The sequence below is a fragment of the Adiantum capillus-veneris genome, chromosome 25, assembly GCF_014529385.1.
Source record: "Adiantum capillus-veneris isolate H3 chromosome 25, ASM1452938v2, whole genome shotgun sequence".
NCBI classification, from domain to species: domain Eukaryota; kingdom Viridiplantae; phylum Streptophyta; class Polypodiopsida; order Polypodiales; family Pteridaceae; genus Adiantum; species Adiantum capillus-veneris.
Window position 1 is genome coordinate 69,705,014 of NC_140955.1, and position 144,179 is coordinate 69,849,192.

The following is a 144,179-nucleotide window of genomic DNA, read 5'->3' on the forward strand; positions in this document are numbered from 1 at the left end:
CATTTTGTTCTCTTCACCCTCACAAGCTTTCCAATTTTTCTCACTAGTTTTGCTTGGCTACAAGCTCACTTCAACCTCACAAGTTTTCCCATCATTTCTACTCTGCATCGAAACCATTTTTCTCTCCTCATCCTTACAAGATTTCTAAATTTTCTCACTAGTTTTGCTCTGGTTAGAAGCTCCCTTTAGCCTCACAAGATTTTTCACCATTTCCACTCTACTTAGAAACTCATTAAGTTGTTCCAAATGGAAATCAAGCAAATGGATATGGACAAAAGTCATCTTGTATCATGTTGATCCACGAACTGGAAGGTAAATAGAAAAATTTGAAGCTTTACTCTCATAAATAGATTTACATGGTGGCCATCTGCATTTGGAGAAGGATCCAACTATTTTTAAAAGGACAGGAAATGTTTTACAGGATGCTTCAACAGGAGGTTTAAAAGAAAAATATTCACTTAGTTTTCTCTGTTGAAAATTGAATCTCATGATATCCTGCATTATATACTCTATCTACATGGACCATATTTTGCAAAACAAGGGCCCATTGCAACGCATAGAAGCCACATTATCGAGCACAAACTTCATATTTCATATCAACAAGAAAGGGAGGATGACAAAGAAGAAGCAATGCACTACAATAACTACTCATTCGGTACCAAGCGAGGCAATTATAGAGGATGAGATCAAAGAACCAACAACAACCACCTTGTTGTGAACATCAGAATCATTCCAAGGAGGAGACTATTTAGATGCAAAGTTACAATATCATTCCTTGCAAAAGACTATCATTTTAACAATACAATTCCTTGTATATTTACTTTAAATCTCCTTGCAAAACATTCATTTTCACAATATAATACCTTGTAAAGTTAGAACATTTGTTCCTCTAAACATTGCAACATCAGGATTAACATTTTATTTCCCCTTTGCCACACAATCGTTTTACTCATCTATAACTCCTAAGACAAGTTTCCTTTTAACTATCTAACATTTGTGTGAGATCAAACTTGAGCTTGAAATTTTTTCACTCTTCTATGTAGACTTCCATGTGACCATGATCCTATAACATGACATATATAAACCATTGGCATGGACCATCATTATTAGAATCTTCATCACCCTCGAGCCCCTTTGCCTTTAAGCCATGTTAATAAAACTTTGTTACTTCAGCTCTTTTGACTCAACTTGAAATTATAAGTTTTAAATAGAGCAAAATGACAAAATTTTAACATCACGGACGAGTTCAAAATGCCCAAAAACCCCAAAAATGACTGGCTATATGCCTCGTTCTGACACCCGTAGAGGTTGGTATGGCCAAAAAATGCCTCAGGAGGCACTATCTCATACGGTGCGAGAAATCTGCCTGCCCCTCTCCTTGCATCGTATGGGATAGTGCCTCTTGAGGCCTTTTTTGGCCATACCGACCTCTCCGAGTGTCAAAACGAGGCACATAGCTAGTCGTTTTTGGGGTTTTTGGGCATTTCAAACTCATCTATGATTCCAAAATCTTCACATAATATAGCTTTTAAAAATTACAAAAATTATATATTGTATAATAGAATTGAGTAATTTTGTGACTATGTTTGGGTCCAATATGCTTAATAGGTCTGTATATAAAAATAGATCTATAGTAGGCAGGAAAGGTGAATATGTGAATGCAAATAACCCACATGTCACGATTGGGGTAATGAGATTCTAAAACTAACCCCTATCCTGCTGTATAAGCAATGCATAGTGTGGCACCAAATTGGTGTTCCAAAAATGACCCCACAACATGAGGGTTGGGGTAGTGAGATTCTAAAAATATCCCCTATCCCGTTGTGCAAGCAAGGCATAGTGTGGCACCAAATAGGCCTTTTGCTAATATCTTGTACGTATGAGAAAAACCATAGGAATCCAAATAATAAGGTCACTCAAGATTTTTTTGCATGGTGTGTGCATGGAGCCAGAACGACGCGATGAGGGGGGGAGTGACAAGCTCTATGATGCCCTCTTCGCGCGATGTGGGCAAGAGCTAAAATGACGCAATATGGGGAGTGTCAAAGTCTTGAGCGCTTTTGTGCATGATTTAGAAAAACCTTAGGAATCCAATCAACAAGGTGATTCAGGGTTCTTATGTGGTGTGGCCGCAGAGCTAGAACAACATGATAGGAGGGTGACAAGCTCACACATGACAAGCGCACTGTGGTCAAGAGTTGGACCGGTGCGATAGGGGAAGGAGTGAAAAATTAATTGAGTCCTTTTGTGCACGATGTGGGTACACTGCCAAAATGGGGCGAGTGGGGGTAGAGTGACTAGATCAATCAAGCCACAATCGCAGAGTGTGGTCATTGATCCAAAACAATGTAAGAAAGTATGTCTTCAGGTATGGTCCCATGTTGATGTAGATATTATGTACGCACGTGATGAGTGCAAGCTCTTGATGCGGTGCTTAGATGTAGAGGGTAAGTGAAAAGTAGACATTAAAAAAAACACGGATTAGTCATTAATAGGTGTCATCATCACTGTTTTGAAAAGGAATATTTCATATCGTCTACCATAATATGGTACAATATTAAATAGAAAATAACAGTTGTACATTAGGCCCAGAATATGATGTTATCCGTCAAAAACAATAGGAATGCCATCAAGTATAGGCAATTTAGCCAAATGAAAGTGACATTTATACGTTCTCCACTAAAGAAGGAGCACAAAAGCTCAAGATAGAGGAGACAAGAATGCCATACTTTTGTATACATGTCAAGTGAGTATTGGCCTATTTCTTAATCGGTGGATTACCAAACAACCCCTTTATATACGTTTTTTGCCCTAATGATACACAAAGTTTGATCAAAATCCATCCAAATCGTCCAATTTGAAACCCAAAAAGTCCAGCAAAAAAATTCAAAAAAATGATCGAAAACTTGGGGAAAACCTTGCACTTTTGCATATATACAAGCAAGGAATTGTAGCACATAGTCTACCCTCAACTAGCTGCACCACAAGGAACTACACGCAACATGGTTGTCATACCTCAAACCAAGATGAAGAGAGGTCGATATTCAGAGCTAAGCACCAACTTTCATCAATCCATTGAGGAGATACACACTCTCACCTCACCACATCAGGCTCTCCCAAGGCAAGAAGGGCACCCCTACATCAAAACCCCCACCCTTCATCGTAGGTTGCAGCAACATAGGCTTCCTTCTTCACAACCGAAAACTCCCACTCACTCACAAAGCTAGGATGATAAAAACTCAACATTTCTTCATATTTTCAAATCACTTACTCAATCTTTGAAATCTCAACACTTCTATGCACAAAAACAACAAAATTTATGCACCCCGCTTAACTGACTGCATGCATAGAGATAGCTAGCACACACCACCTTTGCACACTTATTCTTTATGTATATCCAAGGGTCACAAAATCATTGAAAAAAAATTCTCAAAGTCTTTGGGGTAGTCCGCACCATTCTGCCAAAACACGTCACAACATCAACAATTTCTCTAGCAGCAACATCAGAGTCTAGTGCCTCCCATTCTCCCATTCTTAGCTTCCACCTTCTGTAGAGAAAGAACATTGATAGGCTTTTATTTGCAATATGGTATTTGAAAAACATTGACAGGGGGGAGGGGGTCACTGCAATGATAAATTGTCTATCATGTGGGTTCAACATTAGGGATTATTTTATTTTATATTTTCTCACATTTTCACATATACAAAAGGGTGTTGAAAAAATGATATTGGAAAAAAATTATAGATGGAATAAGAAAAGGATTTCTCTTATTGGAGGAAAATTCAGGACCAAGGGGTTTTATAAATACTCCTTGAACATGCATGATATATAAGTTTTACATATAGTGACCCCGCAAGACCATTGACAAACTTTACTTTGCAATATGGTATAAGTTTTACATATAGTGACCCCCGCAAGATTGACCATTCACAGACTTTACTTTGCAACATGGTATTTGAAGACCAATTTATCATCAACCACAAAGGACTTAATTTTATCTCCCTGGTGGTTGACCACCTTGGTCTCCTATCCAACTGGATAGGTGACCAACTTCAAGGAAATTGTTCATCACACCATCCCCTTTGCAAATCCACATTGTTAGTGTCATGTGGAAACTCTTCAATTGAAAGATATACACAATATCGTTGTTGCATACACATCCGCCTCGATTCTCCTTTTCGTTGCTGCTATCAATGCACTATCTAACATAGGTCATTCTAGACTCTGCAAGCTTGATGAGTGAATGGGAGAAAGATTACCATATCAATTTCTCCTAAACGTGACATAAGTATGGTTATTTAAAAAAAATCTTGTGAGACAAGCTTAGAGGATGGACAAGCAACATAAAGTAATATGTCAAGCTCAGAGGATGGACAAGCAACATAAAGTAATATGTCAAGTTCAGCATGGATGGCCTCAAAGGTCCCTCTGAAGGATTCTATTGGCTCTCCCATTCTACAAAATTGGATGGAAAAACATCTGCAATAACAAACAAGCAACCAAAATCTTACAAGCATAAGGTGAAAATACAAAATAGACAATTCTAGAAACTTTATAGAGGAGTGGAATTATAGTTTGTAGGAAGCCTTGGTGGAGCCAATGTTGTCCCTACCTTCAATTGTGAAGCAACATACACATGGTGCACCCACGCAAGCCGCTTACTATCTTGGGTTTGCTTGAACTCCATGATTCTTCCCTTCCAATGGTATGCTCAAGAAGCTATGTGTCTCCTTGAGACCTTGTGCACCTCTTGAGCTTGGCTACATTTTCACCCACATCAATCATTTCCAACCACTATCGTCTTGTATGTTGCTGCAAGAAATAGACTCAATAACACTCCTAGGTCATCAAGCACCTATTGATGCCATAGGGAATAATAACACAACCTGCATACATAAAAATTTATGATTAATCTAGCACATCCATGTTCTTAGTTGCATAAAGAGTAAGTTTAGAATGTACACAAAGATAGCCAATGCCACTCACCATTATGCCCTTCCACCTTCAAGTTGGGTAAATGGGGAAGATGATGCAAAGAAGCTATAGGGGGAAGTGGATCCACTCTAGAGAGATTAATGGAGTAGAAGGAGCAGGAAACCTGTTGGGAAAAGAAAAAGAGAAGATCGGTAGGATATGCTGCAGATCTTCAGTTGTACAGAGAGATGTGTAGTGAGGTTCACAGAGCAATGGAGAGCTTTGATAGGAGGTAAGCTTGAGGAGAATGAAGCAAGCTTGAGGAGGGAAAGGAGGTTCAAACTTCTACTGGAGAGCTTTTTGGGAGGAAACAGTGACATTGAAGAAAGATATGCAATTTGCAAGGTGGAGTAAATAGAAGTGAGAGATGATGGTAAAGTGGGGAGAGAGAGGGAGGGAATAGCCAACATGTTTTTGTAGGGACCCCTTTTTATGGGCGGGGGGCGACTAGCAATCACTAGAGAGAGAAAGAATTGGTTTTTACCCTAGATTTAAAAAAAAAATTATTTTATTGATTCTATAAAATATTTTCTCTTGATATTTTAAAAAATAGTATCTATCCCTACAAGTTTGACCACTCACTTTTAGGCCCTGCCATACCCACCATTTCAATCCACATGGCATCCACCCATTTGCCCATTCCATAATCTCATTTTTAATCCCATGGCAAATAAAGAGGTCCTCTTAGACACCATTCCCTTACTAATGGAAAAGTAGGAGAGCATACTGCTTTCATAACTTTTGATCCTAGCTCCACCCACAAATTTATCTCTATTTAGCTAGCTACTAAGCTAGGACTCACTTTTAAGCCCTACCATACCCACCATTTCAATCCACATGGCATCCACCCATTTGCCCCTTCCATAATCTCATTTTTACCCTAGATTTTTAGAAAAAATTTATTTTATTGATTCTATAAAATATTTTCTCTTGATATTTTAAAAAATAGTATCTATCCCTACAAGTTTGACCACTCACTTTTAGGCCCTGCCATACCCACCATTTCAATCCACATGGCATCCACCCATTTGCCCATTCCATAATCTCATTTTTAATCCCATGGCAAATAAAGAGGTCCTCTTAGACACCATTCCCTTACTAATGGAAAAGTAGGAGAGCATGCTGCTTTCATAACTTTTGATCCTAGCTCCACCCACAAATTTATCTCTATTTAGCTAGCTGCTAAGCTAGGACTCACTTTTAGGCCCTACCATACCCACCATTTCAATCCACATGGCATCCACCCATTTGGCCCTTCCATAATCTCATTTTTAATCCCATGGCAGACACCATCCCCTTAATAATGGAAAAGTAAGAGAGCTTGATTCTTTCATACCTTTTGACCCCAGCTCCACCCACAAATTTATCTCTATTGAGCTAGCTACTAAGCTAGGAATCCTTGACTTTGAGATAGGGGATGTGGTGAAAGGATGGATCTTTTAAAGGGCATGATAGCTCATTCACTCTGTTGATTGGGAAGATAAGGCTCCATGGGCAAAGCTACAAAGACAAATAGTATTTCTTCATTTTCCCACTCAAGCATGAAGATGTTATCCTAGGAGACCATATTTATTATAGAGGCAAGGATGTTGCAATTAATGTAAATAGTGCAGAAAGAACCATACCACTTGTACATACTCAAGATAATGAAAAGTTATCTTTCTTGTTGTATGGTTTTTATCAAAGATTCTAAAGGGGGTGCATGTGTTCTCAAAGAGGTAGGAAGTGAAACTAAAGAGGACTTATAATTTTTCAATCTTCTAAACAAGTTTCAAGATGTGTGTACTGATGAAATCCCCATGAAGCTACCTCCCAAAAGAGGGCAAGATGGTCATACCATAGATCTTAATAAGCCTCCGTAGCGAGTCTCCTCGGCTCAACAAGAGGATATTGCTGGGAGGATAGAAACGTAAAAGATCTTTTGTGGACTTCGCATGCCAAATCAGGACAACTAACGGCCATGAAGATAATCTATATCTTCAAGATCAAAGATAAGGATTAAGCAGACCTACCAACCTACCTGTTTGGGGATTGTTATAACAACAACTTTGTTATGATGACTTGTGAGGAGGTAGAGCAAACCAAATACTAAGGGTATTCCATAAGGGATTAGTTATTGGGACAAGGATCAGAAACAATTCCAAGAGATGAAACCGTGAGAGATCATCTGAGAGTAATGTTTAGAAACCAAAAACCACCTCATCACGTAGAAAACCGGGTGACACTAAGGCCAGTTCAGGGCTACATGAGTTACTATTTCCAACAGAATGGTTTGAAGGACTCGGAACAGGACCAACTGCAAGGAGAGCCGGGAGTTGAACCAAACAGACACGTCAGACTAGTTGATTTTCAGAAATGGGTCAGAAAATACATTGGATCAAGGGATCCATACGACCACTTAGCAAGGTTTAAGCAAGTGCTAAGTGTAGAATGTATATTTGATTTCCGTACTCAATTTGAGGGGTTTTGAATGACATTAGAAGGAAAAGCATTGACATGGTTCCAAAACATTCCACCAAGGTCAATCATAGACTTGAACACATTAGCTCAAGGTTCCAAAATGGGGATCAAACGTAATACGGTAGCTCAAATCTACATCTTTAAACAGAAACATGGTGAGTCTGTTAGGGATTGTGCAACTCGAATGAAACAATACATTGCCAGATGCCCAGGGCTAGAGATACCTATAGAAGAACGACTTGTATCCTTGTTTCCAGAGGGACTGCTAAACAAAGAACTTCATGCTATACTCTATAGTAAAAAGCATACAACCCTAGAAGAGTGTGTGTCAGATGCTATTGACTTAGGAGACAATTGTGATATTTTTAACAAAGAAGATGTCCCTAAGGATAACCAAAGCGAGAAAACAGCATCCACTAAACCAGCACAAGTGAAAACGGTTGCTGCAGCACCACTTTCAGCCATAGAAGATATGCTCAAAAGGATGAACAACATGCAAAAAGCACCTATGAGGGGACCTGGACAAAGGATACCTCAACAGGGACAACCAATTAGGCCACCAAAATGGTGTGCAATTGAGGGAAAATGGACCAACCATGAGACCCACGAGTGCTACTTCCGACCAAAGTATGATGGGAATGTTTAGTACATGCCTATGAGGCCACAAGGACAACCCATGTACAGATATCAGCCTAATATGGCCCAAGCTCAAAGACCACCAATGGGTATGTAAAGACCTCAACCTATGTTGGGTCAACAATCTCCGTACCCAAGACATAATGCAGTGCTTGTAAAGTACATACACTCCAAAGGAGTCATAGATGAACAAGCAATAGTGTCTGTTACATCCTATGCAGAGCCTAGTCCATCTACAGTAATGTTAGAAGGAGATTGGTATAATTTACATGCACCACCAATGGAAGAAACTGTGACTTATGCTCCACGAGAGCTCGCACCAATGTATTATGTAACTAATCAGGGTTTCAGACCTCCCATGGTCAGACCCATAATTAAGCCAAGAACGGGAAACTGTCACAAGTGTGGTGCAGATGATCATTGGAAAAATGAATGTCTAGAGCCTGACAAAAACCTCAAGCTAGTTGAAGCCTATTGCATACAATGTTGCAAAAAGGGAGGACGCTTTCCGGAAGATTGACTTAAAAATCCTTTAAACAAGGGTAAAACAGTAGTAAACGTAGTCCAAGTGATACCTTGTAGCTCATCAGAGAGTGAACCGATTGTTCCAATCAAGGTAATCACTAGAGACCATGCCAACAAAAAGAAACACAACTCCTCTGATGATTTGAAAAATACAAAAGTTTCCTCTGAAAAGGATCGAAAGAAGCAGAAGTAAAAGATATGAGATGAGAAAACAAAAACAACGGGTTGAAATTGAGAAGAAAGCAAAAAAGCTATTCCAGGAAAAGGTGAAAGAAACTAGAAGTGAAATTAAGGAAACAACCGTGAAATCTAGGGGATCCATTTTGGTTGATAAAATTTTTGAGCCTATTAATGCAGCCTTGGAAGCCAACCAAGCGGGACTTAAAGCATGCCAAAATATGGAAAACAAATGGAAAAACTATCCATCTCCAGACATGGAAGCAGCTAAGATGGAAGCTTATCAAAATTTAGTAAGAATCACGCAAGAAATGCTAGAAAAACAAAAACCCAAGCTTGAAAGTATCGCAAAACCTGAAGAGCTTGTGGTAAGAGACACTAAAGAAAAACCCGATGTGATGGCAGAATCCCACCTTGAAACAAAAGAACCAAAACTTATAGTGCCGGACAGCGAAGATGCCTTAGACGGAATTCCATTCGTAGAGGAAGACTGGCCAGGACACTTATGGAAAAAAGTTAGAGAGATCAATGGTGGGAGCCTAACTCTAAAGTCAGCTCCTATAGAGGAAGTTTGGTTGGATAACCTACCTTCTGATATGAACATGGATGTACAATCCTTATATGGGGATTGCGGATCTGAAGCTTCAGGAATGTCGAAACCATTGACCTTGAAAACATTACCTTCTTACTTGGGAGATAACGAAGATGAATCCATAGTGTGTAAGAACACTCAAGTGAAGAGAGTTGAACAGACCGTAGAAGTAGACAACATTCATTCAATCATGTCTACACCCATCCAATGCACTCTTACCTTGGGATAATTGTTAAAACTCAGACCATATTTATGGATTGATCTACAGAAAACCCTAGAGAAGGTGGGGATAACGGGGCTAATCTCAAAAAATTTGAAAAAATTTAAAAAACGAAATGGACAACAAAGAGATTTGATATGTTCCAATCAGCAAAGTTAGAGAATATTACGAAGGGGAAGAAGGAAACACCACCATTCCAGTGAAATATAATGACACTGAAACCATGGCAATACTGGATAGTGGAGCAGCCATAGCCATAGCCACGAAAGCAATATGGAAATCCTTGGGACAACCAGCCATTAAACAAACTCGAATGAAATTGCAATTGGCTAACAGACACATTGAGAGACCATTAGGGCTGCTTGAAAAAGTGATAGTCGATTCTTGTGGAATTTAATATCAACACACTTTTGCCATAATAGACTTTGAAAAAAAACTAAATTATGAAATCATATTGGGAAGACCTTTCATGTGACAGATACAGCTTATCCAAGATTGGGAAAACAATTATCTGTACTTGAAGTAGATGGGATCTATAACAAGAGTAAATCTAAAAGATCACACTTATAGAGATGTTTTGAAAACACCCATACAAGAGTTTGATTCAGTCTCTTCGGCTGAAACTAAGCTTCAATCCTGGTTAAACAAAGACAATCCTATTTGGATGTGTGGAGCTTCAGAGAGTGGGAGTTTAAAACCTTCTAAAACGAGAAGGATGTATTCTAAAAAGGGATTACATAGATGAAGCCTATGTACCTGAACCCTTTCCAGAGCATTTGTTTGGCCATTTGAGTGGACTCAAATTTTAGTGACAATGGATGTATGTGTGAATACATCTATACCTACTCAATTTTGCAATGAGGATGGCTACGACATAATTCCCATCCAAATGATTTCAACCCTCAATATTGAAGATGAAGATGAGGAACCCAAGGACTTGATGAAATCTCAACAAATATTTTCAGACCTCTGCTATGATGCAACAGATAAGTTGGATCAACACTCAGCTACCTCAGAAGATTCGGGGTCAGAAAAAGAAGATATGAGAGCTAATCTACTCTTGAAAGGAGGAGAGGAAACGTTTTTTGACTTTTCCAACCAGAAATCAAGAAGACAAAATGGTATAGACGAAAAAGAGACACCAGAAACGTGAAAACACGACCTATGTTATCAGTCTCCAGTAGAACACAATTCCTGATGCAGATAGATGCAAATGCGATATTCTTGTCACAAATACAAGAAAATCCAACCGTCGCCTCGATCAAAGGTACAGATGAGGTCTACAAGGAACTAGAAAAGAAAAATAAAGACCTCGAGCTGGAGCTGAAGTTAGAGCAATCTAAGTGCAGAGACTTGGCCTTGATGCGGGTCCAAAGAGAAGATGAACTGCTAAAGGAGATAGTGAACTCAAACAAGTTAACCAGCTACCAAGAGAGGGAAGGACGGAAATGCAAGAATAGGCAGGCACTTTGGAGCAGCCTCAAATAGAAATACCCTCAGTATCATTTGCTGAAATGGAGACACAGTCCACAGTAGAGCTGAGTGGCAAGGAAGATTTTCAGGTAACCATTACAGAAGAAGACACAGTGCCCATGGTCCATCTCTCAAAGGCTAAAGAAGATGCACTGAAAGAAAAGATTGCACATGAGGTAGATGAACAGTTGAAGGCAGCAATGGATTGGGAGTTGAGAGTTCTTCACTCCGTGAACGTTACACAACTCACTCCCAATCAAATCAATGCACAATGGCACCAACAGTCCCTATCCTACCCTCTGATAAAAGCTGAGTTGCTACAGGTAAACTAAAGGCTTTACACAGACATGCAAGTCGACGGTGCAGATAAAGACCGCCCAAAGTGGAGGTTGAGCTGGCTGAACAAGAACCCAAGGTACTTGATTCTGTTCATGGGAGCACCTGCGGCCCTGCAAAAAGATCCAACTTTTTGTCCTATACCAAGAGTAAGGACATGGATAGCACATGAGACACTACTCAAGAAGAGGCCAACTTGGCTAAACTACCCCAGATTGCCTGCTCCAGAAAAGGGACCAGAGACTGAAGAATACATGGTGAAAACCCTAAAGGATGCCATGTCATTCTTTAAAAGTCTACCAGATTTGTCATGTGCTATGCTATATAAGATATGTCGAATGCTTCTTATGCATCAAAGTGTTCAATGAGCCAGAGCAAGCAGGTGCCCCTTGGATGTCATTCCTCGAGGGTAATAAAGGTTTGTGCTATGATCTCAGTGGCCAACCTTCCGAAGAAGTCCTCTATGGCTCCTGCGCCAGATGCATGTTTCTACCTTCACACAATATGCTGGCATTTGAGGAAGCATTCTACACGGGATTCTTCACTTGGCGAATGAAGATATTTGCGCCGGTGAGATCAGCAACTTCACATCAAGGTTTGTAGGCTACTCAGCAATGGAACTGAAGAACAAAGTAAATATGCAGTTTTTGCAAGCACCAGATAAAGAAAGGAAGATAAGATACCAAAAGGCCCTAAATGCGCTTAAAGACCGCCTCGCCAGCCGCCAGCCCAAAGACTACTTCAGCCCATAAAGTTGTGTCAAGGGACGACACAGGCGAGTGTTAGGAAATATGACGTAGTTAAATAGATATTTGAGTAGATTACTTAATGGAGAGAGATAGATTTCACACACAAGAGATTATAGAGTACAGAGAGAGAGAGAGTACACACGATATACGTGGTTCACCCAATGTGGGCTACGTCCATGGGAAAGCATCCACTCAATGGCTTTAGTACTTCAAACCAAGAAGTAGTTTACAAAGGGATTATACCCGTAATAGAGCTCCCGCCTTGCTTCACTCTCATCACCTCACACCCACCTTGTTGCATCAACTTCACACTATGAAATGTGTGTAGAAATGGCCTCCTTTTATAGGCCAAAAGGGTTGCCCTCTCTCATGAGAGGCAGCCATGCGTAGCCACCCTTGTGTAAATAAGTCCAAATCGGACCCTCCAATCTGCCCATGTGTGGCCGCCCTTGAGAAGACAAGTCCGCTTTTGAATTCGGCTACGGGCCATTGAATTTGGCCACCAGCCAACCGGCCATTGACTTCCGACAGGTCATTTTCCGACCACTTTTCGGCCGCCGTCCGGCCATAATATTCCGGCGAAAAGGAATATTGCGGTCTGGGCGTGAAAATTTTGGTTTCCGGCAAGTTATTTTTCTTCACGCACGATGGCTTCTCCTCATAATGGGGGCCTTACAAATGTGCATTTTTAACACAGAAAATTACAAGGGTAAATCAGGCTCCATACTTAACAGCGAGGAGGGGGGGAATGTTAGCAGCAAGCTAACACGGATACCATTTTTCGGAGTTCTCATTGTAAAACACTTATTATTTTGATAACTCGAAAATAATGTAACTCCTATTTTCTCGAATAAACTCTGTAATTAATGAGCCGGGGCTACAAGCTTCCAGATTGTATCAACCTGTCATTACCCATCTTTGGTAGAACTCCCACATTATTAGTTTTGACCACCAAAAACCTTGGCTAAGGTATAAAAGCCAATTTTTGTAAGTTATTATTAAGTTTTGGATAATGACATACACATCGTGAGATAACGGCGCTCACTCCTCTCCTTCTCGTGCTTCCTATTTCCTCCCCGATTGTCACATTGCAATCGCGTTTGTTGCATTGCAACCGCAGGTAAGAGCTCTAGGCATTGACGTAAACATATCACGGTATTTCGTAGTTTTTGGTGTCACCGACCCGCGGCCTCGACCCGCGGCCTAATTTCATCATAACTAGGAATTTACACTTTCAAATCAAAAACTAAGCATAGGCGGGATATTGGGGCATCATTGCTAAGCATTTAGATGCATTCTGAGTCTAAAATGACTAGGTCAAAAATCCACTGTTGTTAATAATCCTGATTTTGGAACTTGCCCTAAAGTGGGGTATGAGACCATAAGCATGTTTGCTTAGGTCTTATAAACATGTCCCAGAAGTTTCGTTACGTTTGGATGTCATTTGATGTTGTAACGTATGTGATTTGTTTGCCGATGAGCAATTGGCTTTTGGTGATTTCAATCACTTGAGTGTAGCTTGAGTTAGATGCGATTTGTTACTTGTTTTTCGAGAGATTGACAACCTCTTGTAGCCTCTATGTGCTAGTTGAATCAGCTTCATTCCATGGATTGAGAATTTAATCGTGGTTCTCGCTAATACTGCAATAAGTTAGGATGGTGAGGTTAGACATGCGTCCCACAATTCCAATGAGATTTGATGCTCCAATTTGAGTTCTCATCCTCCCCTTTGATTAGTGTAAACCTCCTTTGCTCCAACTTTCATTAGAGCCCTCAAGCTCTTAATTTGGACGCCATTAGCTAACTCACTCCCCACCTAATTTAGGTGTGTGTACACCTTTGTAGTAGGCAACATGAAATCCAAGTTTAATAACCCTATTTTTGGCCTTCACCACAAGCAAAGGCAAGTGGTGTGGTCGTTAGCCTGTCCAAAATAGTGTGTTGGTACGAGTGTTGTGAATCAAACCCTTTGGACCTATTTTCGGGCAAGCTCCGAGGATTTGAAGCTCTCCTCAAACTAGATTTTGAAGCTGGGCGGGTCTGCAAGTAGTGAATCACATGCACAATTTTAGACGTGAATGCCAAAAAATGCCAAGGCTTCATCAAAGGCGGCTTATGCTCTCGGTCAGATCCGCAAGAGGGAGGCCCCATAGATCAAGAATGTTGCTCCATTAAGTCGGGTTCGTGGCTCCCCTTCCCACGCTAATCTTGTTACCGAACCTTCTTGAGCTCCAGTTCCCGTGGCCAATATCATCCAAGAGGTTTTGGATTGTCCCCTTACCAAGGGGCCCGTCCTGCGACCATTTCTTGCAGAGCTAACTTGCCTTCAAATTCCAAAAGCTTTCCCATTTTGGCCAAAAGGCCCCGCAAGGTGTATTTTTCGTGAAGGCTTGGAGGCTCGACATAAGCACATAAGTTTAAGTGCTACATTTGATATGTTGGAAAATTATCTTCCTATTGAAGATAGAATAATTTAAACTTCTTCTAATTGCACCTAGAGGATTAGACACTACCCCTAGCCGAGCAAGACGTACCTCTCACTCGCTTGTCTTGAGCACATATATGGAGTCTATAAACCAAGTTAATATCAAGCTATCTATAGAGAACACCAAACAATGTAAAAGGAGCTTTAAATACATAGAAGAGCTCATCATTCAAATGAAGGACAACATGAAATTTGAAGATCATGAGACCATCAACATGGAGATGAAGAAAAGAAGAATGACATGAAGTACAACCATGACAATGATTATGAAGATGATGATAAAGGCACCCATTTAGGGTAGGAAATTTAAGCATGTTTTTACTTTTTTGCATCTTAGGATATACACTTGATTTCTATAAAGCTCGAGACAAAGTTATGGTGACATAGACATCATTGGCACCAACAAGGTGCGGCTAGAAGACTCCAAGATGAAATGAAGAAAAGGAGGGAGGACATGCGTGTTTCAAGAATCAAAGACAAAGATTGTAACTTTTCTAATTCATTGGGAGGACTTTTATTTTTGTCATCCTTTGTGGATATGTGTTGACATCTTGTGTGGATACCATGTGTCATCCTTAGTGGATATATAATCTTTAATGCATATGCAAACCTCAAGGGGAGGACTGTAAGGTAAGAGCTTTGTCCTAGAGTCATTAGAGTGTGAATGAATGAGAAAAGAGTGGAATTATCCCACATGTAATGGTGCAAGGATGTAGAGCTACTTAAACCTCCTTTCATGAATAAACATTCTATGCTTGCCAAGTTGTCGGCTTCTTCTTTTAGAACAGTAAACATCAAGCTATAGACTGCTCCATCTTGACCTATCATCTTTGTCTTGGTTCTCCAATTAGATTTGCTTCTATTGGTTGATATGTTGGATCTTGCAATTCTGGCTCTCGACTATAGATCTGACCACTGTAATCCATGTACAATGACCCTGATTCTGGATAACCACTTCGGTTGAAATTTTGAGCTTCTATCTGCACTTCATCTTTGAGCTTGCAATACCTGGCTCCACTGAAGTCTGTGAACACCTGGGAGTTCTCTGAATCTGGCTTTACTCTGATCAATAGGATCTTGGATCCTGTGTTGCTTTTGCTGCTCGTCAAGTATCTTCACATTTTTCACATTTTTCGTCAAGATTGGAGCTACACATTTTTCACCTTTTCCCAAAATGGTCACGTATTGTCCATTCCCAATTTATTTCAAGCCAATGTAATATTTTAATGTGTTACGGGCTCAATGGGAGTTCCAAGCTGTAAAGAACAGGTCAGTTAGTGTGCCTAGGTAGCAGATCCAGTAAGTGGTGGAGCCCTAAATGCCTTGGGCATCCGGACATTGCATATTTTAACCCTAGGTATATAAATCAATATGTAAAAGAAATTGGGGTTCTCAAGCTCATTCTTTGAGAGCACTCTTTGGTGAGAGCTCTTGAGGTGTGTGGCTATGGAGTCCTTGAGCTTCTCCTTGCTCATGTGACTTGGTTAACACTAATCAATGCTTAATTCTCTTTCACTATGCCTCTCTCATGCTTCTTATGATTGCCTATGATGCTTAGATTAGCTAGATTGTAACTAATTAGTGATTAATCCCTCTCTAATCTTGTGTGATTTCCTTCTCTTGCTTGTGTGTGCATGTAGGTTTGATTGGAGTGTGGTGCTTGATAGATCTATGTGTGTGTGCTTGCGATTAGTGTGTTGCATGATAGGATTAGTGTTGTGTGCATCGTTAGTGTGTGATTGGGTTGATTAGAGGTGAAGAGAAGTGGATGTGCAGATTGCCCTTCATTGTGGTTTAGCTCCTCCATAGGTTGAGAAGCTCACCTCATAGAGTTAACCATTCGTGTTGCCATGATTAGCTCACTAATTGTGTGAGTGTTTCTATACCCTAGCCGAGTAGCTCATCCCTTCGGATTGATAGTTTTATTGGTCATTGAAGCTATGCAACGATGGAACCCCCAACATGCACACCTCGGGAGCTTTGGACTTAATAATGGAGGCTTTTTAGACTTGCCTACGGCTTTACCATTATTGAGCCATAAGAAGTCCGAAAAGAGCTAGCCCTCAGCAACTCTGTTATGATAGACTTACTCCACTACTCTCTATGATTAACCACTTTGAGCCGTAGGTGTAGATACTTAAGAGACAATTTTCAAAGGCTAAGAGGAGTGACAACTAAGGTTTTGAATTTCCAAAGCATACACTAAGTACATACATAAATTTTGTTAAGATGGCTAACAATAACCAAGAGAGTAGAACGAACATTGATAGCTTTGATTTTGCACATGAAGGTGCTAATGATTATGCCCCCATGTTTGTTAATTATCTCGTTACTAGGTTGCAGCAAACTATGGGAAACCCTGCTTTGCAAGCCGAAGTTACTCAACAACTTCGCACTTATGGGATTTCCCTTCCTCTCCAAGAGGAGAGAGAGCTTAGGATGCCAGTTGAAGAGACCCCCAAAAGAAGACTTTCTCTCATACAAGAGTAGGAATCCAAAGAGCAAGAAAGAAAGGAAACTATAAGTTCCTCTGAAGATGTGGCTCCACTAAGATGGCGGTTTAGACGATCGCCCACTCCTCCCAAGAGGAAAAGATCAACACACGGTCCTTCTCCTTGTCACTCCGAAAGGGAAGAGAGGAAACAAAGGAAGAAAAGGGCCAAAAAGAGGTCACCCTCTTCTCCTTCTTCTTCACCTTCCTCCTCTTCCGACAAAAGCTATGGCTATTCTCCTAGAGAATACAGGAGGGGAGGACATCATAAATCATACCTTGCATGGCGAAGGTCACAAAAGCTAAAGAAGTTCAAGGAGGGAGGAAAGAGTATCTCTTTTCTCACCTATGATGGCACCTTTGGTGCTACTGACAAAGTGTTGGCCTTCATCCAGCAATTTGATGCGGCCTTTGGAGACGAGGGATTCACAGAGTCCTCCAAGCTACACCATGTAGCTATGCACTTCCAGAAATCATCTCGTCAATGGTGGGCTAGCCTTCGTGGCAACGCCGAAGCCCCAAAGACATGGAAAACTCTACAAGTTTCCATCATGAAGCAATTCCTTGCCAGCGATGCAAAGGACAAAGTGCTCACCAAATGGTGCAGCTTGAAGCTTCTCTCTCATGAGTCTATCCACAAGTATGTAGACAAGTTTTGGGATTTACATCTCAAGGCTACTGTCTTTCAAAAGATAGACATTGTCGAGCAAAGGTAGCAATTATGTGCGGGATTAACTGAAGAGGTGGCCGAATACATCAACTCTCAACAGCCTTGTTCTATCAACAAAGTAATCCATCACACCATGGTTACTTCACACATCAATTTTCATCAAGGGGCTAGACAAAATGTCAAGCCCATGGAAAACAACGACAAAAATGATGCAAAGGGAAAAACCAATGCTCAAAATTCTTCCCAAGGCACTTCCAACAACAACAACAACAATCGGTCCAACGAGAAGGGAGTTTACAAAGGCAAAAACAAAGTCTCTCCTAAAGATCTTCAAGCTTTTCGCAAAGACCATAAGTGCTTCAAGTGTGGTGAGCAAGAACATGGCTATCGTTGTTGCCCCAAAAAGAATGCTCGCAGTGAGACTCCTAGGGCTTCCACCATGGAAGCTCCAAAAGAGGATGCTCATTGCAAAGGATCGTCACTTTCCTATGCTTGGGGAAACGTAAGAGAGCATGATGCCTTCATCTTGTTTGACCCTGGCTCTACTGACAACTTCATGTCAACAGAGTTGGCCACCAAGTTGGGCATTCAAGCTTTCGAGATGGGAGATATGGTAATGACTGACACAGCTTTCAAGGTATAGCAAGCCTTCGTTACTCCCTTGATTGGGAACTTGAGGCATCATGTCCAAAGCTATGTTGACAAAGAAGAATTTTTCATCTCACCTCTTCAACTTGAGGATGCTATCCTAGAGGCACCATGGTTTGATCGCATGGCTGCCAATATGAAGTTCCCTAAAAGGAGAATCTACCGTTCACCTATAGGGGAAAGACATGTATATAGATTCTAGTGAGTGTGGTTGCACCATTCCACTTGTAAATTCTCCTGCTTTTGGTAAATCAATGAAGAGCTTAGTTTCTACGTACATGATTTTTGTCAAAGAGTCTCTAAAAGATTCTAATGTTTTATCGAATGTAAATGGTTGGAATCAAGAAGAGTTAGACTTGTCTAATCCAAGATGTGTTCATTGATGATATCCATATGGACTTACCTCCAAAACAATGGGATGATGACCATCGCATCGAGCTCCTTCCAAGAAGCTCACCTTCTAACAAGCCTCCTTATCGAGTCTCACAAGCTCAACAAGAGGAGATCATGAGGCAAGTACAAGAATTGGTAGACAAAGGGATGGTGATGCCTAGTTCCTCTCCCTTTTGTTCTCCAGTCCCCTTTTAGTGCAAGAAAAAGATGGTACATACCGTATGTGTGTGGACTATCGAGCACTAAACCATGTCACTATAGAAAACAAATTTCCCGTGCCTCGGGTAGAAGATCTGTTTGATAAGCTGGGCGCCCACTGACTTGTATACCTTATACATAGCATAAGTGTATAGGGGGCTGCTCACTCATTGAGTCTCCCCACCCATATCTGTGTCGTGTGTCTCCTTCTCTCGCACACTCTCCGTCTGTGGTGCTCCCCGATCCCCTTCAATCTCTCAAGATGGTATCCGTATGGATCCATCAAAGCTAGAGGTAATAAAAGCATGGCCTAACCCAAGGAATCTACATGAGCTAAGAAGCTTTATTGGTATCGCGCATACTATAAACGCTTCATAGAAAAATTCTCTCAACCCAAGTAGCAGGACCACTACATGACTTAACTAAGAAGAACATTAAGTATATATGGACTACTAAGGAGAAAAATGCTTTTGACAAGCTCAAGGAGAAGCTTACCTCTCAACCAGTCCTCATGCTTCCAGATCTCTCAAAACCATTTGAGGTCCAATGTGATGCTTCTGGTGATTGACTTGGATCAATTTTGCTTTGAGTAGGGCATGCCATAGCATATGAGAGCCAAAGGCTCAATACTGATGAACGAGTCTTGGGCATTATGAGAAAGAGCTTTTAGTTGTTCTACATGCCCTAGACACATGGAAGCATTATTTATTGGAGGCTCCATTCATTCTACAAACTGGTCACCAAAGTCTCAAGTATTTCATGACGCAAACCAAGCTCTCCGACAAACAAATGAGGTGGGAAAATTTTCTTTTGCAATTTAATTTTCATATTGCTCACATTGTTGGTAAGCACAATCAAGTGGCTCGTGCACTTTCACGATGACCAAAAGTTAATGCGGTGTCTATAGCTACTCACAATGATCTATCTTCTATGATAGATGAGTATGCTACTGACCCTAATTTTAGAGACATAATGTCAGCCCTTGCTTTGGGAAAGAAAGAGGAACCATTCACCTTGCAGGATGGTTATCTTCTCCACGGCAATAGGCTATGTGTTACCCATTCCCTTTGTGAGAAAGTTATGTATGAATCCCACGCTCCTCCCTATGCGGGGCATAGAGGTATTCAACCTACTCTTCAAGGAGTAGAGACGTATTTCTATTGGGCTACCCTGAAAGTGGACATCCAAGAGTATCTTTCAAAATGTGTAGTATGCCAAAAGACCAAGTATGGTAGAGGGAAGAAACCTGGATTACTCCAGCCATTGCCTATCCCAAATTCACCATGGGAGAGTATATCCATGGATTTCATCTTTGAATTACCCAAGTCTATCCATGGGAATACGGGAATATGGACAAAAGTCGATAGGTTTAACAAGCAAGCACACTTTATTCCTATCAAAAAGACTATTAAGGCACACCAAATGGCAACTCTCTTCATATCTCAGATTTTCAAACACCATAGGATTACCAACATCCATCATGTCAGATAGAGATCCTAGAATGACCTGTAATTTCTAGAAAGGTCTCTTTGAAAATCTAGGAACGAGATTGAATTTCTCTTTGGCCTATCACCTACAAATGGATGGCCAAAGTGAGATAGCCAATCTTACGATACTCGATCTACTCAAGACTTATATTACCAAAGTAGATCAACGCTCACAATGGGAAAAGTACTTACCTCTTGTAGAGTATGCCTACAATAATACTGTATATACTTCTACAGAAAAAGAACCTTTTGAGATCATGGAGGGAAGACCTAAAAGTCCCTTGTTACTCAAAGTACATGGGAAGATCTTCGCTACCGATGAGTATAGCCGTGACCTACAAGAATATTTTCAAAAGATTAAGGAGGCTATATCCATCTCTCAACAAAGGCAAAAAGCTGCTACTAACAAGCACAGAAGGGCCTTAACGTTTAAAGAAAATGATTGGTTCTTACTAAGTTTCCTAACGCTCGATTAAGGCAAACGACTGGCAAAAATCCTACGAGCCATCAAAAGTATTATGCTAAGTTAGCAAAAAGATACTATGGTTCTTTCCAAATCTTGAAGCCCATCAATGAGACAGCTTACCAACTCAAGTTGCCCAACCATTGGCTCATACACAATGCATTTCATGTGAGCCTACTTAAGCCCTATAAAGGAGATCCACCAAGTGAACCAATTATTAAAGACCCTCCCGAAGTTGAAGACCAAGGAGAGGTGCTACAACCCGAAGCTATCCGTCGGCATGAAAGACAAGGTACTACGACATGGTAAGATTATCTGACGGTAACTTATTAAGTTCAAAAATTATCCTTTTGAAGATGCTAGATGGATGCAAGGAATACAGCTTAAGGATAATATGAACCTTGCCAATGCTTACAATGCTACATTAGAGTAAGTAAATGTACAAATTTCTTTTAAATGACCAATGTTTTTTTCTTATAAGACTAGTTATTTTTTTCATTGTACACAAATTTAAATAGTATGCATGCTTAGGATCGTGTTTGTGATGACGACATCTCTCAAACACCAAGTAGAATTTGTCACTCTACTTTGGGAGAATGAAATGGACTAAAGAGTAGACATTCTTGCGGCAGCTATGTCTCCCAAGCACCAAATGGATTAGTCATCCATCTTGGAAAGATGTTGTAGGGTAAAAAGGGATCCTCTACCCGCTAAGTAAGATTGACTAATGACTAAGGATTTATCTCTTCTACCTTATAGTCAAGGACGACTATGATTTTAAGAGAGAGGTAATGTCATAAAATTTAATATCTAACCAACCAAATGATTTTCTCGTATTAAGCTGATCACTTAATGTAGGAGAATAAACGGGAACAAGGGTTAAGATATAGACATGTTCTTATAGATCTATCTCAACACGGGGCCAATGGTAAAGGGGCCCAAATGAGAGATGGTCTATCAAAGAGCATAAGACCTTAGGGTTAGCTTCATTGAAGCCCTCCAATAATGTGTGTAAAAGTCCTATGACCTTAGGTAAGTTAGGGCTGAGCTTAGGTGGGAACCCGGCCCAAGCTTAAGGTGCTTGAGGTGCTTGTCGTGCTTGATGATTGAGGTGCTTGATGACTGAGGTGATTGAGATGATTGGGGTACTTGATTATTGAGATGCTTGAAGTGCTTGTCATGCTTGAGATGCTAGGGTTGTACTTGAGGTGAGAACCCGGCCCAAGCTTAAAGTGCTTAAGGGCCAAGCTTGTGGTGGGAACTGGGCCTAATCATGAGGGGCTTGAGGTGTCAAAAAGTTAAATCCAATCCCGACAAGGAGGGGGTGAGCCCTACAAGAGGGGGGGTGAGAGAACACCCACACTCACACAAGGCATGCTTGGTACAAAGAAAGCAAAAGGGACACGTTCCTCCTCATGTTGCCCTCATGGTGTGCATGAAGCCTATTGGTTGGCCACCCAAGGGGTCCAATGATAATTTAGGAGATATAATTAATTGTCTTTGCATTTATCAAGTCCTCTCTCTCAAACGGGAAAGGGGGACACTTGTCCCAAGGCTACCCTTGTTGCTTGTAATGCCTCCTACTTGTGATTGGCTAGGCCTGGAGGGGTCCAATGAGCTACAAGGGGGGGTCGACCAAAGCAAGCTAGGAGGTTGCTTGATGGGTATACTCTCCCACACACACTCACACACACTCTCATTATGCAAAGTGCAAAGTGCAAGAGCTGCCTCTCCTTCTCCAAGCAAGTAGAGGTTGAGAGCCTACACCAACACTCTTGGCTATGGAGTGCAAATCCAACCAAGAGCCATGCTTCAATGCTTAAGATTTCCATCTTCTCCATATTCATTACTATGCTATTATGTATGCTAGCAAGAAGAGTTATGTTAAGTGAGGAGCTAATTCTTTCTCATATGAAATGTTTCTTCTTCCTCTTCCCTACCCGCATTCCTTGCTAGCTCTCTCCACCTTCGAAGGTGTTTGAGGTCTAGAGACTAAGGCTTCGGATAGTTAAAGATTTATTCCAAGTTTATGTTATGCTTGTAATGCATGAAGCTTTCCATCTTCATTGCATCACCTAGGTCACAAGGAACACAAAGATTGTATTGTAACAAGTCTCTCTTAATGGGAGAAATCATAGTACAAATGCCAATTGGAGGGTGGGACCAGCTCCACATAAATCCGGTTCTCAAATTTTATGTTCTCTAAATTCTCTCTCTTGCAAAAGTATTGTTCATGCCAAGTTAACTAATTGCTATGATTATGTTGCTATCTTCAATTATGTTCACCCGCTATGCTCACAAAGTAATTTTTCAAAAGTACTCTCATTAATTTCCACTATTCTCAGTTAAATAGGCCAATTCCATTACAAAAAATGCACAGACATGGTGATCTACCCTATTGTTACGCAGAGAAGCACCTGTGACATAGTTAAAATTTAAGAAAATTTTCACGTCAACTTGGATATCATACAAATATGAAAGAGATGTCATCACGGCTTGGCATCATTTAAGAAAGCTACACTGGATGACTATTGCCAAAGGTTTTGGGGAACTTATTTACCAGTGTCTTCAACTTTTGGAAGATTATTTTGAGGGACCAGATTGAGCGGTTTTGTTGTGGTTTTCCAAAAGAGATTCGAGATTATTGTCTAGAACAAAAGTCTGACTCTATCTAGAGACTTATGGGACATGCTAAGCAAGGATTTGGAATGCATGCCAGGTCATTGACTTATTCTATGGATTGGATAGTATCCACCTCAACATGGCAAGAGTCTGCCAGTGAAAAGAATGAATCAGGGGAACCGGATGACAACTCATCCTAGGATTTTGGAGCAGTAAGATAATCACATGGTAGTGCATCCGAGGGTTCCTGTTAGGGGCTTAATGCCCTAAAAATAATTTAAGATAAAATACACAGTAAACTGCATTATCACATAGACCTTTACTTCACAATTGAAAACTGCAGATCGCCATCAACACAAAAGATACTAAAACTATATTATTGCATAGTATTCATCACCAGAAAACACGCTACAGCCCCTCCTGAATACAGTTCGACATCTCCACACACACACACACATACTCTCTAAAACAACTAACGACTAACTCCTTTTAACTACCATGCAGCGCCAAGAACATAATCAAAGCGTCCCCAGCCATCATAGGTGTAAACGACACCCTTAGAGTTCCAAGGTTTTAACCTTGACTACAAGCAAAAGTAAAAATTAAACTACGACTGAGCCCTCGGGTCCTAACAGTTTCGACGAACTAGGGGAATCAGATGCAATTTCATGAGAGGATTTTGGAGAAGAAAAGGAATGGGATGATAGTGCGTCTTAGGGTTTCGGTGATTGAGAGTCGAGACTGACATGCAAGAGGCTAGGGAGGATACCCACACGTCCAGGGCAAGGAAAGAAAGGAAAGGTAATCAGCTGGTGGATCAAAGAATTTCACAAATCAAGATTGAGGTGCCAAGGACAGGGAGGCAAGGAGAATGGAAAAGAATGGAAAGGTAAGCTAGGTCCAGCTAATAATTTGGTCAAGGGTACTTTTTGGCCCTCGATGCAAAGTAGATGGAGGAAGAGAACCTCACAAGTTCTCTTCAAACTGAGTTATACCTTGAAGCTTTTTGTCCATTAGCAGTGTCTATGCCAAAAGTTACCGATGAATCAGCATGTTGAATCTGTTGCGATGCCGACTGCACAAGAGGGGATCCACTCCACTCTCACAAGTTTTCTAAATTGGATAAAGTCACTAATTTCTCTTTGAGATTTTAGGGTAGTGAGGGGCTGACAATATCTTGCGGAATGACTCTATAAACTGTGTGCATTGAATTGGAAATTTCCTTGATTGAACTAAAAACATGTTCTCTTTCATGTGTATATTGTTAGAGACATGTAGAGAAAGACAAAATGTATGCAGTATTTTGTCTGATGAATGATTAGAACTTAACGCGTCAAATATCTGCTAAAGATTAGTGAGATCTGGATGTGATGAGTGAATGAGAATTGAATGTGAATTGCATAAGATCTAGTACATAAAGATGTCTATCTGGATGAGATGATTGGATATTGGTGTGATTGCATCAAGAGTGATAGTGTCTCCGGGCTTGCCACCCATAGCATAGGTTGTACCTTGTCCTGCTGCCAGTTTGGGGCCGGCTGCCCACTTGAGCTGGGTGTGAGATCCCCAACCCACCAAGACCAAGATTGGGATGGGGTCCTTGATAGGTCTCTAAGACTATTGAAAGTCAGAGTCTCTAAACAAGAAAAATCTAGGGAATAGACGTTTACCATTGACAATGGCTTGGGCCTATAGCCCTAGAAGAAAGACCTAGTCCTGTCTCACAGTGAAAATGAGACAACATTTAAAAATTCAAGACTGTTTTAGCCCTATAACTTCAACAACTTGGGCTAAGGTATTCTCAACCAACGCTTTTTTCCCCCTAACAGATGTGAGGGCACATCCAATGGTGAACTCCTCTTCCAATTGGAGAACTTTACTAAATTCTTTTAGTGCACAGGAATGGATAGTTACCTAACTAATTAGGTCCACTCGTCCATGATTAACAACCTTTGTCAATCCCCACTTACCACCCCGCACTCACACATGATTCTTTTGTTTTCTAATTACTATCACATGGTTTTAACATTCAAAATAATGGTTTCTTTTAACTTTCCATCAAAGTGATTCCTTCAATCAAGTATTAAAGACAACATTGGAAAGCATTCTTTTAGCAAACAGACATCTTTAAACTTAAGACAAGGTATTGTCTATCAAAAACATTGACCATAATAACCATGACCCAGTACTCGGGGTTGTGAGGAAGTTGTTTTGAAAAAAATTTGGAGTTGATAACTTCTCTCTAATTTAGAATAAGCATCTAGAACAGAGGAAGGGAGAGGAATGTAATTGAGTCCAAGCCCTAAGTTTTCTTTTCTGAGAGAGAGAGATGACAATTAGAGAGATTATGGAACGAAAGGTTAGTGACCTTATGCTCTAGAGAAAAGAGGGATTGTCTACTCATTACAAGAATTTTAAAAAGATGAGGGTTGGCGAGCGGAAGCCAATACTCGGCTCTTTTTTTTGAATCCTGAGACCGGGGGCCAGGGAGAAAGGGAGGCGAGTGGGGAGGAGGGGTCCAAATATTAGGAAAGAGGGGAGACTTGGTAAAGATCAAGTGGACCCACGAAGAAGGGTGCTCCACACCTACTTTCTCCTCCATTGCAAGTTTTTTGAGGTATGGCGATGCTTGGAAAGGCTAAACTTAGGGTGGAGGGGCTTATTAGGGAACCTGAGTGAGGCAGAAGGTTTAGGTAAGGGGGAGGGTTTGAACACAGGATAGTTAGGGTGAGAGGAGGGATTAGGGAGGGGGGTGCCAAGAGGATAGTTGGGGGTCCTCAATAAAGGAGGGACTATGGGTGGAAGAGAAGAATTTTTTCCATGGGTGCCAAAGGAAAAATTACAAGGTTTGGAGGTCATAATTGAAGTTGGAAGGAGAGAGATTTTGGGCTTTTTGAAAGGTTGACGAAAGCTACCATCCAAAGAAGCCTTGACTTTTATACCCAAAGGTGGTGGATTGGATGATAACTTAAAGGGTTGATTCTTATTACCAAGAGGCATCTTTGACAGGGTGGAAAGAATCTTGCTCATTTGAATTGTGACCTCATGTTGAACAAGTTCGCCAACCGTTTCTTCTTTGGGCAAGGCTTCCACCTCTTCCAAAAGAACTTCTTGAGACCTCTTCCTAGCCTTGTGCACTTCCACTTCCAAGGAGGAGGCTAGGTGGGTTTGGAGGATCAAATTTTGGGTGTTGGCATGGAATTTGTGGAGAGATGATTGTTTCCAAACCAAAAGTTGGTAATTCCAAGTGGTCGGCAACACCTTTGGAAAGGAGACGGTTGAGAGCTTGCTAGTGAGGTTGGTGAGCCTTTGGTCTACGTTTTCATGATAAGAGTCAAACTCCCTTTGAAGGTTAGAGACAAGAAGGGTTTGGGCTTGGATGTATACATCGGTGCAATCCAATTGGTATTGGATATTAAGGGCAACAAGTTTTGACTTGAGAAGTGCTTGCGCATGAGTGTCATCCAACACAAGTCAAGGCAGCTTCATACAAAGGCTTAAAGGAGCTTTTTGGTTAGCACGAAGACTTTGGAAGTGTAAAAGAAGGGATTTTGTCTTGCAAGCTTAGAAATAAGAGCTTTAAATTCTTCCAAGAAGAGATAAATGATTTTATCAAACTCTAATGGTTTTTCTAAGGCTGGCAAAATAGAGAGATTTGAAAGAGGGTTAGAGACATTCGAGGTTAAAGATGGAGTGGAAAAAATAGGTGAGGGACAAGGTGAGAGGGTGTTGAAGGTCGATGAGGAGAGAGACCCAAAGGAGGAAGGAAAAGTGAGGGATGGCGGTTGTAAAATGCCCCTTTGAGTAGGGTAAGGGAGTCAAAAAATTTCTTGCCTCTAAATTGGGGGTGGATATGTATCTAACCTGGGGGTAAAAAAATTTCGTCTGTGAACTGGCTCCCTTACCCTAGCATGCATAGAAATGGTCGGTGCTTGGAAATCTTTGGCAAGGTTAGGAGGGAAGTCGAGGTCCTCTAAAGGGAGATTTTCTGTGAGTCCTCGCAGCTCTTCGGGGCTGAAATTTGCCCTCTTAGATAGCACCATGGAGGAGACGGGAGTATGCAGCAGATTTTCTCATTGTTATAAGAAAAAGGATTAGATACTGGGGCAGCAAAACCTGACAAGGTATGGGTGGAAGATGAGGCATTGAAAAGAGATGTTGAAGAAGCAAAATCCGGCAGGGTGTTGGAGACGGAGGAAAGAACACAGCGTGCGATGCCAAGGGGGGTGTTAGTAGACACTTTCGCTAGAGTGGGCAGTGATGAGAAGGTGGAGGATAGCTTCCCCATGGACGAGGAAGGGGGAGAAGCTCCGAGTGGTGATTCAGAGCTGACTGCAGATGGCCGTAAGATGAGGCTTGAAGCTGAGGCTGTGGAGGGATCCATAAGAGAGAGGAGAAAGTGCCAGGGAAGGGCCGTTCCCAAAGAAAGTGATTGCACGTGACCTATCGATAAGCACAGATGCAGACGACGACTGGCTTGCCGACCTTTGGTGGGTGAGGAGAGAGTGTTGAACCGTCTGCAGAGAGGGGAGAAGCCCAAATGGAGTGCTGAATTGTCTTCAAAGAGAGGAGAAGCCGACTTCAGAGTTTTGGTGAGGCAAGGAGCAGAGCGGAGTGTGGAGTCGCGTGCTGAGTCGTCTTTAGAGAGAGGACGGGAGAAGCCAAACTTCAAAGTAATCCTAGGAGGCGGAGGTGCTTGCACAGAGGGCGGAGGTTCATCTGCACTGAGTAGCAGGATGAGAGATTCGGCACCATTTACAAAAGAATACAAGGGAGGAGGGCGTGAAGCAGATCAGCTCCTTGTACAGGTTACTAGACATCGTTGTTTGCAGGAGAACACAAGGGAGAAGGATATATATTAGAAAATGTGAGAGTTGGTCCTACAACAATTGAAAAAGACGTTCACAAGATTGACTATCAGTATTGCCCCAGGTGGAGTTCATGCTACACATCAAATGTCTCCAAAACTTCTTTGTACTACCTTCAGAATCCCATGATAGTCAACTAGTATTGGGTACACCATGGCAATGCAAATACAAGGTATATATACATTGGGCAAAAAATTCAGTGTATTTTACACCAAAACATCGAGTACAACAGATCACATTTGCTTCCATGGAAATAGCAGGTATCCCTTTGAAGACGATGAAAAAAAGCACCGAAGAGTTATTCAACTTCAACGCAACAGACAGACAACAAAACATTACCATTGCCATGCCAAAAATGACTCCTTTAGATGCTACTGACAGCCATAATTGTGCATTTGTAATTGATTGGCTCCCTTTAGTACAAATCTTTGAGACCAACGCTGCCTGTTACGAATTTTGTGTTAGCAATTGAATACTCGGGAGCATCCGAGCAGGTCACTCAAGTCAATCACCCGAAACAAATTTAGATACCAAAGAAGAGACATGCCAAGGTCACACCAACACAACACCAAACACCCTCAAGGTGACAAATATGGATACCGAAGGATATCCCAAGAATTGATGCAAGCTTCATTTGGGTGCCAAAAGCCCAATTGCAAAGTTTATCTCAACAAGTCAAAGTCAACTATGGTGTTCACCCAAAGCTACAAAGGAAAGAACGGTTAATCTCACCCCAGCCATCCATACTACAAAGTTCAAGAAAACACCAACGTGTGCTACCGACTTATAACACTTGTTACATGGTACGTGTTTATTAACACAAAAACTAATCAACCTCATCACCAAATGCCCTTAAGCAATTTTCTTACGACCCACCTCTTGCACAAAATTAATATTTCTATGCATTAACTAAGTATGCATACATAGGGCCACATTACAAGGCCTTGCATAAGGCACTACTTAAACATCCATGCACAACATAACCCTAGCGGATTCCTGTCATTCATGAAAACTCCACCTAGGAGGGGGGGAGGCATTTTGAATGCAGATCTATTGATCAAATGAGATGAGGGCATTTTTTAATTAATTTTTATTTAAATAAATCTGCGTTTGATTTTGTTTTGGACAAATTTTTTGATTGTATGCCCTGAAAAGATGAGGTATTTCAAGGTAACAAACAAACATCCGATATGAGCCCTTAGGTGTAAGTACTTATGTACATAATAGTTTGTTGTCAAGATTTCATCTCTTTGCACCGCACCATATGGTTATCGTATCAACAAGCCAAGAATATCAACACATTAGCCTCGACATCTCTACACATTGATATTTACATTGCAAGCGTTTTGCGAGATCTGAGCATCAACTCCCACAACCTTTCAAGTGACATATCTCGGTATCCGAGTGTTGTTTTGAGATTGCATCCCCAACACTTAGGAGCAGCTACTAGGTGTGACCGATATCAAATTTGGTGACCTGTAAATTTGCTGCTATTAAAAAATGCATTTTTTTCAGTATGCAAATTTTAGTTTTGCTGATCAAGAAGTGTTTTTGACCTAGTAAAGATTGTGCCTGCCAAGTTTGGTGTTGATCAAAGTTCATTTGCTATTGATTTTGCATGTCGATATGTGATTGAATTAGAGATGTAGAAATTAATTGTTTTGTAGTTAAAGAGTTCATAGACTATTTTCATATATTGTATTTTGTCCAAACAAGATATTGACAACCTTGTGGCAAGCCTCCATGCCATAGTCGAAGCACTTGTTCCCTAGGATTGGCATATTAGTCTTGGGACTATTGGTGCAGCCAAAGTGTGTCGATTGTAGAAGACGGCATAAGCACATATGGATGGGCTAACAAATGCGAGCTAAAGGGTTGAAGCAGGTACAAAGATCCTGGGTAGGTAGTGGTAGCGGTTGTGTATGTATGATGCAATTTTTTAGGCCTAAAGGCTCCAAAATGGGCCATATAGGATGGAACCAAAAGGATGTCCAAAATGCCGGTTTTTTGCTTGGAAATGTAGATACAATGAGGATGAGTCCATGGGTGAGAAGGTACTTAAACTTTTCAAAAGCTTCCTTTGGCTTAGGCCCCCATACAAAAAATATCTTTCTCTTTGTGAAATCATAAAGAGGTGCAGCTACATAAGTGAAATGGCGAATAAAGCATATGTAGTAGGAACAAAGGTCAAGGAAACTTCAGACATCATGGACCAAATCAGGCTATGGCCAATTTGAAATATCTTAAACGTTTGTTGGGTCCATGCATACATGATTATAGGAGACAATGTGTCCCAAATAGTGCATCTCTATCAAGAAAAATTCATTCTTCTTAGCATTAACTTGAAGTTTATGATGCTCGATCAGAGTACTTCCCAATCTTTAGATTGAAATGCCCTTGTAATGGAGTGAAATCCGTGGTCAACCCTTCAAAAGTTGATCAATTGATTGGAGTTCCCAATCTCTCGAGAGTAAGTCCAAGAGATTTTGAGGTATCCAATGAAATGAAAATGTCATTGGAGCCTAGATCAAACAAGGTCAGTACTCTCTGTCCATTCAAGCTGCCCCACCCTTTGAGTAGCTGCCTTTTTCCTTTCTCCTTCTTGGTGTCTCCTTGTACATCAAGTACTAAATTTGATGCAAGAAGAGGAGAATCTTTCTTAAGCTTCGGAAAACCTAGTTTCCCGTGGCTTTTCTCACCACAATAGAAACAGTTGTCCTCTTCCATATAGACAGACCTTCAACTAAGAGGGAGTAAGGAATTTTCTTTCTTCGCCCCCTCTGGCTTCTTTTCTAGGCCTTCGGGCTGATATAGAGGTTTCTTCCTCAGTAGTGAGAGCTTTCTGCTTTGCATGAAAGGTAATAAAGTCCTCCTTACGAGGAGGTCCTTTCGAATGCAAGTTATCGACTATGAGGGCGGACTACATCATAATTTGTAGAGTGTTTCATGGGTACAACTTCATAATTTTCTGAAGTACTGCCAACTTCAAATTTGTGCATCTTCTCTTCATCGGAAACTTTCATAAAGGGAGTAACTTTAAGGAGGACCACCCAAAATTTGTTGACGTAGTCAGACACAGCTTCATGCTCTCTTTGGAAGAGCCAATCCCATTCTTTCTTCACATCGTCGGCAGGAAGGAATTAAGCATAAAACTCCTTTTTGAACTCCTCCCAATCTTTGGGTCTGCGTTTTTTCAGAATTGTGATAAGCCACTATTCGTATCTTTTAGATACATGCTAACTTGGTGTAGTTTTGAGCCCTCTAAGAAATTACCTTCTCCAAAGGCCACTTCTAATTATTGAATAAATGTGAGAGCCTTCGTATCAATCCTCTTTCCATTATAACATTCAAATTTAACATCTTTATCTCCAGCTTTGAACATCTTCTTCTTCTTCTTGTGGTGTCAAGACCGCTTCTGAGAGATGGCTTTGGAATCCTTGTCCACCAAAATTGTGTGCTAACTCTTTCTATGATCCTTGTCTTGCTTTTCTGCTTTTGCCTCGTTTAGGGACAACTCAAGTTCCTCATCAGAAATGATATTATCCAGGTTCTTAATAAAAGAGTAATTTGGTGAGGAAGCCCTCAAAGGGATTTCTTTTTCTTCATGATGTTGGGAGGTTCCTGTTTTGCAGGACCCCTCTAAGGCCGGTTGGAGCCCTATTCTAAGGTATACCCTAAGTTGGTACTAGGGTCTTCCACCATCTTTACTTTCCCTTTCTCAAAGGTCTAAAGCACTTTCTGCACTTTTGGCTTAGCAAGAGCAGTTTGCAATTCTGCAATCTATGGCATGAGCAGCTCAAGCTCTTTTGCTTGTCCTCCCCCTTGAAGGATATGCTTATTAAATTTTAAATTGTTACAAGCACGTGAACCCAAAACATAATTCATTGTTCATGTCCCGAATACTTTTCTAATGCATATGGATGCATGATTTCATAAGCCTATTGACTGAGATTCATCGTACTTGTAGCTGAGAATAGTTATGTCTGCTTTGTACTGGGATTTTCAGTGTGCGAGAAACATTTATTGATATCTGCATATATAGGGGATGTCTACACGAGCTCTCCTTGGCTGAAATCTACTTTTGGAACACGTCAATGTGGTGACATTCTCGTAGGCAGCGGATTATGTGCTTGTCTGAGTGCGCACAAGCTCCTATGGATGCAATCTTTCCCCATCGCGGGCTTCACAGCCTCTGTAGCACGGTCTTCACAAACTCCGGAGTAAGAAAATTGTAAGGAGAAAGAGAATGAGCTAAACTGAGAAGCAAGAGAGAGAATTCTGTGGATGGGTGGAAATTGGTGCATAACCCCCTAGGAGGTAGCGTTAGTCTTCCTTATAGTCCTTGCGGAGAAAATATGACATCTGGCGCTGCAAGAGAGAGAGAGAGAGAGTTTGTAAGATTTTTCACGCCGGCGGTCTACAGTTCTTCTCATGGTAAGACTGAGCTTTTTTATGTTTATTACGTCTAGCTGAATTCAAAATGGCTGCCACTGTGTTTATAAGTTTTTTTCGAACATTAATACCTAGTTTTTTGGCCAATCTACGGCAATAAAAACCCGATCAATTTCATATCTCTTTTGACTCGGTCTGCCAGCTTCATCGAGCGTATTCCCATTGTGTCTGACTGACCACTTCGTGGACGACCACCAAAAAAACTATTAAATTATAGGTTTTCTGAGCAAACTCGAGACACCATCTTATTCATGTGCTTGTTCTGAACTACTTTGCACTACATCCGGCTATTCTTCTACTTATCATACTATCCAAACAACACGGATGAATTTCTAGATGGTGCATTGCATTGAAAATTTTACCAGTTCATAATCGGTACCAATAAATTAATAATTTCATTTTGTATGTACAAAAATCATTTTCATTTATTTGTAGTCGTAGCTGAAAATAGTACAATCATCATAGAGGGTTCTCGAGCAGCGGGTGTGCATTACTCTAATTTGATAGTAGAATTTCCTCGATGCACATGTGAGGGGTTTCAAAAAAGAGAGAACGAGTATTTGGTTTTGTTCCTTACAAGCACGTGTACGTGCAAGTTTTTGGCTTGGATTCTACAGCTCATGAGTTGATCTACTAAATTGCACTACCAAAGATGAGTTGTTTCTAGCAATATGTGGCAGACGATGTCACATAGGCATGTGATGAATCGTACCCTCTTTAGATTTTTTCATGATGCTAATGGTTTTAGATAGTTGACGGTAAGCTTTCTAATATAGTGTTTGCTGCCCAAAAGTGTTTGCGTAAGAACTTTTGTTTACCACTTTTGGGTGCCTCCTCCTAACCATGATTCGTTAATTTTTTACTGCAAAAGTAAACATGATATTGTTTCTCTAAGTTAATCCAAACCAAAATATTTGACACTTAATTTAATAATTAAACATTCTCTCTTGGTATTTGCCACGGTTTACTGGGAATTGACATTGGCAAGCATTGGGTTTAGGTTCCTTGTAAGCAATTGTATTTTGTGTACTTGCAAATTCTGAGTTGGATTCAACAGCTCATGAGTTCATCCACCACCAAAATATACTCACAAAAGTTTGAGTTGTTTAAAGCACTAGGTAGCAAACAATGTCACACAGGCCTATAATGGATCTTACCCTCTATAGATATTTTGGTGATCGAGGGGAAGCTAATGGATCTTACCCTCTATCGATGTTTTGGTAATGCTAATGGTTTTGGTGGTCGGAGGGAGCTTTTTGATATAGTGTTTGTTGCCCATAGATATTTGTGTCGCTTTTAGGAACTTCCTCTCTTAGCATATATTACCATGATTGGTGAACTATTTACTGCGATAATTGATATGATATTGTTATGATATTGTATCTCGAAGTTAGTCCAAACTCAAACATTGAGCATTTACTTTGTTAATGGAACATTCTCCCTTGATATTTTGCCATGATTTGTTTGAAATTTACATTTTCTTGTAAGGATCCGCTCGGAAAAACAATAGCATTCCACATCACCAAGGATCTAAAAAATTCGCCACTATATCAAAATACAAAACTTTGGGAATACCATCTGGATGCCACCAATATACAAGTTATCAAATCACTTTCTAGAAGGGCCCATCAACCAATGACAAAAACCAAAAGATCCACTGAAAAGGCTTTTAATGATGTTCGAGAGCTAAGAACAAGGCATCTGGAGACAAACGTTGGCACTACCTTTCACTTCGATGAGAATGAGAGAGAGAGAGAGAGAGAGAGAGAGAGAGAGAGAGAGAGAGAGAAAATATAAAAGGAGAGAGACTATAGATTAAAGAGAAGAACAAAACATACCTTCCAAAATTTGAAAGGTGCTCCGATGTACACAACTGAAACTCCCTCAGAATAACCATACCTTTCTGCAGAAACGCAATGCCAACAAAATGCAATGCTCCAGGAGGCTGCTGCTTCAGCAGAGTTTAGGAGGCTGCAAATAGAAAAGAAGAATGCAGCAAGGCTTTGTAGGAAACAAAGAGCAACAAAGGCAAAAGGTAGACTGCCAGAAGGGCTCAAGCGAATAAGAGGAGGACAATGGAAGCATCCAACCATGAAAGGAGCTCGAACAAAAGTAAATATAGGTCGGAATTCTCAACTGGCAAGACACAGAGTGATGAAGAGAAAGACAAGGAAGGAGAAGACCAACATGGCGATGCCCATCAATCCTCCACTGAAAACAAGTGAGCCTACACCTGCTCAAATGGAAGAAGGAAGACAAAGTTGAAGAAGAATAGCAGGATAAAAGACCGGAGGGCACCACTACACAGAAAGAACCAATGCAAATAGATGTGCCTACCTCCGACAAAGAAAAGGGAAAGGAGATAAAGAGAAACACACAGTAGACCAGCAACATGCAAGAACAAAGAGTTCATCTGAACTCCTCAGGAGTCAAAACGGAAAAACGTGTGGATCTTAACGTGTGGACCTAAAGCCGTGCATGAATTGATACGTTTTGGCATTTTGGTTGCCGATTTTATAACAGTAATTCCCAGAGAACGTTCTCTGTTACATAACAAACAAAGATCATGGCAGAGAAATTTATGGATTAAATAGACCGAGCCGAGGTAGTCATGATACAAAGGTACGTTCACAACACAAGGATAAGGCCTTTTTTTCTGAGTTAAAAACATAGGTTCACTCCCCACACAAATAAAGTAATGCCCAAAACAAATCTCTATGAAAGAAAGAAAGTTATAATATGTTATTTGATTTGCAGAAGATAAATAAGATCCCAGAGTAGTGTGAAGGTGTACTGAAGGAAAGTTGAGTCTCTGCTTTGTGTGTGTGTGTGTGTGTGTGTGTGTGTGTGTGCGCGCATGCGTGCACGTGTAGTGTGAGTGTGTGTGTTGTGGAGGTATCATGGTTAAGTGGTTGGTGGTGCCGAGCATGCATACAGGTAAAGAGCTGTGTGTGTGTGTGTGTGTGTGTGTGAGAGTGCCGATGTAGGGCTGCCGAGAGAGTGTGCGAACTAGCCTGGCGTGCAGCAGTGAATCTCTGAGGTGTCGCGAACCCTTCTGCTGCTCCTATGTCGCACAGTTCTGCCCTGCGCAGCCTCTACACAGTGAGCCAGTGGCTGCAGTTTGCCCTCGCCTGCACGTGGCCCATCAAAGATGACGAGAGCCTCAGCAGCGGGCAGACTTCAGCAAGGGTTTCCTGTCAGTTTGCGTGGGGGTGTGTGAGTGTGTCTGTGTGTGTGTTCGTCGCAGCTGTTTCTCCTTGGCGTAGCCAGCCCTCGCTGGCTCTGTACAGGTTTCGCCACTGTGTGTGTTTTAGGGTGAGAGTGAGTGTTGGTGTGTGTGTGAAGTAGTCACCTTCGTGCTGGTCAGGTTTGCAGTGTGTGTGGTGTGTGGCATCACAGCCGCCTTGCGTGTGTATGTGTGTCTATGTCGAGTGTGTGTGTGTGTGTGTGTGTGTGTACGCTTGTGGGGGATTTGGGGGTGTGGTGAATCCTTCGGCCTCGTCTGTCGCGCGACACTGTTTTGCACAACATCTACCCTGTGCAGGCCCTTCACAACGCGTCGGGGGTGGAAGTTTGATTTCGCCTGCACGCGGTCCTTCCATCGTCTTGTGTGCGAGAGAGGGGTGTGTGTTTTTGTACAGCTAGCTGGTGTGTGTGTGTCAGACGCCTGTGTATATAGCAGTCATATATCAAAAACTCCCAAAAAAGAAGAGAGTGTGTGTGTGAGAGCTTCGCATGGATTCCACTGATCAGTGTACATATAAGCGTCGGAAAGCCATGGAAACTTCGGAGATGGATGCTTTGAGTCTTATCAAAGAATGTTTGCATGAGGATTTCGAGGATGCACGTCAAGCCTGGGAAGGATCCGCTCCTGTTATGGAAGTGCGCATCCCTATACAGGAGCTCATGGATCCTGTTGCTGAATATGCACTTAACACTGTGATTCTTTTTTTCCCGGGTCGAATGCCTACTGCTCAGGATGTAGGCCAATGGGTTGATTTCCTACTCAAACGGCAAGCAGTCCGAGGGGTTTACTTTGGTGCACGAGGGTTCTACGAAGTCTTGCTGGCTGACATGGATGCTCGGGATGCTCTGCTTGAAATGTCTCCTCTTTTCTTCAATACGCAGATGACTCATGTGCTGCCCTGGGCTCTTACCAAGGACTATCAGAGTCTCATTCGTCACAAGTGTCCCGTCTGGGTTGAGGTGCTCGACTTTCCTCGCACTTGGCATCATTTTCTTCCTTTGTTGGCTGCTCAGTTAGGCAAAGTCATTTGCCCTCCTAAGCTGGAGGCAAACACAAACCGTTTTTGTATTTTGTGGAACACGGATATTCCCACACCAGCAGGTATTTCGATCGATTCTGGGGATACAATGGTTGGAAAGCGCCCTTTTAAGCTTAAATGGGGCAAGTTTGCGAATTCTTGCTTCCGATGTGGCAAATTTGGTCATATGCAGTCCGAATGTCCGGAACCAAATCTGCAACCACCTCCTTCAGCCGTCCCTGCTCCTCAACCTCGCTCACCTTCGAAACCTTCTACTGTGGTTCAAACTAAAGGAGTTTCAACCTCCTCCCCCTCAGCTGGGGCCATTAAAGGAAAGGGGAAACAAGTTCAATTGTCTGCACTTACGGCTTCTCCAAATATTAAAGACAAGGGAAAAGAACAGGTTTCGACCTCTCAAACTTGGATGGTGCCCAAGAAACCAGTCAAAGCTGCTACACCTCGTCTTCCGGCATCTTCTCGTAATTATGTGCCTCCCTTGAAGAATGTTGCTCAGAAAAAACTCCCTTGTAATGACAACAATTCTTTGGCTTAAGCTTGGGACAAGGTAATTCGTTCTTACAAGGAGGTTGTTATTGGAGAAGCTTCTTCATCACAAGGTGCATTTCCTTTCAATTATCCACGTCCAAGTATTGACCGGCCTTCTCAAGCACCTTCAACTGGGGAGGATGTGTTGATGGGCACTGGTACTTGAGTTCTATTCCCCCCTTTCTTTCCCTGTTTTCTCGTCCACTGTATATACCATATAGAATGCATAGTTCTTTGAATTGCATCTCCTATAATGTGTGTGGGTTATGCAATCACGACAAGTGGCGGCAAACCTGGCACTATGTACATACATGTAAAGCAGACATCGTGGTTCTTCAAGAGCATAATCGGCATCAATTTGCGGGACAAACTTCTTACTTTGCGGGCTACTGGATAGCTTATGCAAGATCAGCTGGCCATTCTGGAGTGCTTATGCTTGTTCGACATGAACTCTTCCCAACCTTGGTCTTTAATGACCCGGCTGGGAGATGGATGGTCATCCAATGTATTATTAATGGAGAAGTTTTCGAATTTGGAGGATTATATGCATACACAGCTTCTGCAGATAGAGCACGGTTGTGGAGTGCTATTTCATCTTATTGTTGGCGTTCCAATGCCTTTCTCAGCAGGGATTTTAATAATGCACCAAACCTTGCGGAAAATACTACTGAGCATTCTCACATGCTTCATATGGAACGGCAATCTTGGGACCAATTTATGTCGACTTGTAATGGGCTTGATTTGTGGCCCTTTTTGCATGCGATTGATCCAGGCTTTACTTTTCAACAGAATGCTCTATCCATGTATCGCACTCGGCTAGATCGCTGGTATCTTTTTCACATGCAACAATATGATGACTTTGTATGCGAGATGACGATTGATTATGCTATGTGTCTCTCAGATCATTTTCCTGTATGCTTGAAACTTCGTTTTGGCTCTTTTGATGTCAATGATCGCCTACCCAAGAAAAGACTTCTGCATGTCAATAATGCTTATCTCAAGCATGAGCCTTTTCGCACTATGATTGTGAATATCATCCCACCGTTGCTATCCCAGATGTATGTTGACTTGGACATAGCATGGTTTCGTTTTGTTATGCGTGTTCAATCAGTTATACAGGATTATAGCAGGGATTATTTGTCACAATTAAGGGAACGGGTTAACCAGGCAAAGGATGCTTATAGCCGATTAATGCACTTGGCTAATCATTCTTCTCTTGCTGATGCTCAAATGACTGAATTGTTCTCTGCTCGTGCAATCTTAAGGCACAATGATGAGAGGAATTTGGCCAAATGGCAGACTCGAGCTCATCAACAAGCTTTTGCAGATAAAGGATGTGCTTCTAAACAATTCTTTAAGCATTTGCATCACTCCAGGCAGTCTCAAGCTATACGGAGAGTTAAATTACCGTCAGGGGAGTGGACCTCCACTCTTCGAGAGCTAGCATTAGCCCTATGCTCTCATTATGGCAAGATTTTTGAGGCCCCTTCTTCTCCCACGAGAGAAGCTCGCCAAGCGCGTCATGTGTTTCTATCGCATGTTACTTCCATTCTCTCGTTGCGGCAAGCTCAAGACTTGGAAGTTGTTTTCACTGAGTCGGAATTGTATGCCAGCTTGCTTGATTTAGGTCGATGGAGAGCTCCTGGTTGGGATGGTCTCTCTGTGGAATTCTTCTTGTCTTTTTGGGATTATTTGAAGTTGCCTCTATTATTCATGATGAATGCAACTTGGGAACAACAGGAATTACCCTCCTCTTGGAAAGAAGGTTTGCTCAAGCTGATCCCTAAGCATGCATTGTGTGAAGAATTTTCACATTGGTGGCCTATTACACTTATGCCTGTGGTATATAAATTAATGGCAAAAATGCTTGCTAACCGACTCAAATGCTTTCTACATGAAGGCTTGCATCAATCTCAATGCGGCTTCATTCCGAGACGTCAAATTACTGATAACCTCGCAAATGTCATTGTTGGTATGGAATATGCAAAATATACTGGACAGGATGTATTAGTCATGCAGGTTGACATTGAAAAGGCATTCGATATTGTTCTTTGGGATTACATTGTTGATATCATGCGACATTTGGGCTTTGGGCCTAGGCTATCCCGTGTCGTGCTTTTCTTGTATACAAACAGTACTTCTACAGGCTTGCTGGATGGTTCTCTCACAGAATCTTGGCCTTTGGGACAGTCGGTACGGCAGGGCTGCCCTCTAAGTGCTTTGCTTTATGCGATCGCTACTCATCCCTTGTTTATGTACTTGGATTCCTTGACCTCCACTGGTAGGCTGCATGGCCTTACTTTACCTTCTGGTCGATAGTTTGCTGGTCACGCTTATGCGGATGACTCCTTGTTCATGCCTCGTAATAACTATGATGATGTACAACAGATTATGCATACTCTTCACTTGTTTGGATTGACAGCAGGTCTCAAAGTTAACTTTTGCAAATCCAAGCTATTGCCTTTGAAAGAGTGTGACTGGCATAGAATATTGTGGCCTGGGGAGATTGTTCCTCCCCAGGTTCCGGTTCGCTATTTGGGTTATCCGCTGGGTTGGAATGTATCGGCTATGAAGAAAACGGATTGGGTGCTCCAACGTCTACATTCCAAGTTGAATTATTGGAAATTGTCCACGTGGCCACTTCATGTGCGTCTCAGGATTGTCCAATGCATCCTTGTGGCTTATGTGCAGTTTTACTTGCCTTTGTTGTCCTAGCCTCGGTTGCGCTTGCAGTCTCTCATGTCCAATATTTTAGAACATTTTTGGCGGACCTCGTCTACCAAGAGGGGCATTCGGCTTTTATCTATGGACAAGCTGTGTTCTCCCAAGCAGCTTGGAGGGTTGAATATTTTGGAGTTGAGACGTCATCTTCTTGCTCGAAAAGCTATGTTGTTGCCAGTTTTGGTGGAGCAGCAGCAACCCTGGGCTCTCATGGTCACACATTTATGTGCGCACATTGTCACCCCTTCTTTTGGTCATTGGCAACTGACTTATTGGGATGTTGTTTTTGGGAAGCTTGAAGGACACATTCCTGGATGTCCCTCTACTTCTTCTCTAATTGTTGATTGGAAGGTGGGTCACTTCACATTTGGCTTGGGATGGTCGACAATCCTCTGGGGGTAACTCTCTTCGCTTGGAGAGTCGTGCATTGGAGCAAGGTTTTTGCTTCGACTTTGGTTCAACGGTCCCCTCGCCAAGCGTATTTTCTTTCCCAAAAAGGAATCTGTCAGGTGCATCAAGTGATTGATGATTCGGGTTATGTTCTTTCTTTTGTTGATGCCGTCTCCCGCTTTCTGTTGGGTCTTCACTATTCTCCTCTCTGGTGGGAGATTCAAAACATGCTTGCTGCTCATTCGCCCATTCCTCCATTGGATGAAGACTCTCGCTTCTCTGATTGGAATCTGGCTACTACCAAATTGGACTGCATCTCAGCTGCCAGTGTCTATGCCATTCTTCAGTCTGATGTATGGATTATGCATCAGGGTAATCAACTGTGGTCGCTTTCCGAGTCATCCTTGTGGTGGCAACACGCATTGTCTCGCATTTGGCAGAGTCATCTGCCTTTGAAGGAACGTGTTTTCTTGTGGCGGTGCTTGGTGGGAGCTCTACCTGTTGGCAGTGTGTTGCATGCTCGGCATATTGCGCCTTCCCGCTGCCCCAAATGCCTTGAAGCTGAGGAGACCGTGCCACACTTGTTGTGGTGTTGTCGTCACTCCACAGCCTTCATTCGGCAAGTGTCAACTTTCATTCGGCAAGTGTCAGCTGCTCTTCGACTACGTTTTCCTTCCGGCTCTTTTCATAGACGATTTTGGCTTTTTGGGGTGCTTCGGTCACCACAATCTCAGTTTGCGGTCTTCTTCACCTGGGTCAGATTTTGGACTATGTGGGCCATCTGGCATCATAGGAACTCCTTAATGTTCCAGGGCACTTTTGTTGAGCTTTTTCCCTATTTCAAATTATCTCTTGGTCAAGCGCTGCATTTTGCCTATGAAGCTGGAGACATCACTCTTGATGCCTACAGGATTTACTTTGACTGTTTCTAGCCTTCGGAGCCTTATAGTGCTCCGTCTTTTGTATCCCTTTCTTTTCGTGGGTTTTCCTCGCTTTGAGGTTTCCCACTTGTAAATTAATCACAGCAGATTTACAAAAAAAAAAAAAAAAGTGTGTGTGCATGTGCCCGCGCACACATGCGTGCATGTGAACACCATTGCAGCAAAAAATCAGTTAGCATCATCAAATCATGACAAACAATAGGGGCATATTCAACTAAAGACAGACCGTTCAAAATTTGAACTGCCGAACTGTCATGTCACTTAGCACATGGCTGTCTACATGTTTGCCTCTTCCATGTGAGTCCCACTATGTCTCTCAAATGTTCAACATCATAAATAAGCCCACATGCTTGAAGCTTCAATAGAATCAGCAATCAAAATGTTCCGACTTGCTAGCTTTTCTGGGCCAGCCCTGCACCTCTGCCATGGCGTTCCATAACTCGGCGAGCCGCTAGCGCTGCTGCTTCACTTGCTCGCAGCTGCCCCTCAGCCATGAGAGCTGCAAATTCACGAGTAATCTCCTCCTGAACACGGGCCCTGGCATCACCAAGTTTGTCAGCCGTTGGCCCAGTAACACTTAGTGTTTCCCTGTTTGGAGCAACAGGCGCGGCAGAAGTGGTAGAGGCATCTCGCAATACCGTTGCTGCTTCCGAGGATGTGGTCAGAGTTGGCTTCTGCGGCTGCGGTTCTCTGGAGGCATTTGTGCCATTTGATGTGGGAGAGAAAGAAATTGGCATTTGGTTAAGCGTCGAAGCACCATCCCCAGCCACATGGGGTACTTGTGGCACTCCACCGTACCTTAGTATGGTCTCGAACTGCTGAATCATAGGCACTGCATTTGGAAAAAAGAAACAACCCAAAGAAAAGCCACTCAGCTCCATGTTTCTTTCTCCATGCTCGCGACTAGTACTACAAATTCTAGAGCACAAGCACATTACATCTTGAGAGGAAAAACTTCGCGTGCTGATCTTAAGAAATGAGCTCAGAGCTACTTACTAATTAGCGCACCCATAGGACTATTCATCACCTCCTCTGGAAGCTTCAAAATGTACTCTGGAATGCTTATGCCCAAGAGAAATTGAGCAACTTCCTCGCAAAAATTGTTGCAGTTGTGCCTCAGGAGACTGTAGGTTTGCTCTGTGAACCTTGGCCTTATCTCTGCTAAATAATCTTCAAAAACCTCTTTAGGAATTTGGGTAGTACCCAATTCCACCACTCTCAAAGGTTTCCCATAAGGTGTTTGACCTAGAGGACAGCTCTGTATCCCTCCTCCAAAATAATACTCATTTCCATAGACTACTATTCCCGTATGCCTGCAAACCAATAGAATAACATTTATCACAATAGTAAATAACCTTACTCTGAACATTGTGCATATATATGTATGTATGTACACACACACACCATGCATTTATATACATACATACACACACATATATACATGCCCAAAATTAACTAACCTACGGCTACAAAGCTATCCATCATGCTCATAAGCCTAATGGATAATACACCCTCTATGCTGGAAGACACAAAGGTTGTCATCACCTTCATCCACAGAAGATAATTGGATTCCTCAACAGAAATTAAAAAACTTACCAAATGCCTTCAATAACTTTTCCCAAAAAGGTACTTGACATCTGCCGAGCAAGACCTTGACTTAAGTCATAAACATTCAGTGAAACTTGATAACCTTCCTACAAACCATTCAATTAGTTGCATCATGAGCAACTTGGATTTTGCGAAAAACACCACCACATCCTTGCCACTCAAGAACTCACCTCAGCCATTGCTAATTGTAATTCTTCTCCCTGATGCACAGAGAGACCCAGGTCTAGCTTCCGCAAGAATAAAATACCAACCTACTGCACCACGCTACCAATTACCGATTTTCCACAAAAACAACCTGCACCAGGCACAACTCGTCAGCTCTCTCTCTCTCTCTCTCTCTCTCTCTCTCTCTCTCTCTCTCTCTCTCTCTCTCTCTCAGCGCGTGTATAATAGTCTCTAGCTCTCATCTCCCCTACCCTATTCACCATTGTTACACCTCCCACCTACCCATCGATGAACGACACACCCCAATTTTAGATTTTCTGGTCATTTTCTATTTTCACAGCTTTCAAGACAGAGTATCAGACTCTCTCTCTCTCTCTCTCTCTCTCTCTCTCTCTCTCTCTCTCTCTCTCTCTCTCTCAGGAAGTGAAACAAATAAGCAAGAAAGATGGCGGCGCACTACATGGTCACAAGCAAGAGGATGACAACCATTGAAAGAGAGTTGTGAAAGAATGCAAAGCTCACATGGATGAGTGGAAGAAAGAGAAGAACTCGCTTCTTGAATGGAAAAAGAGGGAGGAACTGGCGAGGGAGAACTAGAGCGCAAAGAGTTCCGGGCTGAAATTCAAGCTCTAAAAGGTAACATCTCAGCACTTCAGAAGGAACTCACCGAAACTAAAGAGAGAGGACACCTTGAAGATGGAGAAATTCAGCCATCAATGATAGATGAGCTGAATATTAAACAAGCACAAGTCAAAGAAATAAAGGAGGAAGGAGAAAAGAAGACCTCATGGGTGGAGGTTCTCTCCAAAACGCAAAAGAAGGTGGAAGAGGCTAAAAAGTGGATTGAAGTTGTCAAGAAGGGGAAGGGCAAGGACATTCCGGCTACACCCGACATCATCAACAAGACACTTGAAGAGGAACAACGAAGAAGGGTACGCGCTCTACAGTGACCGGCCTAAAAGATTCAAATAAGGTGGACCAAGAAGTGAAGAGCCTCATGTCAATGATGGGGGTGGAGAAGCCCTCGCACACACAAGCTTGGAGAGTAGGCAAGAAGAATGAAGGTAATGGGGAGAGTTCAAAAGAACGGGCTCTCATTTTGCGCTTTCCCTCCATGGAAGAAAAGAAAGACTTTTTAAAGAAGAGGCCAACCCTCAATAAAACAGGTATCTTTTTAGGAGATGACCTTAACCTCTCACAGCTTGCACATATGAGAGAGGTCATGCCGGAGATTATAGCAGCAAGGGAGAAGGGAAAGTTAGCCTTCTATAGAAATGGGCGAGTAGTGATTACAGAACACCGCTCTACATGACGGTGCGAGACCTATGGGACCACTCTCAGGATGGCGGTTTGGAACTGTAATGGTTCGTATAGACTTGATGCATAGTTGACACTAGTGTTGGAAAAAAACCCTGGTCTAGTGTATTTTAACCAGCTGAAATTATAAAATCCCCGTTAGATTTTGAGCTTGCCTTTAAGAAAACCGGTAAATTTACACAATTTTTAGTGTAATTACCGGCAAAAGCTTCAAATTTTGACCTGAAAACCGGGAGAATTTCAAGGTTCCCCTTATTTTGATCGATTAGGAAAAATATATTTTTCTAGCCCTGGTTGACACGTACGGTCACGTACACGTACGAAGATGTGCGTTACTAATCGAACAAAAAAAAATTAGACGTACAGTGACGTAACGTACGATGCAAAAAAAAATCATGCGTCTTACACATGATAGATCATATGAGTCATGACATAGACCTTAGTACTTAGTACTAAATACTTGTAACTTAAGTCTTACAAGTTAGAACATGAAAGATCTGTCCATGGACATTGGAAACGGCAATGTCCGAAGAAAGCAAAATCATGATCTCCAAAGTAGTGGCGGCCATAGTAGATTCGCTACGCGAGCCTCGTCGCACATAGGTCATGGTTGTTTGAGCCAATGTAGCCATTGGGCTCTTGGTCAAATGCAGTAGAGATGCAAAACAATCCCACATCAAAAATAAACCCCCGGAAAAAAAAAATGGACGAGTCATGTACGGAACGTACGAGTCGTATGGTACGGTACGGAACGTCCCGTACGTCGAACGTGGACAACCCTGACTTGATCTGGGGGCTTTTTAGGACAGCTTCAGAGATAGAGACATTGTTTTCTATTCAGAGACTCATCATGCTCCAAGACAGTTGATGCCGCATATTTTAGAATACAGATGGGAGACAGCTTGCCGGACATGCACCAGCTCTGAGCATGGAACTAGAGGATCAGGAGGTGTAGCAGTTCTTTTCAGAGAGGAGCTCCAGCCACTACTGCACATAGTTCGGAGAGATGATCATGCCAGATACATGTGGGTGAGGCTGAGGGCAGAGACTGGACGTTTCTTGTACATCGCCATATGCTATTTTCCTCCCAGCACTTCAATATATGCGTCACCCAAAGGACAGTCTCCTTACTCTGTACTTGATGATGATATTTGGGAGTTCTCCAGGGATGGAGACATCATACTTTTGGGGGATTTCAATGCCCGTACAGGCAGTTCACAGACGGTTTTCTATGACACCTTAGAGGAGATGCTCAGAGAGCTAGAGCCAGAGGAGATGGGGTTTGAGAGATGCTCACACGACAGAGAGCATACAGAATATGGGAGATACCTCAGGGAGATGACGACTACTCACAGTTTAGCTATACTGAATGGCTTATTGACCTTCCCATCGTCTACAGGTTTTACTTGTTTTCCACACAGACATGGGTCCAATACTGTAGACTATGTTCTGACACATCCGAGCTTTATCTCTCACATTCAAGATTTTACAGTGGGGCTTAGGCCTGTTGGGATAGCAGTAGATCATGCACTTTTAACATTATCAATCTCCTTTGAGTAGCATACATCTCAGGCCTCACGGGGTGGTAGACATCCACGCTATACTTTTACACCAGAGACTGACTCAGTCTATGCAGAGGAGATACGTAGGCTTTTATGCACATCAGAGCCAGTATACACAGTGGAGGAGATCACATCTATGCTGACAGTTACATTACATGGGGCAGCGACAGAGGCATACCCACACACTCAGCCTACTCAGAAACGTCGTTCTGGGCACATGCCTCGGAACAACTGGTATGATGAGGAGTGTCGACAGAGGAGAGCTCAGATCCAACGGGAGCTTGCATTGGGAGTGATCACCTATAGACAGTCTAGTATTGCTACACGACGACTAGTACGACGGAAGAATCGAGCTTTCTTGGTCCAAATGGAGCAGGATTTATATCAACTCTTCCTTAGTAGAGAGTCAAGAGAGGCTTGGCGTCTATTCCATGAGCAGTCTCCCCTTCCAGTGATTACTTCTACAGAGATATGGGGATAGTATACAGCATCTTTATACACTATACCTGGACAGCTACCACTACCAGATCCACCACAGCCATGTCCGGCTACGAGCACCTTCTTTACCACTGAGATGGTAAAGGAGACCATTGACAGGATGAAGACCAGACGGGTACAGGATCGTGAGGGTTTGGTAGCAAAGCACATTATACATGCTGGGGACTTGTTTGCAGAGATGCTTGCACGGTTGTTCAACCATGTCATGTGTCAGGGCTTTCCTGAGTCTTGGAGATTGTCTACTATTGTACCTATCTTCAAGACAGGAGACCCCACGGTGCCGGGGAATTACCGTACTATCATGGTAGGACACACATTGGCACGGTTGTATGCATCCATCCTTGAGCATAGGCTGAGCAGTTGGGCAAAGATTATGGGTATACGGGCACCTGGACAGGTTGGTTTTAGGAGGGGTTTCTCCACACTAGATCATGTCTTTACACTCAGAGCTATCATTGAGGAGGGTCGAGCACATGGTAGACGGATATATTGTAGCTTTGTGGACTTCCGCAAAGCTTTTGACACAGTACCGAGGGCCAGATTGATGCACCGACTTATGGAATTGGGGGTACCCATAGAGCTGATATGGGAAATTATGGCATTATACACTTCAGTGATGGATCATGTACACACACCAGAGGGGATATCTGACATAGTTCACTCCACTATCGGAGTGAAACAGGGATACCCATTGTCCTCTACTTTATTTGGTATGTATGTTGATGAGATCTCTAATTATATTGACAGAGGAGGAGATAGAGGTGCTCAGCTTGCAGAGACATGGATCCCTCTTTTATTGTATGATGACGATATCGTGTTGATATCAGACTCACCAGAGGGTATGCAGAGACATTTGGACACATTGCATAGTTTTGCAGGGGATAGTGAATTGTCTGTCAACCTTGGTAAAACCAAGATCATGGTATTTAATACCACACCTTAGTGGGTCAAGAGATCAGCACCTACATTCACATATGATCAGGACAATATGGAGTACACTGATGCATACACATATCTTGGGGTGGTCTTTAGTGGACCGAGGTTCACACTGAAAGTGGCAGCAGACACTAGATTGACTCGTGCCTATGCAGCCCTAGGCGGTTTAGAGAGGATTTGTTCGCAGGTTCAGTTCCAGGAACCTCGAACAAAGCTCTGGCTCTTCGACACTTTGGTCGCTTCAGTTATGCACTACGGGGTTCAGGTTTGGGGACCATCTGTTGACAGTGCTGGATGGAGTAATATGGAGAGACCCTTGGTATCTATGATTTCTAGGCTGATTAGAGCCAAGGCCTCAATTCCACATAATATCATACGAGCGGAGCTGGCTGCCCCACCAATGGAGATTGAGGCACTTACCAGATCAATATCATTTGTACACAGCTTATGGGACACCACTAGGGACAGATATGCTAGGCTTGCTCTTGAGTCATCCAGACAGCTGGCATTATAGGGAGATACATCATGTTGGTATGCATAGATGAGCTCGTAGTTTCAGAGGCATGGTTTCAGCATGGACAGGCTGCCCCCTTTCCAGTAATCTCTTGATGCACCATCTTTGGCTCTTACACGGATGGAGATTACTAGACTCATTCGACAGGATCTTATCCAGCTTGATACCAAGAGGACATGGATAGAGCCATCACGGGAGTTGGGTACGAAGAGGGCTTTCTATAGAGAGCATCTTCTGCAACTCACGACAGACGGATTAGTCACACGGCCCAGCTACCTGGACACACATCTATCTCATGGGTTACGATGTGCCATAGGCCATATTCACACATCTTCACGCCAGCTTGGGATTGAGACTGGTAGATTCAGAGGCATACCAGCAGACAGTAGGATATGTCAGTTATGCCATGCAGAGCCAGAGAGAGAGTTTCACTACATATGTCACTGCACAATCTACTATGAGATACGGGGACGCTTTCACTGTTTATTCAGAGATGGTTTTGACTCGTTAGATAGAGTCATGAGATATCAGGATCAGAGATGTCTCGGATTATTTCTACTTGAGATAAAGAGACATAGAGACTCTCTATTGAGAGGGCATAGACAGAGACAATCCCAGAGACATCTCAGATTTCTTCAGACCGAATACCACAGAGGCAGAGGGGACACCACCATCACAGAGCTCGGTTCCCACCTATACACACACCAGCGGTACTCTCATTGACCGAGCTATAGAGTTGGGGAGATCGAGACAACCACGACTGAGGAGGGGAGCCACGCAGCACCAACGGAGATTGCCGCAGAGGATCCACAAGATTCTAGCACGACACCCAGAGTGTCGATCAGGATAGGCTTCATGCTACTACTATATTGTATCATGGTGACACTTATCCCCACTTTGTGCCTTTGTGGCATGATACCATTGCTCAGCTTACCTGGCACGTGACACATCCAACCCTATGTGTCCGTGGACAAGCTACAGCACGACAAGGGTTCAATCAGTCCAGTCAGTCTAGATTTAGAAGTGTTCTGGCACTTTTGTGAGTCTGTTCGCAGACCATGCATGCCCAGGCACTTAGTGTAGATGCATATCCACTGGTTGCACACAGCATGATCATAAGCATTCCCATCAAAATCCTTCAAGGGAATTTTCCAGTGTATTTAACCTATTTTCCCTATTTTTGATATTTTTCACTTATTATTTAAGTTACTTTTGTTGGAAAATAGGTAGGGCAATTTTGCTAAGTTTGTATATAAGAAAACCAGAGCTAGCACTTTCTGGCAGAAGAGGCAACAGGAGCACACGCTCAACAGACACCTTCTCAACAGAACCCCCCAAGAGACCTAGCGTTTTTGGAGCAGCCAACCTAGCGTTTTCTGCATCTAGTACCTAGCGCTTTCAGCAAAAGAAGTCCAACGTTTTGCATTGAAGCGACCTGGCAACAGCAGATCAGCCTAGCGTTTTGCCTAGCAAGACAACCGGCGACAGCAGCAGATTTTCAGCCCTAGCGTTTTTGCATCTGTATCACACCCTAGCGTTTTGCAGATTCTCCGCGACGGAACCTCAAGGACCATCAGCGTTTTCAGTTTTCAGCCCTTAGACATCGCAGATCAAGTCCCGAACCTCGCAGATCTCACCTTCCCGCAGCAATTCCTCGCCATACGGTCAGTTTCCGCAAGGTTTACAGTTTCAGCCCAGAAAACGCAGATTTCAGCATCTGCATTTTCAGCGCATCGCATTGTCGCCATCGACATCGTCTCTGACATAGAGTCAGAATTCAGCAGATACAAGATTTGTAGATTTCAGCCCTTAGCGTTTTCAGATTTCAGCCCGTCTCGTCCTCCTCATCGTCATCGACATCATCGGCAAGTCCAAGCATTGTAGAGATTTGTGCAATCATAAGTAGACAGCTCTCGCCATAGAGAGTGGGGCCTTCGGAGGAGGGTTTTACAACGTCTCTGGTGTCGTATCTCTTCTCTATCTCTCAGTCTCATGCACTTTCACGCACAGTGTCCATTCACTTTGTTTGTGTCCATTGCACTCTCTCACTAAAGGAACGGAAGGCTCTCCCTTCCATAAGAAATATGAACCTTGAGCACAGTTTGGAGCACTCATCTTGAGCAAAGTTCAAACATTCATTCCGTTGCACCTTACATTGGTATCAAAGCTTTGGCAGCGTTCTGTATCATTCAAGGAAAGAACCACAAGAATCACAAGAATTTTTTTTGCTTGTTGCAGTCACACTAACCCAAGTTCGCTTGAGCGTGTCGATTCCTAATTGTGTTTTTGAAGAGTGACAAGAATCCCAGGAAAGAAGGGCTTGTCCAGCCTCCCCTTGTGCCTCTTTTCACTCATTGAGAGCGGACCGTGCACTTAGCGGCCCGCCAATCGACGTGAGGTGGGAAAAAGCAACCTTGGTGTGAGCGCAAGGCCGCCAAGAGGTGCACCCGCGAAAAAGAGCAGAATTCGGGTGAAGAGAAGATCCTTCTCTAACACAGATTGCAAGCGAAAGAAGAACCTCAAGAACCCCAAGAACCCAAGTTCCTCGTGAACTTAAGAACCCAAGACCACAAGAACCCACGACTTCAGCGGATAGTCATCACTTGAAGCGGAATGGATACTTCGCTTGGAGGTGATGAGCATGAGAGAGGCGAAGAAGAATTTTCCCCACCAGGATGTTTTTCCGACCCTCCCCCTTTCCCATCTACGACAAGGATTGCACTAACTCCTATGGAGGCTTTCGACAAGATAATGATGGACTTGAAGTTAGAACGCGAAGCACAAAAAGCAAAAAGAAGCAGAAAGAAAGGCCTACAAAGAACAAAGGACAGCCATAGATCGTGAATACGAAGAAAGAATGGCAGCCATAAGACGTGAAACCAAAGAAAGACAAGCTGAATTTGATCGCGAGAACAAAGCAAGAAAAGAGAAGAGCGACCAACACATGAAAGAGTTGTGGCGACTTTTTTTCTTAAGTGTAGGCGTACTTTGCACAGAATCAAGAAAAGGAGCCTCTCTCACTCCCTTCTTCTCCCAAGCATGATACACATGATTTGCATGATGATGATTTGAATGACAATGATAAGGATGATGATTTGGATGATAATGATGAGCATGATGATTTGCATGATCTGATTTCTCACAAGCATGATGAGTTGCATGAAGATCATGTGATTGTTCACAAGGATGATGTGTTAGTTGATACTTTCTCTAGTGAAGCTAACCTCATTGCAAGATCGATCAATCACAAAGAACCGATCTTGGCTTTCAAGTCAAGGTCCAAAGAACCCCCACAGGAAGATTCAATAGGTCTCGAAGATCCGATCTTGGCTCTCGAGCCTAGGTCAAAAGAACCCCCTCAGCAAGAACCGATCTTGGCTCTTGAGCCTAGGTCCAAAGAACCCTCACAGGAAGTATTATATGTTCGCATGATTAGTACGCATGCATTGTACGAGTGTTTCATTCGTAATCGTTTCCTGTATTTTAGTCAACGTCGAGAGTCATGCTTCTTTCTTCTCCAAGAATCTCCATGGCTGAAAATTCCTGAAACCATTTCCAGCATAAAACCAAGCACATACCTATTCCATGTAAAGTGACTGGAAAAAAATATTGTCTTCCTCAAAGACTGTGCATGCAATGTAGATGAACAAAGAGACGGAGTGTCAAACCGTTCACCACACACGTAAACAATGAGATCGAATCTTTCTCTTTTGATCTAAAGCAATCAACTGTGGCAATTCACAACGGAAATGCCCATGCTTGGTGCTCATACTTTCATGTGCTCTATCTACAAATGTGTCATGCCAAGGAAGAGACATGGAATGTGACTTCCTTGAATGCAAACTTTTCAGCTTTCCATGAACAATCCGCATACATTCGTGCTCATTCATGAATGAAACGTGCTCAACGTACAATATGTCATGCCTAGGAAAAGGGATCACATCAATCCAGTCAGTCTAGATTTAGAAGTGTTCTGGCACTTTTGTGAGTCTATTCGCAGACCGGACATGCCCACGCACTAAGTGTAGATGCATATCCTCTGGTTACACACAACATGATCATAAGCATTCCCATTAGAATCCATCAGAATCCTTCAGGGGAATTTTCCGGTGTATTTAACCTATTTTTGACATTTTTCACTTATTAATTTAAGTGACTTTTGTTGGAAAGTAGGTAGGGCAATTTTGCTAAGTTTGTATATAAGAAAACCAAAGCTAGCATTTTCTAGCAGAAGAGGCAACAGGAGCACGCGCTCAACAAGCACCTTCTCAACAGAACCCCCCAAGAGACCTAGCATTTTTGGAGCAGCCAGCCTAGCGTTTTCTGCATCCAGAACCTAGCGTTTTCAGCAAAAGAAGTCCAGCATTTCGCATTGAAGCGACCTGGCAACAGCAGATCAGCCTAGCGTTTTGCCTGGCAAGGCAACCGGCGACAACAACAGATTTTCAGCCCTAGCGTTTTTGCATCTGTATCACACCCTACCGTTTTGCAAATTCTCCGCGACGAAACCTCAAGAACCATCAACGTTTTCAATTTTCAGCAGTTAGAAATTGCAGATCAAGTCCCGAACCTCGCAGATCTCACCTTCCCGCAGAAAGTCCTCGCCGCACGGTCATTTTCCGCAACGTTTAAAATTTCAGCTTGGATTTCAACATCTGCGTTTTCAGCGCGTCGTCGTCGCATCGTCGCCATCGACATCGTCTCCGACATAGAGTCAGAATTCAACAGATACAAGATTTGCAGATTTCAGCCCTTAGCGTTTTCAGATTTACGCCCGTCTCGTCGTCGTCCTCATCGTCGTCGACATCGTCGGCAAGTCCAAGCATTGTAGAGATTTGTGCAATCATAAATAGACCGCTCTCGCCATAGAGAATGGGGCCTTCGGAGGAGGGTTTTACAACGTCTCTGGTGTCGTATCTCTTCTCTATCTCTCAGTCTCATGCACTTTCACGCACAATGTCCATTCACTTTGTTTGTGTCCATTGCACTCTCTCACTAAAGGAACGGAAGGCTCTCCCTTCCATAAGAAAAAAGGAACCTTGAGCACAGTTCGGAGCACTCATCTTGAGCAAGGATCAAACATTCATTCCGCTGCACCTTACATTACCAGCAACCCATAGGAGTCGGTAGCACTCCTATCTCAGTTTCTAGTTTGTAGTCTTCTTTGTTTGTAACCAGACTTGGTACTAGACTCACCATTGTAATCAGTTTGGTCTCATAGGTCATTTTGGCCTTTTGTAGACGTTAATATATCATTTCATTTCATCTCTCTCTCTCTCTCTCTCTCTCTCTCTCTCTCTCTCTCTCTCTCTCTCTCTCTCTCTCTCTCTCTCTCTCTCTCTCTCTCTCTCTCTCTCTCTGTGTGTGTGTGTGTGTGTGTGTGTGTGTGTGTGTGTGTCTCTCTCTCTCGGAAATTGCGATTATGGCGAGATGATCAAGGCTAAGGCCTCGGTTCCCCATGCGATCATTCGAGTAGAGCTGGCTGCCCCCTCCATTGGTGGTTGAGGCCCTTACAAGATCAGTGGCATTCAAACACAGCTTATGGGAGCTCCCATTAGATCGTTATGCTCGGCTGGCCTTGGAGTCCTCCCGACACTTGACAACATAGGGAGATACATAATGTTCGTATGCACAGATGACAGCATGGTTTGAGCTACATGGTTTCTCTATGGATGAGTATGGATAGGCTCCCCCCTTTTAGCATGCTCTCTCTCTCTCTCTCTCTCTCTCTCTCTCTCTCTCTCTCTCTCTCAAGCGAAGCATGGAGGCTATTCCACGAGCATTCACCACCACCAACGGTCACTTCCACAAAGACATGGGGAGAATATGCCACATCTCTCTACACAGCATCAAGGCAACCACCTTTGCCGGATTCCCTAGAGACATGCCCGGAGACATGTTCCTTCTTTACTGCCGAGAGGGTAAGGAGAGCCATTGACAAGATGAAGACAAGGAGAGCACATGATCATGATGGTCTGGCAGCAAAGCACATCATCCATGCCAGAGATATGCTTGCAGAGCTCCTCGCTATGATGTTTAATCGAGCCACGTATGAAGGCTTTCCTGAGACTTGTGTCTACGATTGTGCCTATTTTCAAGTCAGGAGATCCCATGATTCCAGAGAATTATCGCACCATCATGGTTGGTCACACATTAGCTAGGCTGGATGCATTCGTTCTTGAGCAGGAGCTGAGTTGATAGATGGACAGAGCGAGAGGGTATACGAGCACCAGGGCAAGCAGGATTCAGGAGAGGTTTGTTTCTCCACTCTTGACCAGATTTTGACACTCAGAGCTATTATTGAGGAGGGTAGACACCATGACAAGAGGATCCATTGTAGCTTTGTGGATTTCCACAAAGCTTTTGACATAGTGCCAAGAGCCAGGCTTATACGCAGACTACACGACATGGGGGTGCCCACAGAGCTGATATGGGGTATTCTGGCTTTATACAGGACAGTGATGGGGCGGATATGCACTACCGAGGGAATGTCTGACATGGTCCACTTCACTATTGGAGTGAAGCAAGGATGCTCGCTATCTCCGACCCTCTTTGGGATGTATGTGGATGAGTTTTCAAACTATGTAGAGCGTCGGGGAGACAGAGGGGCTCAACTAGCAGGGACATGGATTCCGTTGTTACTATATGCTGATGATATTGTGTTGATTTCTGACTCTCCAGAGGAGATGCAGCGTCATTTAGATGCTTTGCATACATTTGCTTGTGATAGTGGATTGTCTGTCAACCTGGGAAAAACCAAGGTTATGGTGTTCAACACCACACCACAACACCACAATGGGTCAGGAGGTCAGCACCCACATTTACGTATGGCCAAGAGACTGGGAGTACACAAATGCATTTACTTATCTTGAGGTAGTCTTCGGTGGACCGGTGTTTTCACTGAGGAGAGCATCAGAGACTAGACTGACGAGATCATAAGCAGCCTTGGGAGGACTGGAGAAGATGTGTTCATTGGTTCAATTTCAGGAACCGCGACCAAAGCTTTGGCTTTTTGACACTCTAGTGACTTCAGCTATGCTCTACGGAGTTCAAGTATGGGGACCCTCAGTAGACCATCATGGGATATCTGGCAACACAGATGGATGGAGATATATGGAGAGGCCTCTGGTCTCTATGATCGCTCGAATGAAGAGCTAGCCCCCCCCCCCCCCCCCCCCCCCCCCCCTGTTGGAGGCATTGACTAGATCAGTATTCTTTATACACGGTTTATGGGATCTCCCCAGGGAGAGATACGCTCGGCTTGCCTTGGAGTCATCTTGACAACTAGCGCTACAAGGCGATACAACATGTTAGTATGGACAGATGACAGCATGGTTTCAGTCACATGGTTTCAACATAGATGGATTGCCTCCGTTTCAGTACTCCCTGGATGCACCCTCTCCCTGTCTCTCACATGGACAAAGTTCACCAGACTCATACGCCAGGATTTGATTCAGCTAGATACCAGGAGCATGTCACAAACTGCCGACATGTGAAAGCCCTAGAGAAGGGAGCCAACTTGCAGATGCTGGCCGAGGGGCCTAAACCCTAAGAAGAACAAGTAACAGAAGAAGAAGTCCTCCCAACTTATGGGGACCCCGTCCGATGGGGCCCCAAGTGACATAAAGAAAATAAAGTAGAACCCACACACACACACACACACACACACACACACACACACACACACAAGATTGCGTAGCTGCTAATGACCTATGTGCATGTGGACAAGCTACTTCAGGCCTAGGGTTCAAGTCAGCTTAAGACATGTTCTGGCACCTTTGTGAGCTGTGCGCAGGCCGTGCATGTCCAAGCACTTAGAGTAGTTGCATATCCTCTAGTTGCACACAACATGATCATCAGCATGATACTCAGTACCCATCATGAGCATTCTACAGTGCACAAAACCCATTTTCCCTATTTTATCCATTTTTCACTTATTATTAATAAGTGACTTTGTTGGGAAACTGGGTAGGGCAAATTTGCTAAGTTCTATAAAAGAAACCTAGCGCTAGCACTTTCTGGCAGAAGAGGCAACAAAAGTTCCTACAACTTGCAGTGCACCTTCTCAGCAAGACCGACAGATTATCCTAGCGTTTTCAGTCAACAGACCCTCTAGCATTTTTCATCAGCAGTACCAGAACAGCCCTAGCGTTTTGCACATCCCAGATCAGCCTTGGCGTTTTGCACATCCCAGATCAGGCCTAGCGTTTTTGCACCTTGCCGATATTATCAACGTTTTGCAGATTCCCGGTGACAGATCAAGCCCTAGTATCAGTGTTTTCAATTTTCAGCACTTAAGACCTCGCAGATCAACCCCTTAGCTTCGGAGATCTCACCTACCCGCAACAGATACTCGTTGTACCGTCAGATCAGCCAGTGTTTTCAGATTCAACCCGTCGTCCAGAGATTTCAGCATCTACGTTTTCAACGCATGGTCGTCGCGTTGTCGCCATCGCCGTCCTCGCCAACACAGTGTCAGAACTTAGCAACTTGCAGATTTGCAGATTTTAGCCCGTCCTCGTCGTCATTGTCGTCGACATCATCAACAAGTCCATTGCATCTAGACCATTGTACCAGATTTGTGCAATCAATAGCATAGACCTCTCTCGCCATAGAGAGGGGGACCCTTGGAGGAGGTTTTGAGAACCGTCTGATGTTGTATTCTTTTCTCTCTCTCTCTCTCTCTCTCTCTCTCTCTCTCTCTCTCTCTCTCTCTCTCTCTCTGCACCTTCATTCATAGTGTCATTCACTTTGTTTGTGATCATTGCACTCTCACTAAAGGAATGGAAGGCTCTCCCTTCCGTAAGTAAAAGGAACCCTTGAACACAGTTCGAAGCACTCATCTTGAGCAAAGTTCAACATTCACTTCTGCTGCACCTTACGGTGGGCCTGATTTTAAAGAAGTTTGTACCAACCTATGGGGCCCCATCGGAGGAACTAGAAACAGAACCCACAAAAGACCCAACGTAAAAATATAATGACGTGGCAACTGTGCGGACGTCCCGCAATTTGCGTTGACACATTGACGTGGCACTGTACGGATACCCGCGTTTTGCTCTATAGGCCGCTTATACGAATTTCCGTGAAACGTGCTGGCAGCTTTTATCGTCAGCTTTGAGACCATATGCTTTTAGGACTTGAAGCTTTTCATGTAACTCCTTTTCATGGCCAAGGGCCTTTAAATATGAGCTATAAGGGGTATGAGCCTCCCGAAGACCGGCCACGGGAGGGGACCCCCCACCTAGACACTGTAGCCTCACTCCACGCACTCGCGCACCGTGGGGACTCCACGCAAGGTTCCCCGGGGCACGCTATGACCCGTCGGCGGTGCGGCGGAGCCTGAGGCTACGTGGGGCTAGGGACCCGAAACGCAAGACCCACGAAGACCCGCGAAACGCAAACGGCCGTCGACCCATGGAACGCAACCACGCCCGAGCCGGTCCCGTCCGAGCCGGGCCCCCGAGAAGGCAACTTGACCCGAGCCGGTTCCGTCCGAGCCGGGCTCTCCTGAGCCGGTGCCGTCCACGCCAGGACCCCTTGAAGCAACACCTTGTCCCTCAGCCGCGCGCGGGTATAAATCCCCGTCGGGCCCCTTGAAGACAGAAGTCCCCTCCGCCGCGCGCGGGTATAAATCCCCGTCGGGCCCCCTCCCCGACGCGCCCAGAAACAGGGGCGTCACACTTGGTATCAGAGCTCCAGAACGAGCTCCTGGAAACGAGCCGAAGACTAACGTGCCCGACGCGCACGATCCTCACGACGACTCCAACCGCAATGGCCCGGGTCGTCAAAATCTTGGTGAAGAGAGCTCCAGAAAGCAACCACACGCCCTCCGCCCCGTGATGCGTTCCCTGAACACCGGGCCGTCACCCGTGACCCGCGCCGGCCCCGATCCGAGCCGGGCACCTCCATGAAGAAAAGGAACGATGCGAGCCAGACAGGGCTCTCCGTGACGCGTCCAAACACCGGGCTGTCACCCGTGACCCGCGCCGGCCCCGATCCGAGCCGGGCACCTCCATGACACAAAAAGCAAAGATGCGAGCCAGACAGGGCTCTCCACATGAAGAAAAGGCAGATGCGAGCCAGACAGGGCTCTTTATGACAAAAACAGAGAAAGACCAAAAACGCGACGAACCAAGCCAACGGTGTTCGTCGCGCCCCGGCCACACTTTGTGGCCCATGCTGAGCTGAATATCCAAACGACGTCCAAACAGGGACCAACTCGCAAGTGCTGCATTGCGACGGAACGCTCTTTCAGATTCGGCTTTCAAGAAGCCTCCGCGCGGGCCAACGCAGCAGGTGGCTCCGCGCACTCTGGGTTACCTATTCGGGGAACGCTCAAGTACGGGGAATTCTACTTGGGTGTTCAAAGCATACCTTTTCAGCCTTCTGCCAAAACCCCAAAAATATACACACTCACTTTATTCTCAAAAGTACAAAAACAAAGCATGCCTACTTACTTGCATTTTGGGAACAGTTTTGATCACTTGCACTTATATGCACCCCTTTGTCCCCACCGCCTCATGCATAGCCGAGCACTCTTTTCCCACGTTCGACGCGGTCGTCGAACTCTCTTCAAACGGGGGTGTATATAAGGGGTATGAGCCTCCCGAAGACCGGCCACGGGAGGGGACCCCCCACCTAGACACTGTAGCCTCACTCCACGCACTCGTGCACCGTGGGGACTCCACGCAAGGTTCCCTGGGGCACGCAATGACCCGTCGGCGGTGCGGCGGAGCCTGAGGCTACGTGGGGCTAGGGACCCGAAACGCAAGACCCACGAAGACCCGCGAAACGCAAACGGCCGTCGACCCATGGAACGCAACCACGCCCGAGCCGGTCCCGTCCGAGCCGGGCCCTCCTGAGCCGGTGCCGTCCGCGCCAGGACCCCTTGAAGCAACACCTTGTCCCTCGGCCGCGCGCGGGTATAAATCCCCGCCGGGCCCCTTGAAGACAGAAGTCCCCTCCGCCGCGCGCGGGTATAAATCCCCGCCGAGCCCCCTCCCCGACGCGCCCAAAAACAGGGGCGTCACATGAGCCAAGGGCTCATTCTCTAGCATGCTCCCACGTAGAGGTGAAGAGGATAGAGTAACGGCGTTGTACTGAGTTCAGGCAATATAAAGAAATACCGAAAGGGACGCCAAGGTTTGGAGCCAATGCTCTCTCGAGGTGAAACTTCGCTACTCCACGTCTCGTATATGCCATCTATCTCTTTCAATTCAATTGTTATTAGAAGTGCTTAAACCTTAGAGTTATTCAGTCTGTTCTTTTCCATTGACAAGTGGTGTCCGTCCCCATTACAAACAGCACAATGCTTTACGAGTAATTTTTCAAGCTCTTTATTTTGGCAAGCCTTCCCTTTTAGGGATGCTCAATTTAAGGACCCTTGTATCTATAAAAGCGTGCCTTCAGGGAGAGGCCTGCTGTAACGAGACGAGCATCACGAGCCAACAGCAAAGAATAGACTGAACAGAATTTAAACACTTCAATAACGTTAAACTAATAAAGCTGCACGACACATGAGACGTAGAGCGGCAACGCAAAAGAGCAGTCGCTCCAAACCTTGGCGCCCCTTTCGGTATTTCTTTAGATTGCTTCAACTCGGTACAACTCCCATGGCTCTCCTCTACATCCCCCACGAGTAGACCACCTTAGTGAGAGCCCAGGGTCATATTTGAAGGCCCTATGTTAGGTGCAGCAGAATGAATGTTTGCGCTTTGCTCAAGATGAGTGCTCCAAACTGTGCTCAAGGTTCCTTTTGTTCTTATGGAAGGTAGAGCCGTACGTTCTTAATGAGAAAATGCTATGATCACAAACAAAGTGAATGGACACTGTGCGTGCAAGTGTATGAGACTAAGAGATAGAGAGAAGAGAGATACGACACCAGAGACGTTGTAAAACCCTCCTCTGAAGGCCCCACTCTCGTCGACGAGAGTGGTCTACGATTGATTGCGCAAACGGGTACAGTGATGATGCATAAAACTGATGCAGATCTAAGCTATGTCGACGACGACGACCGGGATGGCGATGACGACAATAGGGCTGAAATAGGGATGGTTCTAACTGCTGTCCAAAAACGCTATCTGCTGAAAACCTGCTGTGGAAGATTGCTGAATTTTCGAGGCTGTTTTGAACTGCTAAAAACGCAGGTTTGGCTGCGTTTTTGAAGGCTGAAAATGGCAATCTTCGGCAATGTCTAGGGCTGAATTCGCTACTGGCTTGAATGCTGAAAAGGCTGCTGCAATTGCTTCGCTAAAGGCTGAAAATGAAAAACGTTGGCTGGGCTGGTAGCGTTAGTGAAAACGCTAGGCAATTTGGGAAAGTTGGCGATGACTGCAACGTTGAAACGCCAGCTTGTGTGAGGGGAGGGCGATGACAAAACGCTGGGCTTAGGGGTCTCCTAGCAATGGCAAAACGCTAGGGCTGAAGGGGGTGCTTGATGAGTTCTTGCTGAGAGAGAGGGGAGTACCTGCTGCCTGGGGGCCTATTGTGCTCCTTGCTCATCTACCAAAGAATGCTAGCTTTGGTTTGCTTATATATTTCCTTATCCAATTTGCCCTATCTACTTTTGTTGAAAGTCGCTTAAATTAATAAGTGAAAAATGTCAAAAATAGGAAAACTAAGCTAAATGCAATGGAAAAATCCCCTAACTGATTCTAATGGATTCTGATGGGAATACTGATGATCATGCTGTGTGCAACCAGAGGATATGCATCTATGCTAAGTGACTGGGCATGCACGGTCTACAAATAGACTCACAAAAGTGCCAGATCACTTCTAATCTAGACTGACTGGAGTAACAGGAACCCTGTTATGGTGTAGCTTGTCCACGGACACATAGGGTTGGATGTGTCACGTGACATCCTCTCCTTTTCAAAGTGAGATACTGGTACCGAACTGTATGGCGTCGAGAGAGATCGCCAATAGCATCCGAAATCCTGGCAGGGACTCTTGAAATCCTGGCAAGGACTCTTCGTCGGTCCACTTTAATGTGTGGGTCGTGCGGTACTTGAACTTCATAAAGGTCTGCAACGCTTGCTTCTCTGGGCCGCGCCGAAAGCGACAGTCTTCTGTGGCTCCTTAAATGCTTCAAGTTCGTTGATAGTCATGCTTCTTCCTTCTTCAAGAATCTCCATGTCTGAAAAATCCTGAAACCACTTCCTACACAAAACCATGAACATATCTATTCCATGTAAAGTGAATGGAAAAAATCTTGTCTTCCTCAAAGACTGTGCATGCAATGTAGATGAACAAAGAGACGGAGTGCCAGACCGTTCACCACACACACGCAAACAATGAGATCGAATCTTTCTCTTCTGATCTAAAGCAAGCAACTGTGGCAATTCACAACGGAAATGCCCATGCTTGGTGCTCATACTTTCATGTGCTCTTTCGGGTACTGTGTCATGCCAAGGACGAGACATGGAATGTGACTTCCTTGAATGCATACTTTTCAACTTGTCATGCATACATGCGTGCTCATCCATGAGTGAAACGTGCTCAACGTACAATATGTCATGCCTAGTAAAAGGGATCACATAAAGACGTTGACTAAAATACAAGAAACGATCACGAATGAAACACTCGAACAATGCGTGCGTATCAATCATGCGAACAGATAATACTTCCTGTGAGGATTCTTTGGACCTAGGCTCAAGAGCCAAGATCGGTTCTTCCTGAATGATCGAATCGTCATATGGGGGTTCTTTGGACCTCGACTCGAAAGCCAAGATCGGTTCTTCGTGATTGATCGAATCTACAAAGAGGTTAGCTTCGCTAGAAAAAGCATCCACTAACACATCATCCTTCTTGTGAACAATCAGATCTTCTTCATGCAACTCATCATGTTTGTGAGAAATCACATCTTGATCATGCAAATCATCATGCTTGTGAGAAATCACATCTTGATCATACAAATCATCATGCTCTTCATTAACATCCAAATCATCATGCTTATCATTGTCAATCAAATCATCATGCAAATCATTGTCATTCAAATCATCATGCTTCTCATAATCATGCAAATCCTGTGTCATGCTTTGGAGAAGAAGAGACTGAGAGAGTCTCCGTCTCCTGAATCTCTTGCATTTGTACCGGCACTTGAGAAAAGAATCGCAAGAACTCTTGCATGTGTCGATCGCGTTGTTATTGTCTTGCCTTTCTTTCTGCTTCTCTTTCTGCTTTGTCTTCTGCGTGTCTGCGTTTCATTTCTGCCATTCTTGCTACATTTCTTGCTTCGCGTTCTACATTCTGTTCCAGAAACATTAGCTCCAACTCTAATGAAGCTCCAACTCCTCCATTAGAGTTAGTGCAATCTTTGTCATAGATGAAAAGAGTCAGAAAAACCTCCTGGTGGGGAAAATTCTTCTTCGCCTCTCTCATGCTCATCACCTCCAAGCGAAGTATCCATTCCGCTTCGAGTGATGACCATCCTGAAGCCGTGGGCTCTTGTTGTCTTGGGTTCTTAAGTTTACGAGGAACTTGGGTTCTTGAGGGTCTTGAGGTTCTTGAGGGTCTTGAGGTTGTCTTGAGGTTGCAATCTGTGTTTGACAAGGATCTTCTCTTCACCCGAGTTCTACTCCTTTCTGTGGGCGCACCCCTTGGCGGCCTTGCGCTCACACCAAGGTTGCTTTTCCCACCTCACGTCGATTGGCCGGCCGCTAAGTGCACGGTCCACTCTCAATGAGTGAAAAGAGGCACAAGGGGAGGCTGGACAAGCCCTTCTTTCCTGGGATTCTTGTCACTCTTCAAAAACACGATTAGGAATCGACACGCCCAAGCGAACTTGGGTTCGTGCAACCTCAACAAGCAAAAAAAAATTGTGGTTCTTGTGGTTCTTTCCTTGAGTGATACAAAACACTACCAAAGCTCTGATACCAATGTTAAGTGCAACGGAATGAATGTTTGCGCTTTGCTCAAGATGAGTGCTCCAAACTGTGCTCAAGGTTCCTTTTGTTCTTATGGAAGGTAGAGCCTTCCGTTCTTAATGAGAAAATGCTATGATACAAACAAAGAGAATGGACACCGTGCGTGCAAGTGTATGAGACTGAGAGATAGAGAGAAGAGAGATACGACACGAGAGACGTAAAACCCTCCTCCAAAGGCCCCACTCTCGTCGACGAGAGTGGTCTACGATTGATTGCACAAACGAGTACAATGATGATGCATAAAACTGATACAGATCTAGGCTATGTCGACGACAACAATCGGGATGCGATGACGACATAGGGATGGTTCTAATTGTTGTCCAAAAACGCTATCTGTTGAAAATCTACTATGGAAGATTGCTGAATTTTCAGAGCTATTTTGGACTGATGAAAACGCAGGTTTGGCTACATTATTGAAGGCTGAAAATGGCAATCTTCGGCAATGTCTAGGGCTGAATTCACTACTGTCTTGAATGCTGAAAACGCTGCTGCAATTGCTTCGCTAAAGGTTGAAAATGAAAAGCGTTGGCTGGGCTGGTAGCATTAGTGAAAACGCTAGGCAATCTGGGAAAGTTGGCGATGGCTGCAATGTTGAAAACGCCAGCTTGTGTGAGGAGAGGGCGATGACAAAACGTTGGGCTTAGGGGTCTGCTAGCGATGGCAAAACGCTAGGGCTGAAGGGGGTGCTCGATGAGTTCTTGCTGAGAGAGAGAGACTACCTGCTGCCTGGGGGCCTATTGTGCTCCTTGCTCATCTGCCAAAGAATGCTAGCTTTGGTTTGCTTATATATTTCCTTACCCAATTTGCCCTACCTACTTTTGTTGAAAAGTCACTTAAATTAATAAGTGAAAAAAGTCAAAAATAGAAAAATTAGGCTAAATGCACCCCCTAACTAATTCTAATGGATTCTGATGGGAATACTGATAATCATGTTGTGTGCAACCAGAGGATATGCATCTATGCTAAGTGACTAGGCATGCACGGTCTACGAATAGACTCACAAAAGTGCGAGATCACTTCTAATCTAGACTGACGGGAACCTGTTATGGTGTAGCTTGTCCACGGACACATAGAGTTGGATGTGTCACGTGACACCCTAGGCCTAAAAGCAGTTACATGAAAAGCATCAAATCAAAAGTATCTGGTCCAACGACATTTAGTCCCAAAATTTACCAAAGAAAAATTACGAATTCCGTACTGCCACGTCAGCACCATCAACGTAGAACACGAAATTTCTTACGTTTGCCACGTGCAACGTCCGTACAACTTGTCAGCATAAATCTTGGGTAGTCCGTACAACTGCATCATCAGTTCTCCACGCGATTTGCTAGTCCTGATTTGTTTAAATGTCTTTTATGTCCCTTGGACCCCATCAGACGAGGTCCATAAGTAGGTAAAAAGTCTTTCTTTAATAACTTGGCCCACTCAGCAAGGATCTGTAAGTTGGTGGGAACCTCAGCTGCTTCTTTTACTGTTTCTAGGGTTTAGACTCCTCGACCGAGATCTGCAAGTTGGCTCCGTTCTTTAGTGGCTTGACACATAAGCACTTTGTGACAACTGCAAATCATTGCATGGTTACAAGTTGCAGAGTCTTTCCCTCCGTCAGCTGTACTGTGTATAGAGAAATAAGTTCCAAAAGCGATGCCAAACTTTGGAGCAATGCATTTGAAAGCATAAGTCCACTACTTCAAGTCGACTCTTCTCTCTTTTCAATTGAAATGTTGTCAGTTTTGTTCACGTGTTGCTATTAATACTTGCTTGGGTATCAAGGACAGTCACAATACAGATGCTTCTTGAGCTTTAAGTTTTAACGCAAGTAATCGAGGACAATCGTCCTTCTTTAAGAGAAAGGTATGTGACAACAAAGTGACTTTGCATGGCCCCGCCGTAAACAAGTAGGCAACAAAGAGAGAAGATGTGCAAGAGGAAGCACATGCAAAGGAAAGAGAGCGCAACATTGATAACATGCTAGGGACAAACAGCAATCCACAAATTGCAATCCAAATTGAGGACTCTACAATCAGCTACACAACACACTCCGATCCTCCCGATAAAGCGACGCAATCAATATAATCTCTCATTGATCCCATTGGAAACCCAAATAGCAGCAAATCTAGTCCGACAACAACCAAGAAAATCCATCAGCTCTCCTCTACTAACACTCATCCTGAACTCCAATTGCAAAGCCATGGGATTTCCTCTGATTGATGAGAGCACCAAGAACTATCTAGAGCCTCTCTCAAAGGACCCAAAACTGGCAATGCTATACATGCGTGATACACGCATACATCTCTGTTTGTCTCTAATTTTACCACACATGCATAAATACGAGATATCATAAACTGGTTTATCAAAAACTCAAATCACGCATGTAAGAAAAAGATGTCAAGGTAAAGCATGCACTAACACTAGCCCTGGCCAACCCAAGAACTAAAAGGTGGGAGGTTCACTTGAGCGCACTACAAACTCATCCAAATCGTTCAACATGAAAGAAAAGTGAATAGGACATGTCACCTTTGAAAGCCCAGATCGGGTAAAACATGCTTTCCTTTTCAATCATCTAAAGACAGCATGAGACCGTCTAGTATCAGACTCGTAGAATAGACAAGGACTCTACAACAACCATAATCACTAACTTGCAAAGTGTCTGCCTTCGTTGAGCAATGCTGCAATTTATTCTACAAGAAAAAGTTTGGACATGTGACAGCGTCAATCATAACATTGCAGGATGACATAAGGACAGACATGCACACCAATACAAACATTAGCAATGAGGCATGCCATCCAACCTCCATACATTCCAGTCAACATAGAGGAAAATCAAACATCCGACTGCGAGCTCCAAGAAAACAGGCCATGCAGAGCACATGAAAATGCCAAGGCGATGAATCTTTTGGGCTGGAATGTTGCCCTAGCTGAGGCTACAGATGAATCTGTTGGGCTGGAACATCGTCCTAGTTGAGGCCAGAAGAGAAATCCATCGGACAGCCGGTCAGAAAGCTTCCTAGGACGTGCAATGCAGACACAAGAGCATAACAGAAGCAGCAGTCTCCGCAGAATTCCAATGATCTCTACACAGAGAAACACAACCGCGCATGCATACCCGAACACGCAGAGAAACAAGAACAGCACGCAAATGCGCCCGCAGACAATGCAAGACCCGAGAAGCGGAGATCAAGCAACTCACCTGACCGGCAATGTGGATCTCAACGAGAACGACAAACGCGCAGAGAGAGAGAGAGAGAGAGAGAGAGAAGTGACTTCGATGCCTAATAGCCTATCACGGACAGAAGAAGGTTCGAGAAGCAAACGTATTGTCACGTGCTGCTATATTCTCGGTGGTTGAGCAATGGTCCTTTGGCCAACTTTAGGCGACCTAAGGGACGCATCAATTTGAAATGTGTGTTTAGGGGCGCATTTGGAAGCTCATGGACGCGGGCATCTACAAGAAAATGTTGGCCGTGAACAGAGCTCGCCTCGCGATGCGGGAACAAAAAAGGCCGTGAAAAAGGAGCCAGTGACGGGTGGAATTTAAACGTTATGCCACATTAGCTCGAACTCACGATCTAAGGGCCATGATGCAATCTTGGCCTGCGTTGACCAACCCAAGCTGGCTTGAGGTTGTCCACAATTGGAGATAATTTACATTACCAAAAGGGGCCGACGGTCTCAATACAGGGGGCCGGTTTTTAACGGGCCCCTTTACCCTAATGAACCCTCCGTGATGGGATCCACATAGGAGAAGTTCGGGCACAAAAGCAGAGAGGTGCATCACCGCTTAATCCGGAAAAGGTAAACTCAGACAAATTTTGTAAACTCGGAGATCAAGAGAGTAAACTCAAACAAGAGTAAGTAAAACTACACTCACATGCATTTCTATGAATTGCACGCACTCACCTAGTTAAGGTATCGGGCTCCCACAATGCCCGCTCGGGTTCGAATATGGGAGCGACCTGCCATGTGGATTTTTTGTTTGCGATCGGATCTCCTCGAGATCCTTGCGCATAGCTCTGCACCGTCAATCCCATGACGAGGTTTTCATTAAAGACCACGTGGGACTTAGTGTCGAGGGTTGGCTGTTGTAATAATTTATGCTTACCATGAGTATGTGTGCACAATTCTGGAAAAAAAAAACACAAACAAGGAATCAACAAAAGATGTGATTAAGGCAGCCTTCATGGTAGGCTTGCTAGCACAAGCATGCAACAGCTGGCTAGACAGGGGCAAGACACATCCCTTTAGAGGTTGGGGGCACCTATTGCCCTCTCTCTCTCTCTCTCTCTCTCTCTCTCTCTCTCTCTCTCTCTCTCTCTCTCTCTCCTGCATGTCGACTTCCACACCGACTTCTCCCTCCCTATGTCTCCCACATACGAGCGCTCGATCTACTAAGAGTGCCTTCTGTGGGTATGCCAAGGGGCGCAGGCAAACTAGGTCGGTAGTGGGTGGAGGTTGGGTGGACAGTTGTCGATACGCACATATAAATGACACTCTGGAGAGCTCGAGCTCTCTCCTTGCAGCCTATGGGAAAGCAAAAGGCAAAGCACATGCCGAGGAAATTTCACGAGTCTACCAGCCAGGGCCTACTGTGAGAGAAGACTGCAGGCGGTGGTTGTGAGTCATGGCATGCTCTCATGATGAGACACAGGGTGCACATCCAGAGGAAGAGACAGGGGGGGGGGGGGGGGGGGGGATTCGGCACAAATAGCCTCTCTCTATCATGGCAACGGCAAGGCCGGACTAGACAAGGGCAAGGCCGGGATAGGTAGTGTGGAAAGGGAGTCCAACTAAGGCAAAGGGCTAGGATCCATGCTATATAGTGGGTGGTTGGGAGGTGGACTCCTAGGTTCTAGTTCCCCTTGTCTTACACTGGTATCAGAGCTCAGGGAGAGGGGAGTGATGGAGGAGAATCTATAGAGACAGTTTTTGCATGGCGAGGCATGGCTTTGCATGCCTTCACGGATTCTCTTTCTCTCTCTCTCTCTCTCTCTCTCTCTCTCTCTCTCTCCGGTCGTGGACAATCCGACAGCGCATGGCCGTGGGAAGGGCTGCTCCACAGGCGGGGAAGGCGGGAAGAGACCGACAGGGCATGGCCGTGGGAAGGAGTGCTCCACAGGCGAGGAAGGCGGGTAACTGAACTCCCAGCGTGTGCAAGGCAGCTTGCAACGAAGAAGGAGGGGAGGTTGACCCTCACAGAATCCCTACATCTTTCCCTTGTTGGGGTCGCAGGGCCATGCCGATGAACTTTCGTCACTGCATCACAACAGGGCGCGCAACTGAACCACCTCCCTCTCACGGTTTGCAGGCGGCGACCAGTTTGCGACGCCATAGCCAGTTCTTGGGGCTTTACTTTCACATGCGGACGCCCAACAAACCTTGGCCAACATGAAATCGTTTAAGGGTGCATGCCCATTGTAGCAAGTTAATCAATGTTGCGAACGCCAAGCGATGGCAGCTCCCTTAGTCCCCGAGAAATCCAGGGTGCTGGGCAAATTGCAGACCTTCAGCGGGATCCAAACGTCAACAAGAATTGTGAAAGCCGTACCCGGCTTCGTAAAACACATGGATTCACGAACACAAAGGTTATACCAATTTCCAAGGAAAAATTGACAAAAATCATGGTATTGAGTAGCTCCAAGGGCGATTTAATACAAGGGATGTAATCGAGGTTTGACTTGACCAAGGTTTCAACCAGAGCATAAGGATTGAGACTAATCAACAGGTTTGAGTTTCATGCTTTTAAGGTTTTCTCGCTTTATGTATAATTTCACATTGCAGGAGCCCTTCCAAAAATTTGCACAAGTTAATTCTTGATTCAAGAATTATTCTTGTCCAATCAAGGTGGCGGTGGCAACGAATGTTGATGCACCGCAGATTGCTTCTTTGCCGATTCTTAACACAATTTTTGACATGCATGGCATGTGCGTTGTTCGCTGAAGCACGGGTTCTTTCACTCTCTTTCAATTTTCCAAAAGACACACGGCCACATACACTTATTGGGTGATACATTTTGATTACCAAATATGTCTTAGATTTATCAAAAACATTCCAGGAGCAAGGCTCTGTTAAGTATGGAGCCTGATTTACCCTTGTAATTTTCTGTGGTAAAAGCGCACATTTGTAAGGCCCCCATTATGAGGAGAAGCCATCGTGCGTGAAGGAAAATCACTTGTCGGAAACCAAAATTTTCACGGCCAAAAATCAGGGGCAACTTTAGGGGCCTTGGGAGCGGAAGCTCCCGATACTTTTTTTTTCCCTCGCCGGAATATTATGGCCGGACAGCGGCCGGAAAGTGGTCGGAAAACAATCGCCAGTTGGCCGGTGGCCGGTAGTCAATGGCCGATGGGCCGGTGGTCGAAAGTCAATGGCCGATGGCCGGTGGCCGAATTCAAAAGCGGACTTGTCTTCTCAAGGGCGGCCACACATGGGCGGATTGGAGGGTCCGATTTGGACTTATCTACACAAGGGCGGCTACACATGGCTGCCTCTCATGAGAGAGGGCAGCCCTTTTGGCCTATAAAAGGAGTCCATTTCTACACACATTTTATAGTGTGAAGTTGATGCAACAAGGTGAGTGTGAGGTGGTGAGAGTGAAGCAAGGCGGGAGCTCCATTAAGGGTATAATCCCTTTGTAAACTACTTCTTGTTTTGAAGTACTAAAGCCATTGAGTGGCTGCTTTCCCGTGGACGTAGCCCACATTGGGTGAACCACGTATATCGTGTGTACTCTCTCTCTCTCTCTCTCTCTCTCTCTCTACTCTATAATCTCGTGTATGTAAATCTGTCTCTCTCCATTAAGTAATCTACTCAATTATCTATTTAGCTACGTCTTATTTCCTAACAGGCTCCCTATAGCGACACTCCAATAAACCAATTTGTGCCTTACGTCGGTTGTTAATTTTTTATCTCTCCTCGTTGTGCTATCTTGAGGTGGAGGAAAGCAAGATTTTTGGGAGCACGGCTCCATGCATTGGATGCATACTCATTTTCAAGCCATTGCAGCTTGATAGGGAGCAGGCAATATAGGTACATGAAACATCGTGGAAAAAACATTGACATCCACAGCTCGGAGCTGAATGCAATGTTGACCACCATATGAATTTTCACAAAGCCAACTTGTCAAGCAAAGGTTGCTTTGAACAAGCAGTATTGGACAATCGCTAACATTTGATAGCTCAGCTGTAGATGATATCTTTCTCACTATCGGGCAATGTTATGATTCTCAATCAGTAGCAAAATTTGGCAAGGCGATTTCCCTATGCCATTTTGACATGGTCAATCTGTTTCTACTCGGACATATGTATGTCATCAAGAGCATTTGTTAGCTATGAGCACTTAGGTTACATTCTGGTCTATGAACTTATGTGAAGCAAGGCTTCTATTTATGCATCTTGCATTGCGACTCCCATGTTCGACCTATGTTATGAGCATACAAACTTGGGACGGACTTGACAATATGCTTGCAGGTTATTTCATTACGTACATACGACAACTCCCACTCGTGCAGCAGATATGGCTATGCGCCATTTTGACGTGAATATTCTTCCACAGAATATCGGGCCAACTGGTTACAGCAACGACCAGGTTAGCCAATTTTACAATCTTCTTATTTTTCCATGTTTACATCTTTGATTGGAAACTATTGCTTTTGTGCAAAGCAATGTGCTTTGACAATTTTGCTTCTTCCTTGTGCCAAGGTACTGCCCAATGACTTGGCATCAAGGGCATTGGCACACAAATTCAGGAAATTGGAGTCTCATCTCACAGAATCCCTACCAGTTTAAACTATGCAAGGCACTTATGGTTTTCGCTCTCACGTTTGAGGCCATCACTTTTGCCATGGGCTTAAGTTTATGTATGCATAGCATGCTAGCTAGGTGGATTCAATTCTACCGCCTCCTGAAACACGCTTTCGCTACGACACCAGACACTCTGTCAAGGACATTAAAAAGCACCTAAATCAAGGACTTAATTCAAAGGCAAAGTGCTATCATTAGGTCATACTAGAGTCGTCACAACCACATACATGGTAAGTGAGTCAGTCTATGACTTGTTTGTGTTTTCCTGTTACCTCTCTCGATGAGAGAGTCATAGCAAACAACTGTGGCACGCTTATAAGATAAGCTGCAGATGCACACGAGCATGGGCACAACATATACAAAGTCATCACTTAAGGAAAGTTCCTCAGCCCAGCATCCTCTCTCTCTCTCTTTCTTATTTCTCTCAAAGAATAAAGAAAACTTTTTAAGAATCTTTTGATACGTGTTTTGCTCGTGAATCAGCATGAGCCAAGGTGCTAAAAATCTGAGCTAGAAATTGGGCAAGACGCCCTCTACATTAGTCTTCATTATTTCATCGATTGAACACTAATTGCCATCAAGGCTATGAGCCACATATGCTGGCTAAGAGTCATGGTCAGATCTCGGGTACAACCCAACTGTTGGCATTCCTTGGGTGATTGTTCTTAAAAATCTACCTAGTGGAGTACACAACGACGTTAATGGACAAGCAAGAGTCTTGTCATTATAGATGTTTAGGGTGTTAGTTTGCACGCCATGTTTTCAGTGCGACACTCGAGTTGAGATTTTGATAACCATAAACTCAGCTGATCTCTACCACGAATTTTAGATGCAACAAAACGTTGCGACAGCATGGTTGTCCATAAGAGCTACGCTTTACACTTGTGTGGATCTCCTGCTCTATTTATAGCACTACGAGTGGCTATGGACGCATTGTTTTGGGGTAAGACCCCGCGGGTGCTTACTACATCACCCCACAGGCATTCAGGATCACAGTTTGATCTCTTCCCGTTATACTTTCAAGGAAATAATTCCGTAATCTCCACGCGGTAGCGAAAAAATTCAACTTTTCAAGTTGATTCTCATCATTTTGTACACGGTTAACTATGTTGGTTACCGTTACCTGCTAGTTGAGCAGTTTCTACAACGGGTCTTACCAAGGGGTTGACTATGTAGATTCTACCAAACGGGTTTGGATTACAAAGGCAACACCCAGAGTTTCCAGTGCAATGTTGCTTGGTTTTTTCACATAGGGGAGACGTACTCCTGTGCATTTGAATACGGGTAACTGAACTTTCAGTTCAATCCCCAGGGACATGCCAAGGGCATGTTGAAACAAATATTTTGGGCCGTAGTGTCCAATGTACATTATGCTGTTATGAATCCACTTGTAGGATTCAATTTGGCACATGTTATCACATGGGATACCACATGGTCTAGGGACTCAAGGAGTTCAGTTTAGCCAGTGTGGAGCAATGAATGAGGGTCCTCTCACTCTTGTCGCGGAGTGTTTAGAGTTACCTCCACACACAAGTACATCTTGTACTTGCAGGATGTTCTTTTTTAAACATCCTTACATGAGAAATATTCCACATGTGGCGAATATGAGTCTCTGGACTGACACTGACGCCCATTATTTCATATATGTGTCACGACAAAGTCCCTAGGTGCTGGTAAAATTTGTTTTCTAAGACCATTTTCAGCACGATGTATCAGGAGCAATTTCGGTGGCCAAAGATTGTTGGATACTTAGAATGACTTGTTCAGGTACAAGTACTGCTGAACAACATTACAGATGGTTGTTTATACATATAGCAAGGCTCGAAGTTGCTAATGAAAAAGTTTCATTGTTTGTACCTAGAAGTGATCACTGTTTCACCTTCTATTATGGTTCAAACGTTTCAGCAAGGCTTGCAAAAGATTGCAACTAAAAGTATTTAGTTTCTTTTCAGAACTATTTATATTCCTTTTTAATGTGTGTTAGGTGCATCACATTTGCCATAAGTATTGGCAAGGATCACCATGGATATACAGGTTCGGATCTGCTTTTTGCTAAATGCATGCACACTAGGTGTTATGGGCCCTAGTGTTTAGCAAAGGCTGATTTGGAACGGCATGCGTATTCATCAAGTTGTTTCTTATGAAGTATTTTGCATTCTATGTGCAGTATCTCAATGAGTTTACTTTTTGGTCTACCAATCACCAATAGAGGTCATGGCTCGCTTTGGGTGTTTGTGGATTTTTCAATTTAACCACCATGGTTATTCATCCAATTGTTGATTCCTCAGCAATGTGGTACGATATTGTGATCCCCATTTACCAGCCATCTGGAAAGATTGTATGTAAACCGTGGGGGAAACACACCTGTCAGTTATCCAAGGGGATAAGCAGATTACAAAGTGTAATCTTGTGCTAAAGGATATGCAAGTGCATACGTTAGCACGAAGCGATCCAATTAGTAAGCATTTATTGCTCTACTTGGAGTTTGCTTACCATAAGTTAAAGCATGTTTTCGAGTAGGTGTAGTCTCTTCATCTATAAATCAAGTTCTCAACCTTGAACACTAGTTATGGTGAGTTTGTTTCCTTCTGAACTTGGAAAACAAACAAGGACTTAAACTTGGCTGATGAGTCGGTAGCAAGTTACTTTCATGGAAAGTGAAAAGAGGTACTCTTTAGGGTACATCTTTGTGTGATAACTCGTTTTGCATACTCATGTGTGTTCTAAGTGGAGTCTACACACTATGATTGGATAGGAATCGGTAACACAAGATGGTTGCAAATGGACAACAATGTGAAAAGTCAAGATGTTTCTCTTGGTTTCATTGAACCTCCTGCTGAACCGTGTTCCGGTCAACCAAACAGCTGGATCCATGAAGGATGCCACTTGGGAAAACATTAGTGTTTTTAAGAAATTCCCCACTTTTGTTTTTGAGGACGAAAACTCTTCTTTAAGAGGGGAGTAATGTTAGGACAACGGCAAGGCCGAACTAGACAAGGGCAAGGCCGGGCTAGGCAGTGTGGAAAGGGAGTCCAACTAGGGCAAAGGACTAGGAGCCATGCTATATAGTGGGTGGTTGTGAGGTGGACTCCTAGGTTCTAGTTCCCCTTGTCTTACTCTCTCTCTCTCTCTCTCTCTCTCTCTCCATGTGACACATAGTTATTAGGATTTGTGCATAAGCCCACACTATGGAGTTATCCCCGTACTCTAGTCTATTTAGATTCAATGTATTTGCCTACTAAACTTGCCTCCCACTTTTAGTTGATGCTTGCATTGACTCTTAAGATAGGCCATTGAAGCTCTCTCTCTCTCTCTCTCTCTCTCTCTCTCACACACACACACACACACACACACACACACACACAAAAACCACCTCTAAGGCTAATCTAGTGCACCCCTTAGAGCCTAGACCAAGATGCTCATAGTGTGACAAGATTTTGGATGAACGTACCCTTTACTTCAACCTCACCCCCCCAATTTCTTATAAAAAACATCAAGACTCCACTACCTCCACTCCACCCCTCCCTAACAGTGCACTCTTTGGGCTTCCCTCTCTTTTTGAGGTTTCCCCTTCTTTCTCTCTAGCCTATAAACATGGAGGCTCGGTTGTCCTTTTCAATGTGACATTTTTATTTCACAAACAAGCTGTCAAGAAAGAGAAACCTCACCACACCCTCTCGCCACTCTGCTCAAATGGAATCTTCCTCTCAGGTTTCTAGCTTACCCTTGCTTTTGATTGTTCTTTTTTAGCTTGACATCTATGACATGTAGGATAATCCCATGACACCTGCCTTCCACCCTTTTTATTAACATTTTCATGTTTGTTTTGATGGTGATGGTGAGACAGGTAACAGGGTCTTCCTTTGGCTAAAGCATTGCAATCTGATTGAAGCTCCCAAAGTTTGATCTTTTCTCTCTCCTTTTTTTGTAAACAAGCATTTTCATAATAATGGATTCCAATAAGAGTTTTTTTTTTAGCATTCCTGACCTTTGTGTTTTAATGGTTAATTGGTGTCTTGATCTTGTAACTTCCTAGTAATCGACTCTCTCTCTAGTGGTCAAAGTAGTCCTTCACTAGCCCACTAGCTAGTATTTTTATTCTGTTCCCAATTTTTTTAAAGGGCTACCTCTGATCTGCAAGGACCTCTTTTATCTTCTCACACCTTAAATGCCCTATACACTCCATTTGGTGTCATAGATTCCACTTTCACCTACACCTACCCTTTACTCAGCCTTTGGCCAGTCCTTTCTTGCCCTTCATACAAAGAACCTCACCTCCTTTTTGGTACACCCTCTTCGATGAGACCCCTTTTTCTACTTTGAAAGTTGGGTACCTTTTGGCACACGCACAACCTTTTGAAAAATAATTTCACTCGGCTAGAATTTTGGAGTTTGGACGCACCTATGTGGTTCAACCAATTTGAAAATGAAAGCTATTACCTATCACTTCTCTGGGCAGTGGGGCACCGCACCTAATCAATGAAGGGTTACTTGGGGACATACTTTACAGTTGTGAGTAGGTGAGCCTATAGGCGGCAAGTCTTTGTCCCTCCCAAGGTGTAGAAAGTTAGGGATTAGTATTGTACAATGGCGGCATCTTCCTTCATCCCTGCAACTTTCTCTAGCCATCACCATTTTTTGTTGCGCACACGTTTCATCTTCCTTCCTCTTTGCAACTCTCTCTAGCCATCACCATTTTCTGTTGCGCACGCGTTTCATACATACCCATCTTTTTTTCCTAAGTAAGGTGTGCCCTCAATGTTCTAACACCCTTCAGCTTTTCCTAATGTATGCACGCGAGAATAACTACTCAAGGGCTCATCAAAGTGCCCATGCCACTAGGGTCCGACCTCATCTTCTGTGGCACTCGGGCATCTCTCACCTCCCCTCCTCCTTTTTTATCTGAACGCACACAACAAGGAAGGTCTCGCTTTTTTTGGTTCTAACAGGCCTAGTTTCAATAAAATGAAGGTTAATCGAAATCCGAATAGGTAAGCTGTCTCCCTCAGAGGTGGCCGATGTCGGCATCTCCAAAGCAATTCTGATTTTGCACTACATGTATTTTATGACCTGCCATGTAGAACAACCTTCTCTTGGATAGAACAAGGAGACACGCTCCTTCGGATTGTTCGCCCGCTGGGTTAACCAAACTGCGCATCTGCCTCCCTGGGCAAGAAGAGCCATGGCTATGGCGTGCTTCTATTTCTCTCCCTCCCTTTATCTACAAAATCTGCACGTTTATGCTGGCAAGCATGGTTCCCCCTTATTATGCCTAGCACCTAACACAGTCAAGAATCCTGTTCTTAACATTTTATGTATCTCTGCACAACTGTTATATTTGCAGACTCAAAGTTTTATGAGCATTGGATTTCTGGGAATTATCTTAAAAAAAATTCCATGCCTTACAGAGCTAGTTGCGGCTTACTCAGGTTGGGATGAGAGCCTTATGGCTCTAGGATACTCTGCACAAAATTTCCCCCCCTTTGTAATTGTCCAGGGTTTGCTCCTTGTATTAGCAACCCTGGCTTTCACTCACTCTGCTCGAACTTGATGGCGCCATCACTTCTCAGCAGGCTGAAGATACCACAATCCTATCTACTCTTGATCTTCCCGCATGGTTTCCTTGTATGCCATGGCACCCGCCTACGCTACTCCCACGCTACTTGGCTACAAATCTGTCCGTAATTGTTGATGCAGACGAGCGTGAGCGGAAATAGTGACTCGAGCATGCACCAAATTTGATGCGTCGATTCATGGAGGGTAATGGAAAGCGACTGCAAAACGACCCACTACCCCGACAACGAAAGAGGCATTTGCTTAATGGTTTTTTAGAGATCATCATAACGCCACCAACTGCTATCAGAAGTTCATTCTTACGTATGGATCTTGACGAAGAGGAGTAGATGCTTGCAAACAAAGACTTCACCACATCGCTACACCTAGTCAAAGCCTCACCACAAAGCCCTTTGAAACCTACACCGATCCCTTTATCCCGAGTCGGCTTTTGGAAATGTTTTTGGGAAAAGCTCACCATGAGGCTTGGTCCTTCGGTAATTTTACTTTACTCGCTCCCCTCCTCGAGAATCTTCTCCTTACTCTACTTAATGATCATGATAAGACTGCGGTCAAGCAAGGTCTTATGCAGATTCTTGAGGGCAATAACTCCAACCTCTTTGAAAACACTCTAATTGCTACCCCCTTCTCTATGTCATTTTTTGAACCACGCCATTGTAATGCAACTTTTGGTTACGTGGTTGGGGTCAAGGGTGTCATCTCTACCACAAACTGAGATACTAATTATACTACACAAGTATGAAATTTTCACCGACCTTTTCTCAAGTGTGGTTGCGAGCATATTGGGCAAGGGGATCATTGCCATGATAACAATGTTTTGTGGTTCGATCATGCTTTATGGCTGGTTCTCAATCAATTACCTCGCTTCTTCCCAAGCTCAAACCTTAAATGGTCTACTATTGCCTTTATAAGTTGGGTAGCTAAAGAAGCCCAAGAAGTGATTAAAGCTCTCCTCCTTCATGTATTCTACAGGAAAAAGCTAAAAGATGCTATCACTCATTCTGTTTTGTTTAGTCACACAACACCTTCTTGCAGCTCATCCTCAGAAGTAGATACTTTTGTGAATGCGGCGGCTGCTCCGAATTTGAAGGCACCCTATGATACTCGTTCGGCCAAGAAAGCACATGGAGAAGGGAATCAAACCGCACGCACAAGAGGAAGGAACTTTCCCTCTCAGCGCTCAAATACCTCTAACTACACCTCCAAGATGGAAGACAGCCTCCCCAGCCAACTCCACCACTAGTAGCCGCACCCCTCAAAACCCTACCCCCACTTTCCCACCATACTTCGCACAAGCTTCTGCCTCACCCCCCATCCCAACTCCAAAAACCAAAATCGCCTTTACTCAGGCATGCATAACTAGTGCTAAATCCCTCCTTTATGATTGATGTAGGTTATTAAAGATTTGCATGGACGCTTTCGGTTCATCTCCAAGAGCAAGGCAAAGGGAACCTTTGTACCCCTTCATTTTGTCAACCCCTTGCTAGATATAAAAAATCTCACCTCTTTATTTCGCTTGTTTTTCTTCGGGCTTGGTATTTCCACCACTCCACTATGGGACGAATGCATTTTTAGTTGGGCTTTTGACCCCCCTTTGAAAGTAACACGCTGTAATGCGAAGGAAGTTTCACCTCTCTCACACCCCATGAGTGTTTGTGTAACTTGGAAAACACCACACAACATGTAATTTCCACAAATTTGTGTTGTTTTATGAGTACTGCTCTCGCTCACCTTTGTGGCCACGGTCTTGGGCACATACCAACTAAGCCACCTAACTTCATGGAAGCTTTTGAGGAGCTAAATCAAGCGCTCTTGTATCTCATAAAATCTGGTTGCATCACTCTACCTTCTAACCTAACACACGGAGAATTAACTAATGCATTCTCAGCTTATTTGGGAAATTCCTCCCTTCTAAAATACAACACCACATCCATAATGATCTCACAAGAGAAATTAAAGAACTAAGGAAAAAATTATTTCTTATTTGCATTGACAAATCTCCGAGCAATGTGATTATCATTTGTAAGGCCTTTGTTCTTATTGAAGCCCAAAAACGCCTACAAGGCAACAATTTTACACCATCTCCTCCAAGGATTGAGGGGGTTACCACTCTTGTGCTAACATTTCTCTCTCAATACACTTTTCGCGAACACCACTCCCTCCCCTATCTCACCGGCATATACAAGCTGCATAAGGTCTCTTTTAGATGGATAACATGTGGGGCTGCCTGTTGTTACTCAGAAATCTCTACACTTATGGCTTGCTTACTAGAAATTTGTATACCACTACTCAAGGAACGAGCCAAAAAACTTAACAACAAAGCACTTTTATGTCACCATCTTCATCTACAATCTTGGTGGATTGTAAATTCAGTTTACGATTGCATCCTCAACCTCCCCTCTCATGCAACACAATTCTACTCAGTGGATGTGAAAAGATGCTCTGTGAACATCCCACACTCAGGGGTACAGGGCCTAATCCATCATCTCACCTTGTTAATATCCCATGCCTTCTCCGCATCTCTAGAAACGTTCATCTCTTTCAAAAGATTCCCCTCCAAATGCATAGAAGGCACATGGTCTTCCTATAGATACAAATCAAGCCTTTCATTTAACCTCAAGGAAGTACTCCAACTAAACGACTGGCTCATTAATAACATGTTTTTACAGTGTCAAGGGAAGATTTATAGGCAAACCAATGGAATTCCAATGGGACTTGCATGCTCCCCCCATGGTGCAATCTCTACCTTCGCTCCCTAGAGTTTGAGTTCCTCTATGACACTCTCAACACACATAATGCTAAAGAGATTCTCTCACTTTAGGCCATCCCTTTAGATATTACGACGATATCTTACTCATAAACTCTACAAACCCATCATTCTTCATAGAGCAACACAATATCTACCCCAGTTGCTTACCCATTGAAACCACCACTGGTAACTCTATTAAATTTCTAAACCTCCATCTCTCTACCCAATTTGGCTATCTCACAAAAAGCCTTACACCAAAAGAAGATAAACTCCCTTGCACACCCATAAGATACCTCAAACGATCCAGCAACCGACCTTCTGAGTGGGCACATAAGGTTATTATCTCATAGCTCAAAACCAATACTCTTTTGTAACTCCAATGCTATGGAAGCCGCTAAAGACATTAAAATGCTTGTGGACTCTTTTTGTAAAAATGTTTTTTAGAGAGCTAAGCTTTGGAGACTTGTGAGAAGATTCCTTTCAGCTTCACGATTCTCATGCCACCCCACTCTACTCTTGGACTTGCTAGACTTTGGAGGGCACTAGGACCCCTTGGGGGGTCTAGTGCCCCGTTTGGGACAAATCCTCATCCCTCCTAGTGCGGGCGGAGGAGGGTCTCTCTCACTAGCACAAAAACCACCTCTAAAGGCTAATCTAGTGCACCCCTTAGAGCCTAGACCAAGATGCTCATAGGGTAACAAGATTTTGGGTGAACGTACCCTTTACTTCAACCTCACCTCCCAATTTTTTATAAAAAACATCAAGAGTCCACTACCCCCACTCCACCCCTCCCTAACCGTGCACTCTTTGGGCTTCCCTCTCTTTTTGAGGTTTCCCCCTTCTTTCTCTCTAGCCTATAAATATGGAGGCTTGGTTGTCCTTTTCAAGGTGACATTTTTATTTCACAAACAAGCTGTCAAAAAAGAGAAATCTCACCACACCCTCTCACCACTCTGCTCAAATGGAATCTTCCTCTCAGGTTTGTAGCTTACTCTTGCTTTTGATTGTTCTTTTTTAGCTTGACATCTATGACATGTAGGATAATCCCATGACACATGCCTTCCTCCATTTTCTACTAAAAATTTCATGTTTGTTTTGATGGTGACGGTGACAAATAACAGGGTCTTCCTTTGGCTAAAACATTGCAATCTAGCTCAAGCTCCCAAAGTTCAATCTTTTCTCTCTCCTTTTTTTTGTAAACAAGCATTTTCATAATAATGGCTTCCAATAAGAGTTTTTTTTTAGCATTCTTGGCCTTGTGTTGTAATGGTTAAATTGGTGTCTTGATCTTGTAACTTCCTAGTAACCTACTCTCTCTCTCTCTCTCTCTCTCTCTCTCTCTCTCTCTCTCTCGCAATGGCCACCACCCATAGCTCTTTGCATTGCATTTAGGTTTTTGCATAATAAGACTGGATTGCTTATTATGTGTGTGAGCATTAAGATTCTGCTTTGCTTTTCAATTTTGAGTCTACTACATCCCCAATCTCTGCAAATTCTATGTGTGAAAATAAGCCTTCGGTCATGGCTTTCAAATGAGCCCAACCATTCCTCATTTGGAGCTTATTTGAGCTCACATGTTCTCAGCCCACTAGTCGCCTCATCTGACAAGATGACACTCTTGGTGGCTTTACTTACAGAGTCAACTCCTATAGTGGATGAGGTCATGCATTCAAGTGAATCCTTGCACTATTTTGAGAGGGCGCATGTGGGCGGACGTGATCGGAAGCTCGAATCCTATCTAAAGTTTGGTCGGGTCTGATTGTTGGGATTCATGCGCTTATCCACTTTTGCCATACTTTTGGATGCAGCCTTTAGTGCTCAATCCTTATTAAGGAATATTTCGGCTCTGCAGGAGGTTCACATGCATGGAGCCCCCTACACCAGGACATCTTCCCAGAGCCTTGCAAGTGCCTTGACCCCGAGCTCAACAAAGAGGCCTTCCCCATTGACTGCCTTACTAGAATCCATTCTCGTGTGCTACAAAACCTTGAGCCCAAAGGCCCTCAACCCAGCAAAGAACATTGTCCTATGATCCAAAGCTCTCACAATATGAGGCTCTTATTTGACAAGTAGTCCCACGGCTAGTGGAGAAGGCTAAGGAAGCTAGGGGAGGCTTCCCATAGCTGTTTTGGAGCACACCACCCCAAAGCATCAAGGCTTTTTGTAGGGCACACTTCACATGGAAAAGTCTTGCTTTGCAAGATCCACATTCGACAACCCCTTGCTTACATATAGCCCAAGTTTTTATTTTGCAACACCAACATGTAAATCTTGAGTCTCAAAATTTTGTATGCTTTGTGAAGAGGTGCTTCATGAGAGTGGAGAGTGACTTCACAAAACATTTATAAATTCACAAGGTGATGGGGTAAAGGCCATGTGACTCTTACCTTGGCCAGACATGTTAGAGGCATCCGACCGCCCATCATTTGTACACACCTTATTCTTTACTAGATAGAAGAATAAGGGGCTCTCACATTGGGAGCTTGTGAGCTAAGCTAAGAGCGATGCATGCTCTTGTGGAAGATCATAAGGCAATGTGGAAGATAGTGTGTATGTGAAAGTGCTACCCTAAAAACTGTGTGCGCAGCAGCATTGTTTTGCAATTCGTTTTTCTCTTTGTAGAAAGAAAATCTAAAGATTCTACCACCCATTCCCCTCCATTTCGACGGGGTCTACAACTTTCCAATTGAAAGTTTTTCCAAATTCTACACAATTTTGTTGTGTGTTTGGCAGATTGCCTACATGTCAAGGGTAGACAACTGTAGATTCTTACAAATCTGTTTTGACCTATAAAAACAACTCCTTTCATGCCCATTACCGCATGATCAAATTTTTTTCTTTGATCTACAACTTCGCAGAAGAAAGTTTTTCCAAATTCTCGACAGTTTGAGAGATACGGATTGACCAGATGTGGGGTGTTTTGAAAGTTGTAGGTCATGCATGCCCATTGTGGTGATTTGCTACATCAAGAGAGCTCAGTGTTGGGTTTTCAAGCCTGGTATCCATGGGAACATGCCCTATGACATGCAGATACACTCAGTTTTAAGCCATTCCTTATGTGGAGTTTTGCATGGTGGCATAGTTAGCTAAATTGCCTATATATATAAAAGCTTCAAATATAATACAAGCAATAGCATGGTTTTATTTTTGGTGTGTTGAAGTCTCTCTATCCCTCTTCTCATCTTGTTCTTCTTTTTCTGTGCACGCCCTCACCTGCCATGGCTTTCTCATGCTATCACCCACCATAGCTTGCATCCCCTAAAAGTGGTATTAGAGCATAGTAGGTCAACTAGGGCAATCACAACAGCATCTCAAGACGCTGTTGTTGGCACAGTTCCCAGAGAATAGGTGGCAGGTCCTAATAGAGGTTGCAGGACATTTTAAAATGCTTTCAAAAGAGCTACAAGATGGCATGTTGTGCAGCGGCAGTTGCAGTAGAATCTAAGTCTGAACCCAATTTTTTGCTGTCGCATCAAAATGCCGCTAGAGAAGGTGTAATCAGTGGCACAGGTAAAAACCCTCCCATATCATTTTGAAACGTTGTTGCAACAAGCCTAGTCAACGTGTCGCTCAACACGCTGCCCTTGGAGCAGTCTTGTGCAGAGCGTATTAAAATGTCTCCTACAGAGGGAGACGAGCTACAAGTGAAGGTAAACAAGATTTTATCTTTTAATACCCAGCTCCCATACGAGTATTACTCTCTTAATAATGCAGGCCTCCAAAGGTTGTTAATAGTGTTAAGAATATGAGCGAGGTCTTGAGGGGTAATTGCATTGAAAACTCTCTTTATCTGCTGCAAATGAAAGAGCATGAGCTATGCAAGGTGGCTTGAAAACTTAACAAGCTAGATGTTTCCATAAAATGGTAAAACATTATCAACGTGATTATCGTGTTGGTGTTAAGCTGTCGATTCTTGAGGGAGATGAAGACCGCACAAATCAAAAGTTTTTCTACAACAAGCTGATCAATCAACACATTCAAAGTGCAAAACAATTTTTTCATGTTCCGTGTCATGGATTTGTTATGTTTTGTCGGTTGTCAACAAAATTATCTTTTTTTGTCAAAAGCCTTGTTTTAGCTTATCGGTGTCAGTTATTGCCACACGTACGTGGTAAGACCTCCCAAGTTATCATGTTTTTGTTCTATTCTCGCCTATTGTACCACTTATTAGGTTCTAATGTCATAATTACTAATACTTAATTCTCGTAATGATTTTCTCATGTTAAACTGATCATTTAATATGGGGAAGTACCAGGGGAGAAAAAAGCTAGAATATTGGTTAGGCTGGCAGACTGGTCACAGTAGGGATCCAAAGGAGGGAAAAATAGGGATTCAAAGGGGGGGCCATCTGCAAAAGAGCAATGTGATTCAATGGGCTTCAAAGACCCTAAGGTTCAGCCCATTAAGACTTCCAAAATGCTAAGGTTCCAAAATTAAATCAATACTCAATGGTCAAACTTTATGGAAAAATTGGATGCTTGTGGGAAGACTTAAAAGTCTTCCCACATCCCTATCTAGGAGGGGGCGAGCCTTTTATGTAGGGGATGAGAGAGAAACACACACACACACACACACACACTCTTGCAAGCTCCCTTTACACAAAGGGCATAGTGGACACATGTCAGCTCCCTAGCCCAGCTGCCCCCAAGGTGCATTCAAATCCTATTGGATGGCCATAGAAGTGGACCAATGAGAAGCTAGAGTAAATTTAATTTAATTCATTTAAAAACACTTGATAAAAGAACCAATAGAAATTAAGCTCTCTAGAAGAGTATTGGACAGTCTCCCAAGGGGTCCAATGAGCATTCAACAGCCCAATGGCTTGCCTGATTCCTATTGGCCAGAAGATCAAGGGGTCCAATGAGAGATTAATTGAACTATTTAAATACCTAAAGCTCTCACAAAAGGGGAAAGGGAGACACATGTCACAAGGCTATCACCTATGCTTCTTAATTGTCATTGGCTAAGCTTTGCAGGGGCCAATAGGATGCCAGCGTGAGCAATTAGCAAGAGGGTCGACCAAGAGAGAGAGGGGGCTGATTTTTGCAAGGCATTATCACACACACACTCACACAATCTCATGTGTGAAGTAAAGAAGACTATCTCCTTCTCAAGCTTTAATGGAAAGCTCATCATCTACTCCAAGCTTGTCAGAAGGGAGGGCTACACCAAAAACTCTTGGTTTCGTGATGCAAATCCAACCAAGAGCCAAACTCCAATGCATGCTCATCTCCTCTACCATGCTAATTACTAAGCTATACTAAGCTATTAAGAGTGATGATGTGAGGAGGCATACTTCTTTCTCTCGATCTACTCTCATACCCCACTAGCTCTCACCATCTTCGAAGGTGTGTGAGGTCTTGGATATGAGATCGTGAGGGAGTTGATGTCGTGTTTTTAAGTGTAAGCTTGGTGCTTGAAGCTTCCATCTTCATTGCACCAACAAGTTATTGAAGGAGCACAAAGTATTGTATTGTAAAATGTCTCCCTTGATGGGGGAAACCTATAATACAAAGCCTTTTGGAGGGGGGACTGGCTCCGTGTAAATCCGGTCCTCAACTGTTGTCAGTAGCTTAATTTCTCTCTCTTTTTGAAGTATTGTTCATGCCTATCTAACTAGGTGTTATGCTTTTGTTGCTCTGTCCATCCAAGCACTCTTGCTATGCTCATTAGGAATCTAGTCAATGAAATTCTCACTATGTCTATGTTATTTTCCGCTACACACGAGTTACTAGACGATGGTGGCTTCAAATCAATTTCCAACAAAGCGCTAAGAGAAATATTAAGCCCACGGAGAACAAGGACCGTAATATAACGAGCCCAAGGGGAAGGACAGGTGTCCAAAAGTCTCTTAAAGGCAACGCCAACAACAACAAATCTAAGGAGAAGGGAGTTTATAAAGGCAAAAATAAAGTCTCTTTTGAAGAGCTAGAGTGTTATCGTAAAGATAACCGCTGTTTCAAGTGCGGGGAGCAAGGGCATGCTTATCATGCTTGTCCCCACAAGAATACATGAAATGAGCCTCCTAGAGCTACCTTGGTTGAAATCCAAGAAGAGGATGCTTACCACAAAGGACCTCCTCTATGCCATGCTTGGGGAAAGGTAAGAGAACATGATGCTTTTATTCTCTTTGACCCTGGTTCTACTCACAATTTCATATCCACAGAGTTGGCCACCATGCTAGGCATCCAAGCCTATGAGATGGGAGATGTCCTACCCACCAATGGTGCTTTCAAGGGGCAAGAAGCCTAATTGGGAAATTGAGGCTCCATGTCCAAAGCTATATGGACAAGGAGGACTTCTTTATCTCTCCTCTCAAGCACGAGGATGTAATCCCAGGGGCACCATGGTTTAATCGCATGGATGCCAATGTTAAATTCCACGAAAGGCAAATCTACTTTAGGTTCAGGGAAAAAGATATGTACCTAGATGCTAAGGAGTTGGGTAACACCATACCCATTGTACATACGCAATCTTTCAATAAGTCAATAAAGAGCTCTATTTCTGTGAACATGATTTTTCTTAAAGATTCTCAAAATGAACCTAATGCTTTAGCAAAAGAAAATATAAACAATCACAAGGAGGTAGAGTTATCCAATTTTCTCAAGGGATTACGAGATATTTTGATTGACGACATCCTTTGTGAACTACCTCCTAAACAAGGCAATGATGACCATGCAATTGAACTTCTTCTAGAAAGTTCACCGCCTAATAAACCTCCTTATAGAGTTTCTCAAGCTCAACAAGAGGAGATTATGCGGCAAGTGCAAGAGTTAGTTGAGAAGGGCATGGTTAGGCCTAGCTCATCTTCATTTTGTTCACCCGTGTTATTAGTGTAAAAGAAAGACGGCACATATCGTATGTGTGTCGACTATAGAGCACTAAATAGGATCACTATCAAGAATAGGTTTCCCGTTCCACGGGTAGAAGACCTATTTGATAAGCTACAAGGGTCGACCTACTGCAGTAGGATTGACCTAAAAAGCGTCTACCATCAAATAAGAATAGTTGATCAAGATTGTAAATACTGCATTTCGCACTACATTTGGTCTTTACGAATACATTGTCATGCCTTTTGGCTTGACCAATGCACCAGCCACATTTAACCACTTGATGGAGAAGCTATTCAGGCCTCATGGAGTGTTCTTTGATGATATCATCATCTACTTTAATTCACTAGACGAACACAAGCAACACCTCCAGGTAATATTTCAAGTCTTACGAGAGAATAAACTTTATATTAATTGAAAGAAAAGTGAGTTTTTCTTACAAGAGATTCAGTATTTAAGTCACATTATCTCTGAAGATGGCATCCAAATGGATCCATCGAAGCTAGAGGTAATAAAAGGATTGCCTAATCCAAGGAATCTACATGAACTAAGAAGCTTTATAGGTATGTGTGCATACTATAGATGCTTCATAGAAAAATTCTCACAAATCGCAGGACCATTACATGACCTACCAAAGAAAAACGTTAGGTATACATGGTCTGCCAAGGAGAACAACGCTTTCGAAAAGCTTATCTCTCAACCTGTGCTTACACTATCGGATCTCTCAAAGCCATTTGAGATCCAATGTGATGCTTGTGGTGATTTCCTTGGAGCTCGTCTTTGGTCTTACAGGCATCTATTAACTTCCTGAGAGGTTCACCTAGCTCTTCCATTTCCTTTTGTTGCTTTTCTTTGGCCAGCTGGTGTTGTTCAGCTTCAGTTTTCAACTCTTGGATTTGTCTCTGTAGATCGGTGATGACAGTCATCCTGTCCTCTAGTTCTCCTTGCAGAGCATCTATCACCATCTCCAACTCTCTAGCCTTAGCACTGCGGCTAAGTGCTGCTGATCGCATTTTATCTATCATTTCTTGCATCTTCTTGGCATATTCCTTTACTTGGAGAATTACTTCATCATTTGTCTGCCAGTCTTCTTGTTATGTGAGCTGCCTAGATGTTTTAGTAGTCTCTTGTGGCTTCTTGGGTGGGGCTGTGGTTGCTTTGTCTCCTTGAGACTTTGTGATGCCTCGGCCATTTCTTGTTGGGTGGCCTCTGTTTCTTGTACCTTAGGTTGCTCTAAACTGGCAGTCTCTTGTGGTTGAGGACTTGCTACCCTTTTCGGTTCTGGATCTTTTGCTCTAGCTTGCTCAGAAGTAGTTGTTGCATGCTGTTCAGATCCTGCTGCTTCTTGCGGTTCAAGCTCCTTTTCCTTGGTTTTCTCTCCCTCAGTGGGTCTACGTGTCGGTGAAGGTGGAGTGCTTGGCATAGGGTGGTCTTGTTGTTCCGTTAGCAGGTGATGATGGTATGGGACATCTCTTCTTGATTGTGTTGGGCTTCACTTTTTTTGGGTCACTTCAAATTGTCTTTGCTGTTCCGCCGCATCTTCCTTCGTTTTTCTTTCAGCTTCTTGAGCTTCTTTTAGCTTTAAGGCTTTTGCTTCCTGGTACATGCGTTCAAGAGAATCCTTGGGATCTTCCGGTTCTCTTCTGGCAGGATTCTTGGTTCGGGGGCCTTTTATATCTCTTGGAACCCACTGTGATGGGTCCTCACCTGCAGCTTGGTGGCTTCTTTTGTAGGTCTCCTTTTCCCTTTCAAACCTCGCCTTCTTTTGTTGAGGTTCTTCTTAATGTGCAGCTACTGCCTTCTTCTTCATCTCCTCTCTTCTGGCTCTCTTCTCTTCATTGTCTGAGCTTTCGCTGCTATGTGCTTCATGAGATCTTTCTGCAGACTGCTCATCAGATTTGTAAAATCTTTTTGTCGACCTTGTGGTTCTTGGAGATGGCTGTGCTGACACTATCCACGTGTTTTGATATGGGGTAGGCGGCAAATTGTCTGCCATGCCAATAGTATGGTATGCTATTCTTGTGAGTACCTCAGGTGCACCCATGTAAGTGATCTTGCCCTCTTTCTTGGTACCCTTCAGCGTAATTAGCACATACTGTGCGTGATCAATGGTTTGCCTGGTTGTCGACTTCAACACTTGTGTGAAGGTAGTCGCAACTGCATGATTGGGTGTTGTGTACCTTGGTGGTCTCTTAGCTAGAAAGTGGAAGTGTTGGTGATATAACCATGTTGGTTCTTCCACTTGCTTCTGGATGAGATCAACAAAGGTAGCCACAGCGGTCTCCTTGGTGAAGGTACCTGCTGTCTTTCTGAACTCTAGCCCTCATTGGCATCCCTTATGTCGGCAACTTGAGAGCCTCTGCCACAATCTCTTTTGTTATCACCACTTCTACCTTCTGCCCTTGCTGGTCAGTAATCTGGGCTGTTCCATCTTCTTTTATTGTAGACAAAAGCTCATAGGCTTTCTGAAAATCTACACCACATGGCTCTTGGTCGTAGAATTCTCTGAGTCCAAGCCTTTTGTTAGCTTCTTTTGTTTTGGGCTTTGACACGACATCATAGACCTCTTTTGGCAACAATTGTAGTTCTACTTGATGTTCTTCTTCTCTTTTAAATCTGCCTGTAACAACTGTGCTGTTGTTTTTTTCAAGCTATTCCTTGGATAGATATGTTGCTTTGGCCATCTTTACTGAACTGGGGTCCAATTGGTAGGGTGGCAGCTCTTGCAGCTTCTCTTTTTGAGTGGCCCTCTTCTTGGCCTTCTTCGCAGCTTACATTGCTCCTATTAAGTGAATAGAGTGCCAAAGTTAGAAAATCTGGCAGATTCTGCTCTGAAACCTTCAGCCTAAATTGCTGACAAATTGAGTCCAATTTGCTTCAAATCAATTTTTGAACATGCATAGATGCATAAGAACATGTAAAGATCAAATTCTTGAAGTCCAAGCAAAAATTTGCAACAAAAGTAAATAATTGTGATTATTTACAACTGATGAATTTTTCAACTTTTTGCAATTTTGGCATCATAGGCTTGAAATACATATCAATTTAATACTCTGTGTGAAGTGTGGGCTCATTTGAGTGCGCAGGGTGAGAATGGTGCGCATATATAGGCTTTCCGTCTCTGAAACAATAGATATAAGAGAATTTTGAGATGTTGAGCTCCAAATTTGTTCAAACTTGGTCAATGGGCTTGGAACATCATATGCTTTAGTCCCATGAAGGCAAAGTTGCATTTCCCCCCCCATCTTGGCAAAAAAGTAAATAATCACGATTATTTACTTTTTTAGCAAAAGAAACATATTTTGATGCAGATTGGTTCTAGGCATGATATAGACCCAATGTGTGTGATATGAGGTGATTTGGATCAAAAAATGTGAGTGATAACTCAAAATTTGCACTGGAAGGACTTCTTTGCGTTTTTTGACAATTTTCCAAGTTATCATTGATCATTTTGGCTCATACTTGAAATGTGGCATGTAATAAGTGATGGGTGAGGTGATGGTACCATTTTCAAGCCAAAATATTGATAACTCAAAATTTGCACTGGAAGGACTTCTTTGCGTTTTTTGACAATTTCCAAGTTATCATTGATCATTTTGGCTCATACTTGAAATGTGGCATGTAATAAGTGATGGGTGAGGTGATGGTACCATTTTCAAGCCAAAATATTAGAAAAGTAAATAATCGCGATTATTTACAGCAGTCATCTTCTTTTTGCAAAACTTTGAAAATTTTGACCTAAACATATTCTATACACCTAAAACAAGTCCTAAATTGAATTTGGTAAAGTTTTGTGCTGTCGGCATCACTTTGTGCTTTGTCGACTCTGAAATCACCAATTTTTGTGACTACATGGCCTGTGGAGTTGGTTAGTCACTTTTGAGTCTATGGACTTGTCCGCTACATAGTCCTGAAGCAACTCATCCAATTTTGGCCCATTTGGAGTTAGTTTGACTTCGTATGTCCAATTTGACTCTTTGTAGCCTTCGAGCGATTTTTTGCTTTCTGAGGGATTGCCTTCATTGATTTTATGAAACAACCATATACATTGTGTATAGACCCAGTCTATAAGTTGTCTGTGGAGTCAGAATCCAATTCTTGCATTTGCCAAAAACCTATCTTTTCTACTTGGGACCCCCCTCGACCCTTGCCGAATGGTCAACTGTTGATGTTGAAGTGTTCTATTATGTAGAGGCATGCTATAGTTCAAGTTTCGTCCGATTTGGTTGAGCCGACATGCCGCTATGGTCAATTTTTGGTCGTAGGACTTCGTGCACTGCTCGTTTTCTAGGGTTTTTTCCTGGGGTTTAGACTAGCTACCAGCAGTACAAAATGAATCATTGATAAGTATAAAACTTACCCCTCATGTCTCATGTGAGACGGCGCTGTCAACAAGCGATTGTGGACTCCAGAATATGCTCGCAAAGAAGGTCGAAAAGCTCTCTCTCCAAAGGCGACAAATGGAAATGAGGTGATTTTAGCCTAACCCGGGTATCTATACTCGCACTTTCCCAACCATTTTCCCCCAAATTCCCCTATTAGTCCTACTAGGCCATGAAATCTATGTTAGACTCAAAAATTTCCCCAATCGGATTCCTGTAGCTCATTGTGCAAGAATTCTACAAAAGTAGGTCTAGCCGCCTAATTTAGGCTTCCCGCTTCCATCTGCCGATTTGATCGAAACTTTTTATGCATGTCCATCTTGTCCATCTGATCATCAGCGTATCTTCAGTTTTTCTCTCTGAGCTTATTTGCTATTTATTATTAATTTTTGACCTGTTTATTGAAAAAATAAAAGAAAATCTAAAAAAGCAAAGTGAAAATCCGATAAAAAACTCAGCTTATTGTTTTTTGTTATATTTCTCTGTTTTTAAGTCCCAATATCAAGAAAAATGATGAAGATTAACAAAAAAAAACTATTTTTTGATGATTTTTTGATAGTATATACACTATTTACACTCATCGGGAAGATATTATCAATTAAATTCCCCTGTGGATGACTTATAAGGGCATTATTAGGTGCTTTTGCAAAAAATCACACGTTAACATCAAACGTTTTTCTTCCCTCTTCAAACATTGCCCTTGATGACTTAGTTCCCTTCCACCCCTCCTAGATGGTGTACTCTGGGACGACTGTGTGCATGGGTTGAACAATCGTGTCTATGCATAGCTTTGGTTGGCTCTACCATGCTTTGAAGATCAATGCAATTAAAACCATTATGCTGTGCAAGAGTTGGGCTTGAGTAATTAACTCAAGGGTTTTTGATGTCGAGGTTTTCTAATGCTATCTTCCAAAGAGCAAATCTTGTAGCTTGTGTGCTCTTTGCTTGATTGTCCCATCAGGATGCTTTGGCATGCTGATTTCCTGAGCTGTTGGTATCAATAATGACTATTGTTGACATTTTATCCGCCATTGATATCTTGGTTTGCTTTGTGCAGAATGGTGCGGTGAAGTCTTTTGAGACTTAACTCTCCATTGCTTGATTGGTTTTACGGTTTGCGGAGAAGATAAGTGCTCCTTCTTCTTACAAGTCCATTTCGTGTTAGGTTCCTTGCTCAGAGATGCTCCTCTTTGTGTTTTGAACCTTGGAACCATGGTTGGTACTGTTGATGATGTTTTGGGCACCCAAATTTGATTTGGCTCGTCCTTAAGCTGTGCTTTTGGTACCTAAATTTGCCTGACTGCTTGCATGCTACTTGTAGCATTTTCTTGTTGATAGGATAGAGAAGATTGATTGATTCATGGTTTGCTCTGCTGGTAACCTCCTTTCCATTTCTCTTTGCTTGGTGCAATTGGAACAATGAGCTGTCCGTCTTTAGGTGATACCATGAGCTGATTGGTATCCCAGTCTGGTACTGCCTTGTACGTCCGCATCCATGGGATTCCAAGAATCATTGTCTCATTCATCTGTTCATCTGGAAAGCATAGAAACTGATGAGGGCATGAACATCTATGTACTATCACATTCAAGTTGACTACTCCCAATGTTGGTGTTGGGTTCTTGTTGCATCCTTTAATAGTCGCTATTCCTATTGTCAAAGACTGACTTGTTGCTTTCCTGTATGTGGAATAACTAACTGCATTAACTCGAGCTCCTGTGTCGACCAACGCATTTGTGCTATGATTGTTTAGTTTTACTTTGATGCGAGGTCCATTTCATCTAACCATTCATCATTTATTGACATTGCATCTTTCTGTAATTCCCAATGTCGGTCATCTGGTTTCAGAGTGTTGACGGGAATAGGTATTTGTTGGTTCTTGAGAGCAGCCTTCTGTTTGAGTACTCGAAGCTGAGCTTCTTCTGGTGCTTCATCAATAACCTGCTACCGTTTTATCTTTCTTTTGTTTGGCTGCATGCATTCTTTCTAGCAATTCATTGGTTAGTGGAAAATTGTACTTCTTTAAACGACATCCACTAATCCAATTAGCCATTGGTTCACCATCTAGGGTGGACAACTTAACTGCTCCACTTGGAGATACATCTTCAATGACAAACGGTTTGTTTCCCTTTTTCTTAAACTTGGGAATGTGTTGCTTAAGGGAATAGACTAAAACTAATTCCCATTTTTTGAAGATTTTTGTAATTAGATGGGAATCAAAAAACTTTTTTTGTTTCCGCATTTGTGAGATACAGCAGTTAGCCTTTTCTCATCAAGCTTTTCTAAATCTTCAAGTCTCTCTGACAATTCATGTCCAGTCCACTCAAGATCCTTAGCTACCCTTAGTGTCGGCAATAGAAATTCTATTGGTAATATGGCATCAAGACCATAAACAAGGTTAAAGGGTGTAGCATTTAAAGTTGTTTTGAATGAAACTCGATAAGCCCATAGAGTACCACGGAGATTCATTTCCCAGTATGTCCTTCCTGAACTAACCACTTTAGTCAACACCGAGCTAAAAGTTTTATTGTATGCTCAGCTTGTCCATTTGCTTGTGGGTGATAGGGAGCCGATTTGTTATGGATGACCATAAATTCGTTAAGCAAATACTCAATTACCTCATTGAGGAAATGACTTCCCCTATCATTGACAATTTCTATTGGCAGTCCATATCTTGTGAACACATACTCGTATAAGAATACGGCGGTGGTTCTGGCATCATTCTTTTGAGTTGCTTTAGCCTCAGCCCACTTGGTCAAATAGTCCGTAGCTACAACAATATAATGAGCTTGGGTTCTATAAGCAGGTGGTTGTATTGGCTAACAAACCCCATTTGGCGAAAGCTCTAGCCCCCATCATTGGTCCTAAGGGCATGCTATCTACACGGGTTCGCACTTTTGCTCGTTGAAAGGCATCACACCTTCAAACATATTCTTTGGCATCTGCAAAAAGTCTTGGCCACCATATACCTGCCATTAAGATTGCTCTTGTGGTGGTCTCACTAGAAAAGTGACCTCCAGCTAATTCAGCATGTGCTTGTTTTATAATAGGAATGTATTCGTCTTCATTTGCACAAAGACGCAGATGTTGATCTTTACCTCTCTGATACAATTGGTTTCTGATAAGAGCATAGTCTCTTGCTTTTATTTCAATTGCTCTTTGACGTTGTTTACTCATATCCTCAGGAAATGTTCGGCCTGATAAGTAAGTAACTAGATAGTTACTCCACTTAGGAACATGCGACATTTGGAACAATGTTACATGAGGTAGGGGTGTTTGTTTTTGACATTGAGGACAATTTTTCACAAAAGTATGAACATCACTTCTCATAGTTGGCCAAAATACTCCAAGTCTTAAGATCCGTCACATAGTTTGATCTTCCGCAAAGTGAAGTCCTATGGTAATATGTGCTTGACTTAGGCATGGGGTTTTCTCCTCAGGATTAATGCATAAAAGAAATATTCCATCCCGATTGCTTTTGTACAACCTTCCAGCTAGTAACTGATACATAGCCCATTGCTCAATTAATCCGATTGTGATAGGACATGGTATTTGCGAGTCCACTTGAGCTATGGTCATTAATGATACCATGTTTTCCGACCATCGAGGTATCATTTCTACGGAGAATAGATATGCATATGATAGATCATCGTCCACTCCCTTAGGTGGTTCTCCTAAAACAATCCTTGATAAATGATCTGCTCTTTGATGAGTGGTCACCTTTTTCACAACTACAGTGAAATCAAATTCCAGAAGAATGATGAACCATCTTACTATTCTTCCTGTGTTGCATGGCTTGTTGACCAAGTACAATAAGGCTTGGTGATCCACAAAGAACACAAATTTATTTGCTAATAGGTAATGTCTATACTTTTTTACAACATAGATCATTCCTAGTCCTTCCCTTTTGGTGGTGGTATAATTCTTTTTTGCCGTTTGTGAGTTATGAGGGTTAGGCAATGGTTGCTTATTTATTTGTTATGTGGTGCCCTAATCATCCGAGAAGGGATTTGTAGATTTTCTTGGCGTTTCTGTGGGCTTTTGATTCCCCACCAAAGCTTGTGCCGCCAGCTCTGGCATTATCACTCTCCCTACATGTTTGGGTGAATCGGCTCGTATTCTCATCCATACTTATCAACAAAAATAATATGGTTTTTTGTTATTGAATCATACAAAAACAAGTATGAGACTTTTTCCATGCTTAATATTTTCACATGGGGCTCCATGCACCGGTAGGAGGTGACTCTTCCTTCCTCGTGCTTGTAAATCCCAATATTTTCGTGAATCATCGCCATTCTCTCCACTCTCTTGTCATGAATGTAGCAAGCTTCAAAAAGAGTGAGTTTAGGAGGTATTTCTTAGGTCTCCATAACCATTGAGAGGTGGAAGTGAAAAACATACCCATTGGCCTCTACACCAAGACTATGCATGATGACCTCAATGTGAGGTACACAATAGGGGCACCACCTAGCTTGGAATGTGGCTAGGATGCATGGTAAGGGGTCGGCACATAACACAAGGAGAATGTGAGAGAAGGAGAGAGAGGGAGAGGAAGAAATTATTAGAGCTTTATTAATATAGGCTTCATAAACACCATACACAAGGAAGATGTGAGAGAAGGAGAGAAAGGGGGAGGAAGAGATCATTAGAGCTTCATTAATATAGGCTTCATAAACACCATACAAACATTATGAGGAGAATTGCACATAATCAACATCTCACAAACTCATGTGTGCATGGTAACTCAAACCTTTTGGCCATTACAAAACCAAAACAAATAAACATAGCCAATACTATGCCATAGTAGAACTATGTGTGCATAGAGGTGCATACACAGGGTGGAACATATGAGAGTGTGAGTGCTAGAGCTTGATTGTGCATGTGTGTGTCAAAGCTTAATTGTGTGTGTCTATTACAAAAGAGGGGGCCTCCTTTTATAGGCTAAGAGAGTGATTAGAGAAGGGATTATGAGCAAGAGGGATTATTACAAAGTAGCCTCAATTAGGGGCATTCCCCTAATGAAAGAGCTCCATGTACCCTGCTTATTGACCGATTTCCTCCTAATTGCCTTCTTCATGACGAGCTTTGTCTCCATGCCACCTTCCATAGCTTGAGTCAAAGAGCTTCCTTATAATATCTGAGAGAATCTTGATAAAATAAGTGAAAATCCAGCAATAATGGAGAGAAATTTAAAAGAAATTATGTATGTGGAACTGGATAATCATGACTTATTTCCCATGTGGACATATACGCTTCACCATTTTGGCCATATCTTGCAAACCGTAGCTGCAAAAATTATTAAAAAAATAGGGGCAGAAAGTTAAGCTCAATGCCTACAACTTTTTTATTTAAAACTTTTTAAAATTTGGAATAGAAAAAAATAGAGAAAAATCCCACTAAAATATGTGTTTGTCTTCTCCTTCTTGAAAGTCTTTGAGGTGGTCCCCTCTTGACTCCATGTGCAAGCCTTGTGTCCACAAGTGAATTATGCTTGCATTTGATAATATTTTGTTGACTTCAATTCCATAATGCATAAGATTCTCCTCCCTTTCACTATTGACTCTTATTCTTCACATGTAGTGACGATTAGGTAGAATCAGCATCCAGTGAATTTATTTTGTTCCCATAGGGTTTGTTGCTACCTCTTCTTATTTCCAAGATCCAAATGTGTCAAAACCATAGCTATGTACAAAATATATACATAGATTTTTTGTGATTTTCATGCATCGGGTCCCTCATCTCTGTGAAGCATTAAAGCGCCCTTGCCATCAAGTGCATACCAAGAGAGAGGTGAACCAAGAATTTGAAAAGCTGCCCTCACCATCTTCCCTTTTGCTATGTTGTCTCCATATCGATTGTAATTTTCTAGGTCTTTGACAATGAGATAGTGGTTTCCCTCCTCATTGCAAAGCCTATCACCATCGTCAGTTACGATGATTACTGCTAATCCTTTTGCTGGCCGTTCTTCAATACAAATGCATTGATATCCTTGAACATGAGCATACATCAAGGCCCCATGGGTATTGGTTCCCTAAAGAAAAATTTCTGTGTATTTTGGCATGTTTAAGGGTTTTTGAGAGGTGCTACCCCCACGGTCCCTTGTTGCTAGAAACCTCCAAGTTGTTGGTTAGCCATACATCGATATGATTCTTCAAAAGAGGTGTCACTATCACTGCTCTCTTCAATGATTGGTGCTAAGGGATCAATCCTTGCTTAGTTTACACTCTCTTCTATCGACACTAAGCGAACCTGATCTCCGACCACCCTCTGTTCTCTTTCAATACACCTTCGGATCTCAAATTCATCAAATCCCTTATACAAACAACAATCAATCCAAACCTCTTACCTTAGAAGTTTGCTTGTGGTTATTCCTTTGTTTTGGTTTCCTCTTGAGCCGCTTTTCAAACTGCTAGAGTACTTTGCAATTTTGACTGATCACCAACTTGCAGGATCCTTAGTTCTATCTATCTGTACAAAACTTTGACTCTGCAATTCTTTGTCAAATCAGTAATCCTCATTTATTACTGCATATAAAGACAAGATCCTTATATGAGTTCCAAGCCCTAATATGATAAGACAAATGGAATGTTGGGATCATAGGAAAGACTTTTGGACTAGCAATTCCTCAATCTAAGCACTAAAACTGGCTTATATACATCATACTTGTATGATGTTTAATTTCTAAGAATTGACTCAAGCTTGAACCATGCACTCTCCTTGATGTCCTCCATTCAAATCTAGGCTTACTTTGAAGTTCTAACCCCTGTAGGTAGGTCAATCTCTCATATGTAGGCCTTGGTCACTGCCAACTTCTCCAAGAGGTTAACTAAGCCAAAAATTATCAAAATTAGGTGAAACTTGGTCCTTAGGCTTTTTTTGTGGTGTTAAGCACCTTGGTAAGCTGTGTTGTTAGTTTTGGTCTCTAAAAATGCCCCCGCATATGATGTCTTCAGGCCAAAATGAGGTGAACTTCACTCCAAAGGTCCTCCACCACACAAGCAACTCACATCAACTTTCAAAATGCAATTTGCACACCTTTTGTGCTAGATATGGTCAAATCAATCATTCACTTTGTCTAAATCTGTGTCTTGGTCTCTACAAGCCTCAAATTGCTTCAAAATTCAATGGAATTGGCCTATTTACTTCTTAATTGCTCTTAAGTACAATGGCTCACCAAAATGTGCCTTTTATCCCAAAATCAAGCCTCTCAGACATCATACGCGTATGATGTCTAGGTGGTCGAATTGAATTTATGTTTCTTCCTCAGGTGCCCCTTGATGTGTACAACATGCACATGTGCTCACATCAAAATTTGGATAAGAAAATTACACCTTATCACAACTTTTTACTAAGGAACTTCTTGGAGAGAGTAAAACTCTCTCAATACTCAGTTTATATGCCCAAATGAGATGAAACTTGGTGTATGTGCTCTACACAATATGCAGACTATGGGTATCAAGTCAAAAGTTCAATTTGATTGCCAAATATACCCTTGAGACATCATACACATGATGTCTACTAGTGAGTTTTTGTCCAAATTTCATCCACAAGTCTTCAGGATTGCTTCCAAGCACTTTTACCAATTTTCCATTTTCCATGCAAAAATATGCACAACATCACAAGTTTCCTATTTTTTTCATTTTCACACACGACTTTTGTCTTTTGGGGACCAAATGTTGGTCAAAACTTTACTCTCAAGGTGTGCTTACGGTAAAACACCCCTTTAGAGCACTTTGGTGTAGTCTGTTTTGGCAAATTTGGTCTCCTGCTAGACCCTAAGACATCATACGTGTATGATGTCTGCTGATGCAAAATTGCAGTTTTCTCATCCAGATCTTTTGCAGATGTGTTCTTTTATGCCCAAAATCACTCATTCATGCACAATAGTCTATTAAAGATTTTTTATTGCATGTTATCCCTAAAAATCAACTTTTCAAAGATCCGATGATGAAGAGAGTAAATCTTTGTGCGCCAATGTTGTCGGGCAAATACACTGCTCACAGTTGCTAGCAAAGTGAGAATTAGGCCAACAAACAAGATGTCAACCAAGGATGGAGCTTGACCCATAGGTGCGTAGAAACAAATAAATGGGTTTCAACCACCTACTCAACCTTCTAGAGATAATCACTACCAAATCAACTCAAAGCACACTATGTATGCACAACCACTACCTTACCTACGTGGCTACGCTCTCCAAAACATGAACTCACATTGTCGAATCATGACGAAACTCAAGGAGTAGCCTCTACACACCTAGAGGACACTACCCTAAAGTCTCTAACCCCACTTATTACCTGCAAAAACTTGGTGTGGAAAACACGTATGAAGACATACCAAAAATTACAAGTCATCGATTCTCAACATGTTTAGGCCTAAAGTGTAGTTCAACTTGCCATGAACACAATGACATATAGCAATCACGAAATGGATGCATGGTTAGAGAGACAACTCACTTCAAAGCTCGTGGGAGAGCTCTTTGCGAAGAGACCAAAATCGTGCAAGCTTGGCGTTGAAGCGTAGCTCAAGCCAATGCGCTGGTGTACTTGCCTTCACAATGTAGCTTTGATAGTGCCCGTAGTGAGTAGAAGAAGACCTCACTCACTCTCTCACACAAAATACACAATCACAGCACGCTTAGTTGAGCTCAAAAGATGATTAATTTAAAAGTTGTCCTTAACATCACAAAAATTGGTTTTTATACCTCAGCCTTGGAGGTTCTAACTTATCAAAATTACCTCCTACTTTCTACCATGGGTCCAGCTGATCCGCATATTTAATATATTACAATATGGAAACTTGATTGAGTCCCAAAAAATATTTACAGCTAAGTCCGTCTAATTAAATAATACAAAATGGGCTTTCCAGTGTTTAACTGTCAACATGGTCTTCTCAGATTATGAATCGGAGCTCCTAACTAAAAGATATGGCCAGTTGAATGTTTGCTAGGGGTCAATTATGGGTCAACTTGCCCGCATTGGAAAGCATGCTAACTTGGAAATTTTGGGCCGCGACTAGGTTCAAGAATGTAGTATGCACTGTATGGGGGTAGCCAAAATTTACTACTCGACAAATGGGTTCTTGAAGACCAAGTTGCTGTAATTGAAAGTTGACACTAGAAGGTTGCGATGCAATACCATAAAGTTTTTTCGTTTTTTTGCGGCCTCAAAAGGAGGGCCCGGGGAATTCAAATGGTGTTGGGATCGAATTTGTGTAGATTGTAGCCGAGTACGTGGCCTACCAATAATGCTTGATAGCTTGGAAGCTTGCTCACTAAGGAGAAAATGGCTAAGCATCAATTGGGGAGGAAAGAAGGAGGAATTTGGTGTGCTTGGCGAGAATTTTTTGGGGTCTCAAGCCTTGGGGAAGCCTGGTAGTGCCACATGGCACCCGGCTTAGTCTCACATATGTAGTGGGCAACAAGATAAGGAGGGTATATAGCCTACAAAGGTGCCCCCCATTTGCAACACAAGGGCGTGAGAAGATCTCCCCTTGGCCTCAGCAATACGTCTTCCTGTGGGGCAATGTATGCGATGGCACGTCAGCATTTGCTGGAGGTTGGTGGCACAGTTGGCGGTCGTTGGGCAGTGCTGCTTGCATGAAGGGGATGTTGATGTGGCATCTGGTTAGGGGCAGTGCCCGTGAGCACCCAAACGGGCCCAAGTTTGTAATTGAGGATAGAAGGGAACCCTCTTGGGTTGTCATGGTGCCCTGACAACTAAATGAGAGCCCAAGTAGGTGCTTCACATGCCGGTGGCTTGAGGGGCCTTGCCAAGCTATCATCGGGCCGTATTATGTGCTAAAAATGAACTTATAAGGGAGGCAAAAAAGGGGGTCAAAGAGAGCTCAATGAGCTAGAGGAGTCCAAGGAGTCCAAAAACCCCATTTATTTATTTTTTGGCAATGTAGCCACCCTATAAGAGTGTAAAGGGCTTTTGATTGTGAGTTTAAAAGAGCAAGGGAGAGTAGTTCTCCCCCCTGTGTAAGCCATGGAAGCTTTGTAAGTGCTTGGAAATGAGAAGCTCGCCTTCCCCCTTCTTGGTGTCAACTCCCCGCTCCACCCCCTCCGTCTACTCGTGTTTCTTTTCTTGTGTTGCCAATTGCGGTGTGGTTGAGTGCAACCCCAAACCAAAGTCTATGTGCACACACACACACACACACACACACACACACACACACACACACACACACACACACACACACACACACACACACACACACACACACAGAGAGAGAGAGAGAGAGAGAGAGAGAGAGAGAGAGAGAGACTCTATGAGATAAACGGTGTGGAATGGAGTCATGGGTGTGTGACAGGTGCTGGAGCTTCTCATAAAGCATCTGTGTGTGTGTGTATTGGTACATAAAAATGTGGATTTTGCAGGTGAATCCAATGGATTGGGGTGTTGTGTTTACCTTAAGTTGTAGAGAGGTAATTTGATGTGTTTTGGGTGTGTTCCCCCTTTCCATCTTCTAGTGCCCCCACGGAGGAGCACATTGATTTCTCTCGTTGGTGAAGAGAAATTAGTTTTTTTTGCATTGATAAAGATGGCATCTCCAAGCTATGTTCCAACTTTCACAGGCGATGAGAGTCCTGACAAATCGATTGCAGATTTTGAGCTGTATATGATGTATTTGCATATGCCGAATGAGGACAATGAGATGCATACTTTTCTGTTGGTGATGCACGGCAAATCAAAAGTGTGGTACAAGGCACTAGAAGGCGAGCCGAGGCTTGCTTGACTGGATCTACGGGTGCGGTTCTTACATGACTTCCGTAAAGAAGCGTCCCCAGTTGAAATGGATGCCAAGCTGAAGGCATTAAAGCAAGATGTAGGTGAGGATTTTGGTTTGTTTTTGGATCACTTTGAAGCTTGTTGGGCAAAGTTAGCGGCAGCCATGTAGTTGGCTAATGGTGATTACTTTAGGTTGGACAAATTCATGGTGCGCCTACATCCTAAAGTGAGGGAAAAGGTAGTTTTTGAAAGCTTGGAAAACTACAATGGTGCAGTAGCAATTGCGAAGGCAAAGAGTAGGAAAATCAAAAATAAAATTGAGCAGGGAGTGTCGGGTTATGAAGTAGTGGTTCCTACTCAGCCACACAGGGTCCGAGGGATGTTGCTCACAAGGAGAACCATGGGAACCAAGGTGTAGTGGTTGTGCCACGGAATTGGGTGCGAACTGTGCAGGATTTGTCCGAATAAATGTAAGAATTGTGGCTAAGTGTGATGGATAGAGTGTAAGGCTATGATCAATACATCAACAACGTAGCGTTCATAAGTAATTAAGCATAATTACAATGACTAATTAAGTGCACAAATACTAATCTAGTTTCTAATCAAGATTAGCACAGAATATGTAGAGAAATATGATAGCTTGCATTGATTCAAGAGAGGGATTGAAATGTGTACAATGGGCTCTTGATATAGGAGTAGGAGAACTGATAGGAATGAGCCACACAACCTAGTAGGTGGCATGCAATGTGGAATTCACATGTGACAAGAGGTGGCAATCTTGGTGGTATGCAAGGTGTAAGAGCCCTTTCCCACAAGTGTGTGTGAGAGTGGCACCAATAGAGATGGTTTATATAAATGAATATAGGGTTTACTTAACAATCGCCCCCTTAAACCTATATTCATCCTAGTTATGCCATGATACATCATGGCTAGTTTTCAATGGATGCATTAGCTCATGGTTCAACTGACACACTTAGGAAAATACATGAGTACACATTTGGATTCATCAAACATGGTTCTAAAAAGATGCATCATGCTTGGGTTCACATTTGGATACATTCATGCTAGGCTAGAGGGTAGGTCGTAGTCCATAAGAACCAATGTCTAAACCCTTTACATTACATCGGTTTATTCAAGAACCCCAACAAAATTTTGTGGTTCTCTTGGTGGTTCTTCTTCATCTTGATCATTGCTAACAAGGTTTACTTTTGTCGTTGTCCCGCAATGTTTGCACTTCATTTTGGATACAAAATAAGCCTCATTTGATGTAGAGACATCGTTGGGGTGCTTCCTTTCTAGTAGTCAGATCAACTGAGCCTGATATCAAGTCCTTGAGGCCCCTTGATCAAGTCCTTAAATAGCCTCTGTGTGTGAAATTCCTCTTAGTCTAAGGACAAACAGTGCAAGAGAAACCGTTTAATTAAAATAAGTCTCAAAGGCAAAAAAAAAGAATATAAAATTGCTAAAAGCCTCGTGTAGCATCGTGATGTGGCAAGTGGACAGCAAGACTACTGGGGCATCCTATTAAGCAGCTCAAATCTTGGCATGCAAACTATTGGAAAAACTGTGTGCTAATAATGTAATATGTGGTCTATGAGTAAATGTAATCATTTTGACAAAATCCCACCACACCACATTTACTTTGAATAATGACTCATCTTGTCTTAGAGACAATTGACTTGGCCCACAACAGTATGGAACTGTTTGCGAATGATCTTAACACTCACTAGACCTTTCACACAAGAAAATCTTGGTTCAATTCATTCAAGTATAGTTTAGCCTACATGGTTATTCCAATTTCCACTTCTAGCCGCCCCCCCCCCCCCCCCCCCCCCCCCCCCCCCCCCCCTTTCTCTCTCTCTCTATTACACACGCAAATTTTACTGGAGTATGAACAAAAACGAGCTTAGACTTCAAAGAAAAACATTGCATTAAGTGTTAGAACTAGCTTAGATAAACAATCCATACACTAAGTGAGAGATAATCTCAAGCCTAAAATCTGCTAGGTCCTAATTGATAGCTTTTGAGGCTCTAATTCCAAACTTGAAGTATATCGAAGTTGGAGCCAAAGTTGGAGTGTATCAAACTTGGAGTATTGTTTATGGTCTTGGTGCAAATTGTACTCATCTTGGGGCCTCTTTAGTGTAAAATGAATCAGTTGAGTACAAGGTAGTCATCTTTCCAACTTTTAAGAGCAGTTAGTGTGGCCCTAAACTCATTTCAAGTGAATTAATTGAATCAATTGAGTTAAAGGCCAACTCCAACGCCTAGATACATCCGACCTTCCATGCCTTGGTGCTTTTGTGGCTCTGAACCCAAACTTGGAGTTTATTTAATTTGGAGTCAAACTAAGAGTATTTTGTAACCCAAACTCAGAACCAAACTTGTACTCACATAGGGGCACCCTAGACTCGTCTTGAAGGAAGCGGCGAGTCTCAAGTACAAGTTGGGTATTGAGTTAGTATATCTTGGTCTTCTTGGTGTAGTTTTTACTCATCATGGGGCACCTCATGCCCCAGACTCATCTTTCTCTCTTCCTTAGGTGTTTTTCAACACCACCCTTCCTGTGAAATATGTTATTTTTCTCTTGAAAGTGTTTGAAAAGTAGATGCCTTGCCAAGTTTTCCAATTTTGTGGGAATATTTTCATTATGATGTAAATCTAGGGGGGGGGGATATCATGCAAATGACATGACTGATAGTTGGTTAGGGTTGGCACACATTGCTTAATTGTAGGATTAGTGCAAATTAATTCCTCAAAGGAAATTTAGTATTCATTATTGAACTCATTGCTATATGATTCCCAAGCTGTAGATGCAAGGTCTCTGACCCGACCCAAAAAGAGCACCATTGTACCATGAAATGAACATAATGGAAAAAGTTACTATTTTTAGCAATTTTTCGAATTCTGTCTCAGTGCCATGATGTTTAGAATGTTTTAAAGCTTCAAAATGTGAATTAAAATAATTTTTGTAAAAAAATTCCAAAAATAGAAAGTTTTTGGTCACCCGACCCGTCTAGTTTTGACTGTCTCGAAAAACTGCACCCGTACCCCAAATTTGAAAAAAATGCATTTTCGGACCCCAGGGGCTGCTAAATATGGCAGGTACTCGGACCAGTACGCCTTAGTTAGAGCCTAAAACCAATTTTTCCTAAAAATTTTCCAGGGAGGCACCGGGGCTCGAGGCTGTGTGGGAGTAGGTTCCAAGCCACTCTGAGCCAGCTTTAGTAGCTAGGGGGCGCCCTCTTGCCTTGTAGGAGTTGTAGGAGAGTTTCCATGCTAGAGAGTGGGTGTGAGAGCCAGTTAAACTAACCAACTGGACACTTGGTGGGTAGGCAACTAGACTTGCCAATGCAAGGCGGGAGTGCTCACTCAGATGCTTATAGCAACCCAGATCGATTTTCAGCCTTGAGGAGCCTATTTAAAGGTGTGCTCACACACACACACACACACACATGCTCACACACACACCCAGTACACACACACACCTACACACCTTGGGGAGGTGCTGCCGGTACACACACAGTTTTTGAAGGAGAAGCAAGGAGGGAGGTGCTGCCAAAATTCTCACCTTGAGGATTCATTTGGATCAGAGAATCAAGAGGATTCTTAGCCCCTAATCACGGTAATCATGGTTTAATTCCTGCTCTTCTTAATTCTTTTCATTATTCTCCAAATACCTCATCTACTATGCTTAATCCTAGCTATAATTCCCAATAGCTGCTCTCTAATTTACATAGCTATATTCCATTACAGAATCATCATCTAGTTAGCTAATTTATGCAGCCATTCATCATTCTTAATCTATGATTAATACATGATTAGAAGAGAATTCTCTCTCTAGGCAGCATAGTTAATTAATTGTCAGTCGGTAACAATGTTGATTTGATGAAATTCATTCTTTTACCACTCAATAGTGTTTTAATTAAATTAGATTCAATTTTCTCACACATTAAGATGTGATTAAGGTAAAAATTAATCCGTCATTAGGCCAATAAGAAGAGAATTTTCTATCACCTATGCACGCGGTAATTCTGCATCTTTCTAATTGCATTAGAAAGTGATTGAACTTGCTTAATTCATCTCTCTTGTAATTTAATTAGTAAAATTCTGAATTTCTTAATCATCTAAGACAAGTGATTAATTTTAGAGCCGGTTCCCATAGGGCAAGTAAAGTATTAACCATAAAATTGCTAGGTCTCGAAGGAAAAATCTAAACCCTTACATAAGAAGGACCCTTCAATGATTCTAATCTGCCATTTGGTTTGTTATGATGCTCTCGGAACTTAGCTCTTTTTCTTCAAGTTTATCATTTAAAGTAGTGAGTATAAAATGGCCCCGGTTAAGAGAACTCACTTCGTTGGTGCCCACGACCGCGAGGCGGGAACGAGCAATGTGAATGGAAGGGGAAAAGCTCCCATGGACGAACAAGCACCGGCCATCTCACGAGCCATTGACGAAAAAATGGAAGAGGTAGGTCACAATTTTATTCAGTTGTTTAATTTAACATTGCACACGTTTAGCTAGGAAAGAACATATCCCCAAACATGTTGGAGAAATCCGACGGAAACCTCGGCATTTGAATTCACTTGTACATTAAATCTAAAGTAGGAAAGAAATGATTGATGGATATACTGTTTGCAATAGGAAAGAATGTCTGCTAGGGAAAATTTAGCTCGACATGTTCATTCTATTTCCAATGTTGAACTAGTCCTGAGCCCCCTACTGATCACAGAGGGCAGAGTTCCTGGTTAAGGGCTCTTGAATGCACGACCTGCTTTTTATGCGGTGGATACCCACGACTTGCTTTCTATGCGGTGGGAACCCACGTCTTGCTTTCTCTGCGGTGGGAATGTCCATGTCGTGCTTTTTATGCGGTGGACATACCTAGTTGTATGGGCAGCTAGGCGACAACGGGAGGAGTAAACTCTCGTTGGAGGGGGGATGTTGTACCTCCAGAACATTGGAATTTTAATGAATAAGTTTGAGTAGAATTTTTACTAGAATACCGTCTTGGTGCCGCTTTGCAATACTGATTGAAGGGCTGTCTTAATGAACATTGTGATTTGGAATTTAATCAAGGAATGTTTATGTTGAACAATCATTGTGGTAGTAATTAGGACACACAAGGAAGTGTGAGTGTGGGGGTGGAAAGTGGGGGCTTGGCTAAGGTTTCCAACGCCTATGAGAAGGGTGGTCCCGATTGGTCGAGAACTCTCTGTCCCCATAGTGTTTAAATCGATACTATTAATACTCATTGCCCCTAGAGCGGCGAAGTCTCAAGTGTATGTGCCTCTGAAACATGGGGAAAAAGGCACTCGAGGTTTCTCTCCTCTTGGAAGGTGGGTCATAGGATCGCTAGATAGGTTAAGTACGCTTCCCCTGCGAGGTGGAGCTAGATCTTATTGCTAGTAGGCTCGAACACGACTCACTTTGTGATGAAAGATCGTCCGCTAGTTGAACCATGAACCACTTTGTTTGCTTCCGCTATAGATCTAGTGGCCACCAGGTTCACCATCAGATCCGCTGTTTGATACGGTGGGGTGGGGACCTCACAATAGATGTGCATGCTAAATAACTGATTTTCCATGTTTTGGTTGCATGAAATTAATATTTTCAATTGATTTTGTCAATGTGGGTCCCCCTACTTAGGGTTTGGTAAGCTTATGGCTCAATATAACCGTAATTTTCTTCTGTTATATATTTTAGCATGTGTAATCACCTAGGTGTTGGCATAGATAGATCTTAGATGTTGAGAGACGATGGCTGAATTAGAGGATCTAAGAATTGCCTTGAAGAAATATCAATGCACCTGATGTCATGCGAGTAGAGAGAATGTTTTGCATTCTTGATTTTCTACTCTAGTATGTAGATTCTTATGCCATGGATAAGCCATCACTTTCCTCAATGATGTGCATACCTGTGATGCTTGGTAGGCTTCAATTCTGTGTGTGTGTGTGTGTGTGTGTGTGTGTGTGTGTGTGTAGAATTGTGTCTGTGAGATGAGATATAGAGATAATGTTTATAAATGTGTAGGGAATCACAAAGTAGCAATGAAGCATTATGCAAATATTTTCATTATGATGTGAACACGGGCTCATTTTACATGCTTCTTGGGTGCATCTTGGGGGGCTAGTGCCCTAGATTCATCTTAAGAACAAAGTAGCAATGAAGCATTATGCAAATATTTTCATTATGATGTGAGCACGGGCTCATTTTACATGCTTCTTGGGTGCATCTTGGGGGGCTAGTGCCCTAGATTCATCTTAAGAACATAGAATAAAGTGCCTAAATCAAGCAAAGACTTCCAAAAAAAATATTGTGTTAAGTGTTGGTGGAACTAGCTTTGATAAACAATCATACACTAGAGAGATCCATACACTAGTCCTCAATTAGAAGGTTTTGAGGCTTTGGCCCCAAACTTGGAGTATATCCAACTTGGAGTAATCTAGATGGTCTTGTTATGCTTGCACACCTTGCCTTTGTAGCTTTAGAAGCTTGAGAAATTGGGAGATCTTAGGTGATGTTGGGATCACAAATATTAATAGGGATATTTTTTGCAATTTTGGGTTGCCTAGCACCCCATAATGGTCTAAAATCTATTGAATCAATTGAGTTGAAGCTCAATTCATCCGGCCTTTAATTCTTTGTTGATTTTATGGCTCTAAAGCATTGTCTACACACATCTTCCATATTGCTTAGGTGCATCCTAAGGCACCTAGTATCCTAGATTCAACTTGAGTGTAGGTTGGCACTTGTGGCTCAATACCCATACACTCTCATACAAAATTGGAGACCTCTAGACTCTGGAACAATGGGATCCAATCCAATTATTCTCTAACAAAAAAATCCTACTCAATTGATGAATCCACAACTAATTTGGGCCATCTAGGGGTGCCTAAAGCCCTAAAATTATCTTGGTTGCACTTATAGCTAATGCAAGTAATCTTATTCTAGATATAGTTCATCTTGGTGCTGCATGTACTCATTCTAGGGCATGCTTGAACTGATCATGGGGTGCCTAGCACCTTAGAATCATATTGAAGTTTGATGCTTTCACTTGTGCCATTCAGAAGCCAATTGAACATGCTACACTATTCAGGATAATAGAAGCACCCAAGTGGGGTAAATACATTGTGGATTACATCACAAAGGGAGTCTTGCCGACAATCATGAGTAGATCCAAACTACGTTCAATCCAGAGAAAAGTGGAAAACTATGTAATTATTGAAAATAACCTTTATCGGAGAGGGATAGACAACAACTTACAAATCTGTGCCGTAGAAAATGAGTACTTACCGATTCTTGAGCAAGCACATGCCCGACTAGTAGGAGGACACTTTTCGGCCAACAAAACCACAAAAGCAATACTTCTTGTAGGAATCTGGTGGCCTACTCTATACATGGATGCAGAGCAATATGTCAAATGATGTGATGATTGCCAATGAGCAAAAGTATCGATACACCGCGATGAAATGCAAGGGTGCAAGGGCCACATATTATTTAACCAAATGGTTAGAACCGCAGGCAACACAAAAAATGATGCCACAATAGCAGTGCATTTTTGTATGAGAACATTTTCACTAGATATGGGTTTCCAATTGAGATAGTGAGTGATCAAGGGATCCATTTCATCAATGATTTTGTTGACTATCTAAAATTCTATGCACGGTGCTCACAAAAATTGTCAACAATTTAAGAGCATATTGGGATTAGAAACTACACTCAACTTTATGGGCATATAGGGTAGCATACAAAATGCGGCAAAATATGACACCTTTCAACTTGGTGTTTAGAATAAATACCATATTTCTCGTGGAATTCTTGATTCCTAGGTACACAAGAATTAGGATAGAATGGACACGAGTTGTCGAGTAGACTGAAATAGCTAAGCCAGTTAGACGAGTTGCGACTCAAGGCGGTTGCAGCCATCTACACACAAAAATGATAAATGAAAGAATTTCATGACCAGCATGTGATTACCAAGGAGTTTAAGAAGGGCGACTACGTGTTAGTCTACACCTTGAAGCAACACTCCAAGAAATTGAAAAGGCGAGGTAATGTCCCATTTGTGATCAATGACATATCACCCAATGGTGTAGTACAACTTGCAACATTAGAGGGAGAGGTGATGCCTAATTGGATCAAGGGATGTAGACTGAAGAAGTATCATCAACCTCTCATTGTTGCAGAAATGTTGGAGAAGATATACAAAGAAAAATAAAGGAAGTAGAAAGCTCAAGAAATCCAAGAGCAAGCCAAGGAGGTAGCCAGGGCATGGATTCTAAAGTGCAAGGAATGACAAAATCTAGCTCCACTATGGCAAGTAGAAGCATATTCTCCTCCTATTGAAGAAGTCCAAATTGAGAAAAGTTGGCTTGGAGGTATGGATGTCACATCAATGTCCAACTTGTCAATGGAACAAGAGAAAGAGTACTTGTAGATATGCTATACAATATTCTGCATACCTCAAACTATATCATGCTGGTTTGAGGATCTCAAAATGTTGGGAGATGAGGCAAAGTACCAACTCATTCTTTGAATAGAGTAAATCCTTGTAGGTGAATTCTTGCCCCTTTTGCTTGGCAAAAGCTTGATCATTATCTACAGGCATTGTCCTTAATAATAGGCTTTCCAGTGGAACATGAAGGGCCTCCATAATGATATTTGGAATAATCTTCACCTTTACCAAAGCATCATCTTTGTCGGTGAGCATTGCTTTGCCATTGTATTGAAAAGATTGAGGGTGCACCGGAGGTTTTTTTTTTTTTGGGGGGGGGGGGGGGGGGGATTATTTATTAAACCCCTTCCCTATTTTGGAACCCATGTGATTGGCACTTTTTATTATAGTGACTCCTCGAGTGAATAGAGCTCATTATTTTGTGCGATCTCTAGAAGTCAGTTCCCCATGGTGGTAGCTTGAAGTACTGCTAAAATTTCTTGATAGCTTTGACTATCTCTGTTTGTTGGTGGTTACAAAAGACACTATGTCAATAAAAAGGTGGTATAACTCCCATTCATAGTACAAAACAGACTTTATGCACAAGTCTAAGATAAGTCCGCCATCTTCAAGCTAGGGAACTTTGAAAACCATAGTTGAGAAGGTAACCCTCACCTGCACCAATGGAAACCACACAACTTTTAGTTAGCATTGGCACCGTATGCAGGTGATGCATGGGTATCCCACATGTTATAGATGTCACCCAACTAAAATGCTTTCAAAGATAATAATACAAAATGTAAAGCTACTCAATTTTTCAAAGATGGTATATTTTACAAGGCTAAACCCAACTGGAGCTCCTTTTACTTTGAAATCTCTCATAAGATAAGGACAAAGACGAGTTTTATGAGGCAATTTAGCCCCGAAGTGTGCCACATATCCCTGTTTTTTGAATTTAAGAGTTTGGCATTAATTGTTTCTATTTTTTCAGGGTCAGTGACAGTACTCATACATGCATTCAATCTATACTTTAGAGTCACCTATTACAAAAAAAGATGTTAGTAAGTTCTACACATTCCTAGAGACTATTGCAGCACATATACGATAGTAGGTATAAGAGATACAATCCTAAAGCCAAGCAACATATAACAGGAATATTCGGTGGTACCAAATATCATCCCCAACCAGAAGAATAGTCACCATGACCCATACCCTTGATGTAGTGACCAACTACTTATAGTTCCATGGGTAGCAGATTGCCATTATCTACCATAATCCATACCTTTATACAACCATACCCTCAAAGAGTCAAACATATTCGGCCATAGTTAATAAAACCCAGTCCCCAACCAAATATTTAACCATGTACGCACAAGTAGAGCAGTAATACACGGGATAACAAACCTAAGCTAGCTTCAACCTTAATTGAGCAAGAAGGGATAGCTCAAGGCGAGTAGTTCAAAGTATATACGGCCAATTTGAGTAGCTATCAAAGGGAGCACAGTCCTCAGACATCAAAGTCCTAATAGAGCAAGACTAGTAAGCTCATAATCAACCACGAAGCACCTACCTAGAGCGGCCAAATTGAGTAGTTTTTTCAAGAGACCATCATACACAGACGGCATCGACTATATTAGAGTAAGGATAGTGACCGCGACATCCAACCTAGAAACATATCCATAGCAAAATACCAGCTGAATCATTTATTCAGAAAATGCAAACTAATAGGTAACGGTAATCAACCATCCAGAGGGTCAACCACAACAAGTAGTTTCCTTCCCTAAGTGTTAATGACATCACTCATCATATTTTAACTTAAACAAAGGCCCAAGGTAACAACTTCCAGTATTGAAAGAGGACACCTTATTAAAAAACCAAGCTCATGACTGGGGTGTAACTATGCCATGCCGAAGTTACACATCAAACAAGTAGGTACACATTACCATATGTGTTCCATCACCAATATGTGTATCAACAGAAAACCCTACGCTTATGAAAGGGAAACACAACCAAGGACGCGGATACAGCTTTGTACCTTGATGTTTTAACAATCAATTAAAAGCTTTCTTACATGAGCATAAACCAATTAAGCCATTCACATAAAAGGCTCAACATAAGTGGCATTACAAGCTAAGTATGAGGAATAGCACCACAACTTCAAGTTAATCAAACCTTACCATTAGGATATCAGTGAATACTGAAAAGATTTAGAATAAGATGCCATACAAGTCCTCTACCAACATTCACCTGGATTAAGTCGGAGTGGCCAGCTCCACAATGGCCTGTTTCTCCTTGCCCTTTGCCATAGATCCAAAACTTAACAATACCACTTAGTAGGGAGGGTCATATATAGTCCTAATATGCAGACTAATACACCAAGTACACACGCATATACTACCAATGCTAAGTGAGCTATAAAAGCTCACCTTTAATAGGGTCTAGGAGCAGGTAGCATCCTCTTTATGGTTGTAAAGTGTGCCCGACCTCATTAGGTGACTGGAGCAGCAACACACCTCCAGGTACAAAGGGAGAAGGGGGGAGAGAGAGAAAGAGGGGGGCTTTGGAGCAAGTGGCAGCCAACCACCGACGTAGTACAACAGGCCCATTCACTAGAAGTAGAGTTAACCCGCGCCGCCTGTACATAGAAGGGGGAGAGCGCGAGAGAGAAAAGGGGGATGAGATATTAGCATAGACCTTCTAGGAGGGAGCCACCATGGTTAAAGCAAAAAAAGACAGGTAATGCAGAGTCATGAAACCCGCCACACTCACGTAACCTCTATTAACTACAAGGTTAGGTACTGGTAAGGTCTCACCTTAGTAAATTCAAGCCTTTATTTCCTAATGTTCAAAGCTTATCCCAGCAGGGCAAAAGGTCCACCCAATTTTTATACAAGGTATAGATACCATAAGGTCCCAAAAAAATCTTTTTAACCGAGCCTTAGTACACCAAGGGCACCCCCGGCTCATAGTCCCAACAAAATAAATATTAAGGAAATTTCAATCAAGACAGAACTAGTCATAAGTGTGTGCGCACGTGCGTGTATGTGTGTGTGTGTGTATGTGTGTGTGTGTGTTCCAATAACAATATAACATATACACCAAAGAATCCTTTCAAATTACAAAAGACACTAGAAACTATGTCAATGAAAAGGTGGTATAATTCCCATTCATAGTACAGAACATTCTCTATACACTAGTACTGAAATCAAGAGCCAAATATATAAAAGTCCGCCATCTTCAAGCCAAGGAACTTTGAAAACCATAGTTGAGAAGGTAACCCTCACCTGCACCCATGGAGACAACACAATAGATAGTTAGCATTGGCACCGTATGCAGGTGATGCATGGGTATCCCACATGTTTTAGATGTCACCCAACGAGATTGCTTTTAAAGACAAATAGTAAGAAAAGTAACATATATTCAGAGATGGTTTCATTTACAAGGGGTTGCAGGGAAACCAAAGTGGAGCCCCTTTTGCTTTGCAAGCTCTCATGAGATAAGGCCGGAGACGAGTTTTATGAGGTTTTTTAGCCCCAAAGTGGGCCACATATACATGTTTCTTAACTTTAGAGAGTTTGGCATTAATTACCGCTATTTTTCTGGTTCAGTAATAGTGCTCATACATGCACTCAATCTATACTTTGGCGTCGCTTTTGTAACACAAAGAAATGTTAGTAATTGTATCTTACTCCTTAGATGGAGTCAAAAAAACATATGAAAGATAGTAAGTATGAATGCTCAATCCCATTTAACCATAAACCGATAATGGTGAGACATTCCAGAGTCCCTTAGTTGTTCCATAAGCCAAGGGAGTTTATCATCAATGCTCATTACATAATATGAAAACGATGCAATAAGCAACCATATACATCCATATGAGCAGCCATAAGGTACCATGCACAACCATACTTGGCAACCATATTCAAAAACACCCCTTTATAACCATATTCACAACCACTTGGCCATATGGGCAACCATATCCAGATGTAGCAATCCTTAGGTAGTATGGCATTAAGTACAAACACCATATTGAAGGGTGTGGTTCCTATTGTTGTTTTGTAAGCAACTTTACATGCCCAAAGAGCTGAATGTAACTTTTGTTCCCAGTGCTCTTGATTCGTTCACTATTTTTGTGAGAATTGTGCACATAATTTGGTTTGTACTCTTTGCTTGTCCATTTTTTTGAGAGTGATATGGCAATAATTTACGATGGATTACCATGAACTCATTCAATAAGAATTCAATCATTTTGTTTATGAAGTGAGTCCCCCTGTCACTCACTATTTCAATTGGTAGCCCATATTTGTAAAGAGATTTATGAAGTGAGCCCCCTTGTCACTCACTATTTCAATTGGTAGCCCAAATTTGTAAAGACATTTTTAAACAAGAATTGTGCAATCATCTTTGCATCGTTTCTTTGTGTCACTTTGGCTTCTACCCATTTGGTTAGATAGTCTATGGCCAATATGATATATTGAGCATGCGTTTGATGTGCAGGAGGTGTGATAGGTCCAAAAAAATCAATTCCCCATTTGGTAAAAGCCCCTGATCCCATCATAGGTTGTAATGGAATTTTGTCATGCCTCATAGGTGCTTTGGTATGTGGGCATTCATCACAACTTTCACAAATATTTTGGCATCCATCAACAAATTCGACCACTAGATTTCTGCAACAAGGAATAATTTTGCAGTTTTACTTGTACATACAAAACTGTGCAACACGAGCTTGCTCAAGAATTGGTCTATACTCAATTTTTGTGGCACACATTCACAATGAATTATCCTTTCCTTGCTTGTAGAGGTGGTCCTTGATTATCACGTAGCTGTCGGCTTTGGCCTGAATGTATCTTCTCTTGGATTTACTCAACCCTTTGGTAAGACCCCTTTGGTTAGGTAATCCACAATGTATGAGCTCCACTTGGGTGCAAATACTATTCGGAATAATGTTGCATGTTCTACTAGTACAGAAATGTCGCATGAACTAATATAGTCATGAACACTTTGTTGCACTCTTTCCGTGGTCGTGTAATTTTTTCCGCACTATTAAGTTGTCTGCTACACTAACAGATAGAAAAATCCATATTATTCTCTCTAGGTTGTGCTAGTATGCATCCAAGAGCATATGCCGATGTATCAACATGGACATGAAAGATCCATTCCAATAAGGAGTCTTCAAAATTGGAGAAAAAATCAATCTTTGCCTCAATTGTTGGAATTCTTCCTCACACTCGTTAGTCCACTCAAACTGTGTAGTGAGAGCATAGAGAGGTTTGCCAATGATTGCATACATATAGATGAATCTTCTATAGTAACCACAATGGCCCATAACGAATTGTACCGCTCTAAGTTTTGTGGATCTCCAAAGAGAAATAATTACTTATATCTTTGTTGTCTCACTTGATACCTCTTTTATCTTCCAAATTTTTGATTGGGGAAATCATAGAAGAACACCTCATGCTGGATTGGTGTTGTTTCATTTTCAGAGCTACTCATTAGCTCATCCTCAACACCAATCTCTAGTGTATTGTCTTGTGAATCTTGAATTTTTCTCACTTTGTCGCTCATATCTTGAATGGAAACCTCATCCACTATGTGTTTACACTCAATTGTTTCTTGAGTCTATGTGTCCTCAATTTAAAACTCTGATTCCAAGATAATGCTCACCATTTGGAAGGGTATTATGTCAGAACCGTCTCCGTCATAGAATTTTGTTGGAGTTGTTTCATTCACACACATGTCTAGAGTAGCCAGTATTTGGTCTCATCCAAAAGACTCAAATGAATCTTTTGGAAACGGCTCTTAAAAGTAGTCCTTATCCTCTACATATCTCTCTAGAATGCAATCTTCTTCAATCAGGCTCCCACATTTGAATGCTCCACACATACAAATATATGCTTTGTTGTGCAACCTTGTAGGTATTGTCCTTCCATAGATTGTAGTTGAGTCAAATTCCTCTACAAGATTCCATTTAACATCTCTATAACTATGGTCCTTGATCTTGGATTTAATATTTACGTAATGACGTCAAATTTTGTGTGATCACAAGGTCTTATTGACACATTTACATGATCACAATAATCATGATCACACGGAAACCGGTTTAGGATGACTAGCAAACCCACAAAACTCCTGTCGGGCTTTCCTGTTTCCCCGACGGGCCCGCCGGGTTTTATTATTTTCCCTGCGGGCCCGCCCGGGGAAGCAGAAAAGCCGACGGGCTGTTTGTGTTATATATACGCGGGCCTGATCGGGTCCGCTGGGTGTATTACCGCTTTCGCCTTCTGAGAGTGAGAGAGAGAGAGAGAGAGAGAGAGAGAGAGAGAGAGAGAGAGAGAGAGAGAGAGAGAGAGAGAGAGAGAGAGAGAGAGAGAGAGAGAGAGCTTGCACCACCTTTGCAGGTACGTCGAGGAGAGAGGAGAGAGGAGAGAGGGGGTCGTGTGGGAGCGTGCTCTGCATCGCATTGTGTAGCAGCAGAGCAGAGTACCTGACCACACGATCCGGGTATGTGTTGTGTGTGTGTATACATTGTGTGGTAGCGTGCCTTTTGTCGTAGTGCGCGGCAGTAATAAGGTACCTTACCACACAATGGGAGTGTGTGTGAAAGCTGTTCTCTGGAACAATGCTTATCACGGGGGCATCACCTCGGTGACGCGGGGAAGATGGTGTCCTTGTGGTAAGTATTGGCTTACTTTCTGGGTACTGCGTCGGTAACGCAGCGAATCTAGTATCCTTATGGTAAGTCAACTTCCCTTCCCCTTTCCCAAAAAACATATGGGCATCGATCGGTAACGCGGCTAAGAGATGTTCATATGTAGGCCATGGTTTTTCCTTAGATTCAGGCGGCACTCGGTCGGTAACGCTGCTAATAGAGTTTCATTTGTTAGAAGCATATGCTTTTGCATAAATGTGGCATTCAGGTCGTTAACCCGACCGTACGAATGTCATATAATTTGTATGTGCATGTGCAGTTAATTTTTTAAGTATTAAGTATATGAAATACTTGCTCGGTAACGCAGCTGTGAAGAGTATTTCATATACAAAATGTATGAATTGTTTGATTTTGTTGTTTTCAACTGTCCATTTGAACTTATATACTAGCTAATCATATTCAAAAGAATACTTTATTCATCAATCATCGCTATTTTAAATGTTCTATTTATATAGAATACTTTATTCATCACTCATCACTATTTTAAATGTTCCAGTTATATAGAATACTTTATTCATCAATCATAGCTATTTTAAATGTGTCATTTATATAGAATACTTTATTTATCAATCATCGCTATTTTAAATGTTCCATTTATATAAATTACATGTAAAAAAATATTTGCACACAAATTGCATGTTTAATATTCGTTTTTAATCTTTTTAAAGGACTCTCAAGCATTATCACTAGTTTTAATGCTTCATTTACATAAATTCTCTGCAAAAATCTAAATACATACAATTTGCATGTTAAATATTCTTTTATATCTTTTTAAAGAGCATCAATTATCATCGCTTTTTGATCGCTACATTTACATAAATGCTATGTAAAAAAGTGTGTGAACACAATTTGCTAGTCCAATTTGTATACTTCCAATGTTTTAAATGTTTTGAAGATTTTAAGTCGGTGTGTGCTTTGTTTGAATTAGTATGTGTGCACGGAGAAAAATATAAGTTACAAAATTCAATATATGCTGAAATGTTAAAGACCGTTAACATGTATTGTTTGATCTGAATTAAGTTCTTATAAACCATTTGTTTGAACTGCTTTTTACACGTGTAACAAATTGCAATTTTAAGTGAAGATTATATTCAATTTTTATCAATATTTCCATAACATTTGTTAAAGTCTTCAAGTGGTGGTTAAGTGTTTACCTGAGATAGTGTGAGAGTGGTAGTGTCATTCGCAACCATGAATTTGTATTTGATATGCTGTTTTTGTATTGTCCAGTGCAAATATGACGCCAGATAAAACGAAATGTATTATGCGTGCCATTCGTAAAGAATGTATTTTGGCAATCTCATCATGTGCAGCTGACCGCATACAACAGATTAGTGAAAGCGATGTCTACATCAAAGACATCACTACCCCTATATGGGAGAACACAGAGCGCAGGTTGCGACTTGAAGGCCAATACGAGTTGTTGAGTCCAGCTGGGATATAAGAATTTGACCCCCACCATAAAGTCAGGAAAGTGTTGGGAAATATGAAAGTATGTTGCAAAGACTTAAAGGAAGATATCCCACCTGCTTGCGACATGTCAAAGTTAGAGCTCTGGGATAAATTGTGGGAAGAACAGAAGGTAAAGATGAAGCGTGTGAAAGCGCAGGACCGAGCAGCTTTACCCAAGAGATTGAAGATGGCACAAGATGCGCAAGCAGATTTGGGAGGTCGATCCGATGCCAGCGGCACCGGCATAATCATGCGCACTGATTTGAATGCAAAGTGCGCTCATCTTATCGGCATCCCTCATGAAGCCTTGGTAGAAGGTATGAGGATTGGAGCTAGCTCCTTCGGTGTGTGCACATTGTACACTATCAAAGGCATCTCATTTTTTCCAAACCACATTACATATGTGGGAAAATGTTACAAGGGAGGGAGTGAGGCAAAATTTGATAGCTTTCAGACTGAGCAGAGAATGCAAACGCTTCACCCCTCCATTGTAAAGTGCATTGGGTTTACTGTAGAGTCTCCTTGGATCACGATATTCCCATACTACAATGGGGGTACCGTGGGCGACATGATGTGCCACTTACCGTTCGCTCATGGATTGTTCAGACGACACATGCACAGGCTACAACATGGCTGGAGGTCATTGCCTGTAGCAAATAACCCTGTAAGCGAGATAGACATGGTGCGGATCAAAGTAGTGGTCGAGCAGATGCCGACAATTTGTCATGCCTTAATCGACAGCATTGCGACTTCCCACCAAGCCGACATAGTGCACAGTGACCTGCACCCATTCAACGTAATGTTGGACTTTACTCGCACCAATAAACCCCACGTCGGTATCATTGATTGGGGTATGATGCTGAGAACACTTGCTAAGCGCGTAGCAAATAATTATTTGTCTCCAACCGCACAGTCGGATGAAGCAGTTTTGAATGCACAGAGAGCAGGGAACACCGAGATGGCTAAGCGACCGTGGATTGCTCCCGAACTATACGATCCACGGTGCACAGATGCATACTCAAAAGCCAGCGACATTTATGCATTGGGCTACCTGTTCGACATGCTGGAAAATTTTTGGAGTGCAGCCAGAAAATTTTATTTTCCAGACGATGTTTTTCACCACTTGGACGAAGATGTTATGAGGGCTATTCGAATTAAAGTATATTGTTGGATGAATTTAGAAGAGCGGGACCAAAGAAGGAATGATTCTGACGTGTTGATGTTTTTCAAAGAACATTTAAAGACATACCCTAATCCTGTGCAACATCCACTTGTTGAACTTGCACCATCATTTTATCCGATTTAAACATTTTTATGATATACATGTCTTGTCAAGTGTATTCAAATTTTTATTGAAGTGTATTATCTGGTTTGAAGTGGTTCACCTAATTGAGTCAATTATCTTTAATCATTTCAAAATTGTCATTTAACTGTCAATATTTCAAATTTGCCTTGTGGTTCAATTAGTCGCATTTGAAGTGGTGGTTTTTAGTGGATTCCGCACAGTGTCCCAATGAGTGAGAATATATATTTGCCAATGATATTGAATAATTGCCACTCTGTTGACTGCAGCTCTAAGAGAAAATGGCCGATCAAGAATAAGATATTGGCGCCCAATCACTGCCTGATGATCAACTACAAGCGGCTATTAATGCGTTTCAGCGCATGATGTCTCTGGCACACGGCATGTCGGCACAACAAGCGACGTGTACTGCTCGCCGACTCTCAAAGTGGGAAAATCCAAACCATATGCAGTGGAAAGAGATCAATAAAGAAGTGACAAAGGACATGATCAAGACAATATGGCCATGTGAGGATGCAGAGATCAAGAAAGGAAGGTGGAAGGTTTCGAAGTGCATGCATGATGGTATCAAAGATAACACTGAGAGGATTTATTTGGAGGTTTATGGGCATCCCCTGCACAATGCAGATTGTGTGCTATATTTTGCCAAAATGTTATATGTTCACTTTGTGCAACAGCGACCAGTAGACTTCTCGTCAAAGGAGACAATTGTTGCCACTCATGATTTTAAGGGAGAGTTGTGTCACTTTCACCCGAGATGAGCTGGCATTGATAGTGGAAGGCACCGACCTACAGTTAAAGAAAGAGAAGGATATTTACATGACACAGTTGGAAGAGAAAGATGCAGAAATAACACGTCTTTCTATAGCCACCTAGACACTACAACCCTCACAAGTCCGGATAGAGAAAAACATTCACCACTTAAGTCAGGACGTTCAAACCCTAACACATAGAGTGAATCCAACACCTGTACAAGGGACACACATCAGCCACCTTGTCTTGCATTCGGAGTTGGTCTCCTCGTCTACTTCAGATGCATCCTCATCTTCCCAATGTCCAGTTTGCTACAAGAATTTTGATGGATGGAGTGGGTACTATACATTGATATGTGGTCACTATTATCATTTAGTTTGTCTTATTTGTTTGATGCAAAACAATAGTCGATGCGCAATGTGTTCACAAGATATTCCACAAGGAATGTATATTATGTTTGGCATGGCAAACGAATATAAATTCAAGAAAGCATGCCCAGATACCCCTAGCACAATTAGAAATCTGTTTGATGAGCAAGCTGCTGCTTTAGCGCAACACAATTGAGATCGACAAACTATGTAATATCGCGACAAACTATGTACTATCGAGAATATAAAGCATTGTAATTACTCAAAACACATTTGAATACAAGGTCTTTTACAATGGTTTTTGACATTTGCTATTCTACTCTCAAGCTATGTTGAATCATTTGAGTTGTTATCTGGTTCTAAGTCTGAGTGTTGTGGTTCTCCTTGTAATTCAACCTTCACATCTATTATCAAATTCTCTTCTATTTCGTCTACAGTGCATTGAGATACACCAACATTGAAATCTTCTTCATTTTCGTTTTGACAATCATACAACCAGGTTGGCATTTCCTCCTCGTAGCCAACACTTTCGATGTGATTCAGTATCTTTTCATTGCAATACATATAAACTAATTTCTCTGCTCTATCTGCTAATAGTCTGTTGCAAATAGTGCTGTGAACATACTTGTACATACTCCAGTTTCTCTCTGAACTTGAATTTGCTGCACATTGTGCGATTACTTTCATTGCAAGAGGACGTAAGGTAGAGTAATGCTCTCCACCATTCATCATCCACCACTTCCATGTAGGTTGCTCTTTTGCCATTACCTGTACAAAATCATTCGCAAAAGGACCTTCTTTTAATCTAAATGCACTCATTTCTTTGATGCAATCAATTCGGTTCTGAACGTTGGAGTAGAACGTGTTGACCACATGATAGAAATCGCCTACCACCTCTATATTGGACATCATATCTAAATTCCAATACTCTGGATCGAGCATGTAAGCCACGCTATGGAGTGGACTATGAGCGCTCTTCCATCTTGCATGAAAATAGTTAGCCAAAATTTTTCGTTGTTTGCCAAAGAATGGTAATCGCCACTCCTTATCTACTACATACTCTTTCAGCTCTTTAGGATTTTCAAGACTCTGTTGGACTGACCACCATGTCATCCACACTTTGCCCAAGTTTGGCACCCTTTGATCAAGATTGCGGATCGCGACCATAACGGGCATCATTACATGGTATGCATCCATTACACTCCTCCACCAAGCAACCTTGTTTACATTGCCACATAGACATGTAATTTTATCCTTCACTGTTTCTTTCTGCTCAAGCTGCCATTCATCAAAGGACGCACAACTGAATGTGTCAACACAACACATTTATTACGGAGAAGTGATTCCAAGGTATAAAAGTGTGTGCAGAACTGAGTTTCAACAAGAAGTTTCAGCATCACTGACATTTGCATCCTATACAAATCAAGCACTCTCTGTCGTTTCAAGATAAATTTCACAACCTGACATGCTGTATCAATTATTTTGGCAAACCATGTGGTTTCTTCACTAGTGTACCAATCTTTCAGCACCAAGTTCAAGTTGTGCGTATTACAACCATTGGCAAAAATATGTGGAAAGCACTTCTTTATTAATTTACTGGTGTTTTTACAATTCTTTGCGTTTTCCATCACAACTTGAACGACATGTTCATCACCAATTTCTTTAATTACATCAATCAAGACCTCAGAAATGTATTTGCCACTTTTAATTGCACCAGAACTATCAATCGCCTTTATAAACGTTTCTCCCCTTGGACAAACCAGCATTACATTGATCAACGGTCTTCTCTGAACATTTGACGAGCCATCACTCACAATTGTACACCTTGAAAGTGAAATATTCCCAAGTATTATTTTTCCAACACGCTCTTTGACTTTGATGTAACATTTGTCCAAGAAAACATTTCTTATCGTGTGATAAGAAGGAGCTGAAAATCCTGGACCAAACTCACCGATTTTCTTCCAAGCAGCCTTCGAATCTGCGGAGTTAATATTTGGCTCTGGGAACTCTTGATTCGAAGGCACAGAGCTATATATCTGTCGTTTCTTGCCACCCTTTTTGGAGAGCTCTTCTCTCAAACGCTTTGCAACTGCGGGTGCTTGAGAATGTTCACATTTTCTACAATTGTTTTTAGCGATACCCAAAAAATGATCCCTAATACGTGGTGTACCACCAGATTTTGTTGTGTGACAAAATTTACATTGCCACTCCATATATCGGCCGCATATATTGTGAGCATAATCCCACTCTTTGCCAGGAGCTTTTTTATTCTTTGGCTTCTTTGTACCACTTGTGCCCACATTTTGCTCCATTGCTTTTAAATTAAAACTGAAGAGAAAAGAACAAGATGTTACAAACTGAAAATAAATTTTTTATTTTCAATATATATTATAATTTAAAAACCATTCAATATGAAAGTAACTGTCATAATAATCAATATCTAATTCTCCTATATGATTTTCTCATGTTAAACTGATCATTTAATATGGGGAAGTGCCAGGGGAGAAAAAGCTAGAATATTGGTTAAGCTAGTAGATCGGCCACGGTAGGGATCCAAAAAATAGGGATCCAAAGGGGGGCCATCTGCAAAAGAGCCATGTGCAACAATGGGCTAAAAAGACCCTAAGGTTCAGCCCATTAAGACTTCCAAAATGCTAAGGTTCCAAAATTCAAAGGTTGTGTCCAAAGGTCAACCATAGGGGAATTGGATGTTTTATGTGTGTACAAAAAAAGTCTTTGCAATCCCTACATAGGAGGGGGTGAGCCTTGGGAGTAGGGGATGAGAGAGAAAGTCACACACACACAAGCTCCCTTTACACAAAGGGAATGAGAGACACATGTCAGCTCCCTAGCCCAGATGCCCACAAGGTCTTTGTATTGATTATCGTGGATTGAATCAGGTAATAGTCAAGAGTAAGTATGCAATACCAAGGAGTGATAAGTTACTTGATCGATTACATCGTGGATTGAATCAAGTAATACAAGAGTAAGTATGCAATACCAAGGAGTGATAAGTTACTTGATCGATTACATGGAGCTACTCTCTTCACAAAAATTGATCTTATGCAATACCAAGGAGTGATAGGTTACTTGATCGATTACATGGAGCTACTATCTTCACAAAAATTGATCTTAAGTCAACGTATTATCAAATCCATATCAAGGAGGAGGATATACCAAAGATAGGATTCAACACTCATTTTGGACATTATGAATCTATAGTCATGCCTTTTGGACTTACTAATGCTCCTACAACTTTTAATCATCTTATGACTGATGTGTTTAGAGAACATCTTGATGATTTTGTTCTTGTCTTCTTTGATGATATCCTGGTTTGCTCAAAGAACAGAGAAGACCATGAACAACATGTGCGATGAGTACTTGAACTTCTACGCCAAAATCAACTTTATGCTAAGTGTAGAAAATGCACCTTCTTCACTGAGAAAGTAGATTACTTGGATGTATTGTATCCAAGGATGGTGTTTCTACTAATCCAAGTAAGAATGAGATAGTCATAGCTTGGCCTACACCTAAATCTGTCGAAGAAATACATGGATTTCTTGGTTTAATAGGATGATACAATACTTTAATTGAAGGCTATGCTAAGATTGCATCTCCATTGACTAATATACATAAGAAGACTAAAGTGTTTACTTGAAATAAACATGCTCAAGCTAGTTTTGAGAAACTCAAAGAAGCTTTGGTGAATGCTCCAATATTACAACTTCCAAGTTTCTCAAAGACATTCACTGTGCTCACTAATGCAAGTGGACAATTAATTGGTGACATTTTATCTCAAGAAGGAAGTCCATTAGCTTATGAATCTTGTAAGTTACGTACTCATGAGTGAATTATCCTACACATGACTTGGAATTATTGCCTGTTATTCATGCTCTTAAAGTATCGGGACATTGTCTTCTTGGAAGGAGATTTGAATTACATACATATCATAAAAGCCTCAAGTGAATTTACACTCTGCATGATCTTATTATGCGAATATGAATTTGGAATTGGGAAAGAAAACCTTATGGTCAATATTTTAAGTAGAAAGAGTAATGTAGCAACTATCACAACCTCTACTACCTCTTTAATTGACCTTATTCATGAAGGTATGCCTCAGGACCCATATTATATAAAGATTCTGTATTTAATGAACTTGGATAATTGCATAGAGAAACAAGAAAGGAAAATCAAAGGTGTCCATGTTAAAGACAATGACCTTTACTTCAACAATCGTCTTTGTATTCCATATCATGGTGGGATCAAACGTCAAATAGTATAGGAAGCTCATGATATATTTATTGCAACACATCAAGGATACATTAAAACTTACAAGAAGAGTTTCTTTTGGCCATGATCAAAGCATGATGTGTTGAACTATGTTACAAGATGTTTAACATGTCAACATATTAAAGTTGTATGAGTTCGATACCCTGGTAAGCTTCAACCTATTGATGCACCACAGATGAAATGTGAATGCATATCCATGGACATCAATACTAGACCTCCTACATCTCTGGGATATGAGTCTATTTTTGTGGTTGTTGATATGCTTACAAAAATGACCCATTTGTTTTCAATCAAAACAACATTTATGGCTAAAGATATAGCTCAAGTCTTCATGAAAGGTGCCTTTATGTATCATGGTTTCCCTTCCTGTATAGTTTCTAATAGTGATGTAAAGTCCGCCTTGAATTTTTGGAAAGTCTTATTCTCAACTACATGAATCCAATTGGCCTTTAGTGCTTCTTATCACCCTCAAACAAATGGGCAAACAAAAAGGACCAACCAAATTATTGAGGTTATATTGAGAGCTTATTGTATGCATGAACATAATAAATAAACCAGATATTTGTATTTGCTTGAATTTGTGTATGATTCCTCATTCCAACGCTCAATTGAAATGTCTCCTTTTTAAGCATTGTATGGACAAGAGTGTCTTACCCCATTGAAATGAACATACCCTCTAATACAAGCTCAAGCATTCAAAGACATATTGGATGAAATACAAAACAAGATATTAAGACTGCTCAAGATAGACAAAAGTTTTATACTGACCCTAAAAGATCTACTCAACTTTTTGAAGAAGGAGATATTGCATTTTTTAGAGTGAAACCCAAACGTAGCTCTTTATCAACGGGTAAATGTAAGAAGCTCAGTGCCAAATATTGTGGAACTTTTGTGATCACTAAGAGGATCAATGATCAAGCTTAGAGACTCTTGTTACCACCACACATAAAGGTACATGATGTTTTTCATGTTAGCTTACTCAAGAGGTATGTACCTCATCCAAATCACATTTTTGATGATTCTTTATTATCTATTTCTACGGATGGAACTTTTGAAGTGTACACTAAAGTGATTCTTTAGAGTAGAACTAAGTCTCTTTGTAATTCGATTATTATTGAACACCTTGTTAAACGGTCAACGTATCCTGAGAAAGATGCTACTTGGAAACACGATGATGTAACGAGAGTAAATTACCTAGAATTCATGTTGAGTGAGGACACCTCAATTTTTTCAAGTGTGGAAGGATGTAAATCTCCAAATGTTGGATCACTTTTAAAAATAAGAAAAATAGATTATAAAGTGTTTTTCGTAAAGTTTTGGTATAGAATGCTTATTTGACAGTATTGTAAGATTCTAAAGTAAAAAGCAAGGTTGTTTCCATGTTCCGATAGGTCAGATGGACGTTTGGTTATGTTTTGGAAAAATTTGTTTTTAAAGATTTTTCATGCTTTTTTGCAAAATGTAGGGCCAGATCCTTGATCTACGAGTCTCGAGAAAACTATGGTTCAATTTTGTAAAAATCTACTTTCAGACGCTTTTCACACTATTTTTAGTTTTTTCATGGTTTTTAATGCTTTTTAGGGAAAAGCGAGCCTGATTTCTTGTTTCGGTGAATAAGGGGAACCTGTGGTTCAATTTTAGAAACTTTTGCCCGTTTTTTTCTTTTTATCCTATTTTTATCTTTTTGACTTTTTTGAAAAGCAACGTGCTTTTTAAGATAACCTAAACATAAAAATATTATTTTTAGTCTCTATCGAATTTAGAAAGACCACCCGGAGAAAAAACGAGATTAAACAAAAAAATTTATGAGAATTATTTTACATGAAAATTGAACCTGTAAATACATCGCAGTAGTACAAGAAAGTCATAATTATGTCGGGCATCACGCCAACAAAAGCCACTGAACAATCTGTTGAGTATCGGCATCTTGCACAACATATTGCTACCCCATGCATCTCTTCCATTGGCATAATAGGGCCACATTCTATGGCCTTGCACAAATATGCTATTCCCGCCTAGACAAATAGCACGAACCTTCCTCTGAGATGACTTAGAATGGGAAACAGAGAGTAGTAGTAGCTTTGACAGCCTATTGCAAGATCTTAAGCTGCAAGATGATGCGAATTTGTGTATAGTGTATAAAGCATGTTTTCTCATTTAAATTTTTACTTTTTAAGTTGTGGTTTATCAAAATTTCTCTCTTATCAAGCATAATAATGAGCCATATCGACAATTTTTGACACACATGATTCCTAGAGTGAGCGTATATCTATATGACTGTATGAAATAATTATGACTAATTTTTTAGTTAAAAAAAATTCACTTTCCTTTTGATTGATGCGAAGCTTATTGTCTCTCAAAATGTGAAATATTACATGAATATGCTGCTTATTTTCCTCAATAGACTTTGAGTAAATTACACTCCTAGGAAGCTTCAATGAGGTCAAAATATCCTCTCCGTCATTGGATTAAAGGTAGCTGATGCATTGGTAAGTCCAAAAGGGAGTATCAAGAATCCATATAGGCCAAAAGTTGTTTGAAAGGTTTTCTTATGAATATCTTTAGGCACTATCCTTATTGGTGATAGCCACTTTTGAAATCTATTCTACTAAAGTAGGTAGACCCTTGTAGCTTATTGAATAGATCTTCTATCCTAGGAATAGGTAAGATATTCTTTATGGTTATCCAATTAAGCGCCCAATAGTCGACACACATTCTATAAGTACCATATTTCTTTTGTACTAGTAGAACGGGTGAACAAATGGAGATAAACTAGGCTTGACCATCCCTTTTTCCACAAGCTCATTCACTTGCCTCATAACCTCCTCTTGTTGAGCTGGTCAGACTCAATCAGGAGGCTTTTTAAGAGGTGAGTGACCAGGTAGAAGTTATTATTATGGAATTGACATTTACTATTTATTGCAGTTGACAGGTGGAAAAGGCTTGACCGAGCTAGGCTATTGCAAAGGATATTATATGTACATGTTATTTTCAAGTGCTCTTTTATGAGCTTTGGCCATTTATGACCGGCCGGCCGGTTTGTACCCACTTTGAACATTCAAGAATCTATAAATTAAATACGTGCAAGAGGGAAATGGTCACTCTTGCACGGGGGGAGATTGCACCTAGTGTCTGTGTACTTCTTCTCTCCTCTCCCCTCTTCTCCCTCGCCGTGCCGACGTAGCACTCCGCTCTAGGAGGTGCGCCTGCACGTGCTCTCTCGTTCTATCATGCTCTCGCTTTCTCTCTCTGTTCGTGTACGGTTTGATTATACACGCACAGGCTTTGTCAGGTATGCATATTTGCGGTGTTTTGCTGTTTATATCATGCTATTCGAGGTATTTTGCAGGGCTTGCGACGTTTTTGTCTGTAGCAGTGGTATCAGAGGTGGCAAAAAAGAAAATTTCTCTTGATGAAAGTTGTGACGAACATATTCTAGAGCTAAGTGTGTTTATCTCTCAAATTCCATGTTATCAATTTGCTCATTAAGTGATTTGTTTAAAGAAATTTACCATGATTAGAGATTATAAAGAACTCCACTTTATCTAAGAGATAAATCATGATGACTTTTTAGAGTATTGATTAGTCAACTAAGTCGCATGCGACCACTCTCAAGCATGAAGAAAAAGAATTAGTAGAGTAGATTCAATAAAGTAGAAATATTTTGAGTCTGTTAATGACAAGTCTACTGAACAAGGAAATTTGGAGGAAGATTTCTTTTTCCTCGCCATAGGAATCCACCCCAAGACTCCAAGATTTTTAAAAGGAAGGTGAAAACACATTTGCTGGCTACCACAACCAAAGGATATGGTTTAAGTAAGGGAAAAGAGGTTGTGGATGTCGATCGACAAGCATGGAAATTTGCTGATCAGTTATTGCCATCATTGAGGAGTAACTAGCTTCCATCCCTTATGATGTAAGTCCATGACCGACTTCCTACGCAACCCCATCATGAGGACCATGGCCAATGTCCTACGCGACCCCATCCGGCTGGCAATACCCTCTCTCGGTGCAAGGGATGGAGATCCCATGATGCGGCAACACCCTGCGCCTATGTTACAACATGCAGTTTAGTTATCCCTGCGTTCTTGTCATGTTGTGTTGCCATCAACTTGCAGCTATGTCTTGTCGTCCCAATCAGATAAAAATACATGCTCTACTTGAATCGCAGGGGGAGGATTGTCCCCATTCACCTTGCATGTCGGCAGCAATAGTGGCACCCACCATCCAACCCATCCCCTCATGCGCCCCTCTCGCGGCCACGCCAATGCCACTAGTGATAATAGTGGCTGCGGACAAATCCAGCCCCACTACCTTTGAATTCCATGCAAAAGTAAGCGGACAAACTCCCTTCCCACTAGCCATCCATGCAGTGCTGAGCCTTTTCTTTCTCTCTCTCCCTGATCGTCTGCACCAGCCGAACCACCTCCACGAACCACCTCCACCTGATCTGAACTCTCCCTCTCTCTCTCTCTCTCTCTCTCTCTCTCTCTCTCTCTCTCTGAGTTTCCAACCATATTGTGGTTGGGTGTTGTCTGCGACACCCCTTTACCAATTACCACCCCATCACCTGCAACCGCCATTTTTCAGTGGTCCACAACTTCACCAACTAAGGGGCAGCCATCTCTCTCTTCACTGGCGCCTACCATGCAGCCCACGTCACATTTCACAGAGAGGTACTTAACTCTTCTAATGGTCATCAACCTAGCCTCCTCCGTTCTGTGAAACTCCTTCCTACCACCAAATGGCACCTACCCATGCAGCTGATCACTTGCATCCACCAACCAACTCTCTGTCTCCCCCTCTCTCTCACTCACTACAACCGCCAGGCACTCCCACGTCACACTATGCATGCCTCTGTTCAACACCCAATGGCCTCTTCGTCGTTAGCCACTACTCCAGTGCTGCATGGCTTGCTGTAATAGACTAGAGCCCGCGTGCTTGACCCACCACGTCTCTCCAATACACTCTCTCTCTACCTATTTGTCCTTCTCTCCCTCTCGACTCTCTGTAAGGCTCATTAGCTGCCAAGATCAGGCTCAATAGTCGCCATCTAACCTCTCTCTCTCTCTCTCTCTCTCTCTCTCTCTCTCTCTCTCTCTCTCTCTCTCTCTCTCTCTCTCTCTCTCTCTCTCTCTCTCTCTCTTCCCTGAATTCGATTACTCAAGGCTGTCGTAGGATGCGAGTGCTTTGCTGGGTCCGAATTGTGGAGCACTCGCATCAGCAGAGTTTAATTCTGTGCCAACAACCATCTCTCGTATACGGCCAGGTCCAATCCATCCCCATGGTGAAAAGTTCTTTCGATCGGCTGTGATTGGCGAAAGCATCCTGCAACCAACAGCCCTACATGCCATTTTTGGCCCTCCTTTGAGATCAGGCAGCCTCACACTGATCTGGAGCCAGACTTTGTAGCCTCCCCTTTTTTTTCGCGGCACTTCTCTTCTCGTGGTGACCACCGCTGGCGGATCCCCAACCCTTTGCATTCCCTCCTGCTAAGCTGCTGACCAGCTCCTCCTCTCGATCTAAGTTCCCGCGCTCCCTTGCAATTACCCTCTTCTGCAGTGCCGCATCCTCCACTAATTTCTCTTTCCGAGTGTGTCCTGCTCGTGAGCCCTTCATGGACTGCTAGAGCATCACACGAACACTAGCAAGTGGGTTTTTCCCTTTCGGGGCCATTCCCACAGTCCGTTTCAGGTTTTTTTAAAAAAGCACCACCATAAGAGGCTCTGCACACAAAGAGCTTGGCCAAAAGCATCAACGTTGTTCAAAATAAAATCCAAACAAGAGATACATCACACTGATAAGAAAAGCAAGCGACAATGCTTTGTAATTTGGTAAATATGCCCAATATCATTTTTATGTCTTCGACTTTACTGTTGCGACGATCTTTATGTAAATGGCCGAAGTCTTGTCCTGTGGATAGTGGTGCTCTTTTGTGAAAATATGTGCAACTACTGGATGGGTTTTTTTGATAGAGAGCATGGAATCCGATATCGAGAATCCTTCGGCCAAGTTTTTGAGCTCTATAGTTTGTGGTGGCCTGATTTTGCAGCTGCTCTCCTCTACAATCGTCCTTCAACTCATACCCATTCAATTTTTTTGTTTGTATCTCCCTATTTTGTAGCCTACATCCCTTGTAGTTTTTCCCCATGGTTTGTTTACGGGCTTTGATGTATTATGAGTATATCATCTAAAGGGTATGCTTCTGGCAATGCTAACCTCAACCTTGCGAGCCTATGAATGACCATTCAGTTTTTTTGTTTGTATCTCCCCTATTTTGTAAGCCTACATCCCTAGTAGTTTTTCCCCTATGGTTTGTTTCCATACCTTGATGTATTATGATTATAATTTAAAGGGTAATGATTTTGGCGACGATAACCTCAACCATATGAGCCTCTGAATCCCACCCTTAAGATGCAAGTCCATCCATTAAGCTCTAATTGCTCAAGCATAAATCTTGCCAATGGCTCTAGACTAAGTAGCTCTTAATAATTGCCATATGATTATTGATAAATAGAATCGCCAAGTAGGCATGCACCACTACGATTTCCCTTGGCCCTTGACTTTACAGAAGGGTTCGATACAAGTGCACATATTTCAAAAAGATATTTTCATGATCACTAATCAAACTATTAAAATAGAGAACTCTAACCAAAATATTAAAATTAGGTACTTTAAAATTGCCTAAGCACAAGTTGACCTACAAAAATTTATATAATTGATACATACTGCTCTACTATTAAAATATTCATAATTAATTTTTATGTCTATTTTGCATCCTTTCAAATGTAGCCTCGTAACTTTTAGTCACGCAGACCATTTGTGTGTTATAGTTTTTATGCCAATTGTAAGTAGGTATGCCACACATTCATGTCGATTTCTAACCGGTAACGTGGCATGTCCAATGTATGTTTGCTAGCTATATGTTTCTTCACAATGACTTCACATTCTAAAGACATAAGATATTCATACTTCTGGCACTTTATGGATTTTAATGAAGCACATGTTGGGCACCAATTTGCTAAGGGTACTCATATCTACACCAAAATGTGATACCAACTTGGCACTACTTTGTTATCAGACCAATATCCACCGGTTATCCCAGTCTTGCAAACCAATTTTTTTAATTATATAGCACCTTCATTATCTACTTGTTTGAATCAATTTTATTATAAAATTTTGATGTATTTAGAGTGCAATGAAATTATTGTTGAATTTAACAAGAATCATCTTTAGTACTTGTCTTTGAGAAACACATTTACAAATATTATTGTAGCCATCTCTCACATCGTGGATTACATTGGTAGTAATTGGACTTTCTATTGACATCATTTGACATTATGGTATAACATGAATTTAATTGATTTGGGGACGATCGTCACATTTGGTATATGTTTCAGCATTCCAATCTATTCCAGTTTGATGCCAAGTAAGTATTTTAAAATTTTTTATGTTTTGTTTAGTCCATTGGTCACATGCACACAGATCCGCCGATTTAGGCAGTGTGTAAATGCTCATCTTGGTGTAGATTCGCCGATTTAGGCAGCGCATTGATAAACTTCAGATTTATTATTTTTAAACATTATCCAATGCAGATCCGCCGATTTAGGCAGCATTAGTACAGATTCTCCGATTTAGGCAGCACACTTTATTGGTGTAGACTCGTCGGATGAGGCAACACCAATCACAAAATCATGCTGCAGTGGCTGGCCACCACTATAACTGGTATGGTTTTGTTACCCGGGTACAGAATGACAGTGATTTGGATTTGGACTTATATTGTGGAATTGGAATTGGATTGGGATTTGGTATCTGATGATTACTTTATCACGACAATGTTTATGTGATGAGACTTGACATTATGAGATTAATGATGAGTGTGACAAATGATATCCTGATTCATTAGGGTATGACATATACTAGTTATTCTAGTGGTATGGGACACTAGAATAGGTAGTATGTGGATGACGGCAGGCATAAGCTAATGGTGTTTAGTTTCATAAATTTTTCTTTTATTATGTGATGTTTTTGACACAACATACTAATCACTCTTTTTGACAAGTATTGTTTGTAGATTTTCATCTTCGCAACTGAGGACAGTTGCTTTCCAACGGAGAGGTATGTTATGGAATTCACATTTACTATTTATTGCAGTTGACAGGTGGAAAAGGCTTGACCGAGCTAGGCTATTGCAAAAGGATATTATATGTACATGTTATTATTCAAGTGCTCTTTTATGAGCTTTGGCCATTTATGACTGGCCGGCCAGTTTGTCCTCACTTTGACCATTCAATAATCTATAAATTAAATACGTGCAAGAGGGAAATGGTCACTCTTGCAAGGGGGGGAGATTGCACCCAGTGTCTGTGTACTTCTTCTCTCCTCTCCCCTCTTCTCCCTTGCCGTACCGGCGTAGCACTCCGCTCTAGGAGGTGCGCCTGCACGTGCTCTCTCGTTCTATCATTCTCTCGCTTTCTCTCTCTGTTCGTGTACGATTTGATTATAAGCGCACAAGCTTTGTCAGGTATGCATATTTGCGGTGTTTTGTTGTTTCTATCATGCTATTCGAGGTATTTTGCAGGGCCCGCGACGTTTCCGTCAGTAGCAGTTATATGGAATGATCATCTTGTCCACTTTTGAGAGATATCTCCCTAGAAATGTCATACGTAAACACATCTTGAAACTCATTTAGGAAACCGAAAAATTCTAACTCCTCTTTAGTTTCATTTTTAGCTTCATTAGGAACATATGCATATTTCTTAGACTCCTTGACAAAAACCACGTAGCAACAAAGAGAGTTTTTCATTACTTTGTCTAAAGTTTGATTTTTTACATGTGGTATAGTGTTACCCGCACTATTTACATCAAGTGCAACATCCTTGCCTCAATAGGAAAAGAGGATATTTCTCTTAGGAAACTTCATAGCGGTAGATATGCAATCAAACCATGGTGCCCCTAGGATAACATCTTCATGCTTGAGTGGAGAGATAAAGAAATCTTCTTTATCAATATAGCTTTGCACATGGAGCCTTAAATTCCCAATCAATGGAGTAATTGAAGCCTCTTGCCCTTTGAAAGCTCCATCAACTTGTACCACATCTCCCATCTAGAAGTCTTGAATTCCTAGCTTGGTAGCTAGCTCAACAAAAATGATTTTTTGAATAGATCCAGGGTCAAACAAAAGGAAAGCATCATGCTCTCTTACTTTTCTCCAAGCATAAGAGAGTGGTGCTCTTTTGCAATGGCCTTTCTCTTTTAGAGCTTCCACCATGGTGGCTCTAGGAGGGTTATTATGTTCATTTCACTTAGGACATACCCGAGAAACATGACCTTGCTCTCCACACTTGAAACACAAACATAAGAGAGTGGTACTCCTTTGCAATGGCCTTTCTCTTTTAGAGCTTCCACTGTGGTGGCTCTAGGAGGGTTATTATGTTCATTTCACTTGGGACATACCCGAGAAACATGACCTTGCTCTCCACACTTGAAACACTTGTCTCTTTATGATCACGTTCCACCTCTTCAGGAGAAAGTTTATTTTTACCTTTGTAGCACTTTTGTTTTTCCTTTCTTTTCTTATAGTTGTTGTTAGACTTGGGAGAATGTTGCCTTGCATTGTTCTTCCCCTCTGGCTCATTTGATTCCTTAGCTTTTGTTGGCTTGGAGCCCTTCTTACTCTCTTGTTGGAAATGAATCCTCAAAGCGACCATAGTATGCTATACGACTTTCAAAATAGTTTTAAGTCTTTGTGATTTGACATACTTACTCATCACATTCTATCTTTTTGTAGACAGTGGCTTTGAGATGTAACTCCCAAAACTGATCCACATACTTTTGGACAGACTCATATGAGGCCATCTTCAAGCTTTTCCATTCCATGAGGAAGTTGTCTTTGACATCACTTACAAGGAAATGCTTTGTAATAGAAATATTCAAAGCTTTCTAGGTATTTGGAGCTTCACCTTGACTATGTAGGCTTGCCCACCATTGATGGGTTGACTTTGTAATAGCAATTAGGTGCTCCATCATAGGTAAGGAATTTGATGTTCTTTCCTCCCTCTTTGAATTTATTCAACTTGCATGAACTCTTTCATGCTACATAGCTCCTTTCCGTTTACCCCTTGTCTTATCTCTCTTGGGTGGCAAGCCGCTATCCTCTGTGTCAGAAGATGATGATGATGACAAAGAGGAAGAGGAGGAAGAAGGCAAAGATGGTGACCGCTTTCTTCGCTTCCTCTTGCTTGGATTTCATTCTCCCTTCTCTGGATTGGCATGGGAGGGAGTACTTGATGACTTCCTCTATTTTTTGGAAAGACTAGGTGATCGTTGTGCCTGCCATATTCTTGGAGCAGCATCACTTTCAGAGGTAGGAAAGGTACCACTTTCATACCTCTGCCTTGAAAGTTCATGACACACTTCTTCTTGTCAAGCAATTTGCATGGGAGGTCCTTTCGGTATCTCCTCTTTATTACTCAAAGAGATTCCTCTTTTGGAGGTCTCACTAAGAGGCCTCTTAGGAATTTTCTCTTCTTGGGCACTTGGGGGAACTCTTGAAGGGCTTGAATTTGGCTTTGAACCTCCGCTTGCAAGATAGGGTTTTCCATTGCTTTTTGTAATTTTTCAATAAGGTAATTGACAACTCTGCAACCATTATCAAATGCTATACCATGAGCCAAATCTAAGTTAAGTTAATTACATTCTCTTGATTACATTCAATAAGGTAATTGACAACTCTGCAACCATTATCAAATGCTATACCATGAGCCAAATCTAAGTTAAGTTAATTACATTCTCTTGATTATGTTGGGTCATGATTGACTTTCCTTGTATGTGTGTGCTAGCTCTTTCCTTGGCACTTCCAAAAGTTTGGCTACTACTCTGTTAGCAGTAAGCTAACTCGGATACCATTTTTGGGAGCTCTCATTGTAAAAACAATTATTATTTTGATGAATCGGGAATATTGTAATATTTATATTTGGATAAACTTTGTAATCGATGAGCCGGGGCTACAAGCTTCCAGATTGTATCAACCTGTCTTTAGTTAGAGCTCTCACATTAATAGTTTTGATCACCAAAAACCTTGGCTAAGGTATACAAGCCAATTTTGTAAAGTTATTATTAATTTTTTGGATAATGAAATACACAGTTTGAGCTAACGGCGCTCACTTCTCTCCTTCCCACGCTTCCTACTCCCTCCTTGGTTGTCACATTGCAGTCGCGTCTGTTGCGTTGCAACCATAGGTAAGAGCTCTACGCATTGACATAAGCATTCCACGGTATTTCGTAGCTTTTGGCGTCGCTGACTCGCGGCATAATTTCATCATGAGTAGGAATTTACACTTCAAAATAAAAAACTAAGCATAGGTGGGGTATTGGGACATCATTGCTAAGCATTTAGATGCATTCTGGGTCGAAAACGACTAGATAAAAAATCCACGCTGTTAATAATCATGATTTTTGCACTTGACCTAAAGTGGGATTTGCAACCATAAGCATGTGTGCTTAGGTCTTATTAACATGTCCTAGAAGTTTCATTACGTTTGGATGTCATTTGATGTTGTACCGAATGTATTTGTTTGCCGATGAGCAATTGGCTTTTGGTGATTTCAGTCATTTGAGTGTAGCTTGAGTTAGATATGAGTTGTTTGTTGTTTTCCAAGAGATTGACAACCTCTTGTAGCCTCTATGCACTAGTTAAGTCAGCTTCATTTCATGGATTGACAATTTATTCGTGGTTCTCGCTACATCTGCAATAAGATAGGTGTGAGGTTAGACACCCGTCTCACATTTGGTGCCGTTTCCGGGGACCGAAGAGACCTAAACTAGGAAAAAACACAAGCGTCTTGTGAAGTTATCCTTTAACTTCCTCTAAGATCTCCTAAAGTAAAAACCTTCTCTTAAATACCGCATAGCTTAAGATTGTCGTCTTTTGCTGTGTACAGGTAGCTTGGAAGTAATCGTACTTGCTGAGTGCCTTTAGGATTGTAGGATTAGTTTAGGATTTTGAGGATGATTGATGGAGGAGATAAGTCTTAAGATCAAGGCTAAGAAAATCATAAAAAACAAGAAAACGCGTGCTTGTGGACACTTTTCACAACCCCATTGCAGTAAAACCTAGGAGTAGGGTAAGTAGAATCCCAGGTGGAATTCAGAACATTGTTCTCTACAAAAGAATCAATTGTGAGTTGTTATGTGAAGCTGCAAAATTTCAGGTCTATGGCCAGAAATAGCACGAAAAGACTGCCAACCACTCAATCCGACTGGAGAGTATGCTTTAAAGTTGTATGAACCGGTGGGTAAGCTCAAGAACACATTGAGGTAAAAATTTCAAGAGTTTGTAAAAACTCAGATTATTTCCAAATTAAGTTTTGACTTGACTCAGAGGCTTAAAATAGCTCATAAAAAGAGTGTCCAGTGAAAAAGTTCAAAAAAGTGTTCAATTTGGGCCTAAAGTAAATAATCGCGATTATTTACTTTCAGCTTAGAAGTGACCAAGGTTGATACCATAGACTTTATGCATGTGTGCAACCAACTTTTGTAAAGGACCATAGAATTTGGATCACCATATTGACAAAAAATTGAGTAAAAACTAAAGTCTGTATTGACTTTCAAGAACTTGAGTGTAAATTGAGGGAAATTTTGTTTAAACTCAATGAAACTTGATTCATAGGCTTATATTGATGTGATAGACATGTGTATATGCTCAGTTGATAAAAAAGACGCAAAAATATACCAGAAGTAAATAATCGTGGTTATTAGCATCTGCCCCATTTTACAACTTTTTTGACCAAGTCAGCATACCACTAGCTTGCCCACAAACCAAATTTGGTAAGATTTGGATCATTGGATTGGAAATTGTGGCCAAATTTGCAAAGTCAGTCTGCAGATGCAAAACTGATGACCATTTGAATAAAAATTGTCCAAACTTGATGAAACCTGGCTAGGGAGCTTAAGTTGAGGTACTTAATAGATTTGTGTCAAGATTGGGACAAAAACTTGCAAAAAAATAGTTGGAGTAAATAATCGCGATTATTTACATCTACTACAAAAATTGATAATCTTGTACATTTGAGTATACCATAAGGTCAAGCATATCAAGTAGACCACACAAATCAATTTTGGTGAAATTTGGATCACAAAAGTGAGACTTAAGCCAGATTCTTAAAAAACCGAATCTGCGATCACGAAACAATTGATAAACTTGAACAAACTTTGTTCAAACTTAGTGAAAATTGTCCAGGACCTTAATAGGTTGTATACTTGGCAAATCAACCCAAAAAGTGCAAAAAAATTGAGAAAAGTAAATAATCGTGATAATTTACTACTAGTACACAGAGACACCATTTTTTACTTTTGAGCTTGTACAGTGTTAGACCAACATAATACGAGGCCACCGGGCAACTTGGGTTCAATCACATCCAAATTGGTACATGTTCACTCAGTGTTCAGGTTGCAGATTAGTCCTTTGGCTTTTTGCACTAGTGATATCTGAAAGTCTCAATTGTTGACTCACTTAGCTCGATTTGGAGTGATACACATAGAACAATCACAATAGTTATCAATAATTGTATAGTCTTTGTGAAAGAATAGCTAACTTGATCAAAATTGATATAGGAATCAGGTTGCAGACAAGGAATTGACAGCTTGATGGAAGTTGCAATCAAGGCAAGTGGAAGAAATTGACAACAAGTCAATCCAACGGTAAGTACTCTATCCAGGGCATTACGAGTCTATATGAACCTTAGATCTGGTCGTATACTAGCTAATCAAGGCATACTTAGAGAGACCGCTAGTAGAGTATCCACCACTGAAGAAAGTGTAAATCAAGGCAATCCCTTGCACCCTATCCTTGAAGAAGTCTCAGACACTTTTTCAAACTCAACATTTGAAATGTCGTCCTATTCAGCTCACTCAGAAGCCGGAACGATAGTGTTCTATAAGCATATACTCTCTTTTTATAAGACTAATCACCATGGAGCTGAAGTTTACCTAGATCCTAACGAAGAGTATGCTATTCGCATTGATGACCATGGTATTGAGTTCGACGAGGAAATCAAACAAGGAAAAATGTACATGGATAGAAACAGAACTCAGTATTTACAAGTTGAAAACTTTGAAATGATAGACAAATGGGGGATAGAGGTAGATATCATAATTTCAGATATGGCTACAAATGAAGTACCACCAACTTTAGAATTTGAGGGATACGATCAAGTTGATTTGAAGCCTTTGAAATGGCTTAGTACAGATAATCCTAGGATCGGAGTTTATTGTTGGGAGGATAGATACGTCAAAGATCTTCTATAGACTTCTCATGCCAAGTCAGGAAAGGTAACACCCATGAAGATCATTTATATCTTCAAAATCAAAGATAAGGGATCAACAGATCTACCGACCTACCTGTTTAGGGATTTTTATAACAATAACTTTGTTATGATGACTCGTGAAAAGGTGGAACAAACCAAATACCAAGGGTACTCCATAAGGGATTGGATATAGGGCCAAGAACCAGAAACTATTCCAAGAGATGAACACCGTGAGAGATCTTCTAAGAGTAATGTTAAGAAATTAGAAACCACCTCATCACGAAGAAAACTGGGTGACACTAAGGCCAGTCTAGGGCTACATGAGTCACTATTTCCAACAGATTGGTTTGAAGGACTCGGAATAGGACCAACTGCCAGAAGACCGGGAGTTGAACCAAATAGACGTGTTAGACCAGTTGATTTTCAGAAATGGGTCAGAAAATACAGTGGATATGGGGATCCATATGACCACTTAGCAAGCTTTAAGCAAGTGCTAAGAGCAAAATGCATATTTGATTTCCATACTCAATTCAAGGGATTTGGAATGACATTAGAAGGAAAAGCATTGACATGATTCCAAAACATTCCACCAAGGTCAATCATGGACTTGAATACATTAGCTCAAGGATTTATAGTTGCTTGTTCCAAAACAGGGATCAAACACAATACGGTAACTCAAATCTATAGTTTTAAACAAAAACAAGGTGAGTCTATTAGGGATTGTGCAACTCGAATGAAGCAATACATTGCAAGATGCCCAGTGCTAGAGATACCTGCAGAAGAAAGACTAGTATCGTTGTTTCTAGAGGGACTGCTAAACAAAGAACTTCATGCTACATTGTATAGCAAGAATCATACGACCCTAGAAGAGTGTGTGTTAGATGCTATTGACTTAGGAGACAATTGTGATATTTTCAACGAATAAGATGTCCCTAAGGATAAGAAAAGCAAGAAAACAACATCCACCAAACCAGCACAAGTGGGAATGGCTGCTGCAGTATCGCTTTCAGCCATAGAAGACATGATCAAAAGGATGAATGACATGATGAATAACATGCAAAAAGCACCTATGAGGGGACCAGGACAAGGTATACCTCAACAAGGACAACCAATTAGGCCACAAGAATGGTGTGCAATCAAGGGAAAATGGACCAACCATGAGACCAATAAGTGCTATTACCGACCAAAGTATGATGAGAATGTTCAATATGTGTCTATGAGGCCACAAGGACAACCCATGTACAGATATCAGCTTAATATGGGCCAAGATCAAAGACCACAAGTGGGTATGGAAAGACCTCAACTCGTATTGGGTCAACAACCTCCATATCCAGAATATAATGCAGTGCCTGTAAAGTACATGCATCTAGAGGGAGTCATAGATGAACAAGCACTAGTGCCTGTTACACCCTATGTTGAGCCTAGTCCATCTACAGTAATGGTATAAGGAGAGTGGTATAATTCACATCCACCACCAATGGAAGAACCTATGACTTATACTACACCACAGCTTGCACCAATGTACTATGTAGCTAATCAAGGTGTTAGACCTCCTATGGCAAGACCCATGATTACGCCAAGAACTGTAAATTGTCATAACTGTGGTGTAGATGATCATTGGAAAAATGCATTACCAGATCCTGACAAGAACCTCAAGCCAGTTGAAGCTTATTGCATACAATGTTGCAAAAAAGGAGGACACTTCCCTGAAGATTGTCCAAAAAATCCTTTAAACAAGGGTAAGACAATAGTAAACGTAGTCCAAGTGATACCTAGTCGAACCGATTGTTCCAATCAAGGTAATCACCAGAGCCCATGCTAAGAAAAAGAAACATAACACCTCTGATGATTCGGAGAATACAAAAATTTCCTCCCAAAAGACCAAAAGAAGCAGAAACAAAAGGTATGAGATGAGAAAACAAAAACAAAGGGCTGAAATCAAGGAGAAAGCAAAGAAGCTATTCCGGGAAAAGGTGAAAGAAGCTGGAAGCAAAATCAAAGAAACCACCGTGAAATTTGGAGGATCAATTTGGGTTTGACAAAGTTTTTGAGCCTATTAATGCAGCCTTGGAAGCTTATCAAGTGGGACTTAATGCAGGCCAAAACATGGAAATCAAATGGAGAAACTATCCTTCTCCAGACATGGAAGCAACTAAGCTTAAAGCTTATCAAAATTTGGTAAGAATCACGCAAGAGATGCTAGAAAAACAAAAACCCAAGCTCGAGAGTATGGAAAAACCCGAGGAGCTTGTGGTAGGAAACAATAAAGAAAAATTCGAAGTGGTGGTAGAACCCCACCTTGAAACAAAAGAGCCAGAACTTATAGTGCCGAACATCAAAGATGCCTTAGACGGAATTCCATTTGTAGAAGAAGACTGGCCAAGGCACTTATGGAAAAAAGTTAGAGAGATTAATGATGGGAGCTTAACTCTGAAGTCAGCTCCTAGAGGAAGTTTGGTTAGACAACCTACCTCCTGATATGGACATGGATTTACAATCCTTGTATGGGGATTGCGGATTTGAAGCTTTAGGAATGTCTAAGCCATTGACCTTGAGAACACTACCCTCTTACTTGGGAGATAATGAAGATGAATCCATAGTGTGTAAAACCACTCAGGTAAAAAGAGTGGAACAGACCCTATAAGTAGACAACATCTATTCAATCATGTCTACACCTATCCAATGCACTCGCACTTTAGGAGGACTGTTAAAAATCAGACCATATTTATGGAATGATCTATAGAAAACTCTAGAGAAGGTGGGAATAACAAGGCTAATCGCAAAAAATTTGGGAAAACTGAAACACAAAATGGACAACAAAGAGATTTGGTCCATTCCCATGAAAAAAGTCGAAGAATACTACGGAGGGGAATAAGGAAACACAACTCTTCTAGTGAAATATAATGACATAGAAACCATGGCAATACTGGATAGTGGGGCAGGCATAGCCATAGCCACAAAAGCAGTATGGGAATCCTGGGGACAACTAGCCATTAGACAAACTCGAATGAAATTTCAATTGGCTGATGGACACATCGAAAGACCCTTAGGATTGCTTGAAAAAGTGATAGTTAATTCCTGTGGGATTGAATATCAACACAGCTTGAAAAAGTGATAGTTAATTCCTGTGGGATTGAATATTAACACACTTTTGCCATAGTGGACTTTGGAAAGAAACTCAATTATGAAATCATATTGGGAAGACCTTTCATGTGACAAGTACAACTCATCCAGGATTGGGGAAACAATTATCTATACTTGAAGCAAGTGGGATCAATAACAAGGGTTAATCTAAAAGATCACACTTATAGAGATATCATGAAAATGCCCATATAGAAATTTGATTCAGTCTCTTTGATTGAAACTAATCTTCCATCCTGGTTGAACAAAGACACTCCTATTTGGATGTGTGGAGCCTCAGAAAACGGGAGCTTAAAACGAGAAGAATGTATCTTAGAAAGGGATTGCATAGACGAAGCCTATGTACCTGAACCCTTTCCAGAGCATTTGTTTGAGCCATTCGAGTGGACTCAAATTTTAGCAACAATGGATATATGTGTAAATATGTCTATGCCTACTTAATTTTGCAATGAGGATGGCCATGACATAATTCCCATATAAATGATCTCAACCCTTCATGTTGAAGATAAAATTTACGAGTCCAAGGACTTGATGAAAGCTCAACAAGTCTTTTCAGGCCTCTACTATGATGCAACGAACGAGTTAGAAGAACATTCAACTACCTCAGATGATTTAGGGTCAGAAAAAGAACATGCGAGAGCTAAGATACTCATGAAAGGAGGGGAGGAAAAGTTTTTTGACTTTCCAAACAAAACCAAGAAAACAAGAAAAGAGACACCAGAAACGTGAAAGCTAGACCTATGCCATCAGTCTCTAGTAGAACACAGTTCCTGATGCAGATAGATGCATATGACTGTGTCAAGGACAAAATCACTGGAAGATATCCTTTAAAAAAAAAATCGAGAAATGTCAAAAACATTGAGATAAACGAGAAAGGGAACTCACGCAAAACCTAAACACCAGGACAAGAACTTGACCATGACACAAGTTGAACGGAAAAAGAAATATCAAGAGTTGAAAAAGCTCTAAAGGAGATATATACAACGTAAATGGAAACCACTGAAGAGGATGGTAAGGATGTAATGAGTGTTCCATCCTATTACAAGAAATATACTCTCCAAGACCGAAAAATCATAGTCGAACAACCTGTTAGGGAACTATGGATATAGGGCAAGTCCTATGAAGGACCTGAAAATGCAAAAAAGATAGATCTGGCTGAACCAGGAGAAGAGCCTAGACTAGCCTACATTGCAAATGACCTTACAAAAGAAGAAGAAGAGCCGCTTATTAAGTTTACTAAAAGAATACCGAGATATCTTTGCTTGGTCTTATAAGGATTTCAAGGGTGTCGATCTAAAAATCTGTCAACATACCATACCCATGAGAGATGATGCTAAACCAAGTAGATAAAGGCCATACACATATAATGAAACAATTGCCAGGAAAATCAAAGAAGAGATTGAAAAGCTAAAGGAAACTGAATTCATTTGTGAAATTGAACACATAGATTGGGTTTCTCCAAATGTGGTAGTACCCAAGAAAATTGGGAAGTTAAGAGTGTGTGTCAATCTCAAGAAAGTGAATGCAGCTACCATTAGAGACAACTTTCATCTTCCAACAACTGAGCATGTTTTAGAACAAGTTGCAGGAAAAGAAGCTTACAACTTTTTAGATGTTTTTTCGGGATACAATTAACTTTTGGTTGATCCCAAAGATCAGCATAAAACTGCCTTCGCAACTGAATGGGGTATTTTTGCCTATTGGGTTATGTCTTTTGGATTAACTAATGCTCCTGCCACCTTTCAAAGATTGATGAGCCATGCTTTTAAAGAATATATTAGGAATTTATTGGAAGTATATATGGATGATCTATGTGTACATTCATCAATCAGGGTTGATCATTTTGAACACCTCAAAAAGGTATTCGAAAAATGTAGACTTTATAGGATTTGCTTAAATCCTAAAAAGTGCACATTCATGGGTAGACAAGGAAAAATTCTTGGACATATAGTGTCTAATGTCATAAAATCTAATATCTAATATCTAACCAACCCAAATGATTTTCTCATATTAAATTGATCACTTAATGTGGGAGAATAAACGGGAACAAG

At 41.9% G+C, this 144,179-nt stretch overlaps 2 protein-coding genes and 1 pseudogene across 4 annotated transcripts; 1 reads left to right on the forward strand and 2 right to left on the reverse strand.

The window, feature by feature from the left end:
• Positions 1–3,877: 3,877 nt before the first annotated feature.
• On the reverse strand, positions 3,878–35,262 carry LOC147425066 (uncharacterized). The gene is made up of 4 exons (XM_086499478.1): positions 34,759–35,262; positions 28,808–28,912; positions 4,614–4,887; positions 3,878–4,480 (listed from the first exon to the last, which is right to left on the reverse strand). The coding sequence occupies exons 1-3, from the start codon at positions 35,011–35,013 to the stop codon at positions 4,849–4,851; spliced, it is 399 nt and encodes a 132-aa protein (XP_086355604.1). The 5' UTR covers positions 35,014–35,262; the 3' UTR covers positions 3,878–4,480; positions 4,614–4,848.
• Positions 35,263–41,938: 6,676 nt separating this feature from the next.
• On the reverse strand, positions 41,939–66,645 carry LOC147425067 (uncharacterized). Of its 3 annotated transcripts, none has more exons than XM_086499475.1 (6): positions 66,495–66,610; positions 65,822–65,985; positions 43,562–43,686; positions 43,380–43,477; positions 42,780–43,096; positions 41,939–42,615 (listed from the first exon to the last, which is right to left on the reverse strand). In XM_086499475.1, the coding sequence occupies exons 3-6, from the start codon at positions 43,568–43,570 to the stop codon at positions 42,176–42,178; spliced, it is 864 nt and encodes a 287-aa protein (XP_086355601.1). In that variant the 5' UTR covers positions 43,571–43,686; positions 65,822–65,985; positions 66,495–66,610; the 3' UTR covers positions 41,939–42,175. The 3 variants fall into 3 exon arrangements, with proteins under 3 accessions (XP_086355601.1, XP_086355603.1, XP_086355602.1); XM_086499477.1 differs by lacking the exon at positions 66,495–66,610 and having other exon boundaries at positions 65,822–65,867; positions 65,944–65,985; XM_086499476.1 differs by lacking the exon at positions 65,822–65,985 and having other exon boundaries at positions 66,495–66,645.
• On the forward strand, positions 44,117–78,065 carry LOC147425068 (uncharacterized; annotated as a pseudogene).
• The last annotated feature ends 66,114 nt before the right edge of the window (positions 78,066–144,179 follow it).

Bases quoted from the DNA above. Each gene is read 5' to 3' on its own strand.
- LOC147425066 (XM_086499478.1), bottom strand. From the start codon at position 35,013: ATGGTTGGATGCTTCCATTGTCCTCCTCTTATTCGCTTGAGCCCTTCT. The intron at 28,913-34,758 runs GTATGTTTTGTT...AATTCGTAACAG, and splicing joins CACCTTTCAAATTTTGGAAG to GCAGCGTTGGTCTCAAAGAT. The intron at 4,888-28,807 runs GTAATGTTTTGT...TTATGTATGCAG, and splicing joins TCATTTTTGGCATGGCAATG to GTTGTGTTATTATTCCCTAT.
- LOC147425067 (XM_086499476.1), bottom strand. The intron at 43,097-43,379 runs GTAAGTTTTTTA...ATTGGTTTGCAG, and splicing joins AAAGTTATTGAAGGCATTTG to GCATACGGGAATAGTAGTCT. The intron at 42,616-42,779 runs GTAAGTAGCTCT...TTCCAAATGCAG, and splicing joins TCCTATGGGTGCGCTAATTA to TGCCTATGATTCAGCAGTTC.